This window comes from Tamandua tetradactyla, chromosome 4 (genome assembly GCF_023851605.1).
Source record: "Tamandua tetradactyla isolate mTamTet1 chromosome 4, mTamTet1.pri, whole genome shotgun sequence".
Lineage (NCBI taxonomy): Eukaryota > Metazoa > Chordata > Mammalia > Pilosa > Myrmecophagidae > Tamandua > Tamandua tetradactyla.
Window position 1 is genome coordinate 63721258 of NC_135330.1, and position 135541 is coordinate 63856798.

The following is a 135541-nucleotide window of genomic DNA, read 5'->3' on the forward strand; positions in this document are numbered from 1 at the left end:
GGGGCGGGGAGGTGAGTGGCTGGAGCAGGTGCCTAAAGAGAGCAGAGCAGAATCCTCGGTCTGTCGAGTGGAGAAGGACAGGGTGGGGAGTGGGTGGGGCTCAGCAGTTAGTTATCCCAGAGTGTAAAGCCCCCACCCCATTAAACACAGACCCCAACAGAGGGTGGGGCTTAAACTCCATGAGCGGGGAGGAGGAATCGGAGGGGAGGGAAAACGTGCCCCTGCCTGCCCCTGTCCCAAGTCCATCTGACCCTCTGAACCAGGCAGCAGAGGCCACCACCACTGCCACTCGTCCCAATGGCCGTGATGACTCTGCTTCCGGGAGGCACCGGGTCTGAAGCAGGCATGAGTGAGTCTGGGTTTGGGTTCAGCTCTGCCCTGACCAGTCAACACCTGGTGTGCTGGTTTGAAAGGATTATGTGCTCTACAAAAACCATGTTTTGATCCTGATCCATTGCGTGGAGGCAGCCATTTCTTTTAATCCCTATTCAGCATTGAAGGTTGGCAACTTGATTAGATTATCTCCACAGAGATCTGACATGCCCAATTGTAGGTATTAACCTGTGATTAGAGGGAGATGTGACTCCACCCATTCCAGGTGGGTCTTGATTTGTTTATTGGAATCCTTTAAAAGAGGAAACATTTTGGAAAAAGCTTTAGAGCCATGAAATCCACGAAAGCAGAGCCCAGACATCCAGAGACCTTTGGAGAGGAAGGAAACCTCCCTGGGGGAGCTTCATGAAACAAGTCTGGAGAGAAAGTTAGTAGATGCCATCAAGTTCGTCATGTGCCTTTCCAGTTGAGAGAGAAACTCTGAACTTCATCGACCATTCTTGAGTGAAGGTAACCTTTTGTTGGTGCCTTAATTTCGATATTTTTAGAGTCTTGCTTTAATTTAGACATTTTCATGGCCTTAGAACTGTAAACTTGCAACTTAATAAATCTCCCCTTTTAAAGCCATTCTGTTTCTGGTCTATGCATTCTGGCACCTAGCAAGCTAGAACACTCTTCACTGCCATTGGGCTCTGCCTCCTATCTCTGAAATCCAAGAAGCAGGCAAACTTGGGGGTGTAGAACTAACCAAGCCCCACTATGGGCCCCCAAAATGTTAAAAAGGACTCTAGAGGAAATGGGTTACAATCCAGACCCCTGAATCCTGACCCCAGGGCAACAAGGCCCCCTTTAGCATTCACCCACTTTCCAAGTACTCCTCCCTTTGACCTTTCACTGGGGAGAGAGGTCTACCCTAGAGGGGCAGCATGAGGTGGAAATGGCAAGAAGTCCAGATAATTCGTTTTGGCCCTAAGCTCTTGTCATAGTTTGCCCATAATTAACTAGCCACTAGGCACTTTTGTTTTGTCATCTTTCAAATATTTTCACTGTTCTTTTTTTCATGTTCTAAGTCAGTATTTAAATTTTTTAAAAATTTATTTTCTTTTATGCATTTCTTGGCAAGTTTAAAGAAAGATTATGCAGAAAATGAAAACTTCCCATATACCCACTCACACATACACAGAGCTTTCTCTATTACTAACCGTTTGTTATGTTAGTTACCACACTAATAGAATATAGGCCCCAGATAACCTATATTCTAGTTTCTAACTGTATGAATTTGTTTATTCTAAATATTTCCTATACATGAGATCATACAATATTTATTCTTTTGTGTCTGGCTTATTTCATTCAACATGATGTCTTCAGGGTTTATCCATGGTACTGCATGTGTGCTGGTTGGAAAGGATCTATGTCTCCTAGAAAAGCCAGGTTTTAATCAAAATCCCATTTCATAAAGGTAGAATAATCCCTATTCAATACTGTATGCTTGAAACTGTAATCAGATCATCTCCCTGGATGATGTGATTTAACCAAGAGTGGTTGTTAAACTGGATTACATGACAACATGCCTCCACCCATTTGGGTGGGTCTTGATAAGTTTCTGGAGTCCTATAGAAGAGGAAACATTTTGGAGAATGGAGATTCAGAGAGAGCAGAAAATGCTGTAGCACCATGAAGCAGAGTCTACCAGCGAGTGACCTTTGGAGATGAAGAAGGAAAATGCTTTCTGGGGAGCTTCATGAAACCAGAAGCCAGGAGAGAAAGCTAGCAGATGCTGCCTTGTTCGCCATGTCCCTTCCAAATGAGAGAGCAACCTTGACCGTGTTCACCATGTGCCTTTCCAAATGAGAGAGAAGCCCTGACTGTGTTCGCCATGTGTCTTCTCACTTTAGAGAGAGACCCTGAACTTCACCAGCCTTCTTGAACCAAGGTATCTTCCCCTGGATGGATGCCTTCGATTGGACATTTCTACAGACTTGTTTTGATTGGAACATTTTCTCAGCCTTACAACTGTAAACTAGCAACTTACTAAATTCCCCTTTTTAAAAGCCATTCCATTTCTGGTATATTGCATTCCAGCAGCTAGCAAACTAGAACAGATTTTGGTACCGGGAGTGGGGTGCTGCTGCAGTTTGCAAATACCAAACATGTTGGAATGGCTTTTTAAATGGATGAAGGGAAGATTCTGGAAAAGTTGTGACAAGCTTGATAGAGAAGGCCTAGAATGCTTTGAAGAGACTGTTGGTAGAAATGTGGACTCTAAAGACACTTCTGATAAAGCCTTAGACAGAGATGAGGCACATGTTATTGTAGACCGGAAGGATAGTGAGCTTTGTTTTAAAATGACAGACAATCTGGCAAAATTGACTAGTGGCTTTGGCTGGAAGGCAAATTTTAAAAGCCATGAACTTGGATATTTAGCAGAAGAGATCTCCAGATTAAATGTCAAAAGTGCAGCCTGGTTTCTCCTCACAGCTTATAGTGAAATGCAACAGGAAAGAGATAAACTGAGAACTGAACTCTTCAGTACAAAGAAACCAGAAGTTGATGTTTTGGAGAATTTGGGGCTTCCTGGAAGGGAGACCACAGAGAATAGTGCCCCACATGAGGACTTGACCAAATGCGGAACCAGCCAACCATTTCAGAGAAAGCCAGAATTGGACATGGAGTTCTCCAGGAAGGATTTGTGGAAATTCCTTCTGTCTGATGGGCATGATCCAAAGCTACTGCATAGAAAGCCAACGAAAATGCTGTGGGACCTGTATAAACAGAACTGCTGCCAGTCTGGACTGGGGGGTTCAGAGAAGGGACACATAGGAGGAAACATAACTTCAGAGGCAAAACCATGGAGACTGAGGTCTGAAGTCAAGAAGCCTCGGGCCAGGAGACTGGACCCACCCAAAGTTTGCCCGAAGGCAGAGGATGGGCCTTCCACCTCATTGCAGTGGAAGAGGCATGCTGCACATTCCTTGGGGTTTGGGGAGAGCCTGGCTGCCACCACATAGAAGGGCTGAGCGTGGGCCCTGGAAAAGGCAGAGAGCCCAAGTGTGGCCCCAATGCTTGGAGAGGATGGAGCCGAGAAAAAGATGGTCTCCCCATTGTCCCCAAAGGTTGTATTCGGACAGAGGCAGGCCTCTGTGTAGGCCCTTGGAAAGGGTGGAACTGATGCTTTCAGAAGCCCTGAAGGTAAGTGACTCTCACGCTTTGAAATCTAATGGACTTTGCCCCGTGGCTTTTCAAAACTGCATGGGTCTGGTGACCCCTGTGTTCCTTCCACCCTATGGAAATGTGTATATGTATCCTATGAATGTTCCTCCATTGTATGTTGGCAGCAATTAACTTGTTCTGAGTTTTACAGGTCCAGAGCAAACAGAGAAAATTTTGCCTTAGGATTGTTCATGCCTTTAAGTAACTTTGATGAAACTTTGTACTGATTTTAATCTTGTATTAATCTTGTATTTGAAATGGTACTGGAATGGTTTAAGGTTCTCTGATGTTGTTATGGAATGAATGCATTTTGTATATGGGGAAAACATGTCTTTTTTATCAGGACTTTGTTCTAGTTTGCTAGCTGCCGGAATGCAACACACCAGAGACGGATTGGCTTTTAATAAAAGGAGATTTATTTTGTTAGTTCTTCAGAGGAAAGGCAGCTAACTTTCCACTGAGGTTCTTTCTTACGTGGAAGGCACAGGATGGTCTCTGCTGATCTTCTCTCCAGGCCCCTAGGTTCCAACAACCTTCCCCGGGGTGACTTCTTTCTGCATCTCCAAAGGCCTAGGCTGAGCTGTGAGTGCTGAGATGAGGAATGCTGAGCTGCTTAGGCTGTGCTACATTGCGTTCTCTCATTTAAGCACCAGCCAATTAAGTCAAACATCACTCATTGCAACGGACACGCCTCCTAGCTGACTGCAGATGTAATTAGCAACAGATGAGGTTCACGTACCATTGGCATATGTCCGCAGCAACAAAACTAGGTATGCTCACCTGGCCAAGTTGACAATGGAATCTAACTAACACAGACTTCATTCCTTTTAATGTCTGAGTAATATTCCATTGGGTGTATATAGCACATTTTTTTTTTTTTTTTTTAAAGGAAAGACAGAGAGAAGGAAGGAAGGATAGAAGGAAGGAAGGAAGGAAGAAAGGGAAACATTTTTAAACATTTTCTTGTTTTATTGTATTCTGTTTCTCCGTTTTTGTTACATGGGCTGGGGCCGGGAATCCAACCGAGGTCCTCCGGCATAGCAGGCAAGCACTTTGCCCGCTGAGCCACCGCGGCCCGCCCTATATAGCACATTTTACCTATTCATCTTGGATTGCTTACATCTTTTGCCAATTGTGAATAATGCTGTGATGAACATCATCTATTAGAGTTCCTGCTTCAGTTCTTTGGGATCTATTCTTAGAAATGGGGTTGCCAGGTCAAATGGTAATTCTATACTTTGGTTTCTGAGGGACCACCAAACTGCACACAACAGCTGCACCCTTTTATATTCCCACCAACAATGAAAAAGTGTCCCTATTTCTCCACATCCTCCTCAACACTTAATAATTTCTGGGTTTTTTTAGTAGCCATTCTAGTGGGTGTGAAATGGTACCCTATTGTAGTTTTGATTTGCATTTCCCTATATCTTCTTTGAAGAAATATCTGTTCAAGTCTTTTGCCTATCTTTTAATTGGGTTGTTTAACTTTTTGTTGTTGAGTTGTAGGATTTTAAAAATATACTCTGGATATTAAACTAAACCTTTATAGGCTATGTGGTTTCCAAATATTTTCTCTCATTCTGTAAGATGTCTTTTTACTTTTATGATAAAGTTCTTTGATGCTTGTGATTTGGGTGTAAAGTCCAAGAAACCATTGCTTAATACCAGGTTCTGAAGATGCTTCCTTATATTTTCTTCTAAGAGTTTTATAATTTTTGTTCTTATATTTAGAAATTGCTCCATTTTTATTTAATTTCTGTATATAATATGAGGTAGGGCTCCTCTTTCATACTTTTGCATATGGATATCCAGTTTTCCCAGCACCTTTTATTGAAGAGACTATCTGTCCCCATTGAGTGGACTTGGCAGCTTTGTCAAAAATCAATTGGCCATAGATGTGAGGGCATACTTCTGAACTCTCAATTCATATCCATTTTTCTCTATGCTTGTCTTTATGTCAGTACCATGGTGATTTGATTCCTGCAGCTTTGTAATAAGTTTTAAAATCAGAAAGTGTAAAATTTCCAACAGTGTTCCTTTTCAAGATGGTTTGGCTATTTGGGGCCCCTTACCTTCCAATATGTTCTAGTTTGAGAGCTGTCGGAATGTGATATACCTGAAATGGAATGCTTTTAAAAAGGGGAATTTATCCAAGTGGAGCCCTGTCAGCCAGCAGGAAAGGGGAATTTATTAAGTTGCAAATTTACAGCTCTAAGGCTGGAAAAATGTCAAATTAAGGCAGGGCTATGAAAATGTCCAATCTAAGGCATCCAGGGAAATATACCTTGGTTCAAGAAGGCCAATAATATTCAGGGTTTTATCTCAGCTGGAAAGGCACATGGCAAGATCTGCTAGCTTTCTCTTCAGTGGTTTCTCCAAGGCTCTGTCCATTCTGTGGCTCTGTTGGTTCTGGTGGCTCTCGTGGCTCTATAGCGCTTTCCAAAATGGTTCCCTCTTAAAAGGCTCCATAAGCAACCCCACCTTGAATGAGTGGAGACGACATCCCCGTGGAAACCATCTAATCGAAAGTTACCACCCACAATTGGGTGGGTCATATCTCCATGGAAACAATAAAAATTATTCCACCCAGCATACTGAATGAGGATTAAAGGACATGACTTTTCTGGGGTACAAAAGATTCACACCAGCACCCTGTATAAATGTGATGATTGGCTTTTCTATTTCTGCAAAGAATTTTAATTTGGATTGCATTGAATCTGTAAATCACTTTAGGTAGAATTGGCAATATCTAGTCTTCCAATCCATGAACACAGAATATTCTTCCATTTATTTAAATCTTTGATTCTTTTAGCAAATCGAATGGTGCATGGTGCAATGTTTTGTAACGTTACAATGTATGTACTTATATTCTCAGTTAAAATTATTCCTAGAAATTTTATTCTTTTAGTGGCTACTGTAAATAGAATTACTCTCTTGATTCCCTCTTTAGATTGTTCATTATTAGTGTAGAGAAACACTACTAATTTTTGCCTGTTGCTCTGACACTTTGATGAATTCATTTATTAGCTCTATAGCTTTGCTGTGGATTTTTCAGGATTTTCTATATTTAGGGTGTTTTGGTTTGCTAAAGCTGCCAGAATGCAATATACCAGAAATGAAACAGTTTTTAAACAGAGAATTTATTAAATCACAAGTTTACAGTTGTAAGGCAATAACAATGTCCATACTAAGGCATCCAGAGAAATATACCTTGACTCAAGAAAGGGTTATTGTCTTTCCAAAATGGTTCCCTCTTAAAAGGCTCCATAAGCAACCCCACCTTGAATGAGTGGAGACGACATCCCCGTGGAAACCATCTAATCAAAAGTTACCACCCACAATTGGGTGGGTCATATCTCCATGATATGAAACCTCTTCGGGGTTTTTCTGTCAGCTGGAAAGGTACATGGCAGTGTTTGCTAGCTTTCTGTCCTGGCTTCTCTTTTCAAAGGACTTCCCTGGGGCATTTTCCTTCTGCATCTCCAAAGGTCTCTGGCTGTGGGGGCTCTACAGTTTTTTTCAAAATGGTTCCCTCTTAAAGGGCTCCAGTAAATGACTCACCTTGAATGGATGGAGACACATCTCCATGGAAACGACCTAATCAAAAGCTCCCACCCACAACTGGGTGGGTTACACCTCCATGGAAACAACTTAATCACAACATCCCACCCACCAAATCTGATGCCATTTATTTCGGGTTTTTTGCCTAATTGTTCTGGCTAGAACTTCAGGTAAAATTTTGAATAAAAGTGATAACTAGGCATCCTTGCCTTGTTACTGGTCTTAGAGAGAAATTTTTCAGTCTTTCACTATTGAGTCTGACATTAGCTGTGGGTTATTCATACATGTTCTTAATCATGCTGAAGGAGTTTCTTGCAATTACTGACTTTCTAAGGATTTTTATCAAGAAGGGGTGCTGGATTTTATGAAATGCCTTTTCTGCATCAATTGAGATGATCATGTATGTTTTTTCCTTCAATCTAATAATATGGTATATGCTATTGATTCTCTTATGTTGAACCCCCCTTGCATACATGGGGTAAATTACACTTGATCATAAAGTATAATTATTTTATTGTGTTCTTGGATTTATCTGCTAGTATTTTGTTGAGAATATTTGCTTCTGTATTCACAAGTGATAGTTGCCTGGCTATGGTGTTAGAGTGATATTGGCCCATTTTAGTTTCCTTGGCTGCTCAAGAAAATACCAATGAAAGGTATTGGGTTAAAAATGAAAATTTACTTATTCATGGTTTTGAGGTTAGGAAAAAGATCAAATTAAGATATCATCAAAGTGATGCTTTCTGTCCAAAGACTGTGGCATTCTGGGGCTGGCTGTTGGCGATCTTTGGTCCTTAGCTTGTCATATGAGTAGGCACATGGTGCATCTCCTGGTCTCTCCCTCCTTTTCTGGTTCTGTTGATATTGAGCTTCTTGTTTCCTGTGGCTTTCTTTCTGTCTGTTTGAATTTCACTCCACTTATAAAGGACTCTAGTAACAGGATTGACTCCTCCTGACTGAGGTGGACCACACCTTAACTGAAGTAACCTCATTAAAAGTTCCTACTTACAGTGGGTTCACACCCACAGGAATGGATGGAAGTTAAGAACATGTTTTTCTTGGGTACATACAGCCCCAAACCACCACGTAACTCTGTATTAGTTTGTTAAGCTGCTGGAATGCAATATACCAGAAATAGAATGACTTTTTAAAAGGGAATTTAATAAGTTACAAGATTACAATTCTAAGGCCATAAATATATCCTAACTAAGGCATCCAGAGAAAGATAACTTGACCCACGGAAGCATGATCTAGGAAGGTACCTGGCTGGTGTCCGTTGGTCCTTGTTCCTGGTTCCATTCCTCCAGCTTCTAATGCCAATGGTTTCCTCTCTAAGCATCCATGAGCATTCACTTAGCTGCTCTGTGACAAAACTCTGGGTTTCATCTTTTAGCTTCCCTAAGGAATGACAGCCTTTTGGCATGTATATGACTACGTATGTATATACATCCTTTGAGAAAAAGGAAAAGGGAGGAACATTTGGGGTGAAACTTTACCATGTGGGAAAAAACAGGGGGTAGTAAAGGCAATACTAATTCTCTCAGAGCTGGGAGAGGGTCACTGGAGAGAGAGAGAACCTCAGGGATGTGCATTGGAGGCTGGCTGTGCTCAGAGGTTTTGTCTGTTTCCAAAACATCCGAAAGCGACTAGAAAGTAAATAGTGCTCTGTGGAAATCCACTTTATCAGGACTTGCTAGCTCTAGAAGTGGAGTGTGTTGTTGTAAGAAATGAGCAGCTGCTTCTCCTTCAGGCTCAGCTGGTTCCTGATCACGAGGATACTCTTGGCCCTGGCTCTGCCAACATCACCAGTTAGGCAGGAACATGACCAACTGAGGAATGTTCCAACCTCTTTCTGCTTAAAGTTGACGAATAAAGGAAAATCTGCTAGGCTGTGTGTGGTACAGTGGAAAGATGGCTAGATACAGCCCTGACTCTGCCCCTAGTAGGCCATATGACCTTAGATAATTCCTTTCTTTCTGAATCCAGTTTTCTTGCCTGTAAAGTGAGAGATTGGTTTGGGTGATGATAACAAGGTACATTTGGGGGGCATAGGCCATGTGCCAGGCTCTGAGCTAAGCGTTTTACAAACCTTAGCTCATTTAATTCTCACACTTGATCCAATCTTGTGGAAGCAGCCCTTTCTTTTAATCCTGATTCAATACTGTAGGTTGGAATCCTTTGATTAGATTATATCCATGGAGTTATGAAACACCCAGTTGTGGATATTAACTTTTGATTAGATGAACATGTGACTCCTCCTGTTCCAGGTGGGTCTTGATTAGTTTACTGGAATCCTTTAAAAAAGGAAACATTTTGGAGAAACCTCAAGAATGACTGAAAAAGAGCCAACAGAAATTGCAGAGCAGAGCCTAGAAAAATGACAGAAGCCTCAGAGCTGACAGACACTTCACAGCAGAGCTGACACAGATGCAGACACATGGAGAACAGAAACAGGAATATTGGGAGATGCTTGGAGCCCAGCAGACATCGCCATGAGTTGTTACAGCCACCAGAAGCAAAAGAGCCAACAGAATGGACAGAGCCCCAGGGAAACCGTGGAAGAAAGTCTGGAGAGAAAGCTAGCAGACTTCACCATGTGCCTTTCAGCTGAGAGAGAAAATCCGTACCTCATCGGCCCTCTCGAACCAAGGTATCTCTTGCAGGATGCCTTCATTTGGACAGTTTTATAGCCTTGCCTTCATTTGGACATTTTCATGACCTTAGAACTGTAAGCCTGTAATTTATTAATTCCCTTTTTAAAAGCTGTTCTGTTTCTGGTATATTGCATTCTGGAAGATTTTACAAACTAAAACACCAAGCCTCAACAAATGTCTGTCTCTCTTTCGGCTCTGAAGCAATTACTCTCCAAGTTTCTTCTGTGGCTTCTGCATTTGAGATCTCTCCAAAATGTTTCCTCTTTTAAAGGACTCTAGTAAAGTAATCAAGACCCACCTTGAATCAAGGCCATCTAACAAAAAGGCCACACCCACAATTGAGTGTGTCACATCTCCACGGACGTAATCTAACCAACAGGTCACATCCACAGTTGAGTGGGTCAATCTCCATGGAAACAACCTAAGCAGAGATTTCCACCCTAAACAGTAGGTCTAACTACACAAGACTGCATCAAGGTTGAAATATGGTTTTTCTGGGATACATAATAGTTTAAAACTGGCCCAGAGGGTTTATGTAACCTGTACAAGGTATCTGCTTGGTTTAAAAATATACATATATTTTATTGAGATGTCTTCATGTACTATAAATCTATCCAAAGTATACAATCAATGGCTCACAATATCTTCACGTAGTTGTATATTCATCACCATGATCATTTTTAGACCATTTATATCACTCTAGAAAAATAAAGAAAAATAAATAGAAATTAATAAAAAATAAATAGAAAAAAATAAATTAAAAAATACATTCCATACCCTATACCACTCCCTTTCATTGTTCGCTAGTATTGCATTCTACTCAATTATTTTTACTCCTTACTCTCCTCTATTATTTATTTATTGTCCTTAATTTTTTATTCATCTGTCCATACCCTGAATGAAAGCAGCATCATCCATAAGGTTTTCACAATCACACAGTCACATTATAAAAGCTATATAGTTATACAATTGTCTTCAAGAATCAAGGCTACTGGAATACAGTTCAACAGTTCAGCCATTCTTATATACCAAAAACTAAAAAGGGATATTTATATAATGCTTAAGAATAACCTCCAGAATAACCTCTCAACTCTATTTGAAATCTCTCAGCCACTGAAACTTTATTTTGTCTCATTTCTCTTCCCCTTCTTGGTCAAGAAATCTTTCTCAATCCCATGATACCTGGTCCCAGTAATCCTCAGGAGTCATATCCTACATTGTCAGGGAGATTTGCACCCCTGGGAGTCATGTCCCATGAAGGGAGGAGGGCACTGAGTTCACTTGCCAAGTTGGCATAGAGAGAGAAGCCACATCTGAGCAGCAAAAGAGATTCTTTGGGGGTGACGCTTAGGTCTGCTTTTAAGTGGGCTTAGCTTCTCCTTTGCAGAAATAAGTTTCATGAGGGTGGGCACCAAGATGGAAGGCTTAGCCTATCCAATTGGTTGTCCCTAATGCTTATAAGAATATCAGGAATTCCCCAGGTGGGGAAGTTTGATATCTCCTTTCTCCCCAGTCCCTCAAAAGGATTTTGAAAATACTTTTTTACTCTTTGCCCAGCTTACTCTGGGATGTATCAGGGTATCACACTAACCTGTACAAACCAAGCAGATCTTATACCCTATTCAAGATTCCATGTAATTATGGTGTTTGAATAAACTAACCATATGATTTAAGTTAGATAGTGTTACCAAAAATATAAACTTTATACTAAATAAACATCTCTTCCTTTGGTATCACACAGAAGTTAAAGTTTTAAAATAGAGATCACAACATCCTTTACCCTGTATTTTAACTTAGCTTAGTCCTACACAGACCAGCTTCATTTATATCTCTAGTTAAGTCTGATCACCTTTTCGACAGTTGCCCTATGAGATAATGCTGACTTTCATAGTTTCAGATCTCTAACCCTGAGTGACAGATGCCCACAAATATCTGAAGTTCCAGTGAAGGACCAGTTTATACACAAATAGCTCAGCAGTTTAGAATTTAGAAATAACAATTACAACTCCAGAATAGTTGTCACTGCTATAAGAGCTTACAATCTTGGAACGTTCACCATAGGCCTTAACTTGATAACCTATGCTCTCAATTTTAATTCTCAGAGTTCGTATATTATAGTTGGTCCATATGAGCTGTGTTCTAGTTTGCTAGCTGCCAGAATGCAGTATACCAGAAACAGAATAGCTTTTAAAAAGGGGAATTTAGTAAGTTACTAGTTTGCAGTTCTAAGGCCGAGAAAATGTCCCAATTAAAACAAGTCCATAGAAATGCCCAATCTAAGGCATCCAGGGAAAGAGACCTTGGTTCAAGAAGGCCAATGAAGTTCAGGGTTTCTCTCTCAAGTGAGAAGGCACATGGTGAACACAGTCAGGGCTTCTGTTTCAGCTGGAAGGGCACATGGCAGACACGGCATCATCTGCTAGCTTTCTCTCCTGGCTTCTGGTTTCATGAAGCTCCCCAGGAGGCGTTTTCCTTCTTCATCTCCAAAGGTCACTGGCCCATGGACTCTCTGCTTCATGGTGCTGCAGCATTCTCTGCTCTCTCCGAATCTCTCATTCTCCAAAATGTTTCCTCTTTTATAGGACTCCAGTAAACCAATCAAGACCCACCCAAATGGGTGGAGACACATCTCCCCTAATCCAGTTTAACAACCGTTCTTGATTGAATTACATCTCCAGGGAGATGATCTAATTACATACAGTGTTGAATAGGGATTATTCTGTCTTTACAAAATGGGATTTTGATTAAAACATGGCTTCTCAAGGGTCCATACATCCTTTCAAACCAGCACAAGCTGCCTGATTTAAAAATTGTTGTTCTTAGCCATCACACTGTATTGGATGATCTCTAGGGTCCAATATTTGAGAATGGCTGTAAATTTGAGGCTTTTATTGTAAGAAGAAAGAAGTGTGCGTGCAGAGTAGAGAGTGGTGGGTGAGGAGCTGAGTGATGAGAATTTCTGTCAAACAAAAATTAACTTTTGGGAACATTTTCTATTCTTTCAAGGATCCACAGGTCAGCATCATTAGTTTAATGCTGACAGGGCAAAAATCCCCCATGCACTTCTCCACTAGCTCCCTCCACTCAGATACTAAGTTGTTAAAAATGAAAGTTTGAGGGGATAGGACCATTTATTTCTTGCTAAAAGAGAGCACCTGACATTAAATATTTATTTTTTCCAAATGGTTTGGTCTGTTTTGGTTTGGCAAAGCTTCTCTTTTTCTTTTCTTTCTTTTTTTTTTCATACAACTGGAAATAAGAAGGATCTAATGGCTCCAGGAGTATATAAAAAAGTCAGTTAGCTACAGTCATTTCCAAAACTATCAACCATAGTCTGGGACAGTGCCTTTCAGACCAGACATTGCTGCATGACAGTCAGCAGAGGGCGCAGGCACTGGGGAAGTTTCTCACTTGAGTGCTGTGCGTGTGTGCATGTCTGTGTTACCAGACAAAGGCAGTGGATTCGCTTGCCCAATGTGCTCAATGACCAATTTCTGAGACACTGGGGTTTCAAAGAAAGAAAAAGTTTATTACTAGTAGAAGAGTAGATGGCCTATAGGCCCAAAATCTGTCTCCCCAAATTGCAGTAATTCTGATAATTATATTAGAAAAAAAGATGGGCAGGGTTTCAGATAATGAGCACAGTGGCCCAGATGATGTAATTAGAAGTGATCTAATCACTGAGCATGTACAGATTGATTACCTGCTTAGTCACAGAAAGCATGTAAGAAAATGGCAGAATGATGTATAGGTTAAAGTCTAAGCTACTGCGCATGTCAGGTGGGCCTATTTTGGCTAGATCCAGTCTCAGTTATCAAGATAACTTTGGACTTGGGGCGGATTAGTTCTGGGCTTTCCCAAGACCCTTTATTAAGAAACATTAGGGCTGTCTTTGGTGATTACAAGACTCGAAAGCTGAAAAACTGGATAACTGGTGTGCCAGTTTGAATCTGTAGTGTACCCCAGATAAGCCGTGTCCTTTAATCCTCATTTAATATTGCTTACAGGGAGCTTTTTTATTGTTTCCATGGAGATATGTCTCCACCCATTCAAGGTGGGGTTGCTTCCTGGAGCCCTTTAAGAGGCAACCATTTTAGAAAAAGCTACCGAGCTCAGGCAGCTAGAGATCTTTGGAGATGAAGAAGGAAAATGCCACCTGGGGAGCTTCATGAAACAAGCTGTTGAAGAGAAAGCTAGCAGATCTCACCATGTGCATTTCCATCTGAGAGAGAAACCTTGAACATCATCAGCCTTCTTGAACCAAGGCATCGTCCGTGGATGGCTTAGGTTGGATATTTTTACAGCCTTGCTTTAATTTGGACGTTTTCATGGCCTTAGAACTGCAAATGTGTAACTTAATAAATCCCCCTTTTTAAAAGCCATTATGCTTCTGATATATTGCATTCTGGCAGCTTACAAACTAGAACAACTGGGTACAAATGAAGGTTAGTCACCAGGTTTTTACAATCACAGAGGTAGAAGATAAGGGCTATACAGTCATGATCAGAGATCAAGGCAGTTGGATTACAATGGAGAGATTTCAGGTATTTCTCTCTGTCTATCCAACATACCAGAAAGCAAAAAGGAATATCTATTCAATGATTCAGTAATTAAAATCATCCCTTAAATCCTGATTTCTTGATTACAATTCCTCACTCTCATATGATAATTTTCTCTCAGTCTTGAGGGATATTTGAGCAATGACTCTTCTGTTTCAAAGCTGAAAAGGGGAGTTGTCATGAAGGGATAAAGCCATGATACTGATGAAAGGACTTGTTCTTGGAGAGTCCAGTATTTCTGGGTTTCAGAGTTTCTCTGACACTGGAACAACATGGAGGTTTTAAAATCTATGAAAAACAAGCTTAATAAATAAAATATTATGGAGAGGCAGGTTCAAGATTTGGCTAAGCAATGTGTGTGTTTTAGTTTGTCCACCAGAACAACTACTAAATAACCAGAAACAGCACAGAACAGCTCCTGAGGCCACGTCAGTGACCGGACACACAGCTTACCCCATGCTGGACCAGCTGGACAGGCTGCGAGCCCCCCCGGAACTGTGAGTTCCCCAAGCTGCGGGGGCCGGCGACCCTCCCCCACAGACTGCTTCCCACTGGGGAAAGGAAAGAGACTTTACCAGCAGCAGGGGCTGAGCCCAACCAAACGCCAATTGTGGAATTAATCAACAAATTCCGACTACTAAAAATAGGCTCCCAGCTCAGGTGAACCTGGTCAAAGCTGAGGTTGCCCATTTTTGCCCTGGAACCAAAGGAGCAGGGCTGATGGGAAAAGGGGGAAAAAAAAGAAACAGAGGTTTTTGTGGCTGTATTTCTACAAAGGCTAGACTGCCTTTGGATACAGCGGCAGGGCTTCTCAGGCTACAACTGCCCCAGGCATAGGCAGAAACAAGCTAGTTTGAGGGCTTGTCTGGAGCCTGTGCCTTCCCCGGGGGTGGGGGTGGGGGTAGGGGGTGGGGGGTGGGGGTGAGGGGTTGGGGGGTGTGGGGGTGTGGGTGGTGGGGGGTGGGGGGTGGAATTGAAGCCCAACACAGGTGGAATCCCTCCCTTAAGGAACTCAGACACCAGGGCTTAGTAATTTGAAGTCATTAAAACCGTCTACAACCTCTCCTCTGTGTCCACCACACCCCCAGCAGGGAGAGTCTGCCAAAGTTAAAGGTACCCCATCATCTTATGCTGGTGGGACCTGCAGGCAGACAAGCGCCACATACTGGGCAGGATAAGGAAAACAGAGTCCAGAGACTTCACAGGAAAGTCTTTCAACCTGCTAGGTCTCAACCTCAGGGAAAATCGACGCAAGTGACTCTTTCCTCCTGATAGGAGACCAATTTGGTCTGGGAAAATCCGATGGGGCCTATAATACCTACGGAGACCCTCCTAAGGGTGGGGGGAAAAGGCACCATACAAGCAGGGCAAGAAACAAGAAATCAGGAACTGAAAAATTCTCCTCTGTTAAACAAAACCTAAGCTAGAGGTCCAGATAAAGCTGAACTGAATGTCAAAGAACAGATAGACAACAAATTCATCCAGCAAAAAAAAAAAAAAAACCCTAGGTAAGAGAAGTGAAAGCAATCTCCAGAATAAACTAATTAAGGTAATTAAATACCTGGACACCAGCAAAAAAATAACAAATCACACTAGGAGAATTGAAGATATGTACCCAGTCAAAGGAACAAACCAACAATTCAAATGAGATACAGGAGCTGAAACAATTAATACAGAATATACGAACACACATGGAAAACCTCATCAAAAACCAAATCAATGAGGGCAGGCCACGGTGGCTCAGCAGGCAGGAATGCTTGCCTGCGATGCCAGAGGACCTGGGTTTGCTTCCTGGTGCCTGCCCATGTAAAAAATAAAATAAAATAAAATAAATAAATAAATAAATAAAACCAAATCAATGAATTGAGGGAGGATATAAAGAAGGCAAGGAATGGACAAAAAGAAGAAACAGAAAGTCTGAAAAAACAAATCACAGAACTTACAGGAATGAAAGGCACAGTAGAAGAGATGAAAAAAACATCTACAATGGTAGATTTCAAGAGACAGAACATAGGATTTCTGAACTGGAGTACAGAACATCTGAAATCCAACAAGAAACAGAAACTATAGGGAAAAAAAATGGAAAAATATGAGCAGGGACTCAGGGAATTGAAAGACAATATGAAGCACATGAATATATGTGTTGTGGGCATCCCAGAAGGAGAAGAGAAGGGAAAAGGAGGAGAAAAACTAATGGAGGAAATTATCACTGAAAATTTCCCAACTCTTATGAAAGACTTAAAATTACAGATCCAAGAAGGGCAGCATACCCCAAAGAGAATAGATCCAAATAGACATACTCCAAGACACTTACTAATCAGAATGCCAGAGGTCAAAGAGAAAGAGAGAAGCTTGAAAGCAGCAAAAGAAAAGCAATCCATCACATACAAGGAAAGCCCAATAAGACTATGCATAGATTTCTCAGCAGAAACCATGGAGGTGAGAAGACAGTGGGATGATATATTTAAATTACTAAAAGAGAAAAACTGCCAACCAAGAATTGTATATCCAGCAAATTGTCCTTCAAAAATGAGGGAGAAATTAAAACATTTTCAGACAAAAAATCACTGAGAGAATTTGTGACCAAGAGACCAGCTCTGCAAGAAATACTAAAGGGAGCACTAGAGACAGATATGAAAAGACAGAAGAGAGAGGTATGGAGAAGAGTATAGAAAGGAAGACTATGAGTAAAGGTAAAAAGAAGGAAAATTTGATATGACATATAAAATCCAAAAGGAAAAATGGTAGAAGAAAGTACTACCTGTACAGTAATAACACTAAATGTTAATGGATTAAACTCCCCAATCAAAAGACATAGATTGGCAGAATGGATTAAAAAACAGGACCCATCTATATGCTGTCTACAGAAAACACATCTTAGACCCAAAGATAAACATAGTTTGAAAGTGAAAGGTTGGGAAAAGATATTTCATGCAAATAACAATCAGAAAAGAGCAGGAGTAGCTATACTAATATCCAACAAATTAGACTTCAAATGTAAAACAGTTAAAAGAGACAAAGAAGGATACTATGTATTAACAAAAGGAACAATTCAGCATGAAGACATAACGATCATAAACATTTATGCACCGAACCAGAATACTCCAAAATACATGTGGCAAACACTGAAAACACTGAAAAAAGAAATAGACATATCTACCATAATAGTTGGAGACTTCAATTCCCCACTCTCATCAATGGACAGAACATCTAGACAAGGATCAATAAAGAAACAGAGAATTTGAATAATACAATAAATGAGCTACACTTAAAGGACATTTATAGAACATTACATGCCACAACAGCAGGATACTGTTCTCAAGTGCTCATGGATCATTCTCAAAGTTAGACCATATGCTGGGTCACAAAGCAAGTCTCAATAAATTTAAAAAGATTGGAATCATACAAAACACTTTCTCAGATCATGAAGGAATGAAGTTGGAAATCAATAATAGGAAGAGTGCCAGAAAATTCACAAATATGTGGAGGCTCAACAACACACTCTAAAACAACCAGTGGGCCAAGGAAGAAATTACAAGAGAAATCAGTAAATATCTTGAGGAAAATGAAAACGCAACATATCATAATTTATGGGATGCAGCAAAGGCAGTGCTAAGAGGGAAGTGTATTGCCCTAAATGCTTATATCAAAAAAGAAGAAAGAAAAAATAGAGGAATAAACTGTTCACTTGGAAGAACTGGAGAAAGAACAGCAAACTAACCCCAAAGCAAGCAAAAGGAAAGAAATAACAAAGATTAGAGCAGAAATAAATGAAATTGAGAACATGAAAACAATTGAGAAAATCAATAAAACCAGAAGTTGGTTCTATGAGAAAATCAATAAGATTAATGGACCCTGAGCAAGAATGACAAAAAGAAGAAGAGAGAGGATGCAAATAAATAAGATCAGAAATGGAAGAGGAGACATAACTACTGACCTCACAGAAATAAAGGAGGTAATAACAGGATACTATGAACAACTTTACGCTAATAAATACAACAATTTAGATGAAATGGACGGGTTCCTGGAAAGACATGAACAACCAACTTTGACTCAAGAAGAAATAGATGACCTCAACAAACCAATCACAAGTAAAGAAATTGAATCAGCCATTCAAAAGCTTCCTAAAAAGAAAAGTCCAGGACCAGATGGCTTCACATGTGAATTCTATCAAACATTCTAGAAAGAATTAGTACCAACTCTGCTCAAACTCTTCAAAAAAATTGAAGAGGAAGGAAAGCTACCTAATTCATTCTATGAAGCCAATATCACCCTCATACCAAAACCAGGCAAAGATATTACAAAAAAAGAAAACTACAGACCAATCTCTCTAATGAATACAGATGCAAAAATCCTCAACAAAATTCTAGCAAATCGAATCCAGCGACACATTAAAAGAATTATACATCATGACCAAGTAGGATTCATCCCAGGTATGCAAGGATGGTTCAACATAAGAAAATCAATTAATGTAATACACCATATCAACAAATCAAAGCAGAAAAATCACATGATCATCTCAATTGATGCAGAGAAGGCATTTGACAAGATTCAACATCCTTTCCTGTTGAAAACACTTCAAAGGATAGGAATACAAGGGAACCTCCTTAAAATGATAGAGGGAGTATATGAAAAATCCACAGCTAATATCATCCTCAATGGGGAAAAATTGAAAACTTTCCCCCTAAGATCAGGAACAAGACAAGGATGTCCATTATCACCACTGTTATTCAACATCGTGTTGGAGGTCCTAGCCAGAGCAATTAGACAAGAAAAAGAAATACAAGGCATCAAAATTGGAAAGGAAGAAGTAAAACTATCACTGTTTGCAGATGATATGATACTATACATTGAAAACCCTGAAAAATCCACAGCAAAACTACTAGAGCTAATAAATGAGTACAGCAAAGTGGCAGATTACAAGATCAACACTCAAAAATCTGTGGTGTTTCTATACACTAGTAATGAACAATCTGAGGGGGAAGTCAAGAAACAAATTCCATTTACAATTGCAACCAAAAGAATAAAATATTTAGGAATAAATTTAACTAAAGAGACAAAAGACCTATACAAAGAAAACTACAAGAAATTGTTAAAAGAAATCATAGAAGACCTAAATAGATAGAAGGGCATACCATGTTCATGAATTGGAAGACTAAATATAGTTAAGATGTCAATTCTACCTAAATTGATTTACAGATTCAATGCAACACCAATCAAAATCCCAAGAACTTACTTTTCAGAAATAGAGAAACCAATAAACAAGTTTATCTGGAAGGGCAGGGTGCCCCAAATAGCTAAAAGTATCCTGAGAAAAAAAACTAAGTCGGAGGTCTCATGCTACTTGACTTTAAGGCATATTATGATGCTACAGTGGTCAAAACAGCATGGTACTGGTATAAAGATAGATATATTGACCAATGGAATAGAATAGAATGTTCAGATATAGACCCTCTCATCTATGGACCATTGATCTTTGATAAGGCAGTCAAGCCAACTTACCTGTGACAGAACATTCTCTTCAATAAATGGTGCCTAGAGAACTGGATATCCATATGCAAAAGAATGAAAGAGGACCCATATCTCACACCCTATACAAAAGTTAACTCAAAATGGATCAAAGACTTAAACATTAGGTCTAAGACCATAAAACTGTTAGAAGAAAATGTGAGGAAATATCTTATAAATCTTATACTTGGAGGCGGTTTTATAGACCTTACACTCAAAGCAAGAGCAAGAAGAAAAAAATAAATGAATGGGAACTCCTCGAAATTAAACACTTTTGTGCACCAAAGAACTTCATCAAGAAAGTAAAAAGACAGCCTACACAATGGGAGACAATATTTGGAAACGACATATCAGATAAAGGTCTAGTATCCAGGATTTATAAAGAGATTGTTCAACTCAACAACAAAAAGACAGACAACCCAATTACAAAATGGGAAAAAGACTTGAACAGACATTTCTCAGAAGAGGAAATACCAATGGCCAAAAGGCACATGAAGAGATGCTCAACTTCCCTGGCCATTAGAGAAATGCAAATCAAAACCATGATGAGATATCATCTCATGCCCATCAGAATGGCCATTATCAATAAAACAGAAAATGACAAGCGCTAGAGAGGATGTGGAGAAAGAGGCACACTTATCCACTGTTGGTGGGAATGTCAAATGGTGCAACTGCTGTGTCAGGCAGTTTGGCAGTTCCTCAAAAAGCTGAATATAGAATTGCCATATGATCCGGCAATAACATAGTCATCATCATAATCGTGTATTTTAAAGCTTTGACTTGGAACATTTGCATCTATTCAAATAAGTAGATACCTAGATACTAGGTATCCTTTGAGTAGATACTAGGTATCTACTCAAAGGACACAAACAGACATTTGCACACCAATATTTATAGCAGCATTATTTACAATTGCAAAGAGATGGAAACAGCCAAAATGTCCATCAACAGAAAGGTGGCTAAACAAACTGTGGTATATACATACGATGGAATATTATGCAGCTATAAGACAGAATAAAGTTATGAAGTATGTAACAACATGGATGGACCTTGAGGATATTATGCTGAGTGAGATTATCCAAAAACAAAAGGACAAATACTGTATGGTCTCACTGATATGAACTGACATTAGTGAATAAACTTGGAATATTTTGTTGGTAAGAGAGACCATCAGGAAATAGAAATAGGGTAAGATATTGGGTAATTGGAGCTGAAGGGATACAGATTGTGCAACAGGACTGAATATAAAAACTCAGAAATGGACAGCACAATACTACCTAACTGTAATACAATTATGTTAAAACACTGAATGAAGCTAAATGTGAGAATGATAGAGGGAGGAGGGCTGGGGACATAAATGAAATCAGAAAGATAGATGATAAAGATAGAGATGGTATAATCTAGGAATGCTTAGAGTATATAATAATAGTGACTAAATGTACAAATTTTAAAAATGTTTTTGCATGAGGAAGAACAAAGGAATGTCATTACTGCAGGGTGCTGAAAATAGTTGGTAATTAATATTTTAAAATTTCATCTTATGTGTGAGACTAAAGCAAAAAATGTTTATTTGGTACAAAATGTATATTTCGACTAGTGTGTTTCCTTATAACTTATGTAGATAGCTTGATTGAACACCATAAGTACTTGGAACCTTGGGTAGGACATGAGATTTTATTGGTCTGTCCAGAGTGATGCCCTGATGAATCCCAGAGTGATTCGATCAGTGAGTGGAAAAGTATTTGCAAAGTCCCCTTCGGGGAATGGTGAGAACGGGGAGAAATTCAACTTCCCCAAGTTGAATTCTTGATATTCTCACAAGCAGTGTAGGCAACCAAAGCTATAGGCTGAGCCTCCAGTCTTGGGGTTTGTTCATATGAAACATAACCCCACAAAGGATAGGTCAAACCTACTTAAAATTAGGCCTAAGAGTCACCCCCAATAGAACTTCTTTTGTTGCTCAGAAGTGGCCTCTCTCTCCAGCCAACACAACAATCAAACTCACCACCCCTACCCCCCCCATCTACATGGGACATGACTCCCAGGGGTGCAGACCTTCCTGGCAATGTGGGACAGAAATCCTAGAATGAGCTGAGACTCAGCATCAAGGGATTGAGAAAAACCCTAGAATGACCTGAGATTCAGCAATCAGGGGATTGAGAAAACCTTCTCGACCAAAAGAGGGAAGAATGAAATGAGACAGTGTCAATGGCTGAGAGATTCCAAACAGAGTTGAGAGGTTATCCTGGAGGTTGTTCTTATGCACTGAGTAGATATCACCTTGTTCTTCATGATGTAATGGAGAGGCTGGAGGGAACTGCCTGAAAATGTAGAGCTGTGTTCCAGTAGCCATGTTTCTTGATGATGATTGAACAATGCTATAGCTTTCACAATGTGACTGTGTGATTGTGAAAACCTTGTGTCTGATGTCCTTTTATTTACCTTGTCAACAGATGAGTAGAACATATGGAATAAAAATAAATAATAGGGGGAACAAATGTTAAAATAAATTTAGTTTGAAATGCTAGTGATCAAGGAAAGAGAGGGGTAAAGGGTATGATGTGTATAATTTTTTTTTCTGTTTTCATTTTATTTCTTTTTCTGAATAGATGCAAATGTTCCAAGTCAAAGCTTTAAAATACACGATTATGATGATGACTATGCAACTATGTGATGATATTGTGAATTACTGATTATATATTAAGAACGGAATGATCAAAATAGGAATGTTTACATTTGCTTTGTGTTTTTTGGTATTTAAAAATATATATATTATGGAGCCCAGGATAGCTTTCAGGGTTTGCAGGAATACTGTCGATTGGGACTTGCCCTATTGTGGCAGTTTGCAATATCTGGCTGAAACTTGTGTAAGAGTAACCTCCAGAATGACCTCTCAATTTGGTTTGAAATCTCTTAGCCATTGAAACTATTTCTTTTCCCCCCTTTGGTCAAGTAATCCATGATTCCAGGGCCAGGTTCATCCTTAGGACTTTTGTCTCATGATGACAGGATCAGTTATGTCCCAGAATGCCTGGCTTACACCCTGGAAATTATGTCCTCCTTAGCGGGGAAGGCCATGGTTTGGCTTAGAGAGAGACCACATATGAGTAACAGTAGAGATTTTCTGGTGATGACTCAGGCACTTTTTATAAGTAAATTCAGTTTGCTATTGCAGAAATAAATTTCATAAGGGTAAACTTTAAGATTGAGGCCCTGACTTATTAAACTGGGAGACCCTCTTGCCTAGGAAACTGTAAGGAATTCCCTAGATGGGGAACTTTAGTAGTTCTATTTTTCCCAGTCCCTCCAGGCACGTTACATATGCTTTCTCATTTACTGCCCCAAATACTCTGAAACACATCATGGTATAACATTAACTTGTGCAGAATATTAAGATTTCATTTTTTATTCTAAGTTCTATTTCAAATAAAGCTGAATTAAGGTTTTTTTGTTTTTTTTTTTTTTTTACATGGGCAGGCACCGGGAATCGAACGTGGGTCCTCTGGCATGGCAGGCAAGCATTCTTGCTTGCTGAGCCACCGTGGCCCGAATTAAGGTGTTTAAGTCAACTGACTAGAAGGTTAAATTAGATAGTATGCCCCAGGAAACTTAAATTTTTGACAAAATATGTATTTTTCTTTTCATCTCACAAAAAAAGTCAAAGCTTTAAAATACAGGCAGTATTAGTGGGTTTTTTTTTTTACCTTGTATATTGACTTACTTTAGTTTTAACCAGATCAGAGTGATGGTTCGGTTCTGGTATTAATTTGGCCAAATCATTATGCCCAGTTGTCTGGTCAGGCAAGCACTGGCCTGAATGTTGCTGCAAGGGTATTCCATGGCTGGTTGATAAACGATAAAGCTGGGGTATTACATCACCAGTCAGTTGATTGCATCTGTGGCTGATTACACCTGTGATTAACTAAGGTGTGTCTCCCACCAATTGGATAGTCCAATCAGTTGAAGGATTTTGAGTAAGAAGTGAGATTTTTTTACTGCTTCTTCAGCCAGCGAGCCTCTCCTTTGGCGTTTGTCCAGACCCTTCATCAGAACTGCCAGCTTCACACCTGCCCTACAGATTTTGGACTCTTCCATTACATCCTGCCAATTAGCAGAAACCCACACTAGTCCTCAGTATGGTACCATTCCCCAACGTGATCAGCCTGCTACTTGGTAGCAGGTTGAATACGTTGGACCTCTTCCATCATGGAAGGGGCAGCAATTTGTTCTGACTAATATAGCCACATACTATGGATATGGGTTTGCCTTCCCTGTACACAATGCTTCTGTAAAAACTACCACCCATGGACTTAATGGAATGCCTTATCCACCATCATGGTATTCCACACAGCATTGCTTCTGATCAAGAAACCCACTTCTCAGCAAATGAAGTGTGGAAATGGGCACATGCTCATGGAATTCTCTGGTCTTACCATTTCCCCATCATCTAGAGGCAGCTGGGTTGGTAAAATGGTGGAATGGCCTTTTGAAGACCCAATTACAGTGCCAACTAGGTGGCAATAACTTGCAGGGTTAGGGCAATGTTCTCCAGGAGGCTGTATATGCCCTGAATCAGTGTCCACTCTAGGATGCTCTTTCTCCCACAGCTAGGATCTACAGGTCCAGAAATCAAGGGGTGGAAATGGGAGTGGTACCACTCACTATCATCCCTAGTGATCCACTAGGAAAGTTTTTGCTTCCTGTCCCTAAACCTTAAGCTCTGTTGGTCTACAGGTCTTAGTTCCAAAAGGAGGAGTGCTCCCACCAGGAGACACAATAATGATTCCATTGAACTGAAAGTTAAAATTGCCACCTGGCACTTTGGGCTTCTCATGCCACTGATCAACAGGCATGAAAGGGGAATACTGTTCTGTCTGGAGTGACTGATCCTGACTATCAAAGGGAAATAAGACTGCAACTACACATGGAGGTAATGGAGAGTTTTCCTGAAATACAGGAGATCCTGTAGGGTGTCTCTTTGTACTACTGTGCCCTGTGTTTAAAGTCAATGGAAAATCACAACAACTCAATCCAGGCAGGACTACCAATGGCCCAGAAACTTCAGGAATGAAGGTTTGGGTCCTCCCATCTTGCAAAGGACCATGGCCAGCTGAAGTGCTTGCTGAGGGTAAAGGGAACATGGAATGGGTAGTAGAAAAAGTAGTGATAGATATGAACTACAAACACATAATCAATTACAGAAACAAGGACTGTGGTTGTATGAATACTTCTTTCCCATTTTGTTATGAGAATGTTTGCATTTGTACATAAGCAAATATCTTGTTTTCCTCTTGTCATATGACATAAGTTATATTGTTCATTTTATAGTATTTAAGTCAGAGGATATGGAGTTTAAGAGCGAATGTTACCTAAGGACTTGCACACTATTCTGGAGAGATGTAGTGTGTTTCCAGTTGTATGCAGGACAGTTGAGTATTGTTAGGTGAAACATATGTCTGTTATTGTGTTCTATTTGGAGATTGTGTTTCAAGGTGGTGGGTATATCTGTCAAGTTGACAAGTGGTGGACTGTGATGGTTAGGTTCTGGTGTCAACTTGGCCAAATGATTATACCCAGTTGTCTGGTCAGGCAGGCACTGGCCTGACCATTGTTGCAAGGATATTTGATGGCTGGTTAATAAACTGGGAGACTGGTGCATTGAATCATCAGCCACTTGTTTGCATCTGTGGCTGATTACATCTGCAATCAACTAGGGCATGTCTCCATTGCCCAGGGTTAGGGCAATGTTCTCCAGGAGGCTATATATGCCCTGAATCAGTGTCCACTCTAGGATGCTCTTTCTCCCACAGTTAGGATCTACAGGTCCAGAAATCAAGGGGTGGAAATGGGAGTGGTACCACTCACTATCATCCCTAGTGATCCAATGTGATACCCCAATCAGTTGAAGACTTTTATGGAAGAAGAGAGATTTTTTCACTGCTTCATCAGCCAGTGAGTCTCTCCTCTGGAGATCCAGTTCAGTCCCCTCCCTGGAGCTGCCAGATTCACAGCCTGCCCTTCAGAGTTTGGACTCTCCCATTCCCACAGTTGTATGAGACACCTTTATGAATCTCACATTTACAGATCTGACCTGTTGGTTCTGTTTCTCTAGAGACCCTCACTAATACAATCAGTTTCCTCACATCTTTAATCAGAGTTTGACCTTTTTCTTTTTCTTTCTTTCTTTCTTTCTTTTTTTTTTTTTAACAGTTGCTGTATGGACTTATGCAACTTTCAGAGCTGGAGAACTAAATCTGACTCTCAGGTATCACATAGATGCTTAAATTTGCAGGGAACTAGTAGGTTATACAAAGAGCAAAATATTTCAGAATCTAAAAATAGCAGTTAAAGCTTATAATCGAAGCTCTATTTTTTTTTTTTTTTGGCATGGGCAGGCACCAGAACTCGAACCCGGGTCTCTGGCATGGCAGGCGAGAACTCTGCCACTGAGCCACTGTTGCACTGCCCTGAGCCACCATTGCATCACTCTGATGCTCTATTTTTGTAAGCAGAAATTTTGTTGCTTCACCATTACACACTTAACAGATTTATGTCAATTAACAGTCAAAATATAATTTATATATCTGCCCTGCCTTTCTTTTAAAGCCTTTCCTTGTTACAGATGGAACTTTGACCTATAGCTGACCACATGTACTTTTAGAAAAGGATTATAGTAAAGCAGTGTAACTGACAAGTACAATTTGGCAGTTTCTATGATCTGTAGTTTGTTAAAGAATAACTAAAACAATGACTAACAAAATCATATCATTGTTTAACATCATACAGATTAGTATCAGGATATAACATGGACAGTGAGAACAGATTTTTAGGAATTTTATTTTCTCTTGAAATATACTAATATTATTTTATCTATACAAATTTGACCAGTAACAGGATAGAAAACCCTTTTTCACCTCTGTAATACTACCCAAAAACCTCCTAAATATTTTAAACTATTTTAGCACCTTGCTTATAGAAGGTGAAAGAATAAATTATTTTAAGTTTTTCCCTTAACAGTGAGAAGACTTAGTCTTCTGAAATAAAGAATAATAAGGTCAACATAAACATTAACAAGGATTCTGACATAAAATCTTTGTTTTCTAGGCAGAGTACTCAGATGATTAAGAAAAACTTTTAAAAAATCTGTACATTAAGAGCAGACTAAAAATCCACATTATTTTAACAGGGAGAAAACTATACCTTAGTTTTTTATGAATACTAGTTTGATGCAAAACTTTTTTGGAATATATGATAAATAGACTTATTAAATTTTGTCAGCACTGACTATGGCAGACAGAATTCACTTTTTGGGGGGGAGGTGCAGGGCCTGGGAATTGAACCCTATTCTCCCACATGGTAGGCAAGAATTCTACCACTGCAGCTACCCTTGCACCCAGAATTCACTTTTATAAGCTTCTTTTTTACAGCTCTCTATATTCATTCAGTGCTTGTAGTCAACAAATGACAATAACAAACAAAATTCGCCTCCTCCAAATCTTCGGTTTCCATTCAGGGCTTGTAGTCAACAATGACTATGACAAACAAAATTCATTTCTTAAACTTTATACTACCTTCCATATCCAGCCCACCTATAGTTTTTATTTATCCAGACTGCATACAATCAGAAATAAATTTGATAATAAATTCAAAAAGCTTTTTGAGCCTGCATACTTCCTCCCAAAAACAGTAGTCATGAAGGGGAGAAGAGACAGAGACACTGCAAAATGAAGGAAGAAGGAAGAAATTTATGCTTGGGTTTGTAACACAGCCAGCATCTATATACTTTATACTTAAAAACACAAATAATTACTTTACAATATAAAGTAAATTCAGTCCAATTCAGCACTACCTTGAAAGGTCAGAAAAGCCAAAATACGAGGAATATGTTAGTTTACAAAAATAAGTTATGGGTTCCAAAAAAATGGTTCAGAGCTTTATTTATTTATATGCTACTTTCTTAATTAAAGTTCTTACAAGTGTCATATTTTCTATGAGGTCATCTTAGGTCATTCTTTATCTATCTGCTTTTTAAATTCTTCCAGCATTTATATTCCTTCATTATCACTGTCTTATAGTATGCCCTAGTACATCTATATTTTAACTAGAACATAAACTCTTTGAAGCTAAGAATTAGGTTTTCTCTATTTATGACAGCATTTACTAACAAAAATATACTGATTGACATTAACAAAGCCACTGTAAATTCAAATTCTTCCACATACTGAGGGAATAAATGGCCAAGTAAGCAAAAGCAAGATTCTTTGGAATTCAGGTGATCAAGGTTATAAAAGAAATCCATTTGTATTTCTTACTAAACTTCACTGATTTCTTAAATAGAATATATTTGAAGCATTAGCATATTTTTATTTTATTGTATTTTATATAAGTGTTATTATTGCCAAGTACATTGCTCAGTTTATGTCACTTAACCTATCTAGTTAGGCTTTTTTTTTTTTTTTTACATGGGCATGCACTGGGAATCCAACCTGGGTCTCCAGCATGGCAGGCGAGAGCTATGCCAGTGAGCCACTGTTGCCTGCCCTAGTTAGGCTATTTTAAGAGAAATTTTAAGAATGTATTTATAATACTAGCTTATTTTATCAGTAAGCTTGTATAAATTCAGGGAGAATAAATCCAAGCAGAATAAAATCGCATTTGTTCAATTCAAAATTTATCACGTAATTCCTTTTATTGGAGGTTGAAAAAAAACTCTTTGGTTTCATAATATCTTAAAATTACAAACATTTCTAAAAGTGCATGGACTATTAATTTCTGGAAAATATACTGCAATTGATTATTTTATCCCAAGCCTAAATTCAGGAAAACTTTTCCATATTTCTCAAAGATCTTTCATTTTACTTACTGAAATTTGGTAATTAGATTTTATTCAGTTACTCTTATCCCAAATCTATTTATATTCTAATAATTATCTGATTATTACCATTACCATTGCAGAGGTATTATTGAAAAAAATATTAACAAATATAACCTATTATGTAGCATTTTTAATGCTTACCATTTCTAATCTCCAAGCTCAGTAAAAAAAAAAAAAATTCTAAACTTTTTGTGTCTAGCCCTCTCACTATATCTGCTTTAGGTTGTTAGGCCTTGGGGCAGGGATAGGTTGGACAGAAAGAAACCAGGCTTGCTGAACTTGGATTTGAAAGTTTTAGGTGAGGGCTGTGGAATTTCGAGAGTTCCTATAACCTTCTTTCACTATTCCCACTTGTTAGATTTATTTTACTCAAAGCTGCGACCAGTACCACTGGAAAAAGATTTTGCTTTTTTCCAGAGGCAGCCATTTGGAGTTTGCTATTTGGAAATTCCAGGAGCATTTTTTTTTCTAATGTCCAGGTTTGTTTATAGTAATTACAAAATGAAGGTTTGAATCTTGCCATTCAGAGAGTTTTTTCTCTTTTACTCTATAAATTCAGAGGTACCAATTTATAATAGATTTATATAAAACTGCCTATTTATTTCTTAAGCATTTCTAATAGAGCTTTTAAAATAATTTTCATTACTTGGTTATTATCACCTGGAGGTATGAGAATATATATATATTGACCAGGCAGACAGACGCAAATAGAAAATTAGTTATACAAGAAACAGAAACACAGAAATACTTTTGAGAAGGACAGATAAAGGATTGACTATATTATCTTGTCCCATTTTTATCTTTTTGCAGAATGATTTTAACTGTAATTTTTTTACTGTAACTGTAATGATAGTATTTTCATTTTTAATTTTTATGAGGCCAAATTATGTTACAGAAATAAACTTTTTTTATTGACTCGTAACTAAAATCTTTTCGATTTTCAATAGAACCCAAAGGTTCCCTTTTTAAAGAATTTCTGTAATCAGTAACCAGTTAGGAACATTACAGGAACATACCAACTAACAAATTTAAATAGACGCTTAACACTTACTGTATTTAGGTAACCCACCAATTAATGACTAGACTGAACACACCAAATAACAATAACAGGCATTAAATGTTTAACACATCTATTGACAATTAAATAAGCATTAAACACTTATTCTACCTAGGTAAAACACCAGCAAGCACTCAAATAGTCCTACTTAATTTCATTTAATACCAATTAATTGTTGGTTTACTTATTTTTTAGGAGTAAACTCAATAGACAAATTTAGGTCAGGGCTTCAATCCCCATACAGCACGGTGCCCAGAAAACAGAAAGATGTAGAGGTCAGAGTAAGGGATCACTCTGGACGTATGACTCAGGTCTAGGTCAAAGGGACTCGACCTGCCATATTTACTCCCCAATCCATTTCTGACCTGATGACCCACTCACCCAGTCAGATGTCCGGACATGGAACTGAGAGTGATTCCTCTCTTTGAGCTTTTTAAGGCACCAAAAGTCTCTGGCATTGCAATGGAACAGAGACTCCCGGTTGCTGTGCCTGCGCACTAAATTCAGTCCAGCGGCTGCAAAAGGCTTGGTCACCTGGCTTACCTGCTCCGCTGGGCTCCAGAGCCTTGAGCATTCATCTCATCTGGGGCACCAAACTGTTACCGGACAAAGGCTGTGGATTCTTTTGCCTGATGCACTCAATGACCGATTCCTGAGACACCAGGGTTTCAAAGAAAGAAAAAGTTTATTACTAGGCCCATAGCAGGAGAGCAGATGGCCTATTGACTCAAAACCTATCTCCCCAAACTGCAGTAATTCTGATAATTTTATTAGACAAAGAGATGGGCAGGATTTAGGATAATGAGCACAGTGGCCCCAGATGATGTAATTAGAGGTGATCTAATTATTGAGCATGTATAGATTGATTATTGATTACATGCTTAGTCACAGAATGTATGTAAGAAAATGGCAGAATGAGGTACAGGTGACTTGTAGGTTAAAGTCTAAGCCACTGCACATGTCAGGTGGGCCCATTTTGGTTAGATCCAGTCTCAGTTATCAAGATAACTTTGTACTTTGGGTAGGTTAGTTCTGGGCTGACCCAGGACCCTTCATTAATAAACATTAGGGCCTGTCTTTAGTGATTACAAGACTCTAAAGTTGAAAAACTGGATAATTGGGTACAAATGAACATTAGTCATCAGGTTTTTACAATCATAGGAGCAGAAAATAAAGTCTAAGCAATCACTATCAGAGATCAAGGCAACTGGATTATAATTCAGAGATTTCAGGAAATTCCCTCTTTCTGTTCCAATATACCAGAAAGCAAAAAGGAATATCTATATAATGATTCAGTAATCAAAATCATCCCTTAAATCCGGATTTCTCGGTGACGTGTGTGCACGCGTGTGTAAATGGAACAGCAGAACTGTACACTAACACAAGCAACTTCTGTGCTCATCACCGAGCCCAACCTTTGAAAGCAGACAGAGCAGGGTTTGAAACCAGCTCTGCTTCTTAACACATAACCATGTGTATGTAGAGGGATTGTTTTGAAACCTCAGATTCCTCAAATGTAGACTAGGAAGAATAGTCTTCTTTCAGGGTGAAGGGAGGATTCCATGAGACCTCCTCAGGATAAGTATTTCTATATAACCAAGCACACTGCTTGGCAGCATGGAGGCACCCCTTATTGGTCCTCTGATTAAACTATATGTGCCAAGGCAGGCACCTAACAAATACTTAATGGGTAGCTACTTTATTTCAGGCACTGTTCTAAATACTTTAAATATGTGCATTCATGTGATTCTCTCAGCAACTATAAAGTAAATGGGCCCAGAGAGGTAAAGCAATTTTTATAAGGTCACACAGCTGGTGATGATGGAACAAGGCTCCAGCCCAGAAAGGCTCTCTGTAGACTCTGTGATCGTCAACATAATTCTATGCTGCCATCGATAGCTTAAATAGACTTACTGTAAGTAGTAGTCAACTGAAATACTTTGTGATGATCAGCTACCCATACGTGTATTTTTACTGCTCAACAAAGTTACTAAGGCTTCCATCTTCAGCTCTTATCTATGACCAGGGGCTCAACCATTTAGAGTCTAGAAAAAACTCTCATCCTTAGTTTCTTTATCTGTAAAATGGGGTTTTGGTAGGTTGAACTGTGTATACCAGGGGGGCAGAAAACATATTCTTAATCTTAATCTGAATTCTGTGAGTACGAACCCGTTGTAAATAGGATTTTTGAAAGATTTATTTTTAGTTAAGGTGTGGTCAACTGAATCAAGTTGGGCTTTAATCTAGATGTTTTGAGTCCTTTATAAGCAGAATGAAATTCAGACACAGAGAGAGAAAGCCATGGGAAGAGGCCCAAAAATTACCTGGAGGAGAAAGAAGACATTGCACATATATTGTCATGTGACAAAAAAAAAAAAACAAAAAAACAAGGATATAAGGATTACTGGCAGCCAGCCCAGAAAGCACAGTCTTCAGGGAGAAAGCATCACCTCGCTGTGACTTGATTTTGGACTTCTTCTAGCCTCAAAAGTGTTGTCAATAAATTCCTGTTGTCAAGCCAACCCAGTGTATGGTATTTGTTTTAACAGATGGGTTATTAGAAAGATTATTAGGAAGATTAAATAAAATAACACGAAAATACATAACACACAGAATGTGCTCCATACATACTTGGTTAAAATTTAATTATGCTTAGGCAAATGTGTGAGTTCTGATGCTTTCCCTTCATTAGTCTCTGTGGATTTTAATTTTTAGGTTTATAGTGATTTCAGGGGTCTCTACTTTGCAGTGTTGCTTTATTTATCTCCTGTTCTGGGGCTGCTGGACTCTCTGAATCAGTTCCCTTCCTGGAATTCCCTCAATAGCCTTCAGAGCAGAATATAGTCTGTGGTTAAATAAGATAAAGGCAGAATTTTAATCTTAGGGTTTTGCTTATGGTGAGCTTGTCTCCATTCCTGAAAACTCTTTTCTTGTTCTGGATCCACTGAAGCATCCTAGAAAACCCACGGGAGGAAAACAGACAGTAAAGATGCAATCAAGATTACGTCTATTCCAAGACACTGAGACACTTGTCCCATCTTCCTTTCAGGTTTAACAGGCTTCTTCCATCTGAGAGCCTGCAAATGAAGCCCCATCACTGAAGTCTTTGCAAACATCATTCATCCATTCACACACAAGTCAGAATGCTTAGTCTCATTGATTCAATTTCAGAGATAGGAAATCTGAGGCCCCAAGAGAGCTCGTCTCCAAAGGAGAAGATGTAAGTACAGGAAACTCAGTGCTTTCCACACCACAGTTTCAATGCACGTATCTGGCATGGCCCCGATGAGATGATAGTGGGTTGATATGACATGGAGATAGTGGACTAGGAAAGAAGTGGTGGGTTCAGATTTGTTTTGGAGATAGAACCTACAGGATATGATAATGGATTGAATGGGGATAAGGAAAAGAAAAGATCAAGGCTGACTCCTGGAATTTATCCCACAGTCACACTTAGTCGTGTGCAAAATGATGCAGGTTAAAGATTATTTGTTCACTGAGCAATGTGTGATAGAAAAGTTTGGGAATCAGTAAGACACTGGCTAAATGGTTATGGCATATTTATGTAATGGAATGCATAATATGTAGTGGAAGCATAATAAAACAATGAGAAATTCCAAAAACAACCTCTAATATATCTAGTTGGGCTAAAAATTGTAGAAGAGTACTTTTAGTATTCAACAATTTATATAAAATAAAAGACATAAATTTATATAGTCACATTTTTATACTCACATATAATAACCACACATTTGGTTATTACATTTGTATAAATTATCACTAGACCTGTATACCAAAAAACTGGTGGCATTGGGTACTTTTCAGGGAGAGAACAGGGTGAAATGGGGGCAGGACAAGAAGGAGATTTGTCATTGTATAGCATTTTATACTTTTTGAATCATGTGACTACATTGCTACTTGTTTTCTCTTGGTGCTATAATAAATTGTCAAAAACAGTGGCTTAAACCAACGCAAAGGTATTATCTTACATCTCTGTAGGTTAGCAGTTCAACATGGGTCTCAGCAGAATAAATCAAGGGGTTGGCAGGGCTACATTTCTTTCTGCAGGTCCTAGAGTAAAATCTGTTTCCTTGCCTTTTCCAACATTTAGAAGCCACTCACATCCTCTGGCTGGTGGCCCCCTTTCCCCATCTTCAAAGCCATCCATGAAGCACTTCCCTGACCTTCCTCTATAGTCACCTCTTCTTCTGATCATAGCTGGGAAAAGTTATCTGCTGTTAAGATTGGACCCACTCAGATAATTCAGGATAATTTCTCCAACTTGAGATCCTTAGCTTAATCATATCTGTGAAGTTGCCTTTGCCATGTAGGTTAAATTTTAGACACCATCATTCTGCTTACCACAATTATTTATTCAAAAAATTAAAGCTTTTGATTTGATTTAAGCACCCCAATGGATAGTGGTATCAGGGAGCTGGAAGCAGAAACAGGTTGAGGAAGTAGAGAATCCCAAATTCTGTATTGGGCATATTAGGCTTGAAATTTCAAATGGTGTTATCAGATTCACACTTGAATTTAGGGATCTTGGTGCTCATAAGACTTGTCAGGGCTAGAGATATAAATTTGGAAGAAGTACTTAAAGCCCTGAAATGGATAAGGGCACCCAGGGACAGCATGGACAGAGAGAGTAGACAGAGTAGTGAGAAACCCCAGGGCTGTGCCCTGAAGTCCTCAGGTCAGTGGAGGAGAGAGAATGAGCAGAGGAGGCTATCTTAGTTGCCAGAGCTGCTATCACAAATATCACACAATGAGTTGGCTTAAACAACAGGAATTTATTGGCTCATGGTTTTGAGGCTAGAAGTCTAAAATCAAGGTTAGCAAACCAATGCTTTCTGCCCAGAGTCTGTGATGTTCCGTGCTGGCAGTTGGCAGCCCTTGGGTTCCATGGCTTCTCTCTGCTTCCTGTCACACGGTGATGTCCTCCCTTTTCTCTCCTGGGTCCCTACTGACTTCTGGCTTCTTTGGGGGCCTTCTCTTCATAAGGCCTCCAGTTAATCTGGATTAAGGTCCACCTTGTTTCAGTTTGCTGCACCATAACTAAAATTCACATCTTCAAGATGTCCTATGCACAGTGGGTGGGCAACCGCAGGGGCATGGATTAAGAGTAAGAGCATGTGTTTCTTGGGGTCCATAATTCAACAGCCCACAGAGGCTGGGAAGGAGCACCAGTGGGAGCACAGCACACCACATTTCCTCTTTGGGAAGCCTGCCCTGAGAGGCCTCCGCGAGAAGACCCTCCATCACACCCCTTTATTAATTTTGTTTACAGGGATGGTCACAATCTGTGATTATGGCTTGTTGTTGTTTTTTTGCCTGTCTCACCCACTGTGTAAGCTCCATGAACACAGAACTTTGCCAGCCGTATTCACCACTGTCTCTCCAGCACCTCCACCCAGAGCCTGGCTCAGAGCAGGCACTGGATGAATATGTGTTGAATGAATGAATGAAAACAAACTCTCCTAAACAAAAAAGAGGAAAATTAAAAAATTAAAAAAATTAAAAATTAAAAATTAAATTTTAAAAATTAAAAAAAAGTGCACCTCTGCCATTTCTCTACTGATAATTCCTCATAGATAAAGTCACATAGGAATTGTCTATCTAGCAAGATTTTAAAAGCATCAGGAAGATATCTCTGTTTTATCTTGTGTCACTTTGCCTGAAATTCCACTGTTGTCCAGCCATTCCTTTGACTGATGCATTAACCTCTTCACCCAGCACCCAGCACACAGGGAAACACCTAAGACATTTCTGCTATTGTTCTTATTATCCCGTCTTTTAAAAATGTAAATATCCCGGGGGATGGGGGGAAGCCCACTGAGACATGAACTCTGTGATCTAAATTAGTTTCCCCTCAAGAGTAGTTAGGAAGGAACTCCAGGTTGCAGAAGCGGGGAAAGGCTTCCAAAGAGTGCTAGGAAATCTAGCGCGACAGCACAGCAGGTCGCATCAGCCCCGGCTTTTCACTTCCTGGGGGTGAGCCTCCCTCTAGCCAGGCAGGCAGCAGAGGAAATGAGAGGCTCTCAGGGGAGAGACGACCCCGGGGCAGGGCGGGGTGCAGCGGGCTGCGAAGGCGGCTGCCTCTTCCACCCGGGCCGCGTCCTCGCCGGTGGCTCCCGGCGCTGCTGCCCGTCCGCGTTCGCGACGCAGGTGAGTGTTTCCCGCGTTCACGCGAGCTTCTCGTTGAGGTTTTTTTTTTTTTCCTATTCTGGAATAGGAAAAAATCTGGGCGCATCTAGTATAAAGTGCCTTACGTATAAAGTGTTTTATGTGCCTTAAAGGCATTGGCGAACAAGACATCCCTCCTTCTTGTACTGCCCCCTAAAGTGCCGCGTGCCCCAACCTCCAAACCAGACGCCGATCTGATGTCTGCTTAGCGAACAAAGGGAAGGGATATTCGAAATATGGGCCACGTGGTTGGAATATCTCTAGGGCTTATTGGAAAAAGACTGAGCTGCAGCTTTAGTGTCCCGTGATAAGCAGTTTGGAAACCTAGAGGCGAATGGATGTTGTTGGTGGATTTTCTATTTGTGTCCTTGATCCCAAACAAGACAGTGAGTCCTGTGAAGGCAGAAAGCAGACCCTAATCTAGAGCTTTTGGGCTCCCAGCAGCACAGTGGTTGGCACCCGGGGATTTGTTTAAACTTGTGCTGTCCAAAAGGATAAGCAATAGAATTGAGGTGTGAGTATGCACCGGCTTTCGAAGACTTAGTAGGAAAGAAAGAATGGAAAAATATCTCATAATTTTAAATTGGGTATAGTTGATAATATTATGGATGTATGGGGTTAAATAAATATATTATTCAAATTAATTCCACCTATTTTATCTTTTAGATGTGCCCACAAGAAAATATTAGATTACATACCTGGCTGGGATGTTTGGCTTAGATTATATTTCTATCTCACAGCCCTGGTAATACTAGCCTTTCTTCTGTGGCTCCTCCCATTTCTCTTACCCTCTAACCAGACTAGAAGTGCCCTTCTCCCCAAGCATCTAAAGCCCTCAGTATCTTCCATTACCCAGAGCATCAGCTCCTGTGCTTTTATATCTGTTGAATCACTGATTGCACTTTAGCCTAGAAATTGGTAGCAAATGTGTTGCTAATGCCAGTTAAGCTTTATCTATACCACACCGTTTGTTCTAGGTTAAAGCAACGCAGGCAGTAGAAAGTAGGAGGGGAACTAGGATTTATTGAGTACCTGGGCTACCAGCTTTACAAATGTTATCTCCTCTACATTAATTTTCATGTCAGCCCTGGGAGGGAGGCATTATTTTCTCTATTTTTTTTTTTTTCAGATAAAGAAATTAAGGTACAGAGATCTGACAACTTGTCCCAAATCACCCACCTACTAAGAGGTACAGGGTCAGGACTTGAAATTTAGTGTGTCCTACTCAAAGGACAGGTTTTTCCCCTGTGAGTAGCACATGGCTTCATTTTTTGCATCATTTGAAATGAGTCTCCTGGGGTTTCCCCTGCTTTTTTGCATCCTGTCATGCCTGCACGTGGAAAGAGCTCAGTAAGGAGACCCCCCAAGTGACGTGTTCTTTTTTATGGATTTCTAGATTGTGCAAGGAACGAGCTCAGGAATGGGCTTGTTCTGGTCCCAGAGTGGCCCCTAACTTACCTTGGCCTTGGGCAACTAGCTTTTCCTGTCTGGAACTGTTTTCCCTTTCTAAAACAAAAAGGATCATTATAGCTTGTGATTCCAAGTTTGCTGGCTGGGGAAAAGTCAAATTAGCCTGCCCTCATAGCTTAATCCCCAGTGGGTTACACTTGGAATTTGAGAATTTTTTTTTTAATCTAAATGGGATTTTTTTTGTTTTTTGTTTTTGCTGTTTTTTTGTTAAACAAGCTGACCACCTATTATTTCCTCATGTACAAAATTCTTTTACGTGTGCCGAAAACTTAATTCTGGACAAAGGAGTCCATGCTGCGTGGGTGGGCAGACAGCCTCAAGTTCATTTGTCAGGATTTAGGGGGCTTTTGCTAGCTGCCCACTCAGCAGGCATTTTCCAGAGCAATTTCATACTGCTGCGTGGCTTGGGAACTGCAATCTGGTATCATTGTTCTAATAACCAGAAATCCTCATTATCTGGTTAACAGATCCTGAGAGGAGCGCCAAGGCCTTTTATAAACTTGCTTGTTAAACCTACTTGAAAAGCCGTTTCATAAGAGTGGCATCAGAGCTGGGACGCCCTTATGTGCCTCTCTTTAGGACTCTGACAGCCTCTCCCCTTTTCAAAGCTGGATGTAAAGAACAAATAAAATCCAGCCTGGGGCTTTTCCCAGCTTCAGTCTCTGATTAGTTTTAAGACAGTTAAACCCTTAACTCCCTCACTCAAGGAGGCCTTACTCAAACTTCTGATTGCTGCTTAGAAGGCCTGTGAAGATTTAATTTTCCAAATGAGTTGTCATTTCTTGTTCCAAATCTCTGGAGAGCAAATTTAAGTGTCCTGTAGTAATTGGTTCTTCTGAATGAATTTCACAGTGAATAATGATCTTTTATTTTTTCTGCACAATTTGGTGGAGCCATAAATTAGTTCACTGCTAGTTTTTGAGGAGTGGATGTTAAAAATGGGCTCTTTATCCACCTCCCTTTGAAACTTCGTTCTGGGGCTTGAAAGTGGGGTGGGGGAAAGGGACGGAAAGATCTGTTAGTAAGGATTGGAAAACCTGTTTCAGAGTAATCTTTCTCAAGTGTGTCTGTTAGAGCAAGTGCCTCTCTATTGTTAAACACATTCCTTAATTATTCGTTAAGAATCCTTGCCTAATATCATGTAGCTATAAAGAACAGGATGAAAAATATTTTATACTAACAAAAGCCCTATTGAGTTACTTTGGAAAACAAACTCTTTTAAAGATAATTCAACATGTTGGCAAATGACAATTTTTACTTTCAAATTAATTATTTCTGTGAAAATTTGTAAGGAGAAGTGGAGGAACCTAATCTTGTAGGCAACGACTTAGATGGTAAAAACAAAATAAAGATGCTCTCCTGCTTTGCTGAAGCTTGTTGTGTATATATACCTTCCAGAAAGACCGCAGCCTTCAGAAACAGGGCTGCTCCCAAAAAACAAAAGCAAGGCTAACTTAATCTTAACAAGGCTGTAAGGCATGTCATTCCCCTAGGGAACAGTCTGGTGCCTCAGAAACTGCTGGAGGAAATTTAAGTGAGTTTTTAACTGAAGGGTAAGGGCACTCAATAAATGTGAATTAATAGGTGGGGGAGAGGAACCACCTCTTTACAGACTTACCATTCTCGGTCAGGCCCTCTCCTCTGCTCCTAAAACTGCTAGAGAGGGTTCTGCCACCATCACAATCAACCCCCACCCCCCCCTTTTTTGTGAAAAAAAGCAAACCTACAACCTCCAGATGGGTCCCTGGTCCAGATAAGTCCTGAAACCTAGAGGGCTCAGCTTCTCCAGAACATCAGATAGTTCTGTCTCCCTACCCATATTATTGAAAATCCCTTCCAGCATGAAAAAGTTAGAATGGTCATGGCCCAAATACACCTAAAGAGAGGGATAGAAAAATCAAAGGTGATGTTGGAGTTATACAGAGAAGATAGGTTTTTTTTTTAATTATTTAAATTAAAAAAATATATATATAACAACAAGCAAACATTCTTAACGTATGATCATTCCATTCTACATATATAATCAGTAATTCACGATATCGTCACATAGTTGCATATTCATCATCATAGTCATTTCTTAGAACATTTGCATCAATTCAGAAAAAGAAATAAAAAGACAACAGAAAAAAATTCATACATACCATACCCCTTACCCCTCCCTTTCATTGATCACTAGCATTTCAATCTACTAAATTTGAACTCTCTCAGCCACTGATACTTTATTAGTTACACTTCTTTCCCCCCTTTTGTTCAAGATGGAATTGTTGATCCTGTGGTGCTGGACAGTCCCTGGGATTCATCTCCTATGCCCCTAGGGAGACTTTCACCTCTGGATGTCATGTCCCATGTAGGGGGGAGGCCAGTGATCTCACTTGCAGAGCTGGGCTTAGAGAGTGAGGCCGCATCTGAGCAACAAAGGGGTCCTCTGGAGGTGACTCAGGGTGCCTATAGGTGGGCTAAGCTTCTTCACTACATACATAAGCTTCACAAGAGTAAGCCTCAAGATCAAGGGCGTGGTCTACTGATTTGGGTGTCCCTAATGTTTGACCAAATATCAGAGGTTTCCCTGGTGGTAAAGTTTAATAGATCCATATTTTTTCTCTCATCTCTTAAAGGACTTTGCCAATACTTTTTGATTATCTGCTTACTATATTCTAGGATATATCCAGGCATTACATTAAGCTATGCAGGATTAAAGGCCCTCATTCTTATTCTGGGCTCCCTGTGTTTTGATTGTTTAAATGATCTATCCAGACAGGTTGAGTTAGATTATATGCTTCAGAAAATTTAGGTTCCGAACAGAATAAACCTTTGTTTCTTTGGTCTCAAAAGAGTAAGGGCGGTTCTAAAATGTAGACAATGTCTTCCTTACCCCTATGCTCTGAGTTACTTTAATCCTGACCTGAAGAGGTAGTTTTATTTGGGGTGGGGGTGGGGGTGGGTGGTGAGTTGCATGATCTGGGAATCTAACCCGGGTCTCCCATATATAGCAGGCGAGAATTCTACCACTGAACTACCCTTGCACCACCCCCCAGTGATTGTTTCAATCCGATTTTCTTTTATTATTAGTGAGATGGAACTCATTTAATGGACATATATATTTGACCATTTACATGTGTTTCTGTCCAAAGATTTCCTGAGCATCAGATAAGTGCCAGGAACTGGGCAGTGCCCCAGCGAACACTGGTGAGACTTGGTTCCCGACTGGAAGACAGAAGGGAGCAGGTGATTACAGCTCTGTGTGAGAGGGACTCAGAGCAGAGATGCTGTGGGAGGGGGTCACACAGCCTAGCCTTGAGGAGTGGGGATGGGTGAGGGAGGGTTTCCTGGAGGAGGGGACATTTCCTCTCAGTCCTAATGGAAGATGAGGAGACCCCAGGTGAGGAGGCAGAGGAAGGCATCCTGGGGCAGGTGTGCATAGGCACTGAGAAAGTGCAAGAGGCTCAATTTGGCTGCAGCATAAAGTAAAAGGAACTGTTAAGAGACAAGCTGGAGAGGTGGCCAGAGCCCATTATCGTGATGGGCCTCAGGTGCCTGGGTGAAGTGTTTGAAGGGGCTGGGAGACATTGACCACTGTCAGGCAGATTCATGCGCATTAATTACATGCACCAGGCAACATGCAGTAGGAAAGGAATAGATGCTTCACTGCCTGGCCTTTTGTCAAGTCACATTTCAGCGTATCACTGAAAGGCTGGGGGTTACTGCTGGCTCCTGTGGCACCTTTGAGGGAATAAGGAAAAGGTGCTCCCTTTGCAAATAAAATCTTTTCAGGCGAGTAAATTATGTACTTCTCAGTAACAACAAAGCAAACACAAATCACTTCTACATAAATTATATACATAATTTAGTAACTGTATATATATTGAACACAAAATAATAGAAAACTGGTGATTTTGGTTACAATATTATGGAACTCAAAATCTCTGGGACATAATAGTTTGCTACAAAATAGCCTCAGCTCTAACTCTCATGGAAAAAAAATTTCCTATGGTAATTTCAAAGCTTGTTTGTTCCATTATCTTATTTTTTATAGATATGATCGCCAGACTTTCTTGTGCATACTATGAAGTTTTTTTTTTTGTTTTTTTTTTTTTGCTGAGCAGAAATTTTATTGGGCTGGGACAGGGCAGCCTGTAGTAGATGGTTTGGGAAGGGACCAAGATGGGGGACTGCAGGAGGAGGATCAGCAGAACTGGCTGTAGGCACTTGGAGCATCTCAGAATCTCCTGGACCAGTGAAACATGATGGGCTTCTTTGGAAGCACCTTCTTGAAGAATTTTCGTAGACCTCTGCGTGCTCTCACGGGCCCTGTAGACTCCTGGAGTTCACAGATGTTCTCCACGCTGAGGCTTTTCCCTTCATCTGTAAAGAGTCCCCGGCAGTTCTTCACTTGCCCATTGTCCTTGAAGGGACACTGCTCAGTGTTGAGGTTCTCCACCACCTTGCACTCCATTTCTTTGATGGTGAAGATCAATGACTGTGGTTTTGATAATGTTGGGTCCTTGGTTCAAGAAGGCCGATGAAGTTCAGGGTTTCTCTCTCAAGTGAGAAGGCACATGGCGAACACAGTCAGGGCTTCTCTCTCAGCTGGAAGGGCACATGGCGAACACGGCATCATCTGCTAGCTTTCTCTCCTGGCTTCCTATTTCATGAAGCTCCCCGGGAGGTGTCTTCCTTCTTCATCTCCAAAGGTTGCTGGCTGGTGGACTCTCTGCTTTGTAGTGTTGCTCTCTCTGAATCTCTCTGAATCTATTATGAAGTTTTAAGATAAAATTTAAATGTGAGAAGGTACATTTTCCACTGGTGGCTGATATAGCTAATGTTAATATATCCTGTGATGACACTCTGGAAGTGGCATTGTGAGATTGAGAAAGGCTTCTTGACCAAAAGGGGGAAGAGAAATGAAATAAAATAAAGTTTCAGTGACTGAAAGATTTCAAATGGAGTTGAGAGGTCATTATGGAGATTATTCGTATGCATTATATAAATATACCTTTTTAGTTTTTAGTGGGTTAGAATAACTAGAAGGAAATATCTGGAACTGTTGAACTGTATTCCAGTAGCCTTGATTCTTGACTGTATAACTATAGAGCTTTCTAAGTGTAACCATGTAATTGTGGAAACCTTGTGGTTGATGGTCCTTTTATCCAGTGTACGGATAGATGAGTTAAAAAAATAAGGACAAATAAATAATAATGGGTGAGGTGATAAGGGACATGGAATGTTTTGGGTGTTCTTTTTCATTTTTAGGGGGGAATAAAGACTATGGGATGTTTCATTTTTATTTTTATTCTTTATGTATTTTCTTTGGAGTAATGAATATGTTCAAAAATTGATTTTGGTGATGAATGCACAACTATTTGATGCTATTGAGAACCATTCACTACACTTTGTATGATTAAATGGTAAGTGAATATATCTCAATACAATTGCATTTAAAAAAAGAATAGAGCATTGTGTATACAGGTGTGGAATATCATGTCTTTTTACAGGAGTTAGGGCAAAACTTGTATTTAATAAATGCGAGACCTGAGTTCTGGGATATGGTGAAGCATCAGTCCATGAGGATAACGTGATGTTCTTTGACTGGGATAGCAAAGACTGCTTATTTTAGGTATAAATGTGCAAAGATGTATAGAGTAATCTAGTATGTTATTTTTTTCTCTCAATACTTGATATTTATATTCCACTATTTTGAAAATCACACAATTTCTAGTCTTTAAAAGATAAATGTATATATAGGGGGTGCAAGGGTAGTTCAGTGGTAGAATTCTTGCCTGCCATGTGGGAGACCTGGGTTCGATTCCCAGCCCAGGCACTTCCCAAACAAACAAGCAAAAAAAACCCCAAAAACCAAAAACACGAACAAACAAAAATTCAACAAATGGTGCTGCAATAACGGGACACTCACTACTCAAATGGAAAAAGCATGAAATGTGACCCCCGCCATGCAGCATACAAAAAAAAAAAAAGAAAAGATATATATCCTGAGAGCTGTAGTAATATGTGTCCAGGATTTTATTGCAGCAAATATATTGTGACACTTCATGGGAGTCAATCAGATTGTAAACAGTGACAAAGATTTTAATTCTTCTGGTATTCTCTAATAATTATCACGCGTCTAACTGTGCTCCTCGATTTCAATCATATATTGTTCATAGTTGCAGAAATTCACGTTTTCATAATTTTTCAAATTACGCATGTCATCTAGAATATCGAAAAGGCCATGATATTCTTTGAATATCATAAACCTTTCTTTTAAAGAGATATTGCTATCTACAATTTAGAAAAAATATTGATTTTGATATTGGTCTTTGGATTGTAGAATGACTGGTTGTAGGATCCACAGTTGAAATAAGTCTTCTGTTTCTTTTGTTTAATATTTCTACTTTGGAGAAATTGGCATCACTGTCAAGAGACTACAATTTGTTCAGCATCAAAAATATATATTTCACAATAATCATCACTATTTTTCCCAAGAGTTTTTTAATTCCATTCATATTCTCAAGGACATAATATACATTAACTTTTGTTTTTTCCTTGTTTTGATATTTATGTTGCCATATATTTTACTTTTAAAATCATGCTACATTAGTACTGAGCAAATATTCTTAAAAGTTTATTTTTCAAAAGTACAGCCTAGGCTTGTGTTTGAATATCTATATTTTTATCAATTTAATGATTATGAAAGAACATTCCATACTGCCTCTAATTGCATTTTTAGGGTCACGATGTATTTTTCCATGGTGTATTTGACAGTAGTTTCAAATTTATGTTTGATCAGTCTATTTCAAATACAGTCCAATGTTTTGCTGAAATCAAAAAGTAATCATATAGTTCTTAGGTGATGTAATAGAATTCATTGGTACCAAAAGAACTTTATGCTGTTTTGTTTATTTCTTGAATTTTTTAGAGTCTTTGGATTTTTTATGGTCATTTTTTTTTCATTGTTGTTTCCCTGCCCCCTGAAATTATGGCCTGGATTCAGTTTGTGATCTTGTATAGTACTTGATAGTACTTCTCCAGCTGCATCGTTTACTGGGGAAAAATTTTTTTAAATGCTTATATATAGAAATATTTGCATTTTAAAAATTTACAACTCTAAAATTAATTTTTAACTGTTCCACATGGCTTACATCAGGAGATATACTTTAGTCATTTAACTGAGTAATATTTAACATTTCTCAACATCATCAAAATGATTTCAGTCAATGACTTGGCTATAATTTTAATCATTTGATTTTATATTTCATCTGTTAAATAATGTAGAATGTTATTTAGTGTTTGTTTATATTTGTAGTCTACATAACCATTTGCTATTAATCTATGATTTCTGCAAATGAAGAAATTTCTTCTCATGCTCATATATTTTCTTGGATAATCCTCTGAATGCTAGATATTGTCTTGCCAGAAATGGAGTAGTTTATATTATGTGCTCAACAACAGCATGCCAATATTTTTCTCATTATATGTAATCAGTTTTTCAGTCTCAATAATTATATATTTTTCACATCAGATGTGAATACTTAACACTAGAATTGATGGTCATCGCAAATTGTTCGTGTTTACCAAAAAAAAAAGAAAGTGCTAAATGTTCCCAATCTTTTCACCCTTTCTTATTTTCCGATTGGTTTTTCCATTTTCAAAGAGCCGTCAAGATAGACAAAATGCAAAACTCCTTTGAGTTTTGAAGTATAATAAAGTAACCAGAATCTAGTTCTTTCTCTGCCATCATTTGGAAAAATTTGCATGCATTATATTTCTACAAATTTCCTACCTTTAATATCCTTTGTAAAGTGAAATTTTTTTACTTGAGGTGAATAATTTTTAACAGGGCGCTTTTGTTTCATATTCAAATTACGTGGCTATGTATTGGATTTCTTTGTGTGTTTTTCTAGTTTTTCTTGAAATTCCTCAGTTATCATTGACTGGAACTAGAAGGTGAATTCACATCCCGCTCGCATTTCTGTGACACTTTGATTAAAACCAATATCTCTAAACTCTTTTTATTTTCTTTTGAGAGTCCACCTTTTTTCCTCCCCCAGTATTTTTTAGCGTTCCTGAAAGTTTGATTTCATTTCTTCTCTAACCTGCATTTCATTTTCTGGTTCTGGTTTGATATCTTTTTTTCTTTCCAGTATCTTGGGAGAGAGAACACAGTAACTCAACATTTTATCTTTGAGTTTGTAACTTTAGAAAATAAAATGTAACAAGCCATGCAATTTTAATAGCAGTTAATTTTTGCACTAATGAAATTTCCTTAACAACCCATAAACAGTAGTTATAACGTAATTAGCAGTTGATATGTGAATATAATATATGCATATTATATAGTATATTCATAATACTCTTATGAATAGAATTGCTTTTTGTGGCTACATAATAGTAAATGAACATAATTACTACAAAAGTCACTTATTTCATAATGAAAATCTTGTAGATTTAAATGAGGAACTCAGATCTACCATTCAGGCAGATAATAGGAATTACAATATAAAATTTCAGATCTATCCAATACAAAGATAATGATAGGGGATTTAAAAAAAATTTTAGATAAAAAAACAACAGTTGAAAAAGCAGCTCCATATTTAGAAGCATAAACTATTGTTGATGTTTTAAATCAACAAGGTCTTTATGAAACTCATTTTGCTTCAATTACGAAAGCAAACGTTTCAACCCTATTAGGAAAAGACTCTTTCATCTGTCAGAAAATTACCATAATTGATGGCTTTTTGTTAGAGAAGACATTTTATTGTTATCTCCCAGAAAATTATTGTGATAGAAATATAAATTACCCACCATTAGACTCAACAGTTAGATGAAAATGAAAAAAATTCTAGATTATAAAGGTGTCTTCAATGTGAATAGTCCCTTAGATGTGCCTTCAAGCAATAAACGACTCGAGCAACCATTCTCGGCGGCTCTGAACATTGATGCAGCCATTACAGCTAAGAAAGTGTTTCCACGTGCAGAGGAATCTCTGTGTAGTAAGAAGAAGGCAGTCTAAGGCATTGTGACTTCTGTTTTGGGTGCTTGTTGTACTGTTTGCTAACTATGACCTTAGGCCATCCACTTACCATGTCCTGGTAATCCTCAGTGATCTGTGGTGCTTTGGAGCTATGTACTCCAGAAAAAATGTTCTTAAACTTAATCCATCCTGGGGGTGTGATCCATTGTAAGTAGGACCTTTTAATGAGGCAACTTCAGTTAAGGTGTGACCCAGCCCAATCAGGATGGGCCTGCGAATCCTATTACTGGAGTCCTTTATTAGCAGAGTGAAATACAGGCAGATAGCGAGAAAGCCATGGGAAGCAAGAAACCAAAGTCAACGGGACCCGGAAGAGAAGGGAGAACATGCTGCCATGTACATTGTCATGAACATGTACAAGGACCATGGATCACAGGCGTCCAGCCCTAGGATGCCAGTTTTTGGGAAGAAAGCATCGCTTTGACGATGCCTTGATTTGGACCTCTCCTAGCCTCAAAACCAGAAGCCAATAAATTCTCATCGTTTAGGCCAACCCACTGCATGGCATTTACTTGAACAATGAGGAAACTAAAACAACCTCATCTGCAAATAGGGATAAGTATGCCTAATCCTTTATACCAACTCTCTGGAGGCCCTAGGAGGTGCATCCAGTTCTGAGTAGTTTTAAATAAGATACAAAAGAGGTGTGCATTTGATAAAATCAAGCCTTTTTTCTTTAAAAGAAGTTATGTTTCTAAATAAAATAAAGGCTAAGTGCAGAGCTAGTAAAGGATGGAAATTTTCGTGAATTTAGATTCCGTCCTGTTGCATCACCACTGGCAGTTGCGAGTGTGACATGCTCCCTGGTGACCTTCTGTAGGAGCCCAAGAGGCTGACACTGGGATTTTCTTAGGAAGTCAAATGTTAAGGCAATTGCTTGAGGTTTGCACATAAGTCACTGTGCAAACTAAAAACCTGAGGTGCTCTTTAAAGCAACACCCAGCCAATAAATGGCTCAGTAGCAAACCTCAAGAGGGCACAGGATTTCTATTTTGAGAAATGGAATTTTGCAAAAGCAACCAAAAACCATTTAAAGTCCTAGAAATGGCGAGAATATTTACTTCAGAGGAAACCAGGAGGAAGTTAGGGTGAGCGACCCCCTCCCCTCTGTTCCTGATGGCCCTGCTTGATTACAGCAGCACACTTGGGGCAGCCATGACCAAAGATGTGTGTCTAATCTTTCTTCATTCATCTGGCACTTACTGGGGACCTGCTGGGTCCCCAGTGTCCAGGTACTCCTTTGACATTGGGAGATAGTTGAATCAGATATGATCTCGGAGCATGAGAGGTACTGGAAATCTAATTCATGCCTTGTCTGCCCTTCCTTTCTTCTTTCTTCCTAAGGAACAGCCTTCTCTTTACCCTCGGGTGCTCAGTGATTCTTCTCTCATCAATGATTTCAGATGTTTATTCACACTAAGGAAAAACTGACTGCACACTCCAAGTTCTATGCCTTTGCTCATACCTCTCCCACCTGGTATATCCGTGTCCTTAACATAGTCTATAAGATGCCTACCCAGATGCCTACCCAGGCATCAAGGAATGGCACAATTACTTCCTCCTCCATGCAGCCTTCCTGGACCATCCAAGTTAGATATGACCCACCCTTCCTTTCGGATCCAATAGCCCTTTGTTTGTACATTATTTTGGCACTGATGAAACACCTGCTGGGGTCAGGTGGATATTTTCCCTGATAGACTGGGGTGGAGGTGGGGGAAGGAGGACAACACTCTCTGAGCTCAAGGCCCATGTCTAGGTCCTCTCTCCCCCACAGTCTGCCTCACACTACTGGAGACATACCATATGTGCTGATTTGAAAGGATGTATATACCCTAGAAAAGCCATGCTTTGATCCTAATCCCATTTTGTAAAGACAGCTGTTTCTTCTAATCCCTATTCAATCCTGTATGTTTGAAACTGCAGTTAGATCACCTCCCTGGAGATATGACTCAATCAAGACTGGTTGTTAAACTGAATTAGGTGGAGGCGTGTCTCTGCCCATTCGGGTGGATTTTGATAAGTTTCTGGAGTCCTATAAAAGAGGAAACATTTTGGAGAATGAAGGAGATTGAGAGAGAGCAGAGAACAACATAGCCACAAGAAGCAGAGTTTACCAGCCAGTGACCTTTGGAGATGAAGAAGGAAAATGCCTCCCAGGAAGCTTCATGAAACAGGAAGCCAGGAGAAGCTAGCAGATGACTCCGTGTTCGCCATGTGCCCTTCCACTTGAGAGAGAAACCCTGAACTTCATCGGCCTTCTTGAACCAAGGTATCTTTCCCTGGATGCCTTTTTTTTTTTTTTTTTTTTTTTTAAAGGAAAGACAGAGAGAAGGAAGGAAGGATAGAAGGAAGGAAGGAAGGAAGAAAGGGAAACATTTTTAAACATTTTCTTGTATTCTGTTTCTCCGTTTTTGTTACATGGGCTGGGGCCGGGAATCGAACCGAGGTCCTCCGGCATAGCAGGCAAGCACTTTGCCCGCTGAGCCACCGCGGCCCGCCCTCCCTGGATGCCTTTGATTGGACATTTCTATAGACTTGTTTTAATTGGGACATTATCTCGGCTTTAGAACTGTAAACTAGCAACTTATTAAATTCCCCTTTTAAAAAGCCATTCCATTTCTGGTATATTGCATTCTGGCAGCTAGCAAACCAGAACACCATATATTAAAAAAAAATTGAGGTGGATTGGTTTTTTTCTTTGATTTTAGGTATTTGAATTTAGATACTCCAGAACTGCGTTGCTCAAACCCCTAAACTGGTGGCACTCTACCATCATGGGTTCATACACAGCCTGTATGTTCTATCTTTTTAATATTTTTCCTCCTTAATTCTCCATACCCATTTTCCTACCTATCCATTCCACCCCTGCCACAGACTCACACTCTTTTTAAAATTAATTTTTAAATTAAAAAAATATATGTAACAACAAACAGACACAAACATTCTTAACATATGATCATTCCATTTTATGTATAGAATCAGTAATTCACAATATCATCACATAGTTGCATATTCATCATCATGATCATTTCTTAGAACATTTGCATCAATTCAGAAAAAGAAATAAAAAGACAACAGAAAAAAATTTATACGTACTATACCCCTTACCCTCCCTTTCATTGATCACTAGCATTTCAATCTACTAAATTTATTTTAACATTTCAGACACACACTCTTGTTTAATATATTGGAGTGCAGCCTTCTAATCTACCTTCCATGATGTTATTTACTCATTTGTGTAACCCTGAAAGATACTTAATATTACTTGGGGTTGAATTTGCCTTAGAGCTGAGGGAATGAGACACTTGCATTGGACTTTTCAGCACTAGCAGACAAGGAGGAAGTATTTTATTTGGGGTAGGAGAGAGTGAAGGTGACCCAGCCAGCTGGGAGGCCCTGGAGAAGGACTGCCTACCAAAAGATTATCCGTCCCCTTTGACATGGACTGCAGTTTGAGAACACCGATCTCTGTTTCTTCTCCACCCTTTGGCTTGTACCCCTTCACGTACCATACCCTTGGTGAGACAGCCCTCTCCTGTCCTCATTGTCATGAATCAGGTTAATGGTTCTCAAACTTTTTGGCTTCAGGATCCCTTTACACTTTTAAAAAGTATTAAGAAATCTTTGGCGGGCGATGGTGGCTCAGCAGGCAAAGTTTTCGCCTGCCATGCTGGAGACCCGGGTTCGATTCCTGGTGCCTGCCCATGCAAAAAACAAAATAAAAAGTATTAAGAAATCCAAAAAGTTTTTGCTTATATGGATTATACCTATCTATATTTCCCATGTTAGAAATTAAAATAAGAAATTTAAAAATTTTATGTGTTTAGTTTAAAATGGTAATGAAACCATCACACCTTAACATAAATAACATATTTTTATGAAAAATAACTGTTTCCAAAAATGTGAAAAAATTAAGGAGAAAAGAGGCACACAAATATCTTTAATAATCTGGCTTAATAAAAGAGAGCTGGCTTCACCTATTTTCTGCAGTCTGTCGCAGTATCACACACCCTATAGCCTCTAGAAAACTCCTCTATACACTAGTGGAAAACAGAGAAAAAAGGCAAATGGCATCTTAGTATTATGAAAATGGTTTTGACCTCACCAACCCTCTGAAAGGATTGCTGGAACCCCCCAGGGGGTCCCTGGACCACAGTTTGAGAACTGCTGCCTTAGAACATTGGTTTCTCGATGGTGAGGTCATTCCCTGCTCATCCTAAAACCCAGGTTTTAAGTGGACTGTAGTCAGGATTTGGTCAGACTTGTGTGAATTACTTGAAAACATCTGATCAATCAGTCCTTTCCCAACCACAGCAGTCACCTGGGAAATGCTCCATTTAGTACAGCCATACTGCTGCCACTGAAGATGTTTGTATTTTTCCTGGACGACAGCTTTTAGAGCCCTTGGAAGTTTTGTCAAATGACCTTAGTGGTCTCGAGTCTTTTTTCTTTGAAGAGCATTTTGATTTTTGGAAATAGCTAGAGGCCATTCAGAGGGAAATCTGGTTAATAATCTGGGTCATCAAATTAGGTAACAGTGCATTTTGGATTTTTTAAAAGTAAGATGTCTTAAAATTTGGATTGCAAATCTACTTTCATGACCATCCCCTTTCATCTACACATATATTCACATGCGTTCAAAATTATGTTTATGCAATTTTAATAATTGTAACATAATTTGAAGAGCAAAAATTGGAAGAAATGTCTATTTCTTGGAGGTCAGTTAAATAAACTATGGGCATCCATAAATAAATCCACACTCTCAGTTGACAAAAAGAAAAAGAACATTCTCTATATACGTTTATTCCAAGATATATTAAGTGAAAAAGCAAGAGACAGAATGATATACATATAGTGTGCTGCCAGCTATGGAAAAAAGAAAACTATATAATGTGCGCTTGTGTGTTTGCATGAGGCACACAGCAAGCACTGGTAACACTGGTTGCCTCCAGGGAAGGCTAGAAGAGCAGATTTTCACTGACCAGTCTTTTGTACCTTCTGAATTCTAACCATATAAATATAATGAAATGAACTTTTATAAGGGCAATGCTCCAAGAAGGTTCCTTAATGTAGCTTGAGCAATAGTATTATTGTTAGAATAAATAAATAATACATAAGGTGACATGTGAAGGGGACAATAAGATGCATTTGTGAACTAATCCTTTTTCTAGATGTTCCTTATTCCTCTTCTCATCCTTGTTTCATTTCACAAGGAGGGAAACAGTCCAGGCAGGTTATGTGACTCACCAGGTCATGCTTCCATGTCCTGGTTCTGACTTTCACTTTGTTAGGCCGATGATTCCCCAACAGCTCCTACAGATCTCTTGGGAAGATGGGACAGGGTTGGGAGGAGGTGGTACACACGGTGACAGGTCATCTCTTCATTTTTCCCTAAGCTGCTTCTCTCCTCACCTCAGACCCGAAGCAGGGCTGGAGGCTGGGCAGGGTGGGCAAAAGGGAGCTGCATCTTTCTCCACTCTCTTCCCGCATATGCAGGTGTGAAAGGATGCATGTCCCCTAGAAAAGCCATGTTTTAACCTAAATCCCATTTCATAAAGGCAGAATAATCCCTATTCAGTACTGTTGTTTGAAACTGTAATCAGATCATCTCCCTGGAGATGTGATTTTATCAAGAGTGGTTATTAAACTGGATTAGCTGGAGGCGCTTCTCCACCCATTTGGGTGGGTCTTGAGAAGTTTCTGGAATCCTATAAAAGAGGAAGCATTTTGGACAATGAAGGAGATCCGGAGAGAGCAGAGAATGCTGCAGCACCACGAAGCAGAGAGTCCATGGGCCAGCGACCTTTGGAGATGAAGAAGGAAAACGCCTCCCGGGGACCTTCATGAAGCAGGAAGCCAGGAGAGAAAGCTAGCAGATGATGCCGTATTCGCCATGTGCCCTTCCAGCTGAGAGAGAAGCCCTGACTGTGTTCGCCATGTGCCTTCTCACTTGAGAGAGAGACCCTGAACTTCATCGGCCTTCTTGAACCAAAGTATCTTTCCCTGGATGGATGCCTTTGATTGGACATTTCTGTAAACTTGTTTTATTTGGGACATTTTCTTGGCCTTAGAACTATAAGCTAGCAACTTATTAAATTCCCCTTTTTAAAAGCCATTCTGTTTCTGGTGTATTGCACTCCGGTAGCTAGCAAACTAGAACACCCTGCTTCTCCCTCCAGGCGCCCACAACTGAGGCAGGGCTTCCTCCAGGCTTCTCCAAGACACAGTTCTAGGTGTTGAGTAGGTTGAACTCCCCATTTCCCAAAATTGGCCTTACTCATTTCAGTCATCATCTATTTTTGCACACGACTTGGTTGGTTCAGAATGACTTTGGGCTGCTTCAAATCACCTTCTTCAGAGGATAAAGATTTGCCATCAACTAAGAGATTCAAAACCCTGTGGTGTAGGCTCTCCAAGATTGTGACAGGGAGTGGGTGATCCTGCTCAGGATACTTTAGAAGAAACTGTGGCATTCATTCATTCATTCCATAGCTATTTATTGGACCTTTTTTTTTTTTTATGTAAGGCACTGTTTTAGGCACTGGGGATTTAGTAATGACAAAACTAAGTAAGTTCCAGTTTTGTGGAGCTCCCGTTCTTGAGATAAGAGACAGGAAGTGATCAAGTGAATAAATACATGGTCAAGGTGACCTCAACTGCCAACAGATTAATTGTGACAGAGAGAGACTAGGGAGTCAATTTCAGGGCATATGCTTGGGGAAGACCTATCTGAAGAGGCCTTCATTTAGACAGAACATGATCTGAACGCCCTTTGCAGTCCTACCCTCCAATGCTGAAATTCTCTGTGTGACAGGTCCCAGTGGAGAAATGAAAGATATGGAGGAAAAGACAGAGGCAGCACCTTAGTGTCCTGTGTCTGCCAGTTCCTGCTAAATACCTCTGTGAAACTCTGCTTCCAGTTAAAGGGGAGCATCTGTTCTAGGAGCTTCAGTACCTGGGACAGAACCGCACTGGATAGACGCCCTGGATAAAATGAATTGGACCAACTGTGGGTTCCAAGACTCCAGAGTCAGCAATGTCTCCCTGGACAGCCCCACCCAATTGCCCTGCTCAGGTAAGACCAACTGAAAGCTGGAGAACCAGGTCACTGATCTCAAATCCTCAGCCTCTTTCATGCCGTTATCTTTCATGCTTATCTTTTCCACCCCTCCCGACCCTCCTCTGCCTCCCCAAGATATGTACTTGACTTTCTGGCCTTTGAGACACCCTCATGCTGTCTCTTCTCTTCCTCACTGGAAAGAGGTGCCTGGCCATAGCCACCCCCCCACAACCTGTACCCCAGACTCTCCTCTCAGTGATTCACATTGAGGTCACATCTCCCTACACCCCACCCTCACTCATCATGCCCTGTGACTTGGTGCCTCAGCTTGGGAGAGTCACTGTTGGTGCTTTGGGAAGATCTGGTTTCTAAGTCCCCTCCCTACCCTTTTTCCAGTAGGTGGGTGGGAGCTGTCAAAGAGAACTTGGTGAAGTCAACTATCTTACTTAGAAGGGGGACAGGGAAAAAGTGCAGAGAGGAAGTGAGCTGAGAAAGTGCTGGACCCCATTTCCCAAAGGGACTGTACTTCTTGGTGCTCTCCATCCATGGATGCTATTTATCTCCATTGGATATTAGATTGTTCTAGTGATTGGTACATTCCCTCCACCGCACTTTGGCAGTGGTCTTTGTGTTCAGAGTCCGAGTAGCCAGCTCTCCAAGACATGTGGCAAGAAGCACTATCTGTTATGGGAGCTGAATCATGCAGTTCCACTTTGTGGGGGAAGAAACAGGAAGGGGCATGAGTTTAGGCAGAGACCTTTGGGTTTGGAGTAAAAACCTGGACCCGACTCCTGGCTCCAGCACTTAACTTGGGCAAGTTTCTTCTGCTGAAGTCCCTCACCTGTACAATGGGAGAGTTTGGCAAGATTTGTTTGAAGATTCCTTCTAACTCTGAGAATCCAGGGACAGGCTATGACTAGAAAGGGGATGAACTTGGTATCTCCATCCTTTGAGGCAGGAGTAATTCTTTTACAGTATGTATATTCTCCCTGTCTCACCAGAGCATGAACAGCCTCTCACACCTGTCACCTCCTCCTGGACCCAGCCCAGCTTGCTGGTGTCCTGACATCTTTCGACCCCCTTCCAACACCCCCGTACTCATCACCTGAAACATGCTGGTTGTCTTTTACTGAACATCCTGTAATATCTAGTAACCCATAACCCTCTGTAAGAATAGGATAACTCAAGGGTGAAAAGGTCACACGGGGCAGCAGAGTGTAATAGTTATGAACACACAATTTAAAATCAAAGACACATGGGTTCACGTCTGAACTCTGTCACTTACTTGCTCTACATATTTGAGTAAGTCTGATCTCTATGAGTTGGTTTCTTTACCATAGCGCCTACCTCATTGCATCTGTAGGAAGCGTTTGTGAGATAATAAATGTATTCAACATGTGATGTCTTCAATAAATAGTAGCTGATACTACCATCTGGCGTCATGTAAAGCTCATTTGCATGTGTATATAAGAATTACTTTCAAATCTCCTTCCCTTTTCCTTTCTTTCTCTTTCTGCAGGGTATATCAGCACCCTGAAGCCAGGGACGATGTCTGCAGGACTCAGCAGGTGGGTGAGAGAAGGGCTAGCCCGGTGGAAGATGTAGAAGGGTCTTGGGGAAGAGGTCTGCTTGGCCCGGTTGTGGGAGCGATGAGGGGTCATGGCCATGGGGGCCAGGGCACAGGAGGCTCAGAATGGAGGCAGGAAATGGTTGACAGCTGGGGAAGTGGAAGTGGGGGGGGGGGAGGCAGAGCGACTACAGAGGTGGGGCGGCCCCAGGGCAGTTTTGTGGATAGCCACCCAGAGTAGCCAGGGCAGCTGGGTTGCCCTCATTTCTCCCATTTGTTCCCCTCAGCTGGGGCACAGCAGCCACAGCCATTTCTGGCTCTGTTGGTGGTGTGGCTCTCATCTTGCTCCTAGTGGGTCTCTTGTCCCTGACCCTGAAGAAATTGAAGCATGAAAGTAAGTGAAATGAGCAGACCCTGCAACTGGAGCTGAAGAAAATGGAAGGCCCGGAATTGGGCATTGGAGTGGGGTATCTTTCTTCTGGGGCATATTTTTGGGGGGAGATGGGTGGACTTTCAGGCCTAACCCTTTGGGTCGGATACTGCCTGGGAACAGCTGTTCTCTAGAGTTGCCAAGGACTCTGCATAGCATCAAGATTTACCTATAGTACGAAATTTTTATGCAAAAAAAACCACACAAGCAATCTGCATATACATATCGATTGAAAGAAATGTTGATTCAAATAATATATTCTAAATAATAAACAAAATTTTAATGTAAACCATAGTACTTATTCATTCTGTGTCTTCCTGGGCTTTAACTCAGTCTAAGAGACCCAATGGGTTGATCATGAGCCCTGGGTCCAGCAATGAACCAAGAAAAGATGGTTTCTACCCTAGCTCAGTCTGACTCCGAGTTTACTAATTTCTAAATTAGAAATTAGAAATTTCTGATTTCTCTAGGACGGTTTAAGAGACAACTGAGGCATCAGACCAAGCTTCTCCAGAAATGGCCGGTAAGGACATAGATAACTGAACCTAGAAGATCCCCCACCATCTCTGCTAGGATTTCTTGCTCATCCCTAGGTAGACCCCATGTGGAAGGTGGGGAGAATGAGGTAGAGATCATCCCTGAAAGAAATGCTTTTGAAAATTGATAGAGACCCAGGGCTTGCTGAGCAAGACCCAAACGTTCCCACTTGCTGTCCTGGAGGGACAGCGTAGTACCCGGTTTTGTCTTTGGAAAGCCCTGTTCCCAGCCACCTGCCTCTAACTGGGATTCTGTCTCTAAAGGAGTTTTCCTGTCAAGCCAATGCCATATACTCCAATGTGATCAACCTGGCCCCCTGGAAAGAAGATGACTTTGCTGTCTATGCCAACATGCCCCCTTTTGATCGCCCAAGGAGGACATCACCAGATCAAGTGGAATATGCCTCCATTGTATTTCACTGATGGGAAAACTTCAGAGTGGGGACTCAGACCTGCGTCCTGGCTGTGATCCTACCATGACATTGCTTTAGATATATGTGTATGTGTTTTAAAAATCTATAAAGTATATTCTAATGGAAGTAGATGTCTGAGTATTTCTTCTAATTTTCTTGGAATCAAAAGTGCAGTTCTGGGGGTGCGAGGGTAGTTCGGTGGTTTGCCTGCCATGTGGGAGGCCCGGGTTTGATTCCTGGCCCATGCACTTCTCAAACAAACAAGCGAACAAACAAATGAAAAAACATCCAAATAAGAATTCAGCAAATGGTGCTGCAATAAGGGGATACTCATGTGGAAAAAGAATGAAATGTGACCCCCACCATACAGTGTACACACACACAAAAAAAGTGCAGTTCTGATGGAGAGAAGTGTCATAGGAGAAACAAAGCCACTTCCTCATGCAAACTACCCCCGGTCCAGAGGTGGATTCCTGAGACAGACTGGCCAGCCAAAGAGCCTTTCCTAGTTCTTCCCCCTATAAGTACCCAGGGGGCGCTATTGACTGAACTTCAGGATTTTTGTCTCTTCTGTTCTGCCCTGCTAATGAACCCCTTGTAGGAATTAATCCATGAGTCGTGCTCATGTCTGTGGACGTGTGACTGGCTGACTGCTTTCCATCTCTGCCCATAAAGCTGCTGGAAATTATAGCAAGGGGTTGGGGCAGGAAGAATACGAGGGCTGCAGGCACATGTGAAGTGCTCCTTACTGAGGAAGTGAGACCCAGTGAGTGCCCACAAAGAATAGGAATGAGAGGGGGCACCTGGGAAAGGAGCTGTCACCCCCAACTAGGGGCAGCTCCAGTGGGAATTTTGGAAGATGTCTGGAACGTTGCAATTGATTCACTCCTTTGCACCTTTATTCTCAAATATTTGTTGAACACTACCATATTCTAGGCCCTGGGAATGCAGCCGTGAACCCAACAATAAAACCCCTGCCCTCATGGGACCCAACAATAAAACCCCTGCCCTCATGGGACCCAACAATAAAACCCCTGCCCTCATGGGACCCAACAATGAAACCCCTGCCCTCATGGGACCCAACAATGAAACCCCTGCCCTCATGGGACCCAACAATAAAACCTCTGCCCTCATGGGACCCAACAATGAAACCCCTGCCCTCATGGGACCCAACAATAAAACCCCTGCCCTCATGGGACTTACCTTCTAGGAAAGGAAGACAGGCAATGAATAGCTAAGCACGTAAATGTATAGAATATCAGATGGTGGTAAATTCTATGGATTAAAAATAAAGTTAGTCAAGAGGGGTGGGAAATGCTAGTTGGCCATGGGTTGCTATTTTTATTGGATAGTCAGGGAAGGCCTCACTGATGTTTGCCATAAAGGAAGTGAGAAAGTGAGAAATGGAGATACATGGGGGAGGTGCATTTCAGGTAGAGGGAAGAGCAAGTGCAAAGGCACTGAGATGGAAGTGGGACCAACGTCTTCTAAGAATGGCAGGGAGGTAAATGTGTCTGAAGCAGAATGTTGGGAGGGGGATGGTATGGGAAGATGAGGTCAAAGAGATAATGGAAAGTCAGAGTGTTTGTAAAGCCAATGGATTATTGGCTACTACCTGGAGGAAACTTGGAAATCATTGGCAAATTTGGTACACAATCTGACTTAACATTTTTAAAAGGTCATTTTGGCTGTTGTGTTAAGAATAGACTGTAGAAAGCAAGAGTGGAAGCAGAGAAAGTAGTAATTCCCCAAATGTTTTAATGTCCAGCAATTAAACTCTCAAAACCAATAAGACTTGTGGGTTTCTCTGGAGGCAGCTAACACAGAACTCAAGACAGGAGATGGAAACCCAGGCTGAAGTCAATTTCTGGGTGGCAGGAGGTGGAGGCAGCGGGAAAGGACGGGGTGCAGCTCCCAAGACGGACCAAAAAAATGAGTGCTTGGGGAAGTCAGTCAAGGACTAATGGTGTCAGAAGTCTTAGCACCTCCAGTTTTTGCTCTAGCAACCCCACCCTTTCCTCCATCTCCTCCCATCAAGGACCGAGGCTCAATGGACAGGTTGTGAGGGCAGAGACAGACAGGGCCTGACCATACAAGAACAGAGAGCCCAGGCCTCAGCAGGGCTCAAGAATCTTGCCAAAGTGCCTCTCCATTTCATATCCTTGCTTGGGCTGCGAAGCTTCTTCATCAGTTCCCTCAGCTTGGCCTGGCCTAGCCGAAGGGATGAGGGTGATGGTAGATTGCTAGGCTCCATTCCCTGCTTTGTTGAATTGTGTGGTCACCAGAAGGGGTATAGGCAGCAGTGGGGATCTTTGGGCTCTTCAGTGGTCAAGCCCAGTCCTGGGTAGAAAGGGCTCAGGGAGAAGATCCTTGGATGTATGTGTTCTGCCCCTTTGTTGTTTCCAGAGATTTCTGAAGATTCTCATTAAAATTAGCAGACAGAGTTTGGGAATCAGTGGTCTAGAGCAGAGTTTCCCACAGCATATTCCATGGAACATCAGTACGAAGCCTTCTGGTCCTTTGAGGCTTTTGCCTCCAGCTGTAACTACACCCATATTGCTCTCATCTGCTAGCCTCCCAGACACTACTCTCATCTACACAGGACTCCAGAACCAAACTCCTGGATTCCTCCCCACCTTCATCCTATCACATCCTGGTGATTGAGGTAGCCTTGTGCATGGTCCTTCCTACCCACAAGTTTCCCCAAAGTATGTTCTTCCAGCTATGCGCCATGTTCATAGGTGCTGGGATGGAGATGTTAAATGAGATTTATGATCGCAGGCTAAGTTTGGCACATGATGAATGAGCAAAGAGTAGTCGAGGAAAAGAAGCTTTCATTTAATACCAAACTTGACAGCAGTCACTTCTGTCTTCTGAGGAGGGTGGCATGGTTCCCATCAATAAGAAAACAAGTATACTTAGGCTTCATTCAACTTAAGAAGGAATGATGAGGGTAGGAGGAGGTGAAAAGGAAAACTCTAAAATTTCCAAGCCTTTGCCACCTTTTCTGTGTTGATAAAGGACAAATCCAGGAGTGAAAAGCCCTTTGTTTTAGCAAAGATGCAGAGAGATCATATGTCTTGATTTGCCCGGGACTTTCCTGGGGTACATCTGTTGTGCCCAGTGAAATTGTTATTAGGTCTCCTTTCATTCTCAGAAGTGTCCCAGTTTTGGATGATAAATTATGTCGTCACCTGCTAGACTTTGAAAATGTAAAAACAGGTCCAAGACCAAATGAGGAGGGGAAAGCAAAGTTGTTTTATACAATTAAGTGAGGTGAATCTGGGGGGAGGAGGGTCAGGGATTGGGGTGGGCACTGGAAAAGCAGTGAGTTAGGGAGTTATGAACCAGGGTGACATAAAAGACTCCCACCACCAAAACCTCAGTGGAGCCTGCTGAACACACAAATGCCTTGTGTAGGTATATGGTGGGGAAAGGGGTGAGGGTAGGAGAGAATATCATGGAAAGGAGACTGAAACCCACATTGCGGTCAGCGTAGAGCAGAAACAAAAGGGAAGTGGTAAAAGGTGCAAGGTGAACTGGTTGAAAAATTCAGGAGTAGGGAGAGGCAGCTGAACTCAAAGGAAGAAGTGACCATGAGAAAACAAGCACTCTGGAAACTTTCAGAAATCTCAGGGAGAGTACCAGAATTTCCAAAAAGCCTACAGTGTGGGGGATTGAACCAACTGTATTTAAATCTGAAAGGATAGGTTGGCCTCAGGTTAAGTCTGGGTTGCAAAATTTAAACAGGTTTCTTTATTGCAGGACTTCTCAGAGCCTTCAATATGTAATGTTCTTTGTAAATATCTATACAGTATCCTTCAATCTCCGTTTTATTGCCCCAGGGAGCATCCCATAGGACAAGAAATAGACCTCATAAGATTATGTGGGAACAGTGGGTTTAAAAGAGCACCTGCAACCAGGCTAACTCTGCTTCCACCCAGGGCTGGTACAGAGTAGACATGAGACTTTCATGACAAATGGGGTGGCTGTACCCAGTCTGAAGCCAAGAAGCTCTCCTGCAAGTCTTGATTTGTGTTCAGTAGCCCCAAACGCTTTAGAGAGGCACCTCAACTGGGGTGATTTTGTCTCCACCTTCCATGGGACATTTGGCAATTTTGGCAATATCTGGAGACCTTTCTGATTGTTGTCACGGGGAGTGGGGTGGGTGCTACTGGCATCTAGTGGGTGGCAACCAAGAATGCTGCTAAATATCCTACAATGCACAGGACAGCTCTCCGCAACAAAGAATTATGCAGCCCCAAATGTCAATAATGTCATTCTCGAGAAACAATAAAATGAGCACTAAATAATGATTAAAAACCTCGGTAGCTAGTAGGATGACCAACTAATCTGATTTTGAGGGACTGTCCCGCGTCCCAGAAAACCCCCCAGTCCTAGGCAAACAGAGACAGCTGGCCACCCTGGCAGCTTGGAACTCTCCAATACTGAATTAGCCTTTGTGATTTTAGAGCAAGTAATTGCACTTCTCATTTTGGGTAAAAGAATTCTGGATATTCCTAGCAAAAGCTCAAAGGGTGAGTGTTCTAGTTTGCTAGCTGCCGGAATGCAACACACCAGAGACGGATTGGCTTTTAATAAAAGGAGATTTATTTTGTTGGTTCTTCAGAGGAAAGGCAGCTAACTTTCCACTGAGGCTCTTTCCTTACGTGGAAGGCACAGGATGGTCTCTGCTGGTCTTCTCTCCAGGCCCCTGGATTCCAACAGCTTTCCCCAGGGTGACTTCTTTCTGCATCTCCAAAGGCCTGGGCTGAGCTGCAAGTGCTGAGATGAGGATGCCGAGCTGCTTGGCTGTGCTACATTGCGTTCTCTCATTTAAGCACCAGCCAATTAAGTCAAACATCACTCATTGCAGCAGACACGCCTCCTAGCTGACTGCAGATGTAATTAGCAACAGATGAGGTTCACGTACCATTGGCTTGTGTCCACAGCAACAGAACTAGGTATGCTCACCTGGCCAAGTTGACAACTGAATCTAACTAACACAGTGAGTGAATGATGAGCTCCGAGGATGCTCATGTCTTGGACACTAGGATAAATTCCTCCATCTCATCCTAAAAAGAAGTTGTCCACAACCTTGCTATCTCCACCTGCCCGCACTGCCCCCACCGCTCCTGCACTGAATGACTAGCCGAGGAGCCGCTCAGTGCATTGTGCTGAAGGAATGAATGGGCGCTGAAGGAATGATTGGTTGCTGCTCTTGGGAAGAGTCTCGGGAAATTCTGTTCCGCCTGCTGAGGAGCTTCTAGATGTTTGGGCGTGTGGTGGTCCTTATTTCTCCTGGGAAAGCCTAATTCTGCAAGGCTCTGAACAACCCCAGAGAAAATGTGTCTATGTTTTAGCAAGAGTGGGATAAGGAACATGAAATTGTTCCTGTAAGGACGGCACTTTCCACGCAAGGGCCCACCTGACCTGGCGCTGCAAGGGGGAAACATCTCCCAGCTTGAAGGTGATTTATTGCAAGTGCGCTTTGTGAGGGACTGGCAGAATCTTCCCAGAACCAGTTCAAGATGGGGATGTGGGTTAGGGCTTTATAAGTAAAAGAAAGGAGGTTGGGGTCAAAAACCAAAACCAAGTCATGTCCACATGATTCATCCTCGTCAGCCCAGCGATGACGTTGGGTCTTCACGAGGAAGGCACGGGCAAAAGGCTCATCCTGTGTTGTCTCAGGCACGTCTCATTGCTCCAGCGTCAGTGATTAGCTTTGGATATCGGCGTGTAAGCTCTTGTGTGTTGAGTCTTCATGACTGTTTTCAAACTTCAGTCTTTTGAGGAGGAAGTCACTGATTCACTGGGCCACAGGGTGTTCTTGATGTTGATCTGTCATCTTATTCCTGTAAGCAGAACTGAGGGGGTCTGGTGAATACCCTGGGAACTAAGTGCAAACAGTAGATTGCTAAACTCAGCTAGGGCAAGTGTATTCTCCAGCTATCAAAATGCTTTGCAAAGTCCTGAGAGAAATCTTTGTGTGTCTGGAAATGAGCTTTGTTTACTTGCTCTCTTTCTCTCTCTTTTTTAATTGATAAATATTATATACTCACATGGTTGCTTTCTTAATATTTCTATTAAAGAATAGAGAAAGCGACTTCTCAGCACCTAGCAGGAGTATTTTATCGCTGACATTTAGAACTGTTGTCGCATGATGCTAATAAAAAGCAGACCACTGTTATTGGTTCTATTATTGTTTCTAAATTTCCTACAGACAATGCATCTTTTTAATGCCTGCTCCCAGGATAGACAGCTCCCTCCCCCTCCCCCACAGCCCCTGACCTTGGTCTCCCACTGTACTTTCAGCTGTCAGTCACAACCCTTCACTTATTAGGATCAACTTTTTGCAAGTGAGCTAATTTCTGTAAATCCAGTTTTTCTTAGCCATAAAATAGAAATAATGACTACTTACACATAGTATTGTCTGGTGATGTGCTAGGAAAATATTCTGTAAATTCTAAATTACTGTTAATTTGTAAGGGATTATTATCTCTTGATGATTTTATAATTGATTATGCTATAAGGAAATATTTTCCATGGATCAGTTGAGCAGGACTATTTCGTCAATTTTTAGAGAGAAGCACTATTACAGTTAACACACTTAAAAAAATAAAATAAAATCTGCCTTAAGCATCATAGGGTCCTGTTTAAAACAAGAGCCCAACAACTAAATCATGGGGCCTCCCATTTTTCACTTCCTTAAGGAGCTAATGATCCTGATGGGGAGTTAGAACAGACACAAAACAGCAGAAGGAAATTTATGTGCAAATTAGGCTACCCCAGTAGGCGGAAAGCACATTCAACATACAAAGGTCCAAATTTACAGAACTGATGAGTGTGGAGGGATTTTCCTCATTCCAAAGGAATTCTTGTTCTTTTCTGAATTGTAATCCATACCAAAACTGTGGAATCTATTCTACAACTAATTATTGCAATGTGCTTTGAAATTTACTGCTTTTGTGCATATATGTTATTTTCACACACTCAAAAAGTTGATTGTGATGATAAATGCATAGCTAGATGATGATATTATGAACTATTGGTTATACGCTCTGGATGATTACATGGTAAGTGAATATATAATGTAAATCAATAAATAATAGATAATTAAAATAGTGTTCCTTTCTAATATACTCTGAAAATTCTGTAAACTCTAAATTACTGTAAATATGTAAGGGATTATTATCTCTTGATGATTTCTGGGCATAGATGTTAAAAACTCAATTTACTGAACTCTCCAAGTTTGAGAACGAGGAAGCTCATGAACTGTATTTTTTCCAAGAACTCAGCCCTGAAGTTGCTTTTTCCTGTCAAAGGGAGCCTACACGTATAATACACTTATTGAATTTATCAGGAGTGAATATAGGAAATGAGGATTCCACGAAGTGGTCACTCCAAACATCTACAATAGCCAGGTCTGGGAGACCTTGGGTCACTGGAGAACATGTTCTCCTCTGAGGTAGAGAAGGAGTTATTTCCACTGAAACCCATGAACTGCCCAGGACACTGTCTCATGTTTGATCATCAGCCAAGATCCTGTTGAGTTGCCTCTGCAGGTGGCCAATTTGGGGGTGCGTCATAAAAGCGAGCTGTCAGGAGCACTCACCAAGTACGAAGAGTCCAATAGGAAGGCACTTACATTTTCTGTCATGAGCAGATTGAGGATGAAATAAAAGGCTGTCTGGATTTTTTACATACAAAATACAGTTATATGGATTTTCTTTTTAGCTGAAACTTTCTATCGATGCAGAAAAGTTCCCTGGAGATATTGAAGTATGGAATCAAGCTGAGAAACAACCTGAAAACAGCCTGAATGAATTAAATGAAAAGTGGGAGTTAAACCCTGGAGATGGCGCTTTCTATGGTTCAAAGATGGACATACAAATGAAAGATGCAATTGGTCAGTACCACTACTATGCAACAATTCAGCTGGATTTTCAGTTACCCAACAGATTTAATCTTACTTTTGTAAGCCACGATGGTGATGATAAGAAGAGGCCAGTTGATTGTTCATCGAGCCATCTTGGGGTCAGTAGAGAGAATGATTGCTATCTTCACTGAAAACTCTGGGGGCAAATGGCCCTCTGGCTTTTGCCCTCCTCACCAGATAATGATAGTTCCATTTGGACCCACATGGACCCATGTGATGAATATGCCCAAAAGGTACAGTGACAATTCCATGATGCTAAATTCATGGCAGACATTGATCTGGATCCAGGCTGCACACTGAATAAGAAGATCATAAATGCACAGTTAGCACAATATAACTTCAACCTAGTCGTTGGTAAAAAAAGAAAAACCAGTAGCACTGTTAATATCCATACAAGAGACTATAAGGTACATGGGGAACATACTGTTTCTGAAACCATTGAGCAGTGTGCCGGTTGGAAAGGACTATGTATCCTAGAGAAGCCATGTTTTATTCCTGATCCAGCCCTATTCAATAATGTAGGCTGGAATCTTTTGGTTAGATTATCTCTGCAGAGATATGACATGCTTAATTGTGGGTATTAAGCTTTGATTAGAGAGAGATGTGACTCTGTCCATTCTGGGTGGGTCTTGATTAATTTACTGGGTTCCTTTAAAAGAGGAAGCATTTCAGAGAGAGCCACAGGAGGGCATGAGATCCACGAGTGATGAGAGAGCCCATGCAGCCAGAGACTTTTGGAGATGAACGTCCCTAGGGGAGCTAGCAGATGTTGCTATGCTCACCATATGCCTTTCCAGTTGAGACAGAAACCCTGAACTTCATCGGCCTTTCTTGAGTGATGGTAACCTCTTGCTGGTGCCTTAATTTGCACATTTTTATAGACTTGCTTTAATTGGGACATTTCCATGGCCTAGAACTGTAAATTTGCAGCTTATTAAATTCCCCTTTTTAAAAGCCATTCCATTTCTGATATATTGCATTCTGCCGGCTAGAACAAGCGGTTACAATAGCTCAAGCTGTCCTACAGCAAACAAGCAGAGGAAGAATTTTAACACAGGCTCTTTGGCACAGTGGAAAATGATGAGCAGTATTTCCATAACATTAAACTCGGGAAGACCTCAAGTATACTGAACTTGCAAAGTTTGGTAGAGTTTGCATAGATGACTACAGGATGGACCTTTATTGATCTAGACCAGTTTTGGGCAATGTATATTTAAAGGAACTAATTAAAAGAGACCCATTAAAATTATTTTATTCCTTAAACATCTGAGCATTGGAAATAAATCATGAGGAATGTTTTAGTGTAATTTGGGAGAACATTTTTGTCAACTTAATGCAGCTAAAAAATAAAATTTTTCCAATTTGATTAAGACAAAAAGATTAGAATTGGATTATGGCGAAGAAATAAAAACTTTCATTCACATCAAAAAAAAAAAAAAAACCACCATGAAAACTGTTTGAGGGCAAAGGGATGCTCATATCCAAAAACCTTGAGGTGGGAGAAGCCTGGCTTAAGGGTTAAGCTGAAGGGCCGGGTGCTTTCAGGTAGCTGGGGGTCATCCTGGGCTGACCTTGCCCAGGATCTTGAGTTTCCTTCTAGGTATGGTAGGAAGCCACGGGAGAGTTTTAAGTAGAGAGTGACATAACCAGAATCGTGGGTTTTAAAAGCTCATTTGTTATGGGAAACAATTTGGAAAACTCTTTTTAAAAATGCAAGATATTATGCGAAATATATTAGAGTGATTTGAAGAGTGGGTAGGGTTGTATTTTCACTTTTCAATAATCCCAGAATCCTGTTGACACACCTTTTTTTCCCATTAAAGAAGGAGAGAGGAAATAGATGCTCCTGCAGAGACCAGCTGTGTTCTCCATGAGACATTGTGTCCCACAAATGTTGGAGACACTGTGGAAGGGAAAGGGGCTTGGACAGGAAGCTGTTGCTTCTTGAAAGGTGCTGGGAGGTGAAAGTGACTTATCAACCTCCATCAGACACCCTTTGCTCCACCAGGTGATAAATATCAAAAGTAGCTTCCTGCTGATGGTACAACTTTTACTTATCTCTTTTCTGATCTCCCCTCCCATCTTTGTCAGCTCAAACCAGAGACAGGGTCATGTTACAAGGGGCTTGGCAGCTGGAGAAGTGAGGACACCAGTGCAAAGCCATTCTCGGTGGCCTCCCGGCTGGGCCAGTCTAAGTGCCTCTGTGAGCAAATCCTCTTCTGCCAGTGTTTGCATGTCGCTAGGATGTGTGAAAGATGGTCCCATACTCATGGATGTGTAATAGAGCCCTTTAATTCACCACCCATTTATCCACGTCACAGGATTTGTTGAACACCTACTAGGTGCAGGCAGATTGCTGGATACTGGAAATACAGAGAAGAATGAGACATATACCCTCAATAATTCTCACTTTGCTATTTAAAACACATGTGGATGACAAATAATACACAAAATCATAGCCTTTTAGAGCAGCTGGGACACTAGAAATGATCTAATCAAGCTCTTTATAATTACGTATAAGAGATCAAATGCCTCAGTTCTCCAGGTCTCTGAAAATCAAGTCTAGTTGACTTTCCACTAAACTCTGACACCCCTTATAAGATTTACAAAAAGGCAAATGTTATGGCAGCACTGGCCTGGTGTGCACACAAAAATATACTGTCTCTGACATATGATAAAGATGCCCCATCCTGGTCTCCAACAAATGAGGATCCCTCAAATGACACCTGGAGGACCCAAAGAGTATCATTGTGCAAGCATCCTTAACAACTACACGATACTGTGAGCCTTGGCGTAGCCCATGGAAGGTTCTGGTCCAAAAGCGGCCCACACAGAAGTCCAGAAGTCTAGAGTGGAGTGGATGTTACAAGGCCTTGGCTGCTTCCATATCTACACTGGACTAATGTAAAAGGGTAAGAGGAAGAGCAAGTCAAGAATCTTGGCTTAATTGTCCTAGGCTAATTGTCAGCAGCAGTCAGAAGTATAGATTGACACCGGCAGGGCAGCCTGGAGGGTGTGCCCGTGCCGTCCTAAAGTCTTGAGTGAGGAAGAGGTTACAGGTTCTTAACATAAGCTATACCAAGGGAAGAAAACTGCAGCCACAGATGCAATTCTACAGAGAGCTGATGCTGCACGCCTGGATCTGGGATGTTAAACATTGAGCAGGATTCTGCCAAAGGGGCAGCTTTCTGACTTGCATTGAAAGAGTAGAAATGTTAACAGCTATCGTATGTTGCTTACCGCAGAAAGGGCACACTGTTAAGTGTTTTGCCATTTATTTATATTATTTAACCTTGAATAACCTTATGGGATTTCTAAAAATTCGGTATTTATTATTACCCCAATTTTACAAATGAAAAATCTGAGGATCAGAGAAATTAAATAACTTTTCCCAAGTCACTCAGCTACCAAATGGTGGAGTCAAGATTCAAACCTGAATATATCTGATTCTGAAACCACCGTTCAACTTGTCTGAAGCAGGGGCAAAGTTACAGAGAGCGCCCCAGACAGTTCCTCTTTCTTTGTCTATTTTATAAGTGGATTATTTTATCCTCCTCTAGTCTTCACCACCAAGTTTCGATCTGGAATTTCAGCCTGAGAGCCCAGAGAACCTGAAATCCGCCTTCCTTGTGTTCCTGGCACTATCAAACAAGCCTTAACAGCTGTTTTAGGTTGGCCTCCTTCGATATTTAATGGCAAAGAATTGTCCTCCAAAAATTATCCCCATTAGTTGTCCTATTTCCAGACACAGTCTCTTCGTTCTATGGCACATCATACATAGATTCAAAGACAAGCCAAATCAGATGGCACCTTTGCTAATATATAGAGGTCGGCTTTTTCATTTGGTAGAGAAAGAATAGGAGGCTCATGGTAAGGAATCAATTTGCCTGAACTCATGCAGCAAGTTGGTGTCAGAGCTGGGACTTGAATCCAGGCCTCTTGACTCCCCTTCCAGTGCTCTTTCCACTCTCCCAGGCTGCGTGTGCATTAGTGGTATTTAAATGTTGTGCACATGGAGAAAGAGGCTCCCAACCTCCTCCGTCTCCACACACTGCACTGGGGAGCACGGCAGAGGCGGCTGAAAGAGATAAGAAGTGTTATCATCACCTCACTCTGCTAGATCGCTATCCTCCGAGCAGCAGTATCTCCACCCTATTGGAAATGATGAAGCATTTGTGATGACCTCCAATGACAGAGAAGGTTCCGGGTGGGGCTGGGGGGAAGTGATGGAGGGACATGTTCCCATCAAGAACTACTGAAACACAAGGTGGCTCAGACTTTGCTCACGGTCCGGGGGTAAGTACTATCTGGGTAGGGAGAATTTTAAATTAGTTTGAGGACTGTGTGCTTGTTTGTGTATTTCTATGCATATAAGTTTCACAGAGGAATCTCCAGTTATGGGATTGCAAATGGCTTAGAGTGAGCCCAAGATTCAGCAGTTTTGACTTTATGGATATTAGTCTCTCATTCCTGAGACTTGAGATCTGCCTGTGGCAGTGGCAACAGCGTAATTCTTGGCTCAGAGGTGCATGGGTTTAGATTCAGTGGAACTGGTTTCAGATGCCCACTCTGCCACTCCCAGCTGCCAACTTTTGTGAGCCTCACCTTTCTCATCTGTTAAATGGATATAAAAACGCCCACCTTCCAGGGTTGCGAGGAGAACTGGAGACAATATCCATTTAAAGCCTGGCACAATGCTCCATCAAAAGTAGCTAGCATTAATTAAAGTCAACTGGAAACCAGATGCCAGAGAATCTCCTCTGAGGAGTGTTTTCCTTGAGTGTCCTTCTGAGCTGCAAAGGACTGGTGTGTGGAGGGAAAGGGATCAACCTGGGAGTTTTAAAAGTTTCTGTATGGGAGTCAGAAAATGCATCTGCAGACATCTGGGCAAGGAAAAGCCAACAACAACATCAAACAGTAATAGTCGACCCTTATGTAAAGTTTACTATGTGCCAGGAAATATTCTAACAGCTCATTTAATCTGCAAAGCAACCCTAAAGACCTAGGTATCACTAATAGCTTCTCTTTGAGGAAACTGAGACACAAATGTGTTAGCAACTTGACCAAGGTCAACCAGTAAAGGAAAATTCTCCTGGAGAACTTAAGCATGGAAGAGCGTCCTCAGACCAGTGTCCATCGTCTCTGGGCAGCCTGGGAGAGCTGTCAGGAGGTACTACATGCAAGAGTGTAGATTAGCTACTCCAGACCTGTTGACTAACTGTCCTTTAAGTCTTCTGCATGTTGACCTTACTGTGTGAGCTTTCGCAATTCTGTTCAGTGCAATGCTCTGAGTCAGATTGGCTAGATAATTTGCGGAATCCAGCACAAAGTGAAAACACGGGGCCCCTTGTTCAAAATTATTAAGACCATCAAGAAGTAACAGCAGAGCATAAAAAACCAATCATGGGGCCGTTTTGAGCGGGGGTCCCTACCAATTGCAGAGGTCTCGCGTCCATGAGGCCAGCCCTGGCGCTGAGTCTTGACCATGAGGCAGAAACCATGTTTTTCAATAATTTCATTTAATCCTAACAAGTATTCTGTGAGGGAGCCGTTCAACTTCCATTCAGTAGAAGGAAACTGAGGTTCGGGGGCCCTCCAAGGTTAAACAGTGTCAACTGTGTGCACATTAATTTAACTGCAATGTGCACAGTGTTACAAAGTATTTTCCCCACACATCGTCTGCAGATGTCATGCTAGGAATGCGGACAAGACCTGGTCCCAGCTACCGAGGTGCCCACACACTGAGCACGTTCTGTGGGAGGGCCGTAGTTTTCTGAAATTTTCTTTGCCAATCTATGAAGTGGAAGAATAATTTGGCCCCTTCTAATTACCTGGAGCTTTGTGGGAATAAGCAAAATGAATCCATGATACTACTGCATAAGTTGCTCACAGTTCTTTGCCCTTTTTTTATATTGGAACTGAGTTACGTTTAAATTCATTCAATTTGCATTCGTCAATAGTAATTTCTTGCAAAAATGCTTCCCCCAAAATTATTGATTAAAACTTAGGATGAATTGCTTTCCTCCTAAAAAAAATTGGCCATGTTTGCACCTAGAGATAAGTGACTAGAGATGTGGCTTGCTGGTTGAGGCTCGAAGTTGCTGTTTCTGATTATTAGAGACTTGCCCTTTAGGCCCATTTAAGACTCACAGAATTCTAAAATAATGCTCTCTACTTAGCCTGTTCCCCTCATGTTATAAACAGGAAAAATAAGGTTCAGAGAGAGAGGAAGTGAATTGCCCAAGGAGAGTGACTTCACAAACTGGCTGAGCTAGAAAGACCTAGGTCCACATTTCATATTCCCGGTGTGTCCTAACCCTTGGGGTGAGGCCTCTGCCAGGTGACCAGAGCTATAAGAAATCCAGAGAAGACTGACCTGAAACCCAGGACAAAGGTGATGGCCTGACCCTCTGTCCTTTCCCTCCTCTTGGTGTTTGGCAGACCCCATGCCTCTCTTCTTAGGCCAGATAGCTTGACCTTCTCTGTCCCCTGGTTAATGGACACATTGACAGTCATAGCAATGGGAACTCTATGGACCAGGGACTTACTAGGACCACATAGTCTTGTTCACTGAGTTGCTTATACCTCCCGTTTGAAAACTGTGAGAGAGCCCAGTTTCCTTAGAGGGCTCTGTAGAAATGGGTGCATTTATACAGTTAAGCCAATGTAGGTTTGAATATGCTTTTCTGGTCTGAGGATCTCTCCTATTGGGCCCCTATTGCATGCCAGGCACTCTCTTATACACGGCAAATATTCTGTGCAAAAAAAGAAAAGAAGAAAAAATATACTCTGTGCAGTGCAGTGAAAGCTCTGATACCATACAGCCTGGGTTTGACATCTGTCCCCTCCAACAGGCTGTAAGAATCCAGTTTCCTCATCTGTAAAATTAGAAGGAAGAGTATGTACTTCAAAGGTTGTTATTCTGAGGATTAAATAATTTACGTAAAATGTTTTGCACGATGCTAGCACATGGTAAGCACTAAACATGTTTGAGAAGAAAGAACGGAAAACAGAAAGAGGGAGAGAGAAAGAAAAAGAAAACAGGTATCACCCCCATTTTGCTGATAAAGCACTCAGGCTTGAAAGGTAAAGCAGTTCAACACTGGGAAGACCAGAGCTGAAATTCAACCCCAGTCTGTCTGGCCACTATTTTCACCGTTTTCCTACATTTACTTGTGTAGTGGCTTTGCAGTGTATTCTGCTTTCTCACACCTTATCTTATTCACATGTGGTCAAATCTATATCAAACTTTGGATGAAGGTCTCAGTTCCACTAAATCCCTCCTTTACAGCCAGGCTTGGCAGGCACCTTTAGCTACATTGTTTTCCCCTCAGTTCATCCATTGCCTGTTCCTCAAATAATTCCTGCTCAGAGACTCCTCCCTGAATATTGTATTGTGTGGGATCTCTTCTTCCTTCAAAATATTACATGTTATTGATCCCACTTTTTCTGGCAATTCATCATGCTTCGCCTGTGATGACTCTTCTCCTTTTCAAATTTTCACATATTAATGTCTTGATTTCCCAAATATAGCATGAGCTTCTCAGATGGCAATCACCCCTTCTTCATGCCCTTTGGAGTTTTAACTCAGGATCATGCACACAGCCCACTCAATAAATATTTGATTGATTGAAGTGTAGACTTTTAGCCCATCATCTCCATGTTTCATTAACATGATATCAAATGTTCAGTCACTGAGATATAATTATGCAGACAATTATCCAAATGACTTCATCTTTCCTTATCTATCTAATATGTTATCACGCTAACATAGGCCACTCAGAATTTCTGAGTTTGTTTCAATACTCTTAAAGTATTTTTTCCTTATTGAAAAAACAATGTTTAATTGCAGAAAACATAGAAAATAACAGAAAATATAAAGAATTAAATAAAATATAATCCAGAATCCCAACACCCAATACCATTTAGGTGTATTACTGTCTATTCTCCCAACCCCAAAATTTTTAACAAAGTACATTTTAAATAACATCAATTTATTTTGCTTAAATGCATATTTATGAATAACTTCATATTTGATATACAAAATTATTGGCAATGAACTATTCTGGATTTGGTACACCGAATCAGCTGAATTGGGTGAGTGATTACTAAAATAATATGACAGAGAAAAAAAATTAATGACCCAGTTTTTTTCTTTTCATAAGTTTTTATTTTTTTATGCTTAATTTTTAGAATTGTCATTCAATTATATGTAGCTAAATATAACTCCATTTGACTTTTTCACAGAACAGAATCCTCTCCCTAGATTGTTTCTAAACATAGTTTTAAATGATTGCATAATACTCCATTCTATGCCTTAACTCTAATTTATTTAATTATTGTTTTTTACTTAGATCGTTTTCCATTTTTTTACTTTTATAGTCAACATGGTAGCGAGCTCCTTTGCAATAATAGCTTTGACCCCATTTTGGATTATTTACAACTTGTCTGTTTCACGTCCTTTACCCATTCAGCATTTGGGGTCCTAGGGTTTTTCTTAATTTATATAAAAATAAATAAATCTTTTAAAATTGTGATGTACATACCCATTACAGAGGTTTTTTGCCTTTAAATTTTGTTTATTTTAATATATGTAGTTTTAGGATTTTTTAACCAACTTTATCTACTTTCTCATGTGCTATTTTGCATTTTCTTCCTTTGCTTTTAAACTGAGAATGTTTTCTCTCACTTGGGGATTTAATAAATATTATTAAATATGTAAATATCCCAATTATATTTCTTTTTAATTTTAATTCAAAAATATTTACCTCCTTAATCCCTTTGTAACTTGTTTTATTATCAGTAGAGCCTGGATCTAAGTTCTCTTCTTTTTCCTTCTAAATAGCTAACCAACCCATTGTCCTGTGTGCATCATTTGTTAAATAACCTTTTCCTTTTCTCTTGTTGCTTTGTGTACCACTTTTTATATATTTATTCTACAGACCAGCAGATTTTTTTCAAGTTTACACTACTCTCAAAAAGTGGCATGTCAGGAACCCACCTTGTCACATTGCCTTTTCAAACATTTCATCTCTTCTGATTGCTATTGTTTTTTTTAATCCGGTATTTTAGAATAAGCTTGTTACGAAAATTCCTTAACTGTGATTTTGATTGAAATTGTACTGAACCAATAAATTAATTTCAAGGGTTTTTTCGTATTCTAGTTTCCTCATCTGAAGCATCATATCTCTTTCTGTCGCCTGTCTTTTACTTTGCTTTGAAATTTCTGCTATTTTCCTCAAAAAGTTACACTTCAGATGAAAAAGTTAGAGGAGGCCATAACCCAAATACTCCTAAAAAGTGGGATAGAATGATCAAAGGTGATGGTGGAGTTACACAGAGAAGGTAGGATTTAACAAACAAATATGATTGCTGAATCCTTAAATTGATATTTCTTTTAGTCTCCAGTATCTTAGAGCAGCTAGAAGTAAAAACCTTGTGGAATTATAACCCATAACAAACTCTGAAATCTGTTCTACAATTAAGTGTTGTGCTGTGCTTCAAATTTATGCTTTTTTTGTATATATGTTATTTTCCACAAAAAAAAAAAGCAAAGTTGACTTGATGATTAAGAAAATATACTTATTCCTTCTAACCTCCAATCTCCTGGAGCAGGTAGAAGGAAAAATCTGAGAGTGTGGTATGGCAGCCCATGACAAACTCAGATCTGTCCTGTAACTACTTGCTGAAGAGTGCTTTGAAAACTATAGCTTTTTTCTTTCTTTGCTTTGTATATATGTTATATTATACAATTTAAAAAGCTTTTAAAAAGTTATAGTTCAGGTTCTTAGATATTTCTATTTTTGTGGTTAAGTTTCACGGTATTCCTTTTTCCCATTGTATTTTCTAACAGGTTATTGTTGGTATAATAGAAAGAGTAGCTGGTAATTTTAGGATATTTATCATGTCTACAGGACTTTACTGAGCAGTCTCATTACTTCACTAGTTGTCAGTTGATTCTTTTTTTTTTTTTTTTTTTTTAATATTTTCCTCCCCAAATCCCCCATCCGATGGGTCCCTAACTTCTACTGAAAGCATTGAAAGAAACTTACTTTGGAGCTTATTACTAAAGGCATTTTAACCAGGGAGAATGTGATTGCACCCATGCACCATCGTACTCTCTTGTCTGGGCTTGGTTAGCTAACTTAGGGAGCCTCTATTTCCTTGGCGGGAATAATAATGGTCTCTAAGTAAATGGACTTAAATGAATAATGCATGTGCGAGCTAGCCCAGGGCAGGTCACAAAGTGAGCAGTTACTTAATATTAGCTATTTTTAATTTCTTTCTGTGTGATTTTAAGTCTAGTGGGGCAATCAGAATAAGAGTAAAACTGGAGAAAAGAATATAGGTTTTGGGCAATAGATTTATATTAGGTGTACCCCAGAAAAAACATGTTTTTAAACTTAATCCATTCCTGTGAAACTGTGAGTCCATCTTCAATAACACCTGTTGAAAACTTGTTTTTAGTTAAGGTGTGGTCCAGCTGAAGGACGTTGGGCTTTGATCCTACTACTGGTGCTTTATAAAGTAAAAGCCTCCTGGAGGAAAGGAAGCCAGAAGTTGGAAGTTGAAGGGATCCAAAGAAAAAGGAGTGGACATTTCCTTGGTTTTTTTTTTTTTTTTTTTTTTTTTTATAGCTCAGATGCAGCTTCATTCAGTGTTTTAACATAATTACATTACAATTAGGTATTATTGTGCTGTCCATTTTTGAGTTTTTGTATCTAGTCCTGTTGCACAGTCTGTATCCCTTCAACTCCAATTACCCATTATCTTACCCTATTTCTAACTCCTGCTGGTCTCTGTTACCAATGACATATTCCAAGTTTATTCTCGAATGTCGGTTCACATCAGTGGGACCATACAGTATTTGTCCTTTAGTTTTTGGCTAGACTCACTCAGCATAATGTTCTCTAGGTCCATCCATGTTATTACATGCTTCATAAGTTTATTTTGTCTTAAAGCTGCATAATATTCCATCGTATGTATATATCACAGTTTGGCGGTTCCTCAAAAAACTGAATATAGAATTGCCATATGACCCAGCAATACCATTGCTAGGTATCTACTCAGAGGACTTAAGGGCAAAGACACAAACGGACATTTGCACACCAATGTTTATAGCAGCATTATTTACAATTGCAAAGAGATGGAGACAGCCAAAATGTCCACCAACAGACGAGTGGCTAAACAAACTGTGGTATATACATACAGTTGATTCTTTAGAAATTTCCAGATATTCAAATCACATATTTTGCAAGTAAGGATGAATTTGACTTCTCTCCAAACACTGTACTTTCATTTCTCCTAAGTGCAGTAATTAATAGCTCAAGCTGCAGCACCAGCTTATTAGGGCACAAAGCCCAGATAACTCTTCTCATTATCTTGAACAAGTTATTTACCCTTTCTGTGTCTTAGTTTTGTCCTCTGTGAAATGGAAATAATAATAGTACCCACCTTCTAGGGTGGCTGTGAGAATTGGATGAATTAATACATGCAAAAATCTTTGCCACCTACGACATGGTCAATAAACATTCAATGTCCTCATAATTATTATCACATAAGTTGAAACTTCTGGGAGTAATTTTTGAAATAGTGACAGTAGGCATACTTATCTTTTTCAAATAACTGCTAAAATATTTTATAATTGGTAAGGTTCTAATTATTGATAAAGAATAGATATTCATTGTTACATTAAGAAACAATCTTCATATCTTAATTTCAAACTTTCAAAAAATTAGAACTGGGTATTCAATTTTATCAAATACTTTTTGGCACTTTACTGAGATTATCGCCTTTTAAATATAATCTTTATCAGAGTCATGTTTATAATATAAAAAGGGCAGTTCCCCATAATGATGAGAGTCAGGCTTTTGAGTCTGATGGGCTTGAGTTTGAAACTTGAATTTTCCAGCTAGGGGACCAGGGCAAATTGCTCTACAGCTCCAACCTTAGTTTCCTCATCTTTGAGATGGTGATAATTCTATTCTTGTAGAGCCAGAAGATTAAAGTATATGGTAAATGTAAATGCAATAATGATTCCATTATTGTAACAATTGCTTTATTGAACATCCCTGGGGCAACTTCTTGATATCATGCATTTACTTCTGTATTCATAAGTAACAGGAGCCTGGTTTTCTTTCCCTGCATCATCTTTCTTAGTATCAGGAGAATTTATTACTTTTTTTACGCCCTGAATCAGTTTATATAAACACAAAAATTATGGATTCCTTAAAAGTTTGAAAGAACTTATTGATAAAACCATCTGGATGCAGCTTTTGAGGAGATAACTCTGATAATGACCTCAAAGTCTAAATAAGACTTTGGCATTTACTGGATGTTTACTACTATCTAATAAATGCTACAATTATTTCACATACCTCATCTTATTTCATCATAAGTAGGTATTACTTATATTCATCTTATATTAGGCATATTGTTCCCATCGTACAGATAAGAAAACTGAGGCGGTGAGAGGTTATATTACTGGACAAAGTTCAGGGAGTGGACTGGACTGGGAGCTCCTAGATACTACCCTGCTTCCCAAATTTCTTTCTGGTCGCTTTTGTTTGATTTATATCTGTTAAACTTTCTGTCTTATGGCATCAATTTTGCTATTTTTTTTCCTACAAGACCATCCATTTTGTTGAGCGTTCATCAAAAAAATCTTAGTAGTCTCACAATTTTTTATCTCCTCTATTTCTGTGGTTATAGTCTCGTCATCATTACTAATTTGATTCCCTTGTGTTTCCTCCTTTTCTTGATTATTCAAAACCATTCTGTTGTTAACTGCCTATAAAATTAAGGGCAAAAAGTCAAGTAATGTGGAGGGGGCTGGGTGATCCTCTAAAGTAGAAATAAAGGTTTTTTTCCTTTTAAAACAAATTCCATGTTCACCTAACTTTGCATCCTTTTCTTCTTCTCTCACTCCAGCCTTTTAAAAACAAAATGCTTAGGTCTAGAAAGAGATGTAGGAGTACTTTGCCAGGTGCCCAACTTTACCTGGACTTCTACCTCTCCAAGACCACCCAGGTAGCAAGTGATAGAGCTGGAGGGGAAGCAAGGTTGCTGCCACCCTGTCTCGTTCTGTTTCCATAAACACCATTCAGCTGAATTATAGCTCAAAAGTAATTTCAAAAGTAATAAATTAATGAAGACTAGAACTTTAAAGCGCCTTAGTTTTGACAATATTAATTGCTAATACTTCAATTTATGTGATGATTTTCAGATAAATCATCTTCTGTTGTGATCTTGTTTTAAACCTCTCCTCCTAGAATGACTCTATCCAAAGAAAACAATGTCAGGCAGGAAAAACGGGGTGTCTTTATTGTTTCACCTCTGACGCTTTGCTGCACCGATTAGAAAGGTATGAGACGGCTCCTGTATCAGTGAAAGAGGGGAACAATAAAATGGAATCCAGCCCTAAATACAGCTCCCAGGATTTCTAGCCAGCTCAGAAGCAAACGCAAAAAAATGCTCAGCACTCTGATCGAGTGTGGTTTTGAGGCCCTGGGCAAGGCATTTGCATCGGTGTGGGTCAGCGTGTCAAAATTCAGTCCCGTGGAAGGGGCAGGACTGTCCCTGTCTAGATAGTGGAACAAGGTGGATCAAAAATCTTACATGGGCCAGACATTCTTTTCAAAATATAATTACATTTAACTGCTCATTTCCAGATTGCGTGTGTGTGTGTGTGTGTGTGTGTGTGTGTGCGTGTGTAAATGAGCAGATGTTTTTGCAGACTGGCTGATCAGCAACCTGCAATTAGACCCCAAGGAACAAACTGCTTATTGCAGTTAGGGGACATTAGCCACTTAAATAATGACATCTGTCATAATTTCCATACCTCATCCTGTCCTGGATCTTATCTCCAAACTATACTCAAAATGAATGCCTAAGTTTCCTAAAATAGATTAACCAGTTTTTTTTTGTTTTTTTTTTTTTTTTTTAAAGAGAGAGGGAGGAAAGGAAGGAAAGACAGAGAAGGAAGGAAGGGAGGAAGAAAGGGAAACATTTTTAAACATTTTCTTGTTTTTATTATATTTTGTTTGTTTGTTTGTTTTTTACATGGGCTGGGGCCGGGAATCGAACCGAGGTCCTCCGGCACGGCAGGCAAGCACTCTTGCCCGCTGAGCCACCGCCGCCCGCCATTAACCCAGTTTTTAATAGCTCTACTCCAGTCACCATCTTGGCAGAGTCCTTTAGGGTCGAATAATAAATGACTAGTAACTGTTGAGTGCTTCTCATGGGCCTGGCATTGCAGACAGGTCTTTTCAAGCAGCCCTCACTCACTGAGCCCACACAAGGTACTATCATATCCCCATTTTACAGAAACAGAAACTGAGTACTAAGAAGTTAAATAATTCATAGCCAGAAGGAAACAGAACTGGGACCCATAATTAGGGCTGTTTGACTTCCGAGTCCAGAGTTTGAACTTCTATGCGATGTGCTGTGTCACATGCTTTCGGGTGACATGGGTTGCTGTGTGTCATTTGGCCGATATGTTGCTCACACTATATTAAAATGACGGAAGTGTAGGCAATGTAGTGTGAATAAAGAGTCAAAATAGGATATTGGTTTTAAAATAATGAAACATTTATTTAGTGCAGTGGTTCTCAAGTGTAGGCAAACTGCCTCAGGGGCCATTGGGAAATGTGTGGGGTCATTTTTGGTCATTTTGTTTGTTATCCCACCAATGTGGGATGTTAATGTCCTACCATGTGCAAAATGGTTCTAGGTAACAAGAAATTGTCTGGCACTAAATGTCAGGTAGTACTGGGAAACTCTGATAAAGTGGAACAGTGGTCATTTAAAAGGATGCAATAAAACTCGGGGTGGCAAAATCAAATGCCTTCAGGGTTGTTAGGAACTGAAGCTAAATGTCCCATCCTAGGGCGTCCAAAGTGAAATCTTTAAAGCCCACCGTCCAACAAAAGTCATCTAGGTGCCAAATTTGGCTTGTGGGACCCCGGATTGTGGCTGTTTACTGAAGGTTTTTCTGATCTGGAAATCCGTCTATGATAGATTCAGTGAAGAGGAAAAGCTACTAATCAGTACTATCCCGTGTTTTTACAAGATTGTTTATGTGCATATATACATATTTACATACACACATAGAGTATATGAAAATGCATAGACAATTTTCTTGAAGTTTAAGAAATAGGATTTTGGAAAATGTCTTATTTATTCGTATTTTAAAAAATTTTCTATCACAGCTATCTCTTAGTTGCATGATTTTTAATGAGTAAAAGGGAAGGGGGGCCTAAAAAATGTAAAAGCCTTGAATGTGGTGTCCTAAGAACACTGTTCTGGCTTCCATACCGGTTGTTCCCTTCGATGGAAGCGGGAGAATAATTTTTTTATTAAGGACAGATGAGACATTCAACGGTGAGTTAAGCAATACTGAAGCACCAAAGATCCTTTCTAAATGAAACGCTGCTGATTTCCCAGACACACTGGCCTCACTTCTAACCCCTTCGCATGATTTTTGTGTCTTTTGTGATGAAATGGAGCTCTGCCATAAGGTCCACTCTTCCTTTCGCAGCTGTCCCAGCAGGGGTATTGAAGAACCCCAGCTGAGAGCTGGAGAAATCAGCATCTGTAACAGAATTTATTTTCGGAAGGCTTATCCAAAATTAGACAGGAGCAGGACATTTTAATTATACCTATACCCTTCGCTAAATTAAGGCATCGAGTCCTTCGAGATTATTTTTTTCCCTACAAAATTCCGTTCTTGCTTCATCTTGATTTTGTGTATGTGGATGTGTGGAATAAACAGCTTTCTGGCTCTACAATTTTTATTTTGTGCTCAAGTCACATCTGACTGTGCTTTCTTTCTGGAGTTTGTTGATCATCTGGGGATGCTGGATTTTCTGTCTATTGGTCTGTGGACACTGGGGAGGTGGCTAATTTCCTGGAGTCCTTTCTTGACTGCCGTTTGGGTCAGTCACCACTGACCTGCCTCCCTACGGCCCCTTCTGACCAACGCCACGGAGAGAACCCGAGAAGCCCTGATGCTAACGGGGCGACCCTGTGATGCTTCTCCCCCTGCAGTGCCGGCTACTGGGAGGGAGCAGCAGAGGGGCCTGTCGTGGACGGCGGTGGAGCGTGGAATTGTCCCACTCAGAACATTCCCACTTTACATCCCCCCAATAGCATATGCTGAATCTATGCAAAACGAGGAACCAATTCTGGGCCCTAAATCGATCTCTATAAATCAAATTAAATAGAACTCTTTGTGAGTGATAAGGCTAGTGTGTGCTTTTTTCATTTAAGGTGAAAAGCAAAGGGTAGATAGAGTTAGGGTCTTTCGGAGAAGGGTCTAGAATTCATTATGTATGAATGAGGGACCTTAAGACCTTGGGGCATGCAATGCTCCCAACTCTGACCTCACAAAGAAAAATTATCCCCGGGAACCAGCTCGTTGCTGTGTGAAGGGTATGGGGACGATGGCGTTACATTTTGCTCCAGATTCTCCCAGCAGCCGCCCGAAGGCCACAGCCACGGAGAGGCGGTGATGGCAGCCTGCACACTCCCTCCCGTCACTTCCTTCTCTAGACTCTTGGTCCAAGTTTTGATCCTAGGAAACTGCAGTGTGAAAACTACAAAAGAAAACAAAATCTCCAGGATTTCCCACACTGCCCTAAGCACTTGGGAACTCTGATGGGGAAAATAAACTTAAGTAGCAGACAAAAGCTTTTGGTTTTATTTTTTGTTTGTTTGTCCATTTATTCTTTTACCTTTATTTTTTGTTTTTATTTAATCCATATAAAGGCTTTTTAATATTTACCGCCCACGGCAATACGATGGGTGCTCTTGCAGCCCCTTGCCGCTGCTCTAGTAAATACTATTTCAAAAGGCATTTTCCTGCTTTTGCCTAATAGTTAACTCCATTTGCAGAGCATGTTGATGGAATACATAAACTGATTTTTAGAATTACCATATTTGTGAGCGTCTAACTGCCTTTTCAGTCTTGGCTATATGAAGCCCGATAAAGTTATGTGGTGTGTGTGTGTGTAAAATTTAGACTCTTTAAAGAAAATGCACTCAAGCACGACCCCTTTGTGCTCCCAGCTCAGGAGGGTCTCGGAGTAGGGACGAGTGGTTGAGAATGCAGCCCTGGGAATCAGAGCCCAAATCCAGACCCTGCCGCTTGCCAGCTGAGTGACCTCAGACATGCCGCTCATTTTTCTGAACCTCACTTTGCTCACGTGTAAAAGTGGGATGATTGTATAAAACCCACAGCAATTCTGTGTGAATTAGGTAGCATGGCAGGTGTGCTGGGGGCTCAGTGCCAACGACTGACAGCCCACTGGCTGTCAGGTATTAAATTTATTACTGCCTAGTTTGCAGATTCAAAACCTGAAATCTGGGAGAGGAAAGCAAATGGCATCCAAGCAGCTGAGCTTGCCTGAGGAAGAGAATTCAAGCCCAGGAGTGCCTGACCAGCTGCCTTGCCTCCTGCAGGTCTCCGGAAGGACCCTGCCTGCAGCACTAGCTGGTTCCTCCTTAAATTCCTTCTGCTGCCTCCGAAGGAGTCTGAGCCACTTTCTCACCCTGAGGCTACCCAGCAAGAATCTCATCATGCTGACAGGGTGAGTGGGCCCCCAAAATAGCTGGTGCAGGGCTGGGACAATGTTTCCAGTCACAGCTCCAATCCAGGCTGATGGGTGCAGCTGGCTTCCAAGCATGCACACCCCCTCTTCCTGGCTTCCCAGGTCGTACCATCCAGAGAGGTAAAGGGATGGGCCCTGAGACACACAGCAAGGACAGATGTCTGCCTCTGGCTGGGTGCAGAGAAGGATTTGCAGTTATATCAACATCTCTGAAACTGCTGACTTTGACCCTTCCCCTTTCTCAACAGAGACATGAAGCTCTGGCATGGCTTAGTGATCGCAGCTGTGTCCCTCTTCCTACAGGCCTGCCTCCTCGCAGCCATCAGTTACCGGCTCAGCAGGCACGTGGGTAAATGGCTCTTCTCAACTAATCACCCCAAGAGGCCATTCCTGGGCCTGTGGCAGGACAGGGCCCCTGTGGAGTCCCTGATTATCACCCAAACACCTGCCCAAGGAGCCACTGCACAGACCACTACCCCACCCCTGGCCTCCTACCTCACCTCCAAGCTCACCTTTTACCTAACCTATGTCTGGTTGGGAATGCCTACCCGGTGTCCTCCCCCTGCCGACATCTTCTACCCAGAGACAAGCCTCTGCGTTGTCGGTGGGGAAGGCGTGTTTAACCCGGGCCTATAATTTTCTTCATCACTGTCAAAGGCCTGAACATGAAATGACCTTGCATTGTAACAGAAAGGAATGCAGTTCGGCTTAAAGAGGCGCTTAATTTTTTTTTGACAGATTTGCAATGGAACTTAGAGAAGCCCTGTTCTGGGAAGTCTTTGCAATTAGGGCAAATAAAATAAAGATGCCTTGGCTGATCATAAGACGAGAGAGTGGACAGATGGTGTTTTGAGGATTTTCCAGTGAAGGAAGTCTAGGCTTCTTCATCCATGCATCCTTCCATCCATCCGTCTGTCTGTCTGTCCATCCAACGGATAATTATTTAGCACCTAACTCTCTGCCTAGGTTCTTGTGATCAAGCAGGAAATAAAACAAAACAAAAATTCCTGCCTTCATGGGATTTAAGTTCCATGTGGGACCCATGCACCAAACAAGATAAGTAAAACACATGTAGGTTGGATGGTGGTAAGTGCTGAGAGGAAACAATGAAACAAGGAAAGGAGATATGACCTGGGGGTGGCCAGCATCTCTGAGATGCTTATCTTTGAGAATAAACCTGCAGAAGTTGAGGAATCAAGCGACACCTGCAAAGGCCCTGAGGCAGGAGAGTACTATTCCTACTCCAGGTAAGAACCCAGAGGCCGGTGGGACTAGAGAGACCTGAGGAGCAGGCAGGCAGGAGAACAGTAGGAGAGGAGGCCAGAGGCGAAGGAGTGAGAGAGGGCCTGGGGGACTCCTTAGGCTGGGACTTTGGCTTTTACTCTAAATGAGGCAAGGCCCTGTTGCAAGGTTCCGATCAGCCATGCAATGAAATTTAAAGGGATCACTCTAAACGTTTTGTCCTAAGGAGAGTAACCCTCGGAAGGCACTTGATTCAAGAGAGTGTCTAACTTAAGGATCTTCCAGTTTTGACCTCTGCCCTCTCCCCTGTAGCCAACCAGAGTGAGCAAATACTGAAAGCAACCAGGCTCCAGGCGCCTGGACCCAGCCCTGCCTCCCATCACCCATCTGCCTCCAAGGAGCTGAAGGAGACCGGGGCAGAGAGACGTACCCCTGTCTGTGATTGCCGCTACAGGAGTGAGTGCTGGGGGCGGGGGGTGTGTGTGTGTGTGTGTGTCAGGAAGCTCTCTGTTCTGTCTGGACCCCGGGGGAGCCTCCCCTCTGCAACCAGAGTCCATCCCTGCCAGCCTGAACCTCCCGCCTGTGGGTTCCTCATGCTGCACATCAGGAAAGAATGTGCCAGCTGACCTTTCTTAGGATACTCTTCATCCTGCCCATGGGGCAGATCTTGTGTTTGTGGGGGATCTGAGTTTCTCTTACAGGCTTGGTCATATGCAAATGCTTATGGAGGGGCTTGGGAACCTTCTCTGTTCCTCTTTGAGATTCTGTGGCACCTCTTCTTCTCTTCTGCTAGTTAATAGTGGAGTCAAGACTTCAACCACCTCTGTCCAACTTGAGCAGTGGTTGCTGTGCATCTTACCTCCCAGCCAATGTCATTGCCTGGTCCAGGAGGAGCCCAGAAGGACCCTCTTTTAAGGACTTGGATGTGTGAACCAGCAGGAACACCACCTGCCTTTTTTTTTTTTTTCATCTCAGGACCAGGGAGGCCCAAACTGGGTCATTACTCACACCGTGGAAACGAGCTGCTTCTGCGAAGGGCTGATAGCACTTTTTCCATGGGTTTATCTCTTGATTGATTTGATTTGTACCCATCCTGATTTTGTCTCTTCAGTTGGAGAAGTCTACTTACTGGTCAGGCTTCCTTGGCATGGAGATAAGGCTCTAGTGCCCGGGGGGACCAGAAGACTCTCATGCACAGGAAATCAGTGTTTCAGCAGAATGGGCCAGTCTCTGGTCTCATACTGACCCCTCACCCCAAAGCTTTACCAGGAGCCTGGCCAGAAGCAGAGATTGTTTGACTGGCAGGGACCTCAGAGATTATCTTCCAACCTTTTGTTTCATAGGGGATAAAAATTAGGGCATGAAAGGGGATGTGACCTACCCGGGGTCCCCCAGGGTTAGTGACGGGCATGGACTAGAACCCGCCTGCACTCGGCGGTTGGACTGTCTGCACTGGGCTGGCCGTCTCAGGGTGCCCCTGCCTGCTCGTCCTCCGGCACATGGTCCTTCTCAAGTACGGTTAGACTTGTAATAGTTTTAGATGGAACTGGAGGAAGCAGCAGTGCCCAGGCTGCTGGACACTCCCCTGCTGTGACTGGAGACTCCATCTCCCAATGAAATGCTCCATTTCTCCTTCTTTTTCTTTTGGGGTGCTATCTCCCCCACACACACTCCTCTTTGCAGAGCTGGCTGTACCTCTGCCTTTGTCTGTCTCTCTCTCTCTGTGTCTCCCTTTCATGTCTTTGTCCTCTCTTAAAACCCTCCGGTTTTCTCTGGAGTAAGAACATTTTCCATTTCTCCCCAGATGACAGCGACACATCCTCGGACAGCTCGGACAGTTCAGACAACTCGCCTTCCACCCACCAGGTAAAGGGCGCTCCCAGAGGCCCCTGCCCTCCGTACAGTCTGGGGAATCCCTGCCGTAAAACTCTGGGAACTCAGGTGGCCCCAGCTAAGCAAGTGGGAGCAAAGAATGAGGGGCTTCATGAGTCATCACAGCATCCTCAGGTGAGGGCCAAGCTTGCACCCACAGTCTCATGTCAGCATGTACCATGCAGATGAAGTGCATCTGAGCAGGTGATAACAATGAAATGAAAGGGTTAATGGGGACCCCCCCCCCCCTTCCCCAGACCACGGCCCCTGGGCCGAGGTGTGCTGAGTCTTGATTCCACTTGGATCAAATCTCTTCATCTTCTCCTCTCCTCTCTGCTCATGCTCCTCCTTAAGCCCATTCCCTGCAGGCAAGTGAAGGAAAGTCATTGGCACTCTCCCTCCTGGCCCTGGCCCCGGAGTCCAGCCCCCCCGGGGCCCAGGCCCTTTCCTGCCGAGCCTCGGGCGAGCTCTTTCCAGGGGGAGTTCAGTCCTGGGCTCTTACTGCCTCCCAAGAAGGTAGGGATTTTGACCCCATCATTTCTCTGCTTTTTTCCTCAAGACCTCCAAGGATGTAAATTACACACAAGTGGTCTTTTTGGCCCCTGGAGAACTGAAAAATGAATCTGCCCTGGACTATGAAAACTTGAAGGAAGCCACAGATTATGTGAATGTCAATCCCAAAAGCCGCAAACCCAATCTCTGGACTTTTGTGAATCCTGCTGCCTCTGAGCCAGTGGAATACACTCAAGTGACCATGTGAATTCTAGATTTTTAAATGGGGTGCAGTTCTCTATGAATTCTTGCACTTATTTTGGTGGGGGAGGGTCTTTTTTTCTTTTAAGAAGGCATCAAGAGAAAAATAAGCCTATATTCCAGCAAGAAGGATTTGCATCAGATATTAGGAAGAACTTCCGGGTAAAGTATGAAAACACTGGAGCACATCAGCCAAGAAAGTGATGAAATCTCTCCTGAGAGAAAATTTTTTTGAAAAAAGTAATCAGCTGGAAAAGTTGGAATAGAGTTCTGCTTGGCAATCTCATGGTTAAATGGCTTCTCTGTAAGCTTTTTAATTATTGGCAATAAATAATTTCCTTAAAAGTTTTTAATAAAATAGCAACCACTTGTTCCTCTTTTCCTCTTGTCTAACCCTGAATTTGTCCCTTTTTTCAGTGCTATATCTCGCTGAGTAATACTGCTCTACCCTTAGAACTTTAGTTCATTTAGAAATCCCACCACCAATCAATCCTTGAATTTGTTGTTTTTTATGAACAAAAGATCACAAATAGAGTCCAGGTAAATATCGATAAGCATCAAAATCCATTACCCCAAAGAAAATCATCCAAAACTCAATGCAATAACATTTAATACCCATTCCCCTCTCCCCACTTTTTAGCCAATTAGGAATAAAACGACACCTTCTTAACTTATGAATAGCTATCTCAAATCAGTAGATAGCATGCTATTTAACCATAAGTCTCTCATTACCATCTTATTAAACCATAAACAAAGTAAGAATGTCGCAAATCTGCCATTTCCTTTATTATCTAACATTGCTCTAGAAGTTCTAATTAGTGCAATAAGACAGTTGACAAAAATAAGATATGGCTATTGGAAAGAAGGATAAAATTTGTCATTGTTTGCAGATAATAGATATAATCCTATCCTGAGAAAGCCTCAGAGAATTTACTTAAAATGTTTTTTAAATAATGGCACCATTAAACAACGGTTAAAAATATTTTTCCAACATCTAATGAAGATATGAAATGAAAAACATCTTGCTCATAGTAGCTACTAACACACACACACACACACACACACACACACACATACACATACACTAGGAATACCCTTCATACAAAGTGAACCCAGCTCAGGGGCCTCCAGGGTCTACGTATTACGGACTCTGTATTAATGGTGCACCATCTGCTGCCTGAAAAGGGCCTTCCCTATCCTGGTTCTCAGAGCAGCTGGGACAGCTTTCCTCTTTCCACATTCCCTTTTCTCAAGATGAAGGAGCAGCTCTGACATGTTTTCCAGGGCTGGAAAACTTTAGTGAGTCTGCATTCCCTTTAACCTTTTAGCTACCAATGTTTTGCCTCTCCTTAGAAAGCTTTTCTTACTGGGCATAAAAAGAGATTCCATTGATTAGACAGACAGAATGAGAAAATAACAACACTGTCCTGGCATCCAGAAATGAAGCTCTCTTTCTTACTGATTTTCTTTCAAAAAAGGAAAAAAGGAAATTGATGTCAGGGAGAACAGAGACCTGAGGGTGCAGCGTCCACAGAGCATCTGGTTGAGGTCAGTAGTGAACTCTGCTGTGTTGGCTCCAGAGGTATGCCACTTCATAGAAGAGTTGTCTTTCAAGAAAATACACTGTGGAGAGTGACATTAGCACCTATCCTGCTTGCTTAGCAGGGCAAGGCCTTCTTGGAGAGCGCTGTGGAAGCACTGAGTTAAAAATGTGACTCTAAGTGACTTACAGGGTTGGCAGTCAAGGGTGCAGGTGGCTTTTCAGATATCCTGGTAAGCTGGGGATTGGGGCCAGCTAACAATTTGAACGGATTCCCAAAGTCATTATAAGTCATGTGGCTATAAATAAAATGGCCCTTTTAAATCATTTTTGCATGGGCAGGCACCAGGAATCGTACCCAGATCTCCGGCATGGCAGGTGAGAACTCTGCCTGCTGAGCCACCGTGGCCCACCCTAAAATGGTCTTTTTGTGTGCAATACTCCCATGAGTTTAAAGGGTCAGCTACTTAAATCTGCATGAATAATCTCTTGTATGAGCAATCACCCTCTAAGGAGCAAGCTCTAGTTAAATGGAGCCCCATTCCCCCAAATTATAAATCATTGTTATTTCCAAGGGGTGATTAAACTGCTCCACTTGAGGTTCCCACTTGAGGACTGGATAAAAATCTCTTCAGAATTATCTTATAAGATACAGAGAAACCTGTTGAATATCGGCAACCAACAGATGGGTATTATGTGCCAACAATGAACCAGGGATATACAGACCAGAATACATATGTCCCGCCTTCAGTGAATTCACATTCTAAGGGTGCAAGCTTCCAAATATCCCCCATGGAACTGCAGCAAATTCCCTGAGGGACACTTTTATTGGCCAACTGGACCCACTCTGGTAAGAAGGCGTTTCATGCTCAACCTCAGTGGATTTGTTTACTTCTAGTGTAACTGGTGCCCATCTGGCAACGGTGCCAGCTGAGCCCTATTCCAGGTTCAGGAGTCTTGCTGTTAAAAGAATTTAGACAAATGAGACGGTCAGTAAGAATAAGTAGTAAAGTTTATTGGAGAGAGAGGTTAATGCAGAAGTACCCAAGGGAGGGACACGCACTGAATGGGCTGGGTTGAGCTTGCTTTATAGAAAGTCTTGTAGCAGGTTTCCATAGTAACCATGAAGCACCAGATGTCTTCTTTGTGCAGGTTCCCATGGTGATCTTTGGCACCAGGCGATTTCTTTGTTCTAGGAGATAGCTATCGGAATTCATGGCCTATTGTCACATACCTAAGCTTTGTCTCTGGGAAGACAAAGTTTAACAGTTTTTATGATCCCTATGCTTCCTGTCATTAACTAAGACTCTGCTTTGGGCCCAGAATTTTACAAGCTTTTATGGTTTGGGGAGGTTTCAGGGTCTTAGGGGAAATTTTTGTCCCGAGGAGTTTGCAGCTGCAGTTTGCAGCTTTGCATTAGTTCTTTCGAAACTGAGTAGAAGACCAGGGACCGCAGCCTTGATGTCCTATTCTATCCTGCCTCACCGGGAACAGGTCAGACTGCTGAGCCCAGAGGGGTTCTCAAGAGGCCTCCAAACCCTTGCCACACTAAACAGAGCACATTTAAATCACTCCAGCTCATCTGTTTTTTTTGAGGTCACCAGGAAAAGCGCTTCCACTAGTTTCCTCAAACCCTCACTCACGCGTCTCACTGACAGTGGTAGTCTGAAGTTGTAATGTACCTCCCCAAAAGGCCACGTTCTTTGAATCCATTCCTGTGGGTGTAGACCTAACGTAGATTTTTTTGATTAGGTTGTTTCAGTTGAGATGTGACCCGCCTCATTCAGGGCGGCTCTTGATCCTCTTGCTGGAGTCCTTTATAAGAGGATAAACGCCACAGAGAAGCTAAGAGTTGAAAATGAGAGCAGCTTGCAGAAAAAGCAGCAGAGAAACAGAGAGAGGGAGCCACTGAAGCCAGCAGCTGAAAGCAATGAAACCTAAACCTGGGAGCGAAGAACCAGAAGATGCTGCCACGTGCCTTGCTATGCAACAGAAGAGCCCCAGATGCCAGCAGCCTTTCTTCAGAGTCCAGGTAGCATCCTGTTGATGCCTTGAATTGGACATTTTCATACCATAAGAATCTTAAATTGTAAGTTAATAAATCCTCATTGTTCAAAACAAATCCATTTCTGCATTTTGTCAGTTTTAGCAAACTTAAACACTGCCTTTCGGGCAGGAATTTCTGCAGTCGGCCTTTGCCTTGTCGTAGTACCCACTTGTACTTCGCCTTCGTCAAATACATCCCCTGTGGGCCTAGAGAGGAAGAGGCATGTATCCAGGGGTCTCAGAAGAACTGGGCCAAGTGAGGCACCAAGACTCTTTTGAACTTTTCAGACAAAGTTGAGGGTGTGAAGGAGTTCCCTAGTTTGACCCTATGGGTTGTTTCTGTACACTGAGTCGGGGCTATATTTGGCCGGGGAAGGGTTCTTATTAAGAGCCAGCCTCACTGCACAGGCACTTGCAGCTCCATACTGCCACCTTGTGGCAAACTCCAGGACACTTCTGCAGCCTTCTAGAGCTGGATGAAAGAGTGCTAGGAAGGTCATCATCCCTTTCACGACCTCTCCCCTACTGCTCAATCACATTGTTTTATCTTGTGCGTCCTCTTACCAGTGCCCCTAGAAAATAATGATGCCCAGAAATCTCCTGTATATTAAGGTGCTTTATTGGTCATGTTTCAAACATCTCTGTGTTCCTGACCCAAGAATGAGCGGTGGTAGTCTAGCATTTACATACAAAACCTATTTACGTACAAAACACAGATGTAGTCATCTGGGGAATTACTGACCCATGCCAAACAACACAAAAAGCCATTCTGAGAAATCTCCACAGTCAACAGATTAACCCCTTCCTGCCAGCCCCTGTCCTGCCCACCTCCCCATGCCCCACTGTCACATGGGTTGAAGGGACTGAAACACTGTATTTCACACAGGATGACATAAACATTTTACAGACATGTCCAGCCCAGTGACAGCATTGTTCAGTTTCTCCTGGTGTGAGCTGCCAGAAATGGGACTGACCCCAAAAAGCACATCCTGACTCCAGAGCCCCGCCCTAAAGCTCTTCCGCTGGCCTAGAAACTCTCATTCATGGATGCAGGCCAGATTTCCTGCAGGAGCCTCCTGGAGCCCCTACGCCCGTGTCCAGTTGCTTCTCACTGGTCTCATCTTAGAGCAGCAGCTGCTTCCTGGAAAAGATCAAGTGCAGCCTCTCCCTGGGGGAACAGTGAGCTCTCCAAGACCACCACCACAAGTAAATTCCCCTCATGCAAAACAAAACAGAAAATATAAAGGTAAAAGGGGCTGCTATAGAAGGCAAATAATAGACATGAAAGGTGTTTGGCCAACCTTGATTCCAGGGCTCTCTCTCTATCTGGATGACAGACTCTCTTGGGCCCAGTGCCCTGGAAGTCACCCAGCAGATGCAATTCAGAGTCAGGTTTTTATTATCTTCTCTGCACTAGCAGAACATTCTGCAATCTACAATCTTACACATTTCTCCCAACAAGGTAGGCACTGTTACATCTATTTAACAAATGAGGAATCTGTTGCTTAGAAGATTAACAACTTGTCCAAACTCATACAAGTAGAAAAGGGGTGAGGCCCAGAACTCAAATCAGGTCTGGGAGTCCAAGGCTGGTGTTCCTAACGTCTGCCAGTCATCACGGTGAGCAAAGACTTATGTAGTATCCACTATGGGTACCAGGGCTCAGGAATGTAGTGTGAAGAGAGGGGGCCTTACATAAGCAGAGGAAGGAGCAGCTTCAACAGCTCGGTCTGGCCACGCAGGTGCCCAAGCCCAGCTCCTCTGGGGCAGGTGGACAGGGAAAAGTCGGCTGGATGTCAGAGGCTGACACGGACACTGAGTTTGGTCACAGGGAGACCATGAGTCTTCCTGTCTGCCTTGAGCTTTGGTCTTATTAGAGGCCCATGTCCTGTTCTCTGGTTCTCCAGCACTGCCCAGCCTGGCATGCTTCGTTCACTCACAATACTCCACTTAACTCTTTTCTTTTAAGTAGGCCTAAGGAGACTTTTCAGAGCCAAATGAGCTCTTAAAAAAATATATCAGCAAAGTCACAATTATCCCTCAAAGCTTCCTTGATGGCAGGGGTCAGAAAGGGAACCTGCCCTCAGTAGCTCTTGATTAGATTAGTAACCTCTTACAGTAGTATAGCACTCCTGGGTTTCCATCCACAGCCTTATTTGACCCTCATAACAGACAGCAGAGCCTAGCCAGCTTTTTGTCCAAATGCTCAGGTTCTTCCACCAAAGAACCACAGCCCAGGTCTCTTGACTTCTCAGCAAATGCTCTTTCCACCATCAACACTGTCTCTTAAATTAGATCCAGAACTGCAGGGGCGGTGGAGCTCCACTCACAATATTGATCCCACTGGAAGTAAAGAGGAGGGGTAGGGCAAAGCCCCCGAGTCCACCCTGCCCTGCTGCCTCTCCTGGCCTCAAAGGGGGATCCAATATCACAGAATGGAGCACAGAATTGGCAGCACAGCCAGGGCAGGACCTACAGTCACTAGAGTTGAGTCAAAGGGTATAAATGTCATTGCCATGCAAATCCATCAATTCTGCTAGAGTTGGTAGGTTACAGCATCCATTCCTGGTCTTGCGAAGTCAGGAAGGAAAGATCTCAGATCTTTACAGGTGAGGAGACGGGGTGGGGGGAGGAGGGTGGCCGTGGCTTGCCCAAGGTCACACAGATCCCTAAGGCAGAGCTAAGCTCCAAATGCTGGGCTCCTGATTTGACGGCAGCATCCACATGGTTCGTAATGGAAGCTCTGGAGAGATGTAGGTAAATCCAGAGCCATGATGATTACACCCTTTCTCCTGGAGGCCTCCTTCAGGCACACCCAGAGGGAGGAGCGGTGTGGACCCCCCGGTGGGGTGCTGGGGAGAAGGTCAACCAACCCCTGCTCTCCAGGGCTCCCTCTCAGTCTTACTTGTACGGTGACATTTCATCTCCTTTCCTCCTCTCTCTGGTCACGCTCACCCCAATGGGCCATGCCACTGAGGATCTACACCACTTTCTCCCCGTCTCCTACTCTGCAAAGGAGGAGGGCATAGGGAGAAGATGAACCAGCAATTGCAGAGTATTTACCAGGTACCAGGTGAATGCTGAACTAGGTAAATCTTGCATCTTCATTAGACCCTCTCTCTTCAGCAGATGGCAGGCAAAGTCCCACCCATTTGTTTTTCTTCATTAAACAATCCTCCCCCCACCCCAAACACACACACCACAAATTCCAGGATCTAAATACGGGTTCCTCTCACAGTTTTCTACTTCTCTCCTCTTTGAGTTGGGTTTGAATAAACTAGCCAGGTTAGGAGGAGGTGAAGCCAAGGTAGGAGACTGGCCTCCAGTTTCCTACCACCTGTGGACCCACAGACAATGCCAACCTAGTCTGCCCAGATCTGGCTGCTCTCCCACATCCCGCACCTGGGCATTTGTTACCCTGTAAATATGGTCCATTCAGGGTTGCAGACAGTTTGAGCCTCTGGGACTCCCAGCATCTGAGTTTGGGAGCTATCAAAGGCAGCCCTGAGGACAGGGGTGGCTGTGACATCAAAGGTTGGGGGGCCATTCTGGCCTTCTCGCTCTACCCCAACTGGGCTCCCCTCAATGCTCACCTTCCCAGCATTTACTCCAGGGGCCTGAGATGGGCAGAGAACCTCGGCAAACCCTGCGGGCAGCACGAGACTCCAGGAGTCTGCCCTAGAAGGTGCCGCTCACAGTACAGCGTCCCCGTCCACCTGCACTAAGTCTCTCCGACTCTTCAGACCCAGACCTAACGCTGAGGCTGAGGCTGAGGTTGTGGGTGGGGGCACAGCTGGAGCGGGTGAGCAGGATGGTGCCGCGGCTCGAGAGACTGCCGTTGGACAGCTGCCTGCGCATCTGGGGTGGGGGACCCCTACAGCAGGCAAGGTTGCGCAGGGGGTGTGGCAACAAGTGGTTGTTGAAGGCCATGTAGATCCAGGGGTTGCAGCAGCTGCTGAGGTTGCCCAAAAGCATGGAGATGGTGAAAGCCACATTGGTGGAATCTGCCAAGAAAGAAGCACAGGATGCCTTAGAATTGGGACCTGGGAGAGAGAAACAGATACGGAAACTAAATGCCAGGAGAAGAAAGGGATTCACTCAAGGTCCTGTAATTAGAAAGCAGCACAGCTGGGACTTGAACCAGGGTGCCAACTCAAGTCTTACCTCATTGATTTTTTTTAAATAACTATAAAGTGAGGGTGAGGGGCTGAGGTGTACTCCAAGCTGAAATTAAGGGATTAAACATAGTCAGGGATAGATCAACCCATAGAGGAAAAATTGTCTTTGTTCAAAATCCATGATCTTGAATCCCCTTATGGTTGTAGACTTTGGACAAGACAACTTCTATAAAATATTAAGCAGGATTCTGGGCCACTGGACTAAGCTCAGGGCCCTCTGCCCCACCTGCATCTATGGCATAGATCATGAACACACATGGCCTGCTGGATTCTGTCTCCCTGAAACCCTCAGGGGTGGTCACATCCATTCAGTCATTTGCTCATCTGAGCATGTGAGCACTGCCTCTGTGCCAATACCCGTGCTAGGGACGGGTACGGCAAATGACCGCAGCCTGACTGCCCTGCCATCATCACCAACCACCGCAGGAGAGGCAGCCTCTGGGCACGAGGCACCCAAGCATCCCATTCCAGATCACTGCTTGTTTTATATCCTTAGATATAAACAATTTATATCCTCCTACAGGGAGGGTAGTCAAAATGTGAGAGTCTGTGTACTGGCAAAATTCATTCCAGGCACAATATCCTTCCGAATGAGTAACTGAATGTCCTCATGCCAACAGCAATGCTGCTGGGATGGGTTCCGACCTCCTGCTAGGTACACCACGGGTGCAGCTTTGGCATGGGGCACACAGAGTTACCCAGTTTGCAGGCGAGATTGCAGAATCATCTCCTTCCGTGTCTGAGCTGGAAGGAACTTTAGGGGGTACCCTATTCAGTATTATCACTGCACATTTAATAAGAACCCCCACTTGAGCCTAGGTCGCCCAGCTCTAAGACAGAGATCCTGCACTCCATACAGGGTTCCAATCAGCGAAGTCAGAGCTCCAGCTCATGTGTCTACTATATAAAGTACCATGATCTGGGCTCTTCAGATACACTGGCTCCTGGTGCACATGTCCCAGTGATGTGCTCATAGTGGGGGTCACTCCAGACCCTAGGGAAGGGAAGAACCCTTGACGGAAAGTATGAGCTATGTGGGGGGGAAGCAGAAGGCATTTCAGCCTGGCTGGACAGGCTTAGGACACAGAAATGAGGGGGAGGGGGAACAACAGTAAGCGGAGGAGGGACCAGTATCAACCACAAGCTCAGCCTCCTTCATTTGAGCCTAGGTTCTGACTTCTCCCTGGTTCACACAGTGATGAGAGGCTGCAGAAAACTTGGGAATTTGCTTTGGTTGAGGGCCTGGTATAGGTATTTCTTTTCTAAGCGAGCACATTGCCTGTAATATAACACTTTGTCCCTATACTCCTTACTCAGAGATGCCCTCGATAAGTGGTAAATCACTAGACACAGGAGAGGGATGAAGTGGTGAGGGACAGGGACACGGTGATGGTGGGCACAGCGGGCAAGCAGGAAAGGCCCCACTGACTGACTGGTGAGATCCCCATCTCCTCGGAGAGACATTAAAAAGGGATGAATGGGGGTGCAAGGATAGCTCAGAGGTAGAATTCTCACCTGCCATGTGGGAGACCCAGGTTTGATTCCTGGCCCATGCACTTCCCACAAACAAACAAGCGATAAAGCAAACAAACAAAATCAGCAAATGGTGCTGCAATAAGGGGATACTCACATGGAAAAAGAATGAAATGTGACCCCCTCTATACAGCGTACCATAAAAAAAAAAAAAGGGGATGAATGAGCACCTCGGCCCTGGGGCCACTGGCTGAGCTGTGATCGTTGGAAGGAAAGCCATGTCACGAATAAAGCTGGGCCTATAAAGTCCCTAGTCAAATTCTGACTCCACTTACTAACAGTGGCACTTAGGACCAGTTACTTTGCCTCCCTGAGCCTCAGGTTACTCAGACGTAAGATAGAGATGACCATCCAAAACTAACACGAAGACCAAATGTGCTTGGCGCTAGGAAGCTCTTCTTCCTTCTCATCTGTACTTGGCCAGATCAGGGCCAAAAATGAATATGCGCATTGCTTCAAGAGTAATTTGTAAATAGCTCCTTGTCTGGACTGAAATCAAGAAATGTGATTAAGAAAAAGTAAAACGGGACCATGACAGTTTGGTATTGTTTTCATGCTTTCTTTTCTTTGCAGGATTGTGTTAAATTCATGAACAGCCTTCCCCTCAGTTCACCTCTCCAGAGAAGCAAAGCATTTGGCTTGAGCATATCCTAAGGTTAGCAAATGAGATTAGAAACAAAAGTATAAGGGAAGGGGCACAACTCCCTAGGAGCCGGCAGGAATTGGTAACCTGGGTCTGCTGTGCAATGAACTCTTAGTAAGTTACCAGAAGAAAACTTCCCCCCAATTTTTCAGGGTCCCCAGATGTCTTTAAGGCAGTTACCTACACCCATTATACATCCTGACCTTGGCCCACCACGTGACACACTGCCCAGCACACGGTCAGCCACCCAAACAGGTTAACATTCACTTGTCCCAGCACCCGACTCTTGCCTAATTACAGCAGCAGGAACAGCTGGCTTTGAACACTACTGTCCAACATTCAACTGCCCTGCCACAGTCCCTGCTGTCCTGAGAACAAGCTCATCCCCGGACGGCCAGACCACCAGAGCTGTCTGAAGCCCAGGAGGCTGCTCTCAACCTCATCCCAGCGGAACGACGAGAGCAGGTCCTTCCATGTGCCACCTAGAGCACAGGCCTCTTGGAGGGTCACATTTTGTTCCTCACTTAGGAGGAAGGCCCCTCTCTTCAACACTTCTAGAACCAGGGTTAGGGTTAGGGCATGGGGTGGAGGAAAGACACAGGGACACAGAAGACCTGGGTTCTGCTCTTCATTTTGCCTGTTGTGTGGCCTCAGTCAAGTCACGTTTCCTCTCTGAGCCTGTCTCCTCACTTGCAAACTGAATGGGTTGAACATAAAAATTTCAGGGTTGCCATGGACCAACTCCAATTAGTTGGAAGTAGCTACTGGGGAGTTCAAAATCATGCCCAGGCACGGGAGGAAAAAGGGTAGAGAAAGTCTGTGGGCCACACTAATTGTCCTCCTGGACAGGATCATGTGAAAATCCCTTTCGGCTCTATCACTCTATGCTTCTAAAGCTCACCAAGCAAACCAGCAGTTGGGGGGCTAAATCTGTCAACAGTCATATTTTTTTAGGGCCACATTGTATTTTAAAGTTTTTAAATTGGTCGCTAAAACTAACAATCAGGAAATTTGGCATCAAAGACACTCACATGACATCATCTGGCTGGATGGGGGTTGTGCCTGCTCCTTTTCACATGGGGCAGGCACCACTTTTCTTACCGCTTCACCCACTTGTTCCCTGCATGGCCCTGGGAGGCACTGAGTTTGCAACCGCTGCGTTGACCCTTCCACGCCCCGTTCCCTGTTCTCCTCCACCTCGCCCCTCCTATACAGCCGCACACTTGCCTTCATCAGGTGCGTTCTCGTCCCACACAGCCCACATCTGGACGCTGAAGAAGGGCGCCCAGCAGGCGATGTAGGCCAGCACAATGACGAAGGTCATCTTCACCGTTCGAACCTTGGCCCTGGAGATGGTGCTGGTGCTGCTGACCCGGGACGGCAGGCCCCGTGGGGCTGCAGCTGGGCCCCACTGGGAGGGCCCGCCCCCCGTCCTCCAGCCCCCTCCTTCTACCCTCCCAGCCTGCGTCTTGACTTTCAAGTTCTTACAGATCTCGTGGCAGATGAGGCTGTAGCAGGCTGTGAGCACGGCCACAGGCAGGACGAAGATGGCGAGGGTGGTCCAGGTGATGTAGGCCCGTGGCCCCCAGGGGAAGCGGAAGTCTGCCCAGCAGTCCAGCACCCCCGAGCCCTGGATCACCTCCCGCAAGGAGAAGATGAAGACTTGAGGAAGGCTGAGGAGGGCTGCCAGTAGCCAGGGGGCAGCGATGAGCGGGCAGGGAGACTGGCTGGGCTGCTGGAGGCTGCGTAGGGGGTGACAGACGGCCAGATAGCGGTCCAGCGTCATGGCCAGCAGCATGTAGGTGGAGGCGAACATACTGAGCACCTGTAGGTACTTGATGGCCCGGCAGAGGAAGTCGGGGCCCTGGAAGCGGTAGGTGATGTCCCACAGCAGCTGGGGCAGCACCTGGAAGAGCGCCACGCCCAGGTCGGTCAAGGCCAGGTGCAGGACAAAGAGGTGCATGCGGGAGCGCTTGCGCCCTGACCAGCTCAGGGTCAGCAGCACAGTCAGGTTGCCGCCTGTCGCCAGCACCAGGACAGTGGCCAGGACCCCAATCTCCACCCTGGCTAGCTCCTCGTCCCGGCCCAGCCAGGGTGTCGTAGCATTGGGGGCAGAGAAGGTGCTCCCAGGGGTGGGGTGAGCAGCCCAAGGAGACCCAGAATAATCCATGGTGGAGATTTGCTGGGAGGGAAAGAGGGAAGGAGAAGGATGGAAAGAGGAGGTGGATGCAAGTGGAGACGTTTGACGACGGAGTGGCAAGGAAAAGGTTTATGGTAGAGAGAGAGAGAGAAAGGAGAAGGGTGGCAATGACAGGGAGGAGACTTGAAATTACATGGAAATAGTTAAAGGACTAGAGAAAGATGAATGAGCTAAGGAAGGAGAAAATGTGCCTGGCATCTCCGATCAGGTGGGGCGGAGGGGGAGTCCTGGAGCGAAGGGGGGTGGAGTGGGGGCTTAGGGAGGCAGGCAGAGGAGGCCGCAGGTGGGGCTTCTGGAAGGGAAAGCTGCGGGAAGCTGCTACTACTCCCAAATCCACCCCAAATTCACTTTCTCCAAACTGTTTTGGAAGCCGAAAGCGGATGCCCCTAAGCCTGCTAAAAAGGCGCTTTTGGAAGGCGCCGCTCCCTGGCTGGAAGCCCTCGCCACGTCCAGGCGTCCAGAGTCAGGGCTGGGGCGGTTGAGAGCAGCGTGAGCGCCCGGGCTGGGGCCGAGCGGGTTTTATGGGCTTCCAGCCGCAGCCCAGCAGCCCCTCGGCTCGCCGGTTGGCTCCGGCCTAGGAGGGCGGAGTGAGACTCGCAGGCAGCCACCCGGGAAGGAGGATCGAGAGGCTGGCGGGGAGGGGAGGGGGATAGTGAAGGGGAGGGAAGAGGGACAGAGAGGGCTGGGGACGAGGGACAGGGAGGGAAGAAGCAGGCCCTGGAAGGAAGCACTCACCAGCCGGCAGGGCGCACCCACCCGCAGACAAACTCTCCTAGGTTCACAATCTGAAACCACTACGCTCTTTCTCCAGACACGTGCACGCCTGGGCGGGGTGGTGATGGGGCCAAATTCTTCCCACCTACCCGGGGATCCACGGCTGGGAGCGCTGTTGGGCGCGCGCCCTGCTCCAGGCTCTCCGCTAGCCCGCGAAGAGTCCAGGAGTCTGCAGGGGTGGCCGGTTGACCGGGGCAGCGCCCCCAGACACAGCGCTCTGCCCTTGCGAGCCGAGTATGATCGCCCAGTGGTGGGAGCCTTGGAGTCACAGAAGGAGGAACTGGTGCTCTCGATGCGAAGGGGTGGAGTGAGGACTCCCGGGTAGTGCACGCGTGAGGCGAGTTTTACACTCCAAGGGGACGTAGGATCACCCTTGGCCTCTTCTGAATGCTTTTCACGCTCCAGGTTCCAGGCACTTCGGGTATCCTAAACGCAGTTAACTATCCTTCCTGGGGCGGAGAGCTCTATGCCCAGAGAAGTTACCTCACTTGCTCTGGGAGATGATAAAACTAGGAAGCAGTAGCGGCGGGAGTAGAACTCAGGTTTCCTGGCTCGCAGCCCAGCGTGCTTTTCCTAAGACACATCCAGGAGCATTTACGGCATCACCAATTTGAAAGGCATTGGCTGCTGGGGTACAAATAAAAATAAAGGGGTATAAATAAAAACGAAAAGGGGGAGCGTCAGCTCAGTAGGGATGGTATTGTGTGGTATTCCCTTATTTGCCGTGAACATAAGGCAGATTACCAAGTCTCCCTCTAGAATAGAGTGGAAGCTTATTTGGGGTGGCAAGAGGGTAGCGGAAGAGAAACAGAAAGGGCAGGATCTATAATTGTAGGGAGCTCTCGTCTTGCCTTTTATTCAAAGCAGGCTCCCCTTTACCATTTCACCCACCCGCCCGCACATCCCATTAGCCTTACTTCTTGTAGGTTCTACCTCCTAAACAGCCTACAAATTCACCTCCACCACTTCATCCCAACTGCCGCGGTTCAAACACTCACCGTTTCTCCTCTAAAATACTCTTCCTTGATGCTTTGCAGCCCAAGTTTCCACATTCTCACGGGTTTTGCTCCATTAAAGTCATCCTTTCAGTCTCCGTTGGATCATTCCTGTCTGCATGCAAGCAGGCTCTAGTGTTGTCATCTTAATAATAAAGAAGACCCCTCCCCCGACATTGTTCCCCCACTTCCAGCTTCTGATATCTCTTGCCCTTACAGGTACAAGTTCTCAAAAGGGATGATGGAGCTTGTCTCCATTTCCTTGCTCCCAATCATTCATTTCTTGAGGTATCCATTTTTAAATATATATATGTTTAAATATGTGTTTTAAAATAGCACGTAAATGATATCATACAATATGTACCATTCTGGAACTTGCTTTTTAAGTTCTAGCTATTAAATTCTAGCTATTTTATTCTTTTTTTTAATTATAGTTCCTCCCTCCCTAGCCTCTTCCCACCTAGAGGCTAGATACTTTCCATTATTAATTATATTCATTTAAAATATATGTCTATATATATGTGTTCTAAAATGTTACATAAATGACATCATAGTATGCTTATTATTCTGGAACTGGTCTTCTCAATTCTACATTATTTTTGAGCTCTGACCATACTGATACATAGATTATATCTAGTTCATTCATTTGAACTGCTGTATAGTACATAAGTACCCAGAACCCTATAATTTAGGCTATTTTCAGCTCATTTCCCCCTACTTATATCTTAAAACACCACAAAGAACATTCTTATACATATCTCCCTGTGTTCGTGTATAAGAATTTCTCTCAGGTATATGTTCAGAAATATATACCGGGGATAAGTATTATTAGGCTATACGGTGTATGAATTTTCAATAAGATAGGACCATATTGCTCCCTAAATGAGTTGACATTTATTCTTCTCCTAGTTTTAGTTGAGAGTTTCCCAATACACTCACAGTCTGACTTTTAAATTTTTAACAAATCTGATAGATGTGAATTATCTCATTTTGCTTTTATTTTATATCCTTCATTACTAATTATTTCTTTAAAACTTTCTATACATTTGTTGCCTGGATTTCCTGTTCTGTGAATTGCTTGTTCATATCCTCTGCACGCTTTTTTATTAGGCTGTTTTAAAAATTGATTTATAAGACTTTATATATTCTGATATGAATCCTTTTATAGTCTGATGTAAATATCTTATTTCAGTCTATCATTCATCTTTTAACTTTGTGGTCATTTGCTGTATAAAAAAATTTTGATTTTGATGGAATCAATTTTTCTGTTATCATTTCTGCTATTTGTATCTTGTGTTTCCTATCTCCTAACTTTTCTAAGAGATTTAACTTTTGTTTTTAATATTAAGGTCTTTATTCTACCTAGAATTTATTTTCATGTATGTGTGAGGTAAGAATCTAATTTCATTTTTTCCCATATGGCAAATTGATCACTCCATTTATTGAATAATAAATTTATTGAATATTGAATAAATGAGGTATCATTTCCCACCTATTGCCTGTATAATACACCAAGTTTCAAAATATGTATGAGGCTGCTTCTGGCATCTCTGATCTGTTTCATCAATTTGTTTTTCTGTTCCTTTCCCAGTACTTCACTATTGCAGATACCAGAGCTTTATGAAAACCCTGATTTAAAGCAAAACAAGCCCTTCCCCCTCCTTGTTCTTATTTTCAAAATGTTTTCACATTTTTTGGAACTTCTGTAGGAATTTTGGCATCAGTTTGTCTAGGTCCACAAAAAGATTCTGTTGAGTTTTTTATTGGAGTTGCATTTAATTTATAAATTAATTTTGAGGAGAATTGATACATATTTATTGAATTATATATATTTATTCAGGTCTGTTCTCATGTCCTTCGATAATGTTTTATAATTTTTCCTTAGATGTCTTGCTATATTTTGTTAGACTTTTTCCCCTTGGACCTTACAGTTTCCATTGCTATTATACATAGAATGTTTTTCTATCACATTTTCTAATAACGAATTGGTTTTGCTAGTGTATGGGATACCAATGATTTATGTAACTTGCTCTAATATCCAGCAATTTTGCTGCATAATTTTAGGGTCTATACATTTCTTGAATTGCTTATGCATACAATATTATCTGCAAACCGTAATAATTTTGTGTCTTTTCTCTCCCAATCTGTTTAGCTCTTATTTTTCTTGCCTTATTGGAATAAGATTCCAGTACAATGTTGAAAGGAAGACAACATTGATATGTTTTTTAACTTAATGGGATTGTTTCTAAAGTTTCACCATTAAGTATTGCATTTGCAGTGGGTCCTTTTCGCTTTTTCATTTTTTAAATGTACTTTTTAAAATCAAAGTTATACATGCACACAGTATAAAAAGGTGATTTTACAGTGATTGTTATGAAAAAAAAAACAATCATCTTTTACTACCCCCATTTTCTACTCTCTAGAGATAACTATTTTCTTCTTTTAAAATATTTTGTTAAAGCATATTTCAATCATATATAAAAGTAGAGAATAACACAAGTAAATCCTATTTTTTCTCCACTCTGCTTTTTTTTTCTGTTCTACATATATATTCAGAAATTCTCAATATCATCACATAGTTGCATATTCATCATTTCTTAGAACATTTGCATCAATTCAGAAAAAGAAATAAAAAGACAACAGAAAAAGAAATAAAACAATAACAGAAAAAAAGAGATTATACATACCATACCCCTTACCCCTCACTTTCATTTATCACTAGCATTTCAAACTAAATTTATTTTAACATTTGTTCCCCCTATTATTTATTTTTATTCCATATGTTCTACTCTTCTGTTGATATAGTAGCTAAAAGGAGCATCAGACACAAGGTTTTCACATTTACAGAGTCTCATTGTGAAAGCTATATCACTGTTCAATCATCATCAAGAAACATGGCTCCTGGAACACAGCACTACATTTTCAGGCAGTTCCCTCCAGCCTCTCCGCTACATCTTGAACAACAAGGTGATATCTACTTAACGCATAAGAATAACCTCCAGGATAACCTCTCAACTCTGTTTGGAATCTCTCAGCCATTGACACTTAGTCTCATTTCACTCTTCCCCCTTTGGTCGAGAAGGTTTTCTCAATCCCTTGATGTTAATTCTCAGCTCATTCTAGGGTTTTTCTCAGTCCCTTGATGCTGAGTCTCAGCTCATTCCAGGATCTCTGTCGTTGCCAGGAAGGTCCACACCCCTGGGAGTTATGTCCCACGCAGAGAGGGGGAGGGTGGTGAGACTGCTCGTCATGTTGGCTGGAGAGAGAGGCCACATCTGAGCAACACAAGAGGCTCTCTTGGGGGTGACTCTTAGGCCTAGATTTTAAGTAGACTTGACCTATCCTTTGTGGGGTTAAGTTTCATATGAACAAACCCCAAGACTGGGGGCTCTGCCTATAGCTTTGGTTGTCCACACTGCTTGTGAGAATATCAAGAATTCAACTTGGGGAAGTTGAATTTCTCCCCGTTCTCACCATTCCCCGAAGGGGGCTTTGCAAATACTTTTCCAGTCACTGATCAAATCACTCTGGGATTCATCGGGGCATCACTCTGGACAAACCAACAAAATCTCATGTGCTACCTGAGATTCCAAGTACTTATGACATTCAATCAAACTATCTACATGAGTTATATTAGGAAATGCTCTAGTCAAAATATAAATTTTGTAACAAATAAACATTTTTTGCTTTAGTCTCACACATAAGGTGACATTTTAAAGTATTAATTATCATCTATTTTCAGCACCCTGCAATAATGACATTCCTTTGTTCTTCCTCATACAAAAACATTTTTAAAATTTGTACATTGTACATTTCACTATTATTACACACTCTAGGCATTCCTAGATTATACCATCTCGATCTTTACCATCTATCTTTCTTTCTGATTTCATTTATGTCCCCAGCCCTCCTCCCTCTATCATTCTCACATGCAAGTTCATTCAGTGTTTTAACATAATTACATTACAGTTAGTAGTATTGTGCTGTCCATTTCTGAGTTTTTATATTCAGTCCTGTTGCACAATCTGTATCCCTTCAGCTCCAATTACCCAATATCTTACCCTATTTCTATCTCCTGATGGTCTCTGTTACCAAGGAAATATTCCAAGTTTATTCACTAATGTCAGTTCATATCAGTGAGACCATACAGTATTTGTCCTTTTGTTTCTGGCTAATCACACTCAGCATAATGTCCTTAAGGTCCATTCATGTTGTTACATACTTCATAACTTTATTCTGTCTTACAGCTGCCTAATATTCCATCTTATGTAAATGTCACAGTTTGTTTAGTCAACTGTGTGTTGATGGACATTTTGGCTGTTTCCATCTCTTGGTAATTGTTAATAATGCTGCTATAAACATTGGTGTGTAAATGTCCATTTGTGTCCTTGGCCTCGTGTCCTTTGAGTAGAGACAGCATATAGATGGGTCCTGTTTTTTAATCCATTCTGCCAGACTATGCCTTTTGATTGGACAGTTTAATCTATTAACATTCAGTGTTATTACTGCATGGGTAGTACTTTCTTCTACTATTTTGCCTTCTGGATTTTATATGTCATATCTAATTTTCCTTCCTTTTACCTTTACTCATAGTCTTCCTTTCTACACTCTTCTCCACACCTCTCTCTTCTGTCTTCGTATCTGTCTCTAGTGTTCCTTTTGTATTTCTTGCAGAGCTGGTCTCTTGGTCACAAATTCTCTCAGTGATTTTTTGTCTGAAAATGTTTTAATTTCTCCCTCATTTTTGAAGGACAGTTTTGCTGGATATAGAATTCTTGGTTGGCAGTTTTTCTCTTTTAATAATTTAAATATATTATCCCACTGTCTTTTCGCCTCCATGGTTTCTGCTGAGAGATCTGTGCATAGTCTTATTGGGCTTCCCTTGTGTGTGATGGATTGCTTTTCTCTTGCTGCTTTCAAGATCCTCTCTTTCTCTTTGACCTCTGACATTCTGATTATTAAATGTCTTGGAGTATGTCTATTTGGATCTATTCTCTTTGGGGTATGCTGCACTTCTTGGATCTGTAATTTTAAGTCTTTCATAAGAGTTGGGGAATTTTCAGTGATAATTTCCTCCATTAGTTTTTCTCCTCCTTTTCCCTTCTCTTCTCCTTCTGGGACACCCACAACATGTATATTCGTGTGCTTCATATTGTCTTTCAATTCCCTGAGTCCCTGCTCATATTTTCCCATTTTTTTCCCTATAGTTTCTGTTTCTTGTCAGATTTCAGATGTTCCATCCTCCAGTTTTGAAATCCTATGTTCTGTCTCTTGAAATCTACCATGGTAGGTTTCCATTGTTTTTTCCATCTCTTCTACTGTGTCTTTCATTCCCATAAGTTCTGTGATTTGTTTTTTCAGACTTTCAGTTTCTTCTTTTTGTTTTTTCCTTGCCTTCTTTATATCCTCCCTCAATTCATTGATTTGGTTTTTGATGAGGTTTTCCATGTCTGTTTGTACATTCTGAATTAATTGTTTCAGCTCCTGTATGTCATTTGAATTGTTGGTTTGTTCCTTTGACTGGGCCATATCTTCAATTTTCCTAGTGTGATTTGTTATTTTTTGCTGGCATCTAGGCGTTTAATTACCTTAATTAGTTTATTCTGGAGATTGCTTTCACTTCTTTTATCTAGGGTTTTCTTGCTGGATGAATTTGTTGTCTATCTGTTCTTTAACATTCTGTTCAGCTTTATCTGGACCTTTAGCGTAAGTTTTGTTTAACAGAGGAGAATGTTTTAGTTCTTGTTTTCTTGTTTCTTGCCCTGCTTGTGTGGTGCCTTCCCCCCTCCCCCACACTTAGGAGGGTCTACTTAGATATTATATACCCCAGCCAGATTTTCCCAGATCAAACTGGCCTCCTATCAGGAGGAAAGAGTCACCTGCATCGGTTTTCCCTGAGGGTGAGACCCAGCAGGTTGAAAGACTTTCCTGTGAAGTCTCTGGGCTCTGTTTTTCTTATCCTGCCATGTGTGTGGCGCTTGTCTGACTGCAGGTCCCACCAGCATAAGATGATGCGGTACCTTTAACTTTGGCAGACTCTCCCTGCTGGGGGAGTGGTGGAGACAGAGGAGAGGTTGTAGGCTGGTTTAAATGGCTTCAAATTACCAAGCCCTGGTGTCTGAATTCCTTGATGGAGGGATTCCACCTGAGTTGGGCTTCACCCCTCCCCTGGGGAAGGCACAGGCTCCAGACAAGCCCCCAAAACAGCTCACTTCTGCCTATGCCTGGGGCAGTTGCAGCCTGAAAAGTCCTGCTGCTGTATCCAGAGGCAATCAAGCCTTTGTAGATACACAGCCACAAAGACCTCTGTTTCCTTCTTTTTTTTCCCCCTTTTTCTGTCAGTCCTGCCCCCTTGGTGCCGGGGCAAAAGTGAGCAACCTTCGCTTTGATCAGGTTCACCTACTGGGGGCCTATTTTTAGTAGTCAGAATTTGTTAATTAGTTCCACAATTGGTGTTTGATTGTGCCCAGTCCCTGCTGCTGGTAAAGTCCTTTCCTTTCCCCTCTGGGAAGCGGCCTGGGGGGGGAGGGGCGCTGGCCGCCACAGCTTTGGAAACTCACGGTTCGGGGGGGTGCTCGCAGCCGGTCCAGCTGGTCCAGACTGGGGACCGGTGTGTCTGGTCACTGACGTGGCCCCAGGAGCTGTTCTGTATTGTTTCTGGTTATTTAGTAGTTGTTCTGGAGGACGAACTAAAACGCACACGTTGTTAAGCCACCATCTTGACCCAGAAGTCCCTGTACAAATTTTTTGTGTAGACATATGCTGTCAGTTCTCTTGGGAGTCAAATTGCTGGGTTATGTGGTAACTCTATATTTAATTTTTTGAGGAATTACCAAACCAAGTCTTTTTTAGTTCTCTTGGTTTATGATATGACAAGACATTTTACGTTCATTTTTTGCCCCTGACCTGGACCCAACCACTTTTCCAAAGATTCCAGGCTTTTTATAATAGTAAATCATATTCACAGACCACGGTTGAGTGTTAGAGTGTTCATTGCTACTGAGTTGGCCATTGTTTCTAAGCTTTTCGTTGTACACAGCTAGGAATTCTTTTTGATAAAATACATCAAGAGTTCATATTGATTTATCCAACTGAAATCCAGGACAATGGGTTTTTAGTTTAACCTCATCATTAATCTGCATCTTTTTTAACACATTCAAAAAATCCAGTTCCTCTAAATCTTATTTAGAGGTAATGAAGCCAATTGGGTCAGGATTAAGGTAATTCAGAATAAAGGAGTAAGGAAGACATTTCCTATATTTTAGAACTCCATCTACTCTTTGAAACCAAAGGAAGAATTTTTATTATGTTGAGAACCCAAATTTTCTGTAGCACCTAATCCAACTCATCCCATCTGGATGGATCATTTGAACAATCCAAACACAGAGAGCCCAGAATAAGAATGAGGGCCTTTAATCCTGTATAGCTTAATGTAATGCCTGGATACATTCCAGAGTATATTAAACAGATAATCAAAAAGTATTGGCAAACTCCTATATTCTGGAGCAGCTAGAAGGAAAAATCTGAGATGATGGTACTTGTTCTAGTTTGCTCGCTGCTGGAATGCAATATACCAGAAACGGAATGGCTTTTAGAAAGGGGAATTTAATGAGTTGCTAGTTTACAGATCTAAGGCCGAGAAAATGTCCAATTAAAACAAGTCTATAGAAATGTCCAATCAAAGGCATCCGGGGAAAGATACCTTGGTTCAAGAAGGCCGATGAAGTTCAGGGTTTCTCTCTCATCTGGAAAGGCACATGGCGAACACAGTCAGGGCTTCTCTCTCAGCTGGAAGGGCACATGGCAGACACGGCGTCATCTGCTAGCTTACTCTCCTGGCTTCTGGTTTCATGAAGCTCCTCGGGAGGTGTTTCCCTTCTTCATCTCCAAAAGTTGCTGGCTCATGGACTCTCTGCTTTGTGGTGCTGCAGCATTCTCTGCTCTCTCAGAGTCTCTCTGAATCTCTCATTCTCCAAAATGTTTCCTCTTTTATAGGACTTCAGAAACTAATCAAGACCCACTCAAATGGGTGGAGACATGTCATCCCCTAATCCAGGTTAACAACCATTCTTGACTAAATCACATCAACCAGGGAGATGATCTCATTATAGTTTCAAATATACAGTATTGAATAGGGATTATTCTACCTTTAAGAAATGGGATTTATATCAAAACATGGCTTTTCTTAGGGAACATACTTCCTTTCAAACCAGTACAGTACTGTAGCCCATAACCAGCTCTGGGATCTGTCCTGTAACTTTTTGTTGAAGAGTGCTTTGAAAACTTTTTTTTTAAATTTCTTTGCTTTGTATATATATTATACTATACAATAAAAATTTTTTTTTAAAAAAAGTGTTGGCAAAGTCCCTTGAGGAATGGAAGAAAAATTATGGAACTATTAAACTTTACAACCAGGGAAATCCCTGGTACTGTGCCAAACATTAGAGACACCCAAATCAATAGACCAAGCCCTTGATCTTGAGGCTTGCTCTTGTGAAGCTTATCCATGTAGCAGATAGGTACATTAACTATAGGTATGCCTAAGGGTCCCCTCTAGAAGACCTCTTTTGTTGCTCACATGTGGCCTTTATCTTTCTAAGCCCAACTCTACAAGTGAAATCATTGCCCTCCCCACTAAGTGGGTCATGACATCCAGGGGTGAAAGTCTCCCTGGCAGCATGGGAGATGATTCCCAGGGATGAATCTGGCCCTGACACTGTTGGATCAGCAATGCTATTTTGACAAAAAAGGGGAAAAGAAGTGTAACAAATAAGGTATCAGTGGCTGAGAGAGTACAAATAGAGTCGAGAGGTTACTCTGGAGGTCACTCTTACACAAGCTTCAGTTAGACATTGCTACCTATCATAATTGCCAAACCCAAACCCAAACCATTCTTGCCAATCCTAAAGAATTCCTAGGGCATTATGTAAGATTCTACAAAGGTTCCATGCATTAGGGTAACTTTCCAAAACCTACAACCTCCAGATAGGTCCCAGGACCAGATAAGTCCTGAAATTCAGAGGGGCCAGCCTTTCTAGAACATCAACTAGTTCCATTCCCCTATCTTATATTATCAATAGCCTCTTCCAACATGAAAATTTTAGAATGAGCATAGCCCAGATACTCCTAAAGAGTGGGAGAAAGATCAAAGATGATGGTGGAATTATACAGAGAAGGTAGAGCTTAACTAATGAGTATGAGTGTTAAATCATTATATTGATATTTCTGTTAGTCTCTAGTACCTTAGAATAGCTAGAAATAAAAACCTGAAATTGTGGAATTGTAACCCATACCAAACTCTGAAATCTGTTTTACAACTAATTGTTGCATGTACTTTGAAATTTATTGCTTTTACGTATATATGTTATTTCAAGAGAAGGAGGAGTATAACAGAGAAGATAAGATTTAACAAATGAGTATGACTGCTGAATCATTGTATTGATATTTCTGTTGGTCTCCGGTGTCTTGGAGCAGCTAGAAGAAAACATGAAAAATCGTGACACTGTAACCCATACCAGACTTTAAAATCTGTTCTATAACTACTTGTTAAAATGCACTTGGAAATTCATTGATTTTTGTACGTATATTTCACAATTAAAAAAAGTTTAAAACTCAGTTCTTAACAATACCAAATAACTACTCATTTCACAAACAGCATATCACAAAGAATATGATAACTGAAAACAGTTTACTTTTTTTTTTTGCAGCTTTTTCTCCTTAGAATATACCCCACCAGGGATACACAAAGTACTGTATTTTTTCTTCTTTTTTTGTGTGAACAATAACATATATACAAAAAAGCTATAAATTTCAAAGCATAGCACCACAATTAGTTGTACAACATTTTTCAGACTTTTGCATGGGCTATAATTTCACAATTTTAGGCTTTTACTTCTAACTGCTCTAAAATGCTGGACACTAAAAGAGATATCAACTAGTGATTCAGCATTCATATTCATTTGTTAAGTCCTATCTTCTATGTATAATTCCACCACCACCTTTGATCTTTCCATACCTCTCTTTGGGGTTGTTTGGGCTATGGCAATTCTAAATTTTTGATACTGTAAGGGTCTGTCACTAATATGGGGTAGGGAGAGGGAACTATCTGATGTTCTGGAGAGGCTGGGCTAGGTTGCAGGACTTATCTGGACCAGGGACCCATCTGGAGGTTGTAGGTTTCTGGAAAGTTACTCTAGTGCCTGGAACTCTTGTAGAATCTTACATATTGCCCTAGGTGTTCTTTAGGATAGGCTGGAATGGTCCTGGTTGGGGGTTGGCAGGTTATGATAGGTAGCAAGGTCTACCTGAAGCTCGTGTAGCCTCTCGACTCTATTTGAATCCTCTCTGCCACTGATACTTTATTAATTAAACTTCTTTCCCCCCTTATGGTCAGGATGGAATTGTTGATCCCATGGTGCCAGGTCTGGATTCACCCCTGGAAGTTCTCTCCCACGTCGCCAGGGAGACTTTCACCCCGGATGTCATGTCCCATGTAACCGTGAGGGCAGTGATTTCACTTCCAGGGCTGCGCTTAGAGAGACTGAGGCCACATCTGAGCAACAAAAGAGGTCCTCCAGAAGTAACTCTTAGGCATGCCTATAGGTAGTCTAAGCTTCTCCACTACCTGCATAAGCTTTACAAGAGTAAGCCTCATGATCGAGGGCATGGTCTATTGATTTGGGTGTCCCTAAAGTTTGACAGTATCAAGGGATTCCTTGATGGTAAGGATTAATAGTTCCATATACTTTCTCCCCTCCCTCAGGGGACTTTGCCAATACTTTTTGATTATCTGCTTAATGTACTCTAGGATGTTTCCAGGCATTACAATAATCTATACAGGATTAAAGGACCTCTTCCTTATTCTGTGCTTCCTGTGTTATCAGTTGTTCAAATGAGCTATACAGATAGGTTGAATTAAGTTATACACTACAGAAAATTTCAGGTCCAGATCAAATAAACCTTTCTTCCATTGGTCTCAAAGAGGATGTGTGGTTCTAAAATATAGACACTGTCTTCCTTACCCCTATGTTCTGGATTACTTTAACCCCAACCTGTTCGGCTTCACTTTTATCTCTAAATATCAGGTTATATATATATAATAGCCTCTCAAACCCAGAAATATTAAATACCACTCCAGACTTAATGTGTGTGCTCTAAAAGCTTACAATCTGGGTCCTTATTTTCTAAAGTGAAATAAGTATTTTCTAAAGGTGACCATGCCATTGTTGATTTTTTTTTTGTTTCTGGCTTATTTTGTCTCACGAAATGTCCCGCATGTTCATTCACATCATTGCATGCCTCATGACATTGTTCCTTTTTGTAGCAGTGCAACCTTCGTTCATAAGTATACACCATCATTCGCCAATCCATTTCTCCATCAGTGCATCCTCTAGCCACCTGATTTCATCAGCCATCATGTAGAGGGCCCAAAGTCCACAGTCCATCAACATTCTCGATTTTGGATAAATTCAATGTTCCCAAGAGACAGAAAACCAGTAAACACACCCTCACCAAATCGGAGATCTAAACCTCCTCTTCAATCTTGCCCCTCCCCCCACTATTCCTCTGCTGTGGCTGTGGGAGTGCCGATGGTTTCCTTTTGAACACAGCTCATAGCATGCAATAGCAGTTTTCCCCCGTACCCTGGACTTAAACACTCTTTGTACAAGAATCATAACTTTGAAGGAAGTCTTACGAGAACTAATTCATATTTCTAGTGTGAGTCAGTGGGACACGTAGGTCTATATAACCCCTTTCAATCTTGTTCATCTTCAATATGGCAATATTACTTCTGGAGCCACTAGAGAATCACCTTCACTCCTATCTATTCCCTTACATTGGAGTTCAACCTCATGAGCTAATGGTTCACCCATCTCTAGCGTCTATGTATCCCTAAGTCCCCTATATTCTGTATTACAAGTCTGATTATACTTTTACGCTGGTCATACAGTATCTGTCCTTTTGTGTCTGGCTAGTTTTGCTCAGCATTATGTCCTCAAGGCTTATTTTGTCTCACAAAATGTCTTGTCATGTTCCTCAGGACATCATTTTGTCGTAATGCTGCATAATATTCCATCGTATGTATATACCACATTTTGTTGATCCACCCGTCTGTTGATGGGCATCTGATTTGTTTGCATCTTTTGGTGATTGTGAATAATGCTGCTATGAACATCGGTGTGCAAATATCTCTGTGTCATTGCTTTCAGCTCTTCTGGGTATATACCAAGTAGTGCTATTGCTGGGTGATAGGGCAACTTAAAATTTAGTTTCCTAAGGAACCACCAAACAGACTTGTATAGTGATGCACCATTATACATTCCCACCAGCAGTGCATAAGTGTCCCAGTTTCTCCACCTCCTCTCCAATATTTAGAGCATCCTGTTTGTTTAATATCAGTCATTCTTATAGGTGTGAGGTGGTATCTCATTGGAATCTTGATCTGCAGTTCCCTTACAGCCAGTGAAGATGAGCATCTCTTCATGTGCTTTTGAGCCATTTGTATTTGCTCTTCAGAAAAATGCCTATTCATATCTTTAGCCCATTTTGTAATTGAGTTGTTTGTTCTTTTATTGTTGAGTTGTATGATTTCTTTGTATACATAGGGAATCAAACCTTTGTCTGATATGTGATTTCCAAATATTTTCTCCCATTGAGTTGGCTGCCTCTTCACCTTTTTGACAAAGTCTTTTGAGGTGCAGAAGCATTTGATTTTAAGGATTTTCCATTTATCTAGTTTTTCTTTTGTTGCTTGTGCTTTGGGTGTAAAGTTTAGGAAGCTACCTCCTATTACTAGGTCTTACTGATTTTCTTGTTTTGAACCATCCTTGGTTTCTTGTGTTGGACACTTGAAGACGTTTCCCTACATTTTCTTTTAGAAGCTTCATGGTGCTAGTTCTTATATTTAGGTGTGTGATACACTTTGAGTTGATTTTTGGGTAGGGTGTAAGATAGGGGTCTCCTTTCATTCTCTTGGCTATTGATATCCAGTTCTTCCATACCCAATTATTGAAAAGATTATTTTTTTCCCAGTTCAGAGGAACTGGGGCCTTGTCGAAAATCAGTTGACCATAGATTTGGTCACTATTTCCACTCTCTTGATTAGATTCCATTTGTCATGCTTCTGTCTTTGTGCCAGTACCATGCTGTTTTGACCACTGTAGTTTTATAATAGGTTTTAAAGTCAGGGAGTGTTAATGGTCCACTCTGTTCTTCTTTTTTAGGGTGCTTTTAGCTATTTGGGGTCTCTTTCCCTTCCAGATGAATTTGGTAGTTAGCTTTTCTAAATCCTCAAAGTAGGTGTTAGAATTTTGATCGTGTTGAATCTGTAAATCAATTTGGGGAGAATTGACATCTTAACTATATTTAGCCTTCTTATCCATCAGCAGGGAATGTTTTTCTACCTATTTAGATCTCCTTTGATATCTTTTAGCAATGTTATGTAGTTTTCCATGTACAAGTCCTTTATGGCCCGAGTTAAGTTAATTAATTCCTAAGTACTGATTCTCTTAATTGCTATTTTGAATGGGATTTTTCTCCTTAATTGACTCCTCAGCTTGGTCATTTGCTTGTGTATAGAAATGTTACTGATTTTTGCATATTAATTTTATATCCTACCACCTTGCTGAATTTGTTTATTAGCTCAAGTAACTTTGCTCTAGATTTCTCAGAGATCTTCCATGTATGGTATCATATCATCTGCAAATAATGAGAGTTTTACTTCTTCCTTTCCAATTTGGATGCCTTTTATTTCTTTGTCCTGCCTGATTGCTCTAGCTAGAACTTCTAGCACAATATTGAATAACAGTGGTGACAGTGGACATCCTTGTCTTGTACCTGATCTTAGGGGGAATGCTTTCAGTCTCTCTCCATTGAGTATGATGCTAGCTATCAGTTTTTCATATATTTCCATTATTATATTGAGGTAGTTAACTTTGATTCCTATCTTTTGGAGTGTTTTTTATCAGAAAAAGATGCTGAAGTTTGTCGAATGCTTTTTCAGCATCAATCAAGATGATCATGTGATTTTTCCCTTTCGATTTGTTAATGTGCTGTATTACATTAACTGATTTTCTTGTTTTGAACCATCCTTGGTTTCTTGTGTGGACACTTGGTCATGGCGTATAATTCTTTCAATGTGCTGTTGGATTGTATTTGCTAATATTTTGTTGAGAATTTTTGCATCTATATCCATTAGGGACATTGGCCTGTAGTTTTCCATTCTTGTAGCATCTTTACTCGGTTTTGGTATTATAATGATATTAGCATCATAAAATGAGTTAGGTAGAATTCCTTTTTCCTCAATTTTTTGGAAAAATTTGAGCAGCATAGGTGTTAATTCTTTTTGGAATGTTTGATAAAATTCCCCTGTGAGGCCATCTGGCCCTGGGCTTTTCTTTGTAGGAAGATTTTTGATGACTGATTGAAATTCTTTAGTTGTGATTGGCTTGTTGAGATCTTCTATTTCTTCCTGAGTCACTGTAGCTTGTTTGTGTGTCTCCAGGAATTTGTCCATTTCATCTAGATTGTCTAGTTTGTTGGCATAGTTGCTCATAGTATCCTCTTATGCTTTCTTTTATTTCTTCAGGCTCTGTAGTAACGCACCCCTTCTCATTTCTGATTTTGTTTATTTGCATCCCCTCTCTTTTTTCTTTGTCTGTCCTGCTAGTGGTTCATCAATTTTATTGATTTTCTTGAAGAACCAACTTTTAGTTTTATTGATTCTTCCTATTGTTCTTTTGTGTTCCCATTCACTTATCTCTGCTTTAGTATTTGTTATTTGTATCCTATTTGCTTTGGGATTAGTTTGCTGTTCTTTCTCAAGTTCCTCCAGGTTTTCTATTAAGTCCTCGATTTTTGCTGTTTCTTGTTTATTAATATAGGCATTTAAGGCAATAAATTTCCCTCTCAGCACAGCCTTTGCTGCATCCCGTAAGTTCTGATAAGTTGTATTCTCATTTTCATTCATCTCCAGATATAGCTACTGATTTCTCTAGCAATTTGTTCTTTGACCCACTGGTTGTTTAAGAGTGTGTTGTTTAATCTCCATGTATTTGTGAATGTTCTCATTCTTTGGTGGTTATTGAGATCCAGCTTCATCCCATTGTGATCAGAGGAAGTGCTTTGAATAATTTCAATATTTTAAAATTTATGAAGACCTGTTTTGTGCCCCAGAATATGATCTATCCTGGAGAATGTTCCATAAGCACAAGAGAAGAATGTATAACTTTGTGCTTTGGGGTGTAATGACCTATTAGGTCTATTAGGTCTGTGGTAGTTAGATTAAGTTGTCAACTTGGCCAGGTGAAGGCACCTAGTTTTGTTGCTGCAGACATGAGCCAATGGTACGTGAACCTCATCTGTTACTAATTACATCTGCAGTCGATTAGGAGGCGGGCCTGCTGCAATGAAGGACATTTGACTTAATTGGCTGGTGCTTAAATGAGAGACTGCAACATAGCACAGCCTAAGCGGCTTGGCATTCCTCTTCTCAGCACTCACAGCTCAGCCCAGGCCTTTGGAGATGCAGAAAGAAGTCACCCCAGGGAGAGTTGTTGGAACCCAGGGGCCTGGAGAGAAGGCCAAGAGAGACCATCCTGTGCCTTCCCACGTAAGAGAGAACCTCAGTAGAAAGTTAGCTGCCTTTCTTCTGAAGAACTAACAAAATAAATCCCTTTTTATTAAAAGCCAATCCATCTCTGATGTGTTGCATTCTGGCAGCTAGCAAACTAGAACAAGGTCTAATTCAGTTATCAAGTTATTTAACTTCTCTATTTCCTTGTTGATCTTCTATCTGGTTGTTCTATCTGTAGAGGAGAGTGGTGGATAGAAGTCTCCTACTATTATTGTTGATACATCTATTGCTCCCTTCAATTTTGCCAATGTCTGTCTCATGTACTTTGGAGCTCCTTGATTGGGAGCATAAACATTTATGATTGTTATATCATCTTGGTGAATTGACCCTTTAATTAGTGTATAGTGTCCTTCTATGTCTCTTATAATGTCTTTACATTTAATGTCTATTTTGTATGATATTAGTATAGCTACTCCTGCTTTCTTTTGGTTACAACGTGTGTGGAACATCTTTTTCGATCCTCTCACTTTCAATCTTTTGTATCCTTGTGTCTAAGATGAGTCGTAAGCAGCACATAGCTGAAATATGTTTCTTAATCCATCTGCCAACTGTATCTCTTAATTGGTATGTTTAGTCCATTAACATTCAAAGTTATTACTGAAAAGGCGTTTCTTGATTTCACCATCTTATCTTTTTAATTTTATTTGTCAGATCTATATATTCTTTTCCCTCTTTCTCTTTGTATTTTTTAAATTACCCTTAGTGGTACTTGTCAATTCTGTGCCCTCCTCCAGACCTCTCTCTCCTGTCTTTTTTTTTTCAGCTGGCAGAACTCCTTTTAGTATTTCTTGTAGGACTGGTCTCTTGTTGACAAATTCTTTCAGGACTTCTTTGTCTGTGAAAACTTTAATGTCTCCCTCAGTTTTGAAGGACAGTTTGGCTGGGTACAGAATTCTTGGCTGGAGGTCTTTCTCTTTCAGGATCTTGAATATATCATACCACTGCCTTCTTACCTCCAGGGTGCTAGTTGAGTAGTCTGAACTCAGTCTTATTTGGATTCCCTTGTATGTAAGTAGATTTTCTCTTGCTGCTTTCCGGATTTTCTGCTTCTCTTCAACATTTGACAGACTGGTTAGTATGTGCCTTGGGGAAGGCCTATTTGGATTTATTCTGTTCGGAGTTCTTTGGGCTTCTTTGACTTGTGTTTTTATGGCCTTTATGAGGGTTGGGAAGTTTTCCCCCATTGTATCCTCAACTACTCTTCCTAGCTATTTGCACCTCTCTTCTTCTGGGACAACAATGATTCTTATATTTGTGTGCTTTGTTTTGCCTATCATTTCCCTGAGTTCCCATTCAATTTTTTCCATCTTTTTTGCCATTTGCTGTTTCGAGTCTTTGAAGTCAATTATCCTGTCCTCTATATCACTCATTCTTTCTTCTGTCTCTTCACATCTGGTGTTGTGTGCCTCTATTATGTTTTCTATTCGGTCAACAGAGTCTTTAATCTCTGTGATATCTGCTATTTTTCTATTTATTCTTTCAAATTCCCCTTTGTGCTCTTCTATTGTCTTCTTGATCTGCTTTATGTCACTTGCTATCCCACTTATTTTATTAAGTAGAATTGTATGAACATCTTTGATTAGTTGTTTCAACATCTGTGTCTCCTCTAGGGTTTGAATTTGGTCATTAGGCAGGGCTATATGTGTCTTCATTGTGGTATGCTTAGTGATCTGCTGTCTTTGTTGCAGGTAAATATCTTGATTAACTTACTTTGGGAGTAGATTTCTTTCAGTAGATTTCACAAGTAGCCTTGTGTTTGTAGAGTGGTTGTACAGCAGCGAGTAGGGCACAGGGTGGAGCACTCAATACAGTGATTTGTTTCAGGGCAGGTATGGCACAGGTTGGGGATGCTTGTGAACACAGGTGGCCAGTGGCCAGGAGGATGTGGCTGTGCGAGTGCACCAGTCTGGGGGCGCGTAAACTTGGTGTGCGCTGGCGTAAGGCCTGGGGCCCTTTGTGCGCATGCGAGGAGCTGTGGCAGCAGGTCAAAGTTATGGCTTCGTGGATTGGGGGTGAATATGACCTGGCTGTGCAGGTCAGTACTTTCTCAGAGCTGGGCAGTGAGGCTGAGGGCTGTGCCTAAACTACTGTATTTCAAAGTTGTTTGTGAATAATTCTCTAAGTGTGGCTGAATAAACAGTTAAGTTTGTTTCATTTTCCTTGATATTTAGGACTTGCTTTTTTTTTTTTTATTTAACTCAAGCTCATATGTTTATTTTCCTCACGAGAGCCCATGCGGCGGCCACAGTGGGGCCTGGGGCCTGCGCACGGAGGCCCTGGTGTGGGTCTTCACGCGATGGTTGGTGAACTTCTGATAGGGAAATTTGGTGAACACAGCCTCTCTCCAGAGGTCAGGACAGGAATGAGTGAGCTGCAGGTCTTAGAGCTGGCGTCGAAGGTGGCCTTGCTCAGGGTGGCCGTACGTCCCTAGTGGAGGTGTAGCAGCCGTTTTTACTGGCCAGCAGCAGCAGCTTCTTGGGCACAGGGGCCAAGACGATGCCTGTGCGTCTGGGCGTGGGGGTGAGGCACACGCGCATGGGGCCACCGCATCCCATCACCATGCAAGGGACAGTGTGCACCTTGCCGATCTTGTTCCCCTAGGAGCCCCGGCGCACAGGGACGATGAAGAGCTTGGCTAGAATGATGGCCAGGCACATGGTGGCTACCTCCTTGGAGCACTTCACATCCTGATCCACATGGCGTGCTCAATCGCACTATAATAAAAGGCATCTTCTCATAATGCTATAAACTGTTTGGATTTCTTGTGCTCATAATTATTGATATCTCCAGCCAATTATTCTGATACTGTTGACCTTTTATTCTGTATTTTGGGGAGCTTTATATATTTGGAATATAAACCCTTGTCTGACATTTCAGTTGTAAATATTTTCTCCATTTGTCATGTGTATTTTTACTTAATTTATGATATTTTTGACAGGAGGCAAACATTTTGAACTCTTTTGGAGGATATATTTGCAGTAATCTATACTTTGAAAAAGCAAACATTAATTGTTGCTTCTTGATTTTCAGTTTTAAGTATTATCTATTTACTTTCCATTTTTGTAGATGAGGATTTAGTTGATGCAGACCCACTGTTCACACATAGTACAGTCTCTCTATCCCCATCTTCCCAATATAATTATAGTGTATTTGATTAGATTATTTAAAGAACTCTGAGCTGATCCATATATTATATTATGTATATTTCTTTCCTGCACCTTATTTGTTTTTCTCCAGAGTTATGTTTCTACACATTTTTAAATTTAGATTTCTGTGTCTTTCATTAATTCAACTCCCAACTCTTCCCTGTTGTGTCAATCCTTTTTTCAATACCCTTAAACACAATAGATGTTGATTAATTTCATCTCCTCAAGAACTCTCTCCCAACACCTACTCCAGTATGTACAGTTGTCTTCTAGGCATGCTACATGACTGTCATCTTGGATCTTCCGTGAAGTTCACCATCATTTTATTTCCTCCATCTCTGTTTTGCAATGGATTCCTACTTCCTGGATCCTATTTCTTTCTCTTTCGTGTTTTTTTTTTTTTTTTTTTTTTTTTAACATGGGCAGGCACCAGGAATCGAACCCGGGTCTCTGGCATGGCAGGCGAGAACTTTGCCACTGAGCCACCATGGCCCACCCTCTTTTGTGTTTTTTGTTCTTGTTTTAGTAGAGTACATTCTCCAATAGTTTCCTACGAAATGGTTAGACCCTTTATTTCTGAAAATGTTTTTATTCTCTCCTCACCTTGCTGGGATGATTTGACTGGTATAAAGTTCTACATTGGAAATAATTTTTCTTCAGAATTTTGAAGATATTGATCCATTGTTTTCTGGCTTCAGTGTTATTGAGAAATATGATGCCATTCTGATTCTCAACCCCTACTGTAAAAACTTATTTTTTTCTTTGGAGGTATCTTCTAATTATGCCCAATTTATAAAATCTCATGACAGTTCAAAAATTTCATCTGCTTAATGCAGTCAATGTTGACTTCCATCCTCATTTGACAAGAGATCCTCTTGTCAAAGTGTGTCAGGGCTCTCTACAGAAACAGAACCAACAGGAGATATCTGTAAATATGAGATTTATAAAATTGTCTCAGGCAACCATGGAAATGGAAGAGTCCAAAATCCATGGGGAAGGCTCTAAAGCTGGTGGCTCTGATGAAGGGTCTGAACGATCCCCACAGGACAGGCTCACTGGCTGAACAAGCAGTGAAAAGAATCTCCTTCCTTAAAAGACTTGAACTGACTGGATTATCTCATTGTGGGAGACGCTTCTTAGTTGATTGCAGATGTAATCAGTTGCAGATGCAATTAATTGACTGATGACCTCAATCATCCTTCTAGTCTATCAGCCAGCCATGAAATATCCTTGCAGCTATGTCAGGCCAGTGCTTGCCTTGATCACAGAACTAGGCATAATCACTTCACCTGACCATCACAGCCTTCTCCTTGTCAACTTGGCAGCTATACACATCACCTTGAAATGCACTTGAATTCCAAATAGAATGTAATAACAAGACATGTTTCACCTAACAACACTCAACTGTCCTGCGTACAACCGGAAACGCACTACATCTCTCCAGGATAGGGTGCACGTCCTTAGGTAACATTCACTGGTAAACTTCATATCCTCTGACTTAAATACTATAACATGAACAATACAACTTATGTCACATGATAAGAGGAAAACAAGATATTTCCTTAAGTGCAAATGCAAACGTTCTCATAACAAAACAGAGAGGAAATATGAATACAATCACAGTCCTCGTTTCTGTAACTGGTCACGTGGTCGTAGGTCATATTTATCACGACATTCTTCTACTACTCATTCCATGTTCCCTTTACCCTCAGCAAGCACTTCAGCTGGCCATAGTTCTTTGTCAGCTGGGGTGACCCAAACTTCATTCCTGAAGTTTCTGGACCATTGGTAGTCCTACCTATATTGAGTTGTTGCAGTTTTCCATTGGCTTTAATCACAGGGCATGATAGTACTAAGAGATGCCCTAGGGGATCTCCTGTACTCCAGGAAAATTCTTCTTTACCTCCGTTGTGTAATTGCGGTCCCATTTCTCCTTGATAGTCATGATCAATCACCCCAGACAGAACAAGTAATCCCCTTTTGTGCCTGTTGATTCAGTGGTATGAGAAGCTCAAAGCGGCCAGGTGATGAACTGAAAGTTTTAACTTTCAGTTCAATGGAACCATTGTTGTATCTCCTGATAGGAGCACTCCTCCTTTTGAAACTAAGACCTGTAGATGAGCAGAGATAAAGATTTAAGGACAGAAAGCAAAAATTTTCAGTGGATCACTAGGAGTGATGATGTGTGGTGTCATTCCCATTTCCACCCCTTGATTTCTGGACCCATGAATCCTGGCTTTGGAATAAACAGCATACAGGTCCAATGTAATCAACCTGCCACCAGGTGGCAGACTAATCATCTCAGGGAATGGTGCCATATCAGGGACTGAGTGCCATATCAGCCACTCACCAGTGGCCATAAACAGGCTGGCCTTGGTGAGTGGAAATCCATGTTGCTGAGTCCATCCATAACCTCCATCCCTACCACCATGACCACTTTGTTCATGAACCCATCGGGCAATGGTAGGAGGTGCTAAGGAAAGAGGATGACTTGTATCCACAGGATGTGTCATCTTATCCACTTGATTATTAAAACCTTCCTCTGCGGAAGTCCCTCTGGTAGACAGTCACATCGACACAAATATCTTCATGTTCTTTGCCCACTCAGAAAGGTCTATCCACATACCTCTTCCCCAGATCTCTTTGTCAACAATTTTCCATCCAAGTCCCTGACCATCCAGTCAAACCATTAGCAACAGCCCATGAGTCAGTACAAAAATGCACCTCAGGCCAGTTCTCCTTCCAAGAAAAATAAACAACAAGGTGCACTGCTCGAAGTTCCACCTATTGGGAGGATTTTCCCTCACCACTGACCTTTAAGGACATCCCAGAATGGGGTTGTAGTGCTGCAGCTATCCACTTCTGGGTGGTCCCTGCATATCATGCAGAACCATCTGTAAACCACTCCTGAGTTTTCTGTTCCTTAGTCAACAGGCTATAAGGAACTCCCCAAGAAGCCAAAACTCTGGGCTGAGAAAGAGAAGGTAACATGGAAGGAGTGAGGGCCATGGGCATTTGGGCCACTTCCTCATGCCTTCAGGACCTGCTCGAGTCCTATCTCTAATATACCATTTCCATTTTATGATGGAGTTCTACTGTGCATGCCCAACTTTATGGCTTGGTGGGTCAGACGGCACCCAGCTCGTGATACTCAACTCAGGTCTCACGGCAACTTAGTGGTCCATGGTTAAGTGTTCAGTCTCTGCTAAGACCCAGTAGCAGGCTAAAAGCTGTTTCTCAAAAGGAGAGCAGTTATTTGCAGCAGATGGTAAGGCTTTGCTCCAAATTCCAAAGGGTCTGCATTGTGATTCTCCTATAGGGGCCTGCCAAAGACTCCAGACAGCATCCTTATTTGCCACTGACACTTCCAGCACCATTGGATCTACTGGATCATATAACCCAAGTGGCAGAGCAGCTTTCTTAGCAGCCTGGACATGTCACAGAGTTTCCTCTTGTTCCAGTCCCCACTCAAAACTAGCAGACTTTCTGAACATTTGGTTAATGGGCCAGAGTAGCACATCCAAATGAGGAATACATTCTCTTCAAAATCCAAAGAGGCTAATTAGGCATTGTGCCTCTTTTTCGGTTTTATGAGGGGCCAGATGCAACAGCTTATCCTTCACCTTAAGAGGTATATCTCGACACACCCCACACCACTGGACACCTAGAAATTTCCCTGAGGTGGAAGACCCCTGTAACTTTGTTGGATTTATCTCCCATACTTGACATGCAGATGTCCTCCCAATAAGTCTAGAATAATTGCTACTTCTTGCTCACTAGGTTCAATCAGCATGATATCATCAATACAGTGGAACAATGTGATGTCCTTTGGGAGGGAGAAATGATCAAGGTCCCTGCAGACAAGATTGTGACATAGGGCTGGACAGTTGCCTCTGAGGCAGGATAGTGAAGGTATACTGCTGGCCTTGCCACTGAATGCAAACTATTTCTGGTGGTCCTTACTAACAGCTATTGAGAAAAAAGCATTTGCCAGATCAATAGTTGCATACCAGATACTAGGTGATGTGTTGATTTCCTCAAGCAATGATATCACATCTGGAACAGCAGCTGCAAATTGGAGTCATCACTTGGTTAAGATTACGATAATCCACCGTCATCCTCCAAGACCCATCTGTTTTTAGTACAGGCCAAATAGGAGAGCTGAATGGGAGTATAGGGAGAACCACCACTCTGAATCCTTCAAGTCCTTAAGAGTGGCACTAATCTCTGCAATCCCACCAGGAATATGGCATTGCTTCTGATTCACTATTCCACTAGGTAGGGGCAGTTCTAGTGACTTCCACTTGGCCTTTCCTGCCATGATACCCCTTACTCCACAAGTCAGAGAACCAATGTGGGGATTTTGCCAGTTGCTGAGTATGTCAATTCCAATTATGCATCTTGGGTCTGGGGAAGTGACCACAGAATAGGTCCATGGAACTTCTGGGCCCACTGTGAGATGGACCTGAGCTAAAACTCCATTGATCGCCTGACCTCCATAAACCCCCTACTCTGACTGGTAGACTAGAGTGATGTTTTGGGTCTCCTGGAATTAGTGTCACTTCTGAGCCAGTGTCCAATAATCCCCCCAAAATATGATCATTTCCTTTTCCCCAGTGCACAGTCACCCTGGTAAAAGGTCATAGATTTCCTTGAGGAAGGCTAGGTGTGAGGTTAACAGTGTAATTTTTGGGCAGTGTAAAAGGGTCCTTCACCAAGTGTACCTGGCCCTCCCCTCATTTGAGGAACTCCAGATCTTTAAACTGTCTCAAGTCTGGGAATTGATTAATGGGCCGTGACTCTCATTTCTGTAATTCAAGTTAGACTTCTGTTCATGTGACCTAGAATTCTTTGGTTTATACGGTTCAAACAAGAAGTTAGTAGACTGCCAATTTATTTTACTTCTAGGGACCCCACGATCTACTAGACAATGCCACAAGTCTGTAAGTCATATTTTGACTGCTGTTTTGAGTCTGCTGTCCATTACGGTGGCCGTGCCCACCTTGTTTATGGTGATTAACTGTCACCACATGGCTTCTGCCAACTTGGAATCCAATCATCCCCATTCTGTTTAAGGATTCCAACTCAGTGATAGCAGTTCCCACATTAATATCTGACTTAAAAAGAAGGGCAACTACAGAGATCTTCAAGGATGTTGGAGCTAGTCTCACAAATTTATTTCTCAGCATTCTGGTGAAAGAAGTGTCCTCTTTCATGAGTGTGTGAGCAGGTCTTCAATTATAAATCCACTCTAACAGTCCAGTCTCTCTAAGTCTCTGGATCTCCTCATCTATATTATACCAGGGCAGTTCTGGCATTTCAACATCAAGTAATGTCAGTCACCTTTTGATCCATATTTCAGCCAGCTATCCAAACAAACCGTTAATGCCCTTTCTAATCCCTCAAACTACAACATTGAATGCAGGATCTCTGCTTAGTGGGTCCATATCAATAAATTCAGCTTGATCCAACTTTATATTCCTTTGCCCATTATCTCACACCTTTGATAACCATTCTCACACATATTCCCCTGATTTCTGTCTATATAGGTTAGAAAACGCATGCAGTTCTTTTGGAGTATATCCTACCTCCTCATAGGTCACACTTTGTACCTCGCCTTTCAGGGCCTGTTAGGACTATAGTCTAGTTATAGACCTTGAAGAAAAGGTGAGTGGTGTGAATGGGCCATGAAAAGAAATACAAGTGCCTTTCAAGCCAATTACCCAGGACATCCCATTGCAGTTTCTTCTGGTGAAACAGGATTAGTCGCTCCAGACAGAGGAGTAAGGGTTGTTTCCCCAGGGGAGGTGATTACAGAGTGAGCAGGCACTGAAGGGTTAATCTCATTAGGTGGAGGTTGGATGGTAGGCTGGTCTCGGCAGGCTGGAGGGTGGGAAGCTGTTTTCTCAATGCAAGCCAGAGATTAGGAAGCTCCCTCCTCAGGGCAGTCCATTACAGATCTGTCTAGCAAAGGCACATCAGGTTCTAGGGATTCCATCTCCCCATCTCCATCATTATCAAGCCATATATCTCCCTCCCATGTTTCAAGATCCTATTCTTTTCCAATAAAAGCCCTTACTTTAACAGGAGACACTGTGCAAGTTGGAGATTTTAGTTTACATTGTAAATTTGCTACTTGCACAATGAGGCTCTGTGTCTGGTTTTCGGAGATCTCAAGTCTGGGGCCATAGAAAATAAGATTTTCTTTCAAAGCAAACATGGAAATTTTACATTTACATTGTTCATATGGTGCTAAAGTTGCAAATTGGAAGCCTTCAGCTCATCCCTTTCCCTCATCATTGTATCTAGTATATCTAACAATCAGCCAACATCATTATATCTCTTAATTCCACAAAACTTTGCAAAAGCGTCAAAAAAAAAACCACTCTCATCCAGAGCTTTGCCTCATATGAGTATACAATTAGCACAATCTCGTTTGCCAGATCACCCCATGAATTGTAGTGCTATTTTGATTACTGGAAACAGAGTCATTAGTGCCTTGGAGTCTAGTCAGAGTAGAAAACCAATATAAAAACTCATTTTTAAGATTTTGTTTCTGAAGAACCACTCCTGGTACCAAGCTGTATTAGTCAGGGTTCTCTAGAGAAACAGAACCAAGAGGAGATATCTGTAAATATGAGATTTATTTACAGATAATGGTGTCTCAGTCAACCATGGGAATTGAAGAGTCCAAGATTCGTAGGGCAGGCTGTGAAGCTGGTGACTCTGATGAAGGGTCAGGGCAAACTCCGCAGGAGAGGCTGGAGAAGCCATGAAAGAGCCTCTCTTCTTCCTTAAAAGCCTTGAACTGACTGGATTATCTCATCGTGGGAGATGTGCCTTAGTTGATTGCAGATGTAATCAGCCAAAGATGCAATCAACTGACTGATGATTTAATGCATCAGCCTCTGGTTTATCAACCAACCATGAAATATTCTTGCAGCTATGGTCAGGCCAGTGCTTGCCTGACCAGACAACTGGGCATCATCATGAGGCCAAGTTGACACCAGAACCTAACTATCACACAATGTCACCAGTGACCCACATCATGCCAAATACAAATAATAAAAATATTAATAATCCAGAAGGACAGAAAGAACTGTGAAAATACTATTTCTAGAAGTTGGAGAGCAAATCAAAATGAACTTACCTGTTCATTGCATTACCTCAAATGCATTTGACACTGTTTAATACTTTTTTTAAAAAAGTTTATTGAGGTATAATTTACATACAGTAAAATTCACCCTTTTTAAATATAATTTTATATATAATATAAAAACATACAGTCATATGCCACCATATTCCATCACTCCTCCCAAATTGCCTGTGCCCTTTGTCATCCCCTCCTCCCACCCCCAGATACTGACAATCATTGATCTTTCTTCTGTCCCTATAGTTTTGCTTTTTCCAGGACATCATATAAATGGAATTATATAGAATGTAGCCTTTTGATTCTGCTACTCTCACTTAGAAAAATGCATTTGAGATTCAACCATGTTTTTGCATGAATTAATTATTTGTTAGATTTTATTGCTGAATCCCACATAGTATCCTGCAGTATGAATAAGCCAGAGTTTTTTTATCCATTCACCAGTGCAGGTTTTTGTACCATTGGCTTCTTAAAATACTTTCCTCTCTTGCCTTCCATGATGCCAAATTCATTCAGTGTTCTTCCCACATCACCAGTGGCTCATCTTATTCACGTTTGCAGGCTCCTCCTTCTTTACTACATCTCTAGTGTGTGGTGGTTCTGGGTTCAGTCATGGGCCCTTTAGCTACATCAGAGTTTACAAAATCCTAATGCCACATATAGGAAATGTTTCCATTTAAAGGGGCAACCATACCCAACTCAACTTCTTATTTTCATGAGAAAATATAGCCACATAAATCTAGACTTTTAGGTGAATTTTCCCAATTTCAAAACATTGAGCAGATGATCAAACACATCCATAATCTCCAAACTTCTTTCTCTTAAATAATCTTATCAAATCCCATGCCCTGATCTTCAACAGAGTTCTTTGTGTTTATATTCAGCTATCCTCTAGACACCTATTTAGATGTCTAATTGGCACCTCAAATTTAAGATGCCCAAAAGAGGAGTTCCCTTCCCCCAAAATCTGTTTCTCTCTTACGCCTTCTCTATGTTGGGAAATGTTACTACCATACATTCGGTTAGTCAATCCAACAACTCAGGAGTCATTTTCTAATTAAACATGTGGATTGAAAACATTTGTGCATTAGGCTTCTCTCCTGAACCCCACTACAATGACAGTAAAGGAATAAAAATGTCGATAATCCAGAAGGACAGAAAGAACAGTGAAAATACTATTTCTAGAAGTTGGAGAGCAAATCAAAGAGTAGTAACTGTCTTACCAGAGTACAGGAAGTAGAAATCTAAGAGTCTGTAGAGTTGAATATTGATGAGAAATAAGGGCCTTGGAAATTAACAACCTGCACTTAGAAAACCAAATAAATAATAAAACAGCAAGACAATTACTAACTCTAGGAAAAATTAAAAGTGCAAGAAAGAAAATGCAATCATGGTACTCTACCTGGCTCAAAGGGTATGGTGTCTGAATAATAGTCCCTCAAGGATGCCTATGTCTTAATCTCTGGAATCTATGAAAATATTCCTTTTACATGGTACAGGAGACTTTCATATGTGATTATGTTAAGGATCTTGAGATGTGGAAGATTACCCTGGATTATCTCTGAGGGTGCAATGTAATCAGAAGGATTCTTATAAGAAGAAGGCAGGAGGATCTTAGGAAAAAGAGATGTGACTACAGAGGCAGTTTGTTGTGATGTGCTTTGAAGATGGTGAAAGGGGCCACAAGCCAAGGAATGCAGGCAGTCTCTAGAAGCTGGAAAAATGCAAGGAAACGATTCTTCTCTAGACCCTCCAGGAGGAATACAATCCTGACAACACCTTAGTTTTAGTCCCATAAGACTTTTATCAGATTTATGACCTCCAGAACTATATAAAATGAGAAATTTGCATAGTTTTAATCCACTATTTGTCAGAGTTTTTTTACAGCATCAGCAGGAAACTAATACAACAGGGGAAAAACATGCACAAAGTTAAAAAAATCTAAGCCCAGAAGATTAATTTAATGTGAATTGTGATATATTTCTTTTATGAGATCAGGAAGTAGCATTTCATAGAGAAGCCTGGTCCCTTCTTTGACACACCCAACATCTACCAGGCACCGGCCTTTCTGCCTACCTACTTAACCCCTGATTCACAGTCCCATAAATGTCCAGATGGAGGAAGTGGGGCTGGGGAAAATGGGCCATTACGGGGATGAATGCATCTTTTACTGCTGGAACAGACTTTGGTGTGGCCACTGTTCTCTGTTTAGTTGGTTTAACACTGAGGTTGATGGAAGGCAAACAGGTAAAAGGGGGGGTGGTGGAGAACGGGAGGGTGAGGCTAATCAGTTTTTATTTTATAGGCTTCCAGAAAGTCTCCACTTTGTTTCTTTCACCATAAAATATCTTGGACAGTTATGGAATGTTAGAGTTGAAATCTTACTGATTAAGAGTCTGAAAAGTGATGGAAAGGCCCTGGGAGAACAAATTCCATTCTCTCATTTTCCAAAGAGAAAACCAAAATCCAGAGTTAAATAAGATTCTTAACATCACATGGCTGTGGAAAGTCAGAGCCTGACCAGGTCTGCCAGTGTACCCTTTTCAACACTTCTATGCTTCATTCCCTCAGGGCCAGCCATCCTCTACCCTGGCTACACATCAGAACCATCTGGAAAAATTGCAAAATACCTAAGCCTCTCCCTCAGGGATTCCCCACTCCAAATCCTTAAGGCAAAAGTTGCGGTACTGAAGATAAAAAAAAAGCCAAATTAGTGCTTGGCACATAATAGAAGCTCCATTAACTTTTGTTGGATGTTAACTCAGAATTTAATGAGTACAGTTGAATAAATGAATTAGCCCTGCCAGGTAACATTGCCTTATTATTTGTTTTAACTTTATTGTAGAAAATTTTCAAACATACCCCAATGTAAAGAATTGTATAATAAACTTCAATTAACATTTGCCTTACACAGAGGCTTTCTGGAGACCAGACCAGAGAAGTGAATGCTGCTGAGAACTTAGGCAGCTCTGATAGACAGGGTCAGGTTTCCTATGTGCCGTGGTTTTGGTAACCTCTCAGATCACATCCCACTTCACCTGTGCCTGTGAGAGATGCAGGTGAGGGGATTCAGTGCCCAGAATCCCCGCAGCCAGAGATGTATCAGGCATGTTATATAATATTGCTCCTGGGAAGTCCTCACCTCCTGAGAAGAAGGCAAAGCAGGAGACTGGAGTTAGTGCTGTAGAGGGTTTCCCTTGGTGCTGGTGCTGGAGTCTCCCAGGGGCACACTCTCAGACATGGCTTCTCAGAGCAGGAGGTGACTCTGTTGTGCTCAAATAACCCTGCCCTTGACTCCCCTCAGAGACAGTTAAAATTTTCTCCATTATCATTATTTCATGAGTAAGTTTCAGGTTATTATTATTTCTTAATGCTCTGTGACTATCAGATCTCCAATAAGTTCCCTTGAAGTTTAATAGAATGAGGGCAAGTGACTCAGAGGAGATAGATGCATAGCACAGCTTTTTGGTTTCTGAAACGTGGCCCCTGACCTACTTTGTAGACTTGACATGAGGCTGGGGGCCCTGGAGAGGAGCAGAGACGGTCAAGACTGCTGGGCCCAAGAGTCAGGGAAGAGGTAGGGGTGGGGGTGGAGGTTAGAAGATGGCTGCTGAGGCCAACTGCCTCCTACTTCTTGTGTTCAACCCTGGTGCCTTTCTTTTCCAGAGAGAAGTAGAGTCCCAAGACTCACTGTTGCCTAGGCCCATGAGCACACACCACTCCTGCCTCCTTCAGCTATAGGGGGAGGAGGGGAGGTTTGTTTTCAGTGCCCTCCCAAGTCTGCCTTCAGAGACCTGTACTTACTCCTCTTTCCTTTTACTTCCTGCCCCACTGTCCCTCCATGTTCCCAGTATCCTTATGCTGTGCCCAGCAGCCTAGGGACACATGTAGCAGGTTTTACTGGGGAGGTTGGGTGGGTGGGTGAGTGACAGCTCTTCATTTGTCTTCTTACACCTATTCTATGCCCCACTGATGGTGGTGGTTGGGACATTTGAGGAAGGGACTCATTCATCAATATAACTATTCTGTACTTGAGTCAGCATTAAAGGCCCATTCATCTGTGTCTCCCCAGCTCTTTATCATAGTTTTTGTACATAGTGGGTGCTTAATAAATGTTGGATGGGTGAATGGATGGATAGAAGCTGTAGAAAAAACACTGGGCCTGAAGTTAAGAAACATGAGTTTTCTTCATGTTACTAGTACTTGACATGTCCTTAATGAAGTGACCTCATCTCTTTGGCCTCAGTTTCCTCTTATTTAAAATGAAGCAATTATTCGATTCCCAGTGCCTGCCCATATTAAAAAATAATAATAATAAATAAATAAATAAATAAAATGAAGCAATTAGATTGGTTGATCTCTGAGCTTTTGCAGTGCCTCCAAGACATATGCAATTTCAAATAATCTGCTTGTTGAAGAATTTAGATCATACATCTGAACACATGGCTCAGAAAATACAGACTGTCACAATCCAGCAGTACTAGTTTTAAAATAGTGAACACTCATAGCCCAATAAATCCCAGAGTGATTTGAACAGTGAATAAAAAAATAATTGCAAAGCCCCACTGGGGAATGGCGAGAAAGGGGGAAAACTCAACTTCCCCAAGTAGAGAATTCTTGATATTCTCACAAAGCAATAGGCGGAGCCCTCAATCTGGGGGGTTGTTCATATGAAACTTAACTCCACAAGGATAGGTGGTCTAGTTTGCTAGCTGCCAGAATGCAATATACCAGAAACAGAATGGCTTTTTAAAAGAGGAATTCAGTAAGTTGCTAGTTTACAGTTCTAAGGCCAAGAAAATGTCCCAATTAAAACAAGTCTATAGAAATGTCCAATCAAAGGCACCCAGGGAAAGACACCTTGGTTCAAGAAGGTTGACAAAGTTCTGGGTTTCTCTCTCAAGTGAGAAGGCACATGGTGAACACAGTCAGGGTTTCTCTCTCATCTGGAAGGGCATGTGGTGAACACGGCCTCATCTGCTAGCTTTCTCTCCTGGCTTCCAGTTTCATGAAGCTCCCCAGGAGGTATTTTCTTTCTTCATCTCCAAAGTGCTGACTGGTGGACTCTGCTTCTTGGTGTTGCAGCATTCTCTGCTCTCTCTGAATCTCCTCTTTCTCCAAAATGTATTCTCTTTTATAGGATTCCAGTAAACTAATCAAGACCTACTAGAATGGGTAGAGACACATGTCTACCTAATCCAGTTTAACAACCACTCTTGATTGAGTCACATCTCCAGGGAGATGATCTAATACAGTACTGAATAGAGATTAGAAGAAACAGCTACCTTTACAAAATGGGATTAGGATTAAAACATGACTTTTCTAGGTACATACATCCTTTCAAACTAGCATATTCCAGATATAAATATTCTCTATCCCTTTTGTAGTTTAGAATTTCTTCCTCAGGTCTAACTGTAGAGCAGAACAACACAGCCATGAGAAGTAGAGTCCACCAGCCAGTGACCTTTGGAGATGAAGAAGGAAATTGCCTCCCAGAGAGCTTTATGAAACAGGAAGCCAGGAGAGAAAGCTAGCAGACGATGCCATGTTCACCATGTGCCCTTCCAGATGAGAGAGAAACCCTGACCGTGTTCACTGTGTGCCTTTCCAGATGAGAGAGAAACTCTGTGTTCACCATGTGCCCTTCCACTTGAGAGAGAAACCCTGAACTTCATTGGCCTTCTTGAATTAAGGTATTTTTCTCTGCATGCCTTTGATTGGACATTTCTATAGTCTGGCTTTAATTGGGACATTTTCTCAGCCTTAGAACTGTAAACTAGCAACTTACTAAATTTCCCTTTTAAAAAACCATTCTGTTCCTGGTAGATTGCATTCCGGTAGCTAGTAAACTAGAACAATAGGCTAAGCCTACTTAAGATTAGACCTAAAAGTCACCCCCCAGAGAACCTCTATTGTTTATCAGACGTGGCCTCTCTCTCTCAGCCAACACAATAAGCAAACTCACTGCTCTCCCCCTGTCTACATGGAACATGTCTCCCAGGGGTGTGGACCTTCCTGGCAAGGTGAAACAGAAATCCTATAATGAGCTGGGACTCAGCATCAAGGGATTGAGAAAAACTTCTTGACCAAAAGGGGGAAGAGTGAAATGAGACAAAATAAAGCGTCAATGGCTGAGAGATTCCAAACAGAGTTGAGAGGTTATCCTGGAGGTTATTCTTAGGCATTATATAGATATCACCTTTTTAATTAAGGCATAATGGAGAGGCTGTAGGGATTGCCTGAAAATATAGAGCTGTGTTCTAGTAGCCATGATTCTTGAAGATGATTGTATAATGATATAGCTTTCCTGCAATGTGACTGTGTGATTGTGAGAATCTTGTGTCTGATGCTCCCTTTATCTACCTTATCAACAGACTACTAAAACATATGGATTAAAAATAAATAAATAATAGGGGGAACAAATGTTAAAATAAATTTAGTACATTGAAATGCTAGTGCTCAATGAAAGGGAGGGGTAAAGGGTATGGTATGTATGAATTTTTTTCAGTTTTCTTTTTATTTCTTTTTCTGAATTGATGCAAATGTTCTAAGAAATTATAACGATGATGAATATACAACTATGTGATGATATTATGAGTTATTGATTATATATCAAGAATGGAATAATCATATGGTAGGAATGTTTGTGTTTGTATATTGCTATGTTGAATAAAAAAAAGAAAAAAGTGAACACTCAGAAAAATAAATGTAGCAAAGATCTCAGGAGACAGGGCTAAACTGTGTACTCATTGCAAATCTGGGCCTGCTTTGCTGCGTGGGGACTCATAGGCCAGAGGCTGTGTTTGCCTCGAGGCTTTCTGGAGCATTAATGACTGGCTCCTTTGGGGCTGATGGCTGTTTTCTAAGTCTCAAACCCTGGGATGCTGGGGATCAGTGGCCTTTTCACAACCTTCCAGATATTATTCCAATGGGAAAAGAGCTCATCAAGGAAGGAAAGAATTAGAGTTGCTGTGTGCATGTGAGACTCTCATAGAGCATGGCATGGTGATGCCCTGATGACCTCCCAGTCCAGTCCCAGAACCCACTGTGCTGGTTTCCTCAGGAGAGGAATGATAATTACCTGGAAGAACAAGTCAAAGGAAAGAGCCCTGCTGGAGGACATGGGGCAGAGGCCGCTCTGGTTGGGGACCTCACAGCAGATAGTAACATTGGGGTGGTACTCAACACATTGACTGTGGGAGCAGGACAGAGAAGTGACTATACCTAAGCAGAAGCAAAAGCAGCATCCCTGTCACATGGTATGCTGATTTGAAACTATTGTGTACCCCAGAAAAGCCATGTTCTTTAACCCTGATCCAGTATTGCTGGGTGGGATATTTTTTATTAAGTTGTTTCCATGGAGATGTGTCTCCACTCATATGAAGTGGGGTTGCTTACTGGAGCCTTTTAAGAGGGAAGCATTTTGGAAGAAGCTTCAGAGCAGGCAGGGCCCATACAGCCAGAGGACTTTGGAGATGCAGAAAGAAAATGCCCCCAGGGAAGTCATTTAAAGAAGCCAAGGGAGGATGCTAGCAGATGCCTTGTGACTTCCCAGCTGACAGAGGTATCCAGAAGCAAAAGACCCCAGCAGATTCCAGCCACATGAATTACCAGCTGACAGAGGTGCCCTGGACAGCATCGGCCTTTCTCGAGTGAAGGTGACCACTTTGTTGGTAGCTCAATTTGGTCATTTTCAAAGAACCGTAATCTTGCAACTTAATCATTTCCCTTTATAAAAGCTATTCCATTTCTGGTATATTGCATTCCAGCAGCTTTAACAAACTAATATACATGGCCTAGCACTTCAGTCCTATGACAGCAGAACCTTCCAAGAGAAAGGATGCCAAACCAGGACTCTGAATGCCACTTGGTGAGCATGGGGAGTCACTGGGAAGAAACCTTCCTAGATAGCCAGAAGGACTGCAGCTTACACGCACAGGTGAAGACACCCCAAGATGAACAGAGACTTCAGGCCCGGGATTACAACAATTTTGCTGGTGGGGGCTGAGCCAGAGAGGGTTTTCTTTTTTCACTAATATTTTGACATATGTAATATTGATTAATTAAATTAAATAATTGATCAAGAACTCTTTTCTAGCTGATAATGAACTGAATAGTTTATAGAGTCGCTAAGAACTTCATGTTCTGGTTGGGAGGAATATATATCCATGCAAGGGTAAGGATCATTTCCTACTACTTTAGGAAGAGCCTTTAGGCTGGGGCTTTCTTTCCCTTCTTTAGACTTCTTCCTTTCTGAAGCTCCATTACAAATGTGCCAAGGGATTAACTCTTGGAACATGTGGTTATCTTTTTATTACCCTGTCTTTTCCCCAGTTGACCTTACTTGAGTCACTGTATTTCAATGGAAGGTAGACAACTTACCTATCTATAAAATGGGACGCAATACCAATTTGCAGGTGTTTGTGAAGATTAGAGATAATGTATGTAGGGTGCTATATTAGTCAGGGTTCTCTAGAGAAACAAAATCAACAGGAGATATCTGTAAATATAAAATTTATTAAAGTGTTTCACGCAACAGTGGGAATGTAAGAGTCCCAAACTCATAGGGCAGTTTGCAAAGCTGGCAACTCTGATGAAGGGTCTTCACAAACTCTGCAGGAGAGGCTCACTGGCTGAAGAAGCAGTGAAATGTCTCTCTTCTCTCTTAAAAGTCTGCAACCCACTGGCTCAGATACAGCTGATTGGAGTATCTTATTTCCGGAGACACACCCTTAGTTCATCACGGATGTAATCAGCCACAGCTGCAATCAACTGACTGCGGATAATAAACCAGCCTTCTGGTTTATCAACCAGCCACAAAATATCCTTGCAGCAAAGGTCAAGCCAGTTCTTTCCTGACCAGACAACTGGGCACCATCACCTGGCCAAGTTGACACCAGCACCAACCATCACTGGTGTTTTAAAAGGGCCTGGTACATCGTAAATATTCAATGAAATTGCACATGTGATTATTATTTACTCTTACTGCTGTTCTCTACTGCTCTTTCTGGCTCTGTTCCCCTTTTCTCTTTTTGGGAAGTGAGCATTTCAGTAAGAAGTTAGAACCTGAAATATATTTCCATCGGCCATAGCATCTCTTAGCATTCTTCTGTGGAGGGAGTAAATGATGGTTGTGGGTAGGCAGAGCTGGGAAGGATTTTTGTTCACTGTCCAAGGCACTCTGCTTATACCCAGGCGTCACTAACAATACAGTTTGCCTCTGAAGTATATCACCTTCTTTATTTCCCAGAGATGCAGTGAAGGCCTTTTAAAAGCTCTTTTTTTTTCTATTTTAAACGATACCAGAATTAAATTAACCAGTTGACATGCTACCCAGTGCTGGCGTGAAGAAATTGGGGGGAAAAAAGTAATATATTTTCAGGAAAAAAAAATTCATGTGAATTCATTTCAGAACAATGAAACTTTTATCCACTTATGACATCCCTACCAAATTTAAAAGATTGTACTTCTCACCTTGTGGTTTGTAGACCATCAACATCAGAATCTCCAGGGATGGATGTCCGGGGAAGAAAAAGCAGATTCCTGAGCCCCACCCCAAACTACCAAACCAGAATCTTTGGAGGTGAAGAACAGGCAATTAAATCACTATGACACAGGGAGTATGAAAAAAGATAGTTTATGTCCTTAGGCAGCTTACAACATAGGAAGAGATGCTAAAAAATAAAAAAAAAATTAAAAACCCAGGAAAATGATATAATGACTTTGTGTTTTAGAAAGATTAATCTGGCAGTGGCGTGTAGAATGGACTTAAGAGGGAAGCTGGAGGCAGGAGATTCATTCTGAGATGTTGGCAGTAAGCCTAGAGAAACATAAGGACTG

General features: G+C 41.6%; 3 protein-coding genes, 1 long non-coding RNA gene and 1 pseudogene across 4 annotated transcripts; 3 read left to right on the forward strand and 2 right to left on the reverse strand.

Moving 5' to 3' along the window:
* The first annotated feature begins 35879 nt into the window (after positions 1-35879).
* Positions 35880-56526, forward strand: LOC143679014 (uncharacterized). Its single transcript, XM_077155784.1, has 6 exons — positions 35880-35925; positions 53385-53516; positions 55021-55069; positions 55356-55462; positions 55969-56021; positions 56299-56526. The coding sequence occupies exons 2-6, from the start codon at positions 53435-53437 to the stop codon at positions 56455-56457; spliced, it is 450 nt and encodes a 149-aa protein (XP_077011899.1). The 5' UTR covers positions 35880-35925; positions 53385-53434; the 3' UTR covers positions 56458-56526.
* Positions 56527-63665: 7139 nt separating this feature from the next.
* LOC143680271 (threonine--tRNA ligase 1, cytoplasmic pseudogene) lies at positions 63666-66530 on the forward strand (annotated as a pseudogene).
* Positions 66531-68603: 2073 nt separating this feature from the next.
* On the forward strand, positions 68604-86215 carry RHEX (regulator of hemoglobinization and erythroid cell expansion). Its single transcript, XM_077155785.1, has 6 exons — positions 68604-68682; positions 81847-81974; positions 82244-82344; positions 83550-83693; positions 85042-85103; positions 85669-86215. Exons 1-6 carry the CDS (start codon positions 68623-68625, stop codon positions 85867-85869), a joined length of 696 nt encoding a protein of 231 aa, XP_077011900.1. The 5' UTR covers positions 68604-68622; the 3' UTR covers positions 85870-86215.
* Positions 86216-92912: 6697 nt separating this feature from the next.
* Positions 92913-97972, reverse strand: AVPR1B (arginine vasopressin receptor 1B). Its single transcript, XM_077155786.1, is given in 3 exon segments — positions 92913-93186; positions 93188-93452; positions 97030-97972. Coding segments are annotated over 3 exon segments (1254 nt in total). The 3' UTR covers positions 92913-93140.
* Positions 97973-98840: 868 nt separating this feature from the next.
* On the reverse strand, positions 98841-100243 carry LOC143679017 (uncharacterized). The gene is made up of 3 exons (XR_013173520.1): positions 99989-100243; positions 99775-99886; positions 98841-99403 (listed from the first exon to the last, which is right to left on the reverse strand). It is a non-coding gene; the product is annotated as an uncharacterized LOC143679017 (long non-coding RNA).
* Between the last annotated feature and the right edge of the window lie 35298 nt (positions 100244-135541).

Coding starts and splice junctions, on each gene's coding strand:
- LOC143679014 (XM_077155784.1), top strand. CDS start 53,435: ATGAATTGGACCAACTGTGGGTTCCAAGACTCCAGAGTCAGCAATGTC. Junction 53,517..55,020: donor CACCCAATTGCCCTGCTCAG/GTAAGACCAACT, acceptor CTCTTTCTGCAG/GGTATATCAGCACCCTGAAG. Junction 55,070..55,355: donor ATGTCTGCAGGACTCAGCAG/GTGGGTGAGAGA, acceptor TGTTCCCCTCAG/CTGGGGCACAGCAGCCACAG.
- RHEX (XM_077155785.1), top strand. CDS start 68,623: ATGTTCCCATCAAGAACTACTGAAACACAAGGTGGCTCAGACTTTGCT. Junction 68,683..81,846: donor ACTTTGCTCACGGTCCGGGG/GTAAGTACTATC, acceptor TGCCTCCTGCAG/GTCTCCGGAAGGACCCTGCC. Junction 81,975..82,243: donor AATCTCATCATGCTGACAGG/GTGAGTGGGCCC, acceptor CTTTCTCAACAG/AGACATGAAGCTCTGGCATG.